The sequence below is a fragment of the Centruroides sculpturatus genome, unplaced genomic scaffold (genome assembly GCF_000671375.1).
Source record: "Centruroides sculpturatus isolate CEXI.00-Female unplaced genomic scaffold, Cexi_2.0 scaffold33, whole genome shotgun sequence".
NCBI classification, from domain to species: domain Eukaryota; kingdom Metazoa; phylum Arthropoda; class Arachnida; order Scorpiones; family Buthidae; genus Centruroides; species Centruroides sculpturatus.
The window spans coordinates 1,089,755-1,209,545 of record NW_019384325.1 but is presented as its reverse complement, the minus strand read 5'-3'; the positions used below and the strand labels follow the sequence as shown (position 1 = coordinate 1,209,545).

Here is a 119,791-nt window from a genome sequence, read left to right as displayed (position 1 = left end):
ATTAAAAATTAATTTTTTTAAAATTAATTAAACGTAAATTTAATATTTTATAGATAATTTTTATGTAAAATTTTCTATAATCTTGAAAGAATTGCATGAACTTGTAACATATTGCTGTGTAAATATTCTAGAATGTCTTTAAATTTTCCAGATATTTCGAAAAATCTGGAGGTTTCTAGAGAATTATACGATGCTAGAATCCTCCAGAAACCTCCAAATATTTCAGAAATATTCTAGGATAAAGAATTATTTGAGTAAAACTCTTAGAAATTAGTTAGAAAAAATCATTCTGTCAAATTTTAACACTATAAATTCCTCCAAAAATTCTCAAATATTCTAAAAAATGAGCAAAATTTTCTACTAAAATAACTCAAAAATTTTCAAAAAAAAAGTGTGTAAAAATTCGAAAATATCGTGCAAAATTGGTACTTATGAAACCCTCAAAAAACACCCAAAATTTCCAAAAAATTGCAGTTTTTTTGGAAATTTTGGTGTATTTTGAAGGGGGGATCTGTGTTGAGTGCATATTCTGACAATTAAATCCCGTGAAATGCAAAAAAAAGCTCTAAAAATGCCTGAAAATTGGTCGGAAATTTTGGGTCATTTTTGGAATTGTTTACTACAAAATTCCTTCCAAAAAATGGGGGTATGAAATTAGATTTACGATTTGTTCCTGGGTGGAAATCCTGTTAAATGATCCATTGTTTCTTTCATTAAACGCCCATAAACATAGACAAAGGAAAAACGGGGGTGAACAAGTGTATCACGTGTCTTATGTAAACAGTGAGGAGGGACAATGCACTGTAGAAATTGTTATTGAATGAATCGAGTCGGGACGAAGAAGTCGAGCATTATCAATTTACCTGATATTATTATATGGGCTAATAATGCCTATGGGCCGAAATGCCTGAAAGAACGTTGACTTCTATGCTACAAGAACAACAAAATCTTTCTATTTAGGTAAGAAAACAATGCCCCCCTTTCACACAGAGGTATTTTTAAAATAATTAACTGTTAGTTACAGCTTCGACCACTTTATTTGCAGTTTCATAACACACTTAATTATAATTATAATTAATTAATTTGTTATTCTCGAGGGGAAGTTACCCTTTGACCCCGAAATTTGGAAGCAGTGTAAGAGCTTACTAGGATTAATCAGTGTTAAATGAAGCCTCATATTTTCTAGTTAAAGCATGAATATACTAATTGAAACTTATATTCTAGGAGTATATTGAAGCTTACACTTCCTTCTTTAAGCTTACTAAAGCTTTCTTGCACTAGTTGGAAGTTGCACTTACTACTTGAAGCTTACATCAACTGTTTAGTAACAGAGTAGTGGCTATTAATGGAAGGCTGATATGAGGTTAGATAAAAAGCCAAATAAGTAGATTGGAGAAGAGAAGATCGGATGAGAAATTCGATTGAAATGTATTGTAGGGGAGTTCAATTACCATACAAACAAGTTTCAAAATGGAGGGTTGGAAAGAGTGGCTCTTGTCCTTCTTAACACAATACAGTAATTATCCTGTGTACTCTTCTCATTACAGAACTTGCAGCGATTAGCATTGAGTTAAAAGAGAAGAGACAATCTGACAGACCCTACCACTTTCTTTTCATCAAACGAAATTAGTGATACTCGCTAAGAACACACACATTTACTTGTTTCTTTCTTGTAAATGATAACATTAATCGACTTTACCATTTATCTCGTATTTAAAAAGCTACTGGCGGAGGAACCTCCCACTTTCTTTCTACGCTTTCTTCTATGGGCTTCTATGAGGAGTCGAACGTTGAGAGTGGGGGTCTAGTATAGAATTCTTCACACTTAAGCCGTTAATGCTTGCTTTGTGTTCCTTTTCTTCAATGGTTTTCTTTTCTAGAAGTGTTTTTAGATGCTTCTAAAAAATCCTTTCTCGCTCTGAGGTGGATAGAGGTGTATACGAGTATACAGAATGCTTTGTGTCCTGAGTGAGATTCATACCTTTGCTAGGTAATGCACGGGGTGAAGATATCGTAAGAGGGTCTACAGAATAGATTTTGGCACCTCTTTAGCCCCGTAATCCTGTTAGATACACGTAATGCTCCTGTTATATACACCTAAGGTTACCTCCGAATCGCTTCCTTATATAGTCTCGAGTGGCAAAAATAAGGCTCGAAGAGAAGGCTATCCCCGAATAGCCTTTAAATCAGATACGAGGCTCAAAAATAGGCTGTCGTGACACGATTTAACACACAAGACACAAAGGTACGACGTAGTCTTATATGTTTCCTGCACAGGAGGCCTTACAATATAGAATTTTACGCACGGTAGGGTCCTTACAGATGAAATAAATTAACACGAACACCCCCTCACGCGACAGTCTCTTCGAGTGTTTACGTTCGAAGATTCTACTACAAGAAAGGGGTTAAGAAGGGAATTATTAGAAGAGGGTAAGCAGCAGCAGCAGCAGCAGCATCGGTTAAGAAACGATAAAATAAATTTAAGCAGGGAGGGGGAAGGGAGAGAGGGAGGGAGAGAAAAAAAGACGAGAATATTAATAAACCGCATAAACAATTAAGTATCTGTTTCAATCAAGATGAAGATAGAATAATCTACTTTAGTTATAAAAAATGGCAGAACGGCGGCAGAGAAAGGGGGTGGAAGAAGCCCCGGGGCACGATTTCGTTATCGAGAATAGGGCTAGTGGGGAGTTTCATTAGCAGAGGACATTTTCTCGTCGTTAATCAAACGTGTCTGCCACACCGTGCAATGTTTTACGAGGCGACTATTAGCGGCTGCTGTTTTATACACAAAAATGAGTTAAACAAATGTTGTTAATAGAACAAACGACGTGTGAACAATTAACGTCTTCCACCTTTACTTGTCTCTAATTGATTCGCCATTAAAATAACTATCGGTGACGTATGAAAATGACGTTTTTTTTTCTTTTTTTAAATATTTAAATATTCTAATTTTACAAATTTTTATTGTCTCGTACACGTATATAAATCGATTTATGTATGTTTTTATATCCTTATCTGGCCGTATTTCTAGGCTAAGTCTTCTTATCTCCCTGTTTTTTCATAAAGTAAGTGTGGATGGTACTGTAAGGCACCGATTTTAAATTGTCAAGAAATTATCCCTAAATTCTTGTGTAATTCTATAAATTATACACTTATTTTTACCTATTTTTTGACTTATTTAACGCGTTATCTTACCTCAAAAAAGGGGGGTAGAAACCAATACTTTCACACTCCGTCGCGGAAAATTTTCTTTACGTGTGTTTATATGTAAAATTCAACCCGCTTTTTCATGCGTTAAAGTATATTTTTGCAGATAAACAATACATTCGTGTAGCCTTATATTCCTCTTTAAGGCTTATAAGCCTTTATATGTCTATCGAGTCATGTTTTATACTCGTATATACCTTTATATGTCTATCGAGTCATGTTTTATACTCGTATATATCTATATAAAAGTCTACACGCAGATATTCTATATAAACTTACATCTAAAGGCTACGTAGCAATTTAAGGCTTATAAGGTTTTAAAGCCATAAAAATATATTTTATACAGCCTTATATGTTAAAAAGTTAAATCGTTTAGAGTCCGTATGTATATGGCTATATACAAGCTGTATCGTTATTTAAGGCTTTTAAGTCGCATTAAATAAGACGTGTTCTATAGAGCCTTAAACCTGTAAGATATAAAATCATTTAGAGTATTTTTATAAGATAACATAAAAGCTTGCAAGTACGTCTTTAAGCCTTAATACGCCTTATAATTAAAGGCTGTATGGAGAGTTACATATAAGCTAATCATATTGGCATACGAAGCCTTTTTCTATATATAAAACTGTGTAGCCTTTTAAACCTTGGTATACTTTCTACGCAGTGAGAAAGATACAAAATCTATAAAGCCTTTTACTTATTACTTACCTACCTATAAAGGCTGTGTAAGCCTGTAAAGCGCGTGGGCCTTTTTTATATATAAGCTAGGCTACTCACCCTTTTCTTTTTTATGCAACTATAACCAACATTTGAAGCAATCATTGAGCCTCACCCCTGATGCAGGTATAGAAGATCGAACGGAAAAAAGGGAACATAACCATAAGGCAACAGTAAAAAAAATCCCTCTTGCATCTAAAAAAAAGCATGCAGATATATATATATATATATAATGCATCCGAAACAAAACATTACATCATATACAAGACATTAAAAAAACCCCCAAAAAACATCCCAATTTTCCTGAGCCTGCATAAGTGCAAACAATAAATCTTTTATGGAAGATATATTCGAGAATGAATGCTCGCTCAATATAAAAATCCTTTCATAAATTCCGACCCCCTTCCTCGGGTGGGGGAGATAAAAAAAGGGAAAGGCAGAGGGATAAAAATAGAAGAAGGAATATAAAAAATAGAGTTGGAAAATTTCGTAGTGTTTCTTTCCCCTCCCTATCTAAACTCCATTCCTGACAAATTGGGAAACATTCGCACAACCATATAGAGCTGTTTTCATTCAGCAGGCATTACTCTTTCTCTTTGCTAGCATTTTTTCCCTTTTCTCCCCTTTTTTCCCCTACTTTTCCCTTTACAAATCAATGGATAACGACTGGGCATGCGTTCGAGCCACCTTTTATGCAGAAAAGGGAAATAGTCCAGGCAATTAGTATTCTTCTGATGTTGCTGGTGTTTAAGTCTGTCTAGCTCCTAAAAAAATCTTTCTAAAATATATATATTAGAAATTTAAACTATTCTTCTTTTTGTATATTATTCAAAAACACCCATTTGATAAATTAATTGTATCAATTTTTAAACGTTTTTATTCTTTCTTACTAAATTTAATGCTACAGCGGAGGATGGAGATGAGGAGGATAAAGGATGAGGATGCTTTTATAATTTTCCAGATCTACATCTGCTACGTTTACACTCGGTTTGTCCCCTTTTAAAAATCAATCGAAAGACATTCTAACCTTGTCAAGAAGGAAGAATGTTGACCCTTTATAACACAACTCCCTGCTTTAGATTGGTTGAAACTGTTCAGTAGGATGCGAGGATGTTGCTCCATTTTCTTCTATATTTTTTCTTTTTTTTAAAGGGGGTAAACCGGATTAAGGGCTTAAAATCTTGTACTAGAAAAGATCTCGTACGAATTTAGATAATTTAAACTTCATCCCTGTTTGTTTTTAATTAAAATTATAAGGATTTTTTCCACTCCTTTTACTTATAGGAATTTCAAATGGTGGCTTGATGTTGATTGGATACTCTACGCTACTTTTCCGGATATGGACGAGAGATGTGGGCATAGAACACCTGTCTGTAACCATAGCAACACGGAAGGTTGTGTAGAAACTAGGTAAAATGCTGTCACAGTGTCCGCAAATAACGTCAAATTTGCTTGATAGTATGCTTGTGACGTAACGTATCGGCATCCCGGAGTTAAGCACTAAAAGTCAACTTAAAGTAGATTAAGTTGCATTAACCTTAAAGGGTGATAGCTCTTAAAGTTTATACTTTTTAGTAAGGAATCTTAAAATTCTCTCGAGAACTCTTAAGGATTTTTATAGGATTTTGTTTTTATTTAAAATACAAATGAAACTATTCAAACATTGCAATTTTGAAATTTACTTGTGCTTAAATTCTATTTAATTTCGATCCCCGTTTGATAGAATTTTATATAAATTATCCATAATAAACCCTAAAAACTCGAAATTTAAGGATTGATATGTGTTAAGAGGGTATTAAAATTACATTAAGCACAATAGAAACTCATCATAAGTGGAAGGATTTTTAGCTTCTCTCTCCGCGATGTCTGAAGATTTCTAGTGTTTTAAATAATAAATTATATATTTATATACAAGAAAATGTACTTTAAGGGTATTTTATAGTGTTTAAACAATCAAAAATTGTAGTTTTAGGCACTAAGAATCTATATAAAAAAGGAAGGAGATTCATTCTTTCTGTGAGCTTTCTGGGAGCAGAAATAAGACAAAAAGAAGAGAAAAGGGATTAAGTTAAACGATTTACTAATCTTATTTACACAAAATTTTAACATTTTTGAGGAGGGAAAACTGCTTTATAAAATTACTCGGTTTAACTTTTAAATTATGGAAAATTAATGACGTGTCTCTCTTGACATTTATAGGATTATTATGGCGCATCACTTCATTATCTTAATAACTCATTAATCCCGTCACTCTTCTATTTAAAGAGCACAAATTTCAACCAATTTAATCTTTAAAAAATATTTTAAAAAATAAAAAATGCAAATTCTTTATTGTATTTTTAAATTTTCTCCTGTTAAAAGTTTGAAAGAATCCTTCACGAGTGTCACGTTCTTAGTAGTATACAATGGGTGCCACGCTCCTCATCCTACTAAATAGTTGTGTTTTTATATGACGACAAGGCGAAGAACCCACTCAATTATACATTTACCATTAACAATAGTGGAATTTCTAGTAGGTAAGAGGTTACCCTTTGATATAAACAGTTAACCTTACTAAAAAAAAAAGCAGCGTACAACGTGAAAGGGATGAAAGATCTTTCATGTTTGCAACACGAGCTTCACGTAGAAGATTAACAGATGCAGCACTCCCCTTAATAAAAGCAAAACGAGCTGGTATATAGGGTGGGATAGGGTAGTAACAGGGGTATAGGGGCTTAAGAGGGAAGAGGAAACCTTCAAATCCAACTGGCATATTCAACCAGTTTATCATTAAGTAATCCACCGTAGAGGTGGCTGAAAAAATTCAAAATACAGAAGAAATATATATAAAAAAACTTGCTAAATTTATCAAATATATACTTAAAAGATTACATTTTCATACTTTATATATAAATTATTAATTTAATATTTAGAAAAATTCGTATTTAAGACGAAAGTTGAAGTATGGGGGCAGGGTTCATCACACGCATTGAAGGCGTTCATATATTTACCCGTGTATATATAAAAAGTCACGAACAGTTTTAAATATTAATCCTACTGCCAGACAGAAGCACATTTGTTCCTAATTGGGGAGACTGGTGGGCAAAACAAGCAACGTCCAGACGAAATGACGTCAGGAGATAAGGATTCGAGATCCACAGACATGCAGATTGCTAGCATTTTTTTTTTTTTCCTCCTCTTCCTGCTCTCCCCTTTCCCTGGGTGCGTGTAACCGGCACGGTCCGGGTCATAGAGGGGGTGACCATTATCGATCTCTCCCCTTTTTCCTATGCACGGGTATCATGAATGTTGTAGTGTCCCTTCGCTGGCAATCAATAAAGCAGGAAGCTTAGCTCCGGTCTGGTGCTGGAAGAGGTTACCATGGTAACTCTTCTTCGTTTCTCTCTCTCTCTCTCTCTCTCTATCTGGCCTAGCGACATTTACAAATCTCACTGCTTGTTTCTCCTTCCTTCCCCGTCCGCCATTTTGTACCATATCTTTTTCCGTTATTACTTTTTTTTTATTGTTTTTTTTCTATTGTTTAGACGGCATTATCCTCGAAATATTCATAGTATAACTTGGAAATTTTCGTGATTTTTTGGGGTTTAATACGTTTTAAACCTTTACAATTCCATTTCTTACCCTTTCTTTTAATGATTTACCTAGTTTTTAAGCGGCTGAAGTTGAAATTTCTCAAGAATATAAGACTGTGTGTGTTTCTCCCCCTTTACTCTTGTAATTTATTATGTAAAAAATCCCTTTTTCCTTGGCAGAAATTGTGATTTTATAACAATTTTTTGATATTTTAATCCCTCTAATCTTCGTAAGATGTGTTTATTATCTGACTAATCTTGTTCCAAGCCTTAAAAATTCGACTTGTGCAAATAACCACGCACTAAGCACCTTACTTTACGGGGTTATCTCTTAATATAATGACTCGATACGGTTTTTAGAGGTAGATTTTTAAAAATTCTAAAAAACTTTTTAATTAAGTTTATCTGTAATTTTGGGTAGTTCATCCGTACGTTCATTTATAGCTTAGAAGTATGATTATCGCTTATTTTACGGTTCTAGGGAGCAATTTTACAGTTAAAATAGCTAATTCATACAGTAAATTTACTGTTTATTAATTAAATTCTTTAATTAAAACTACAGGAAGGGATTAAATTCAAAATTAATTTAGTATCTGAGCGTTATTTACTGTAAATGAAAGTTGTATGAAGTTTATTAACGAATCGCTACGTGTAGGGATGTTTTAGGGAAATATTCATATGATAGGGAATTTTTGGTGTATTAGAATTCAAAAAGATAAAGTTGAATACATCAAAAAAGGCTACAAAAAAGATGAAATCCTTACAATCTTTAGAGAGTGAAATCCTTACGGATTTCTTAAAGTTGTAATATTAAAGGGGGGATTTTTTTAAGGGAAATTCTCACGTGATAGGGAAGTTTTGGTAAATTAGAAAGTTGAATAACTTGAAAAAGATAAAGGTGAAAGCCTTATAAACAATTTCGGAGGTTTACAACGCTTAGAAATGTTAAAAAAAAGAAGTGTTTTAGGGAAATATCCACATTGTTGGGGATTTTTGTTGTGTTACAAATTCAAGGAGCTAAAGTTGAATAAGTCAAGAAGTCTATAGAAAAGATGAAATCCTTAGAAACAATTTCGGAGCTTGCATTATTAAAGAGGGGGTATTTCGGAAGAAAAGGAGGTTAGATGGTTAGAAAAATCCCTATAGATATCACACTACAACTAAACCTCATTATTCTGTTATGCCGCATATCAATTTTCACCGATTCAGCCAATATAAAAGCAATCGTGTAAATCTGTAACTCTTTCTCATGCTGAATAAGCAAAGTGGATGTCGAGGAAAGAAGAAGAGAAGGAAGAAGAAGAATGAGGTAAACACTTATAGATTTAAGGTAGTAAGAAATCGCTTCAATAATGTTGAGTATAAAGCTTATATATCTTTTCCTTTCCCCTTAAGAGGGGGGACATAAAGTGGTAATGGACTCTACCAAAAGATATGCAAAAACTGCGCGCGCGTGTGTGCAGCACACATCTCTTTTTGGCAATCCGATGGCACGGGGTTTTTGTGAAAAGGGATCGAAAAATCCTACAGAAATCGACTCGAAATGTCTTTATGTGGCTGTCTAGCTTGGTGGGACGGGGGGAGGGAGGGCGTAGGGGGGAGAGTCACTGTCTCTGTATGCAGATCGACTGCCTGCTGCACACTACACAGACACGGCGGTCTTGAAAATCAGACATTTGTCCAAGAATCGATATGTTGGAGGGAAAGGATCACCTGGACTCAGACGGGGTGCAGCGGTGAAACGAAATTAGAATTTGACTGAAATTCGGTGAAATACCGAATTGCTCATTTATTCTCCGACTCTTCTTTTTTCCTCCTCCTCCTCCTCCTCCTCTCTGACCCCCCTTTGATGGTCTCTTTCCGGAGATATGACGTATTTATATATTCTCTTCCCCCTTTTTTCAATTATTTATACTCCGTTTACCTGTTTGGTTACTTTAACCCTTAGTCGTAGGGGTCGATTACTACCTTTGTTGACGTCCTAACTAATTACGGTAGCTCGTATTCGATGCCACCAACGTCGAACCTGGCGATTCGTTTCCTGTTTTTTACTTTTATAACGGGGATATTTGTAGGGTTTTTAGGGAAATTTTTCAGGGAAAAATTCTATTTTCTGAACTTATAAATACATGCTGAATTTTACGGAAATTTCGTACTGAATGATTTATGTATTAGGGAATTTTCAGGGAAATTTTATATCATAATAAACTTAAAGAATACTATATTTTAGGGAATTTTTTCGTCTATATATCGCTGTTGTTTTTAAATTTTATATTATAGAAATTGCAGCCATCGTAATTCTATTCAAATAATTTATCCGCAGGGAATTTAGGAAATTAGGGATTTATATATTAAAGTAATTCTTTAATGATATTCCCTAAAAAAATCTCCATTTTTTCCTCTATTTTCCCTAAAAACTCTCTATCTTTTTTACCAAAAAAATATCTCATTTAGTTCCTAAAAATTCCCCAAATTCGTTAACAATTCCTTAACAATATTCCCTAAAATTCCCCATTAATTTATCCTCTATTTTCCTTAAAACCTCTGTACTTTTTCCTACCAAAATTACCTCATCTAATGTAAAAAATTCCCCAAATTCTTACAAAAATACACCATAAATCGTCATCAAAATAAAAAGAATAATTACAAGAAGCAACAAAGACGTTCGACTTTATTACATTTTATAACATTTCCCTACAACTTTAAGGGCAAGAAAATGATCTGTAAAGACCTCAACGTCCACGTTTCGATCAAGGAAATTTAATTTCGAGTTATTGTGTTAAAAAAAAGGAAAAAAATAATAAATATAGAGAGTTAAGAGGGGGAAGCCGAGCATCAAAGCTTGCACTGTATGTATTAGAGATGTTTCACTTCACCATTTCCATCTTTATTACCCATAGACAAGATGGTGGGTTCGGAAAAGGATAAAAAAATTCAATAATATGGTTATGTCGTCCATACAGGAGCCTTATATATATATATATATATATTGAATTTTCGCAACTTTAACTTTTAAAGCACACCACACTTCCTTTCCCCTTTCATGTTTATGTCTAGTGTTATTGAGAACCACTCGGGGATATCCCCTTTGTTTTACATTGTTTTGACATATAAAGATCGTAAAATAAAGAAAAATTTCAGTTCCTCGTGTTACTCTCTTTTCCCCTTCACCCCCTTTTTTTGAATTCGAGACACGTGATTATTAAAATAAATCGAGTTTGGTAGGATTTAATTGTTTAGGGGAGGCCCCCTCCAATCTCGCGAGTTTCGATTTTTCTCTCTCTCTCTCTCTCTCTCTCTGTCTCTACCCGACGTTATTCTCGTTTTGCCCTCATAAAAGATAGGGTATAGGAGGCCTTAAAGGGGAGTGGTGATGAATCGCAACGTCTGATCAAACGGAAATTATGCTGCAGGATGTGAACGGAGTTAAATCGATGTCCCCTATAAGTTGAGGTAAATTGAAGATTTCTAACGTGTGTTAAGAGTTCGATTGAATGTCTAATTAGTCTAAATACATTGTTTGTGTTAGGGATGGTAAATAATTGAATAGAGTTTCGTGTAATCAGAAAGTCTAAGTAAGGTAGAGTTAAGTAGAGAGGTGTAAGAAGGTTGAATTTTAAATGGATTTAACTATAAAATAAAACTAAATTTTCAAGATATCAATAGAACTTGAAGGTCTAGAGGTAAATAGAAGGTCTAACAATGTACAGTTGACTAGAAAATCTAATTATGTAGGGTTGACTAGGAGGTGTGCTTAAGCAGAGTTGACTAAAAAAAAAGTTTAATTTAATTACATAGTCCTGACTCCTAAAGTTAACTAGGTCTAACTTCGTAGAGTTTATTAGAAGATCTAACTATAGTGTGGAGGACTAAGAGGCCTTTCTGAATAGAACTAAGAGTTGGTTAGAAGGCCTAACTACACAGAATCGACTAGATTTAACTAAATAAAATTGGAGATTTAAGTTTAATTAACTAAAAAAAATGGAATTAAAATGGGTTATTCCGAACATTTATCTATATAAATCTATGGGCCATTATGTTAAATAATAGATTTATAGTGTTTATAACTATCTACAATCTTGTTTTATGTTTGTATCTATTTTTTATAGGAGGAAGAGGAATTCAGACACGTACTACAGGGGGTGACAAAGCACAGAATTGTATAATTTTGTACATAAAATGTCACCATTTAACATAATTAATATTAAAATATACAAGACGAGAAAAAGTGACCGTTTTAATCTAAAAAATATCAATTTTTTTTCTTTTTTTACAGTTTAAAAAACTTAATAAATCTTCGTAGAATTCTCAACATCACGTGTCGACTCCTTATTTTGATTAGGAAGCGATGCAATGGGCTAAATTTAACATATCTGACACGAGGCAACGTCACGTTATGAGGTATAAAAGGGGCAGCATAAAATTTTAATATATTTAGATATAGAGGGGAAAAAATAGAAACATCAATTTGATACGGGGTTTAAACTCGTTAACCTTTAATCGAGCTTTATCCAGGTATGACCTACCTGGATGTCTCTCTCTCTCTACCTCTTTCTCTATCTCTCTCCCTTTTCCATTTTGCTAATAACACCTTGCCAAGACGACATCACCTGACCAACATGCATCACCATGACAACGCGTTTTACCCCCTAAAGGCTCCAACGAATCCGTTCGCTCACCCCTACCTTACGTCTCTCCCCCGTTTTTCCCCCTATGGGAGAGAAACCCGTTTTCGCTAGAATTCATGCGATGCGTGAAGATCGTACACACTTTTGATGCTTTTACATCACAGCCGATTGCACTTATACCTGGATGACCATCAGGAGTCATTACTAAAGTTAGAAGAGTCTCTAAACTCTGTCAAGGATGCCGTATTTTTAGATGGAAGAGGGGTGTTCTTAGCTCGTGCAACCACAACCCTCTGACGCTGAAGAATTTATGAGAATGAAGGATTTATAGGTTATAATATCGATGATGGCATGGGGAGATTTCAATTTTTTTTTTGCTTGTTAAAGTATAGGTTTTTGTTTAAAAAAAAAGGATTACAGGCCTCATTACGGTAGAGATGCCCGCTCGGGAGAGATGTCACAGTACGAGTTAACGGTATTTTCACCTAAAATTAAATAAAAATGGAGCATCTCTCCATCACTTTATTCATAAACGTGAAGTCCTGATGCAAAATTATAAGGATTTTCTATTAATAACCCCTAAATTTTAGCGAAAAATACAGAATTAAAACTTTTTAGGGGAAGAAAATAAGGATTGTTATAGAAGATACATTTTAATTTGGAGGAAACTCAAAATTTTTTCTAGATTTGCATATAATCTTAATAAAAAAATAATTTTCTACTAAACATCCCACCAAAAACCATAAAATTGTATATTTACCTCCAAATATATATGTACTATAAAGTACAGTAGGCCTACATACACGAAAAATATATACTATAATTTATAGAAAAATTACGATACAATTTAACGATTTTTTTTACAGATTTTAGTAGTATTAAGACATATTTCAGTACAATTAAGGTGAATTTTCTCATAAATTTTAGTGATAGAAGTGTATATTTCTGGGGCACGGTAAACATGTAGCGCAGAATAAAAGGTAATACACCTTTCCTTTTTATATTGGGGGAAGAAGTGCTCCTGGGGATGTCAAGAAAGATGCGTTGACGTACAGTACATCCGCAGAAAGGAGGGATTCTAACACCCCTTTTCTTTTTTGGGGGAGAAGTACACCTTTATTGACACCCTCCGAAACAAAGGAATATTTCTATGTCCCATTTGAGTCTTAATGACTCAGGTTACGTGGAGCCAATGGACCTTACCATGCTCTAATAAATTTAGAAAATTTTTTTGACTTTTTACCTCAGTTTCTAAAAATTCATATATTTTAGAAGTTTGAAGGGCATTCATGCAGATCGTTAAACAAAATTTCTGGTAATGGGCACACGAACCTGTCGTTCCTCTTAAGCAAAAAGAATACTCCTTGATGATCTTGCTCTTGATCCATAAATTAAACTTTCATAAACAGGAGTCATTCATTTATACTTACATTCTCATAATTTATGACCATTCATACGAGCTACGAAAGTTATGGTAGGAGAATTCTTCAAACGTAGGACTTAATTTTATGGTTTCTTGCACGATTTCTTACGAACTACCCATTATTATGGCTTTAAAGACCAATTTAAACCCATTGGTCCATAAATTCTTGGTTCCACTAGTTAAACTACAGGACCTTTTTTGGGAGAATTTATACATTAATGGGCTCAATATAAATAATATTAGACCCATTCGTGGAATATATAACTAGATTAATGTGCCCAATATATGTATATACCTTCAATTTTAGGTACATTTCAGGGTCATAAGTGAAGAATTTTACGATCGAACGGGCGCTTAATTTGTTTATATAGGCCTATATATAAACAATGGCCCTATTTAGGTTTAGTTAACCCATTTACACATGCCAATAGAGTTGCAAGTTGGGGTAGGACATATCTAAACTCGTTAGTCATGGGCGTTCTGCGTATCTTGTCTATGATTTGCTCCTTAATGCTTTTGATCCCAAATTCTCCCCCCCATTAATAGCAAGATACATATCTAAATTATTTATCCTCCTTGTGTACTTCAGTCACGGGTAGGTAGATGTGGCACAACGAACGAACCACTTTGCTCGGTTGACAAGGAATTATGAATTGCACTTTATCATTGCTTTCCTGTCACTGTTTATCTTTCTAAGGCACTGAAATATGAAGTCACACTTCATTTCCTCAAAACACAAGTGGGAAAGGTGACAGAAAATCGTGCTCCAGGCTACTAAATAGTGGGGCATCCTACAGAAAACTTCTTTTTTTTAATAACTCTTCCGTGTGATAACTTCGCTTATTATAGTAGCAGGAGGCATACATAAGGCCTTAGCGCGTGAGGAAGTTTCGTAAACATCCCTCGTATGTTGTTTGATTGATCTATAACGGAGGCCTCCTATCTGCAAGCGTAATTTGTTAATTGGGGTTGAATACGTGGTTAAATGCTTCCTAAGTACGGTGTTATTAGGGATTGAAGATATGATGGAGGAGGTTAAAGGCCTTCTATTTACACATGCTTTGTTAATACCAGATTTAAAATATGTTTAAAAATACTACAGGGCCTCTATTTAAAGACGTTAATAGAGGGTTAAAAAGTTAATTAGATAGCACCCATTATTATTAGAGGGTTAAAATTAAGGTTAATGATCTGGAAGCCTCCTATCTACAGGCATATATTCTAAATAAAAGGTTATAAATGCGATTAAATATACAAAAGGCCTTTTATATTGTTAATGGGAGGCTTCAAATACGATAATGGATAATAGAAGCATTCTATCTACTGCTAATAAAAGGCTATAAAAATGGGGCTATTATAAATTTTTTATGACCCTTTTGAAGGTATTAAATGTTGATTAAAATCAAATTTTGTAACCAAAATTACGATAATTATAATTAATTAATTAGTTAATTTAACAATTACACTCATTTTAATTTAATAAATAAATAAAAATAAAATTCATAAACCTATGCTACTACAGTAACAAAAGAGGATTTAAGAGTAGGCTATTAGCTTTATAATGGAGCAAACACCGCAATTACTGTAATAAACAACAATTTTCTACTTAATTCTGTTGTTTATTGTTGAAACAATACGACAATTATCGATTAAATAGGGGCTAAAAAAATAAATAAATAATTTTCTAAGCAGTACTTTTACATAAACAAAAATGGAAGGAGTTAAAGTGAAGCCAACACTATAGTATTAATAAATAATAATTTTTTTACCCCTTTTTGTGTTCATTTTATTACACCAAAATATACAAGTTTAATTAATTAACTAACTTTAAACAATGAAATTTCTACCTAATTGTGACGTAAACAAATAAAATCCCTAAATCTCGCGTGCTACTAGAGTAACAAGTGGGAAGGAGTTAAAGACAAGCGGTGTTTTTTTTTAAAAGGGTGAAAATATCGGGAGTCAATCACGACGATAATAATAAAGAACAATTTTCTACTCCATTTTGTTGTTTTTTTTTTTCTGTGTTACTGTAGTAGTACATTACATCAATCAGCAAGCGATGGTTGCTTCTAGAAATAAGTTTTGACGCAACATTTACCACTGTTTTGCTGTGATTTACCCAAAAGCTGTCATCTCTAACTATATATAATTAAGTACGCCAGTCAAATCCCACATATCTGTATCCTGAGGGATAGAAGGGCCGTGATTCGCTCCAAGCTGCAGACGTAGGATGCACGGGCCAAGCACACTACTGGAAAAGCACAGCCTGCTGCAGTCCGATTGGTCAACCTCTCATCCAATAGTGCAACGCACTGGACATTGGGGGTGGAGTGAAGCGTAGACGCCCACAACGACACGGAGTCAGGCGTACTCTACATTAAAAAAAAATATCCGTTTATCTAACCTACCTTATTACCGTAAACAATTAAAAGAACACGAGACGTAGGGGTGGGTATTATTATTATTATTATTAATTATTACTTAATTAATACGCCATATTACTTTAGTAACGAATAGGTAGGTAAGTGGTGTATTGTGCACGCGCACGGGGCTTAGGAAATTAGTTGGCGACGAATTAGAAAGGTGGCGATTTTTTTATTTGGAGGGGGAATTTTTCGAACGGGTTTGAGAGTTTTTTTAGTGTTGCCACACTCGCAACACCTTCGCGAATTGACCGGGAGTAAAGAGAAAAGAGGGAGTTGGGTGTTTTTCCCATAATGCACGCGAAGCAAGGTAATGATCGTTAAGGATAATAACGTAGACGGAGTGAAACAGCCAAGGAGGACCCGCGCCTCCTAATCGTGCCATTAATACTGCGAGCGTAGAAGGAAATGGCGGCAGATGCCCGGTGTGAGCTCAACGACTACTTCGCCCCGCTAGTGTCAATCACGTGCCAGTGGGCTGACCCACGATGGACCCGCACCATCCGGCCACTCCTCTGCGGCCTTGGTGTAGAGCGCGGACTCGCCAAGCGCCGTCACACGTCGAAGCTGCTGTCCCGACTCTCAGACACGCGCACAGTCAAGAGTGGGCGACCGACCAAAGCCAGACAGGAGTGTTGTGTGTTGCCGGTCGCAGTTCATACCCGTCCGTGTTTCGGTGTGTTGCAAGTTTTGTGTGTGTGTTTTTTTATGTGTGTGGACCGGGGATTAAATAAATAATAATAATAAAAAATATATATATATACATACATGTATAAACATAAATAACATCAAAGGCGTAATAACGTTACGTGTATATGACACACCAGGAATGAGGACCTACTCCAAGTTCGAAGACAGTTTACCTGTCGTTGTGTGGTGATGGAGCGGTTGTAAACCCCGGACGGATCCTTCGACTTCGTTTGCACCTTTCGACTGGACTGTGGATATTTTTTGACTGTTTCGGTGGGTGGTGTGTGTGCGTGCCAGTGTCCCCTAACACGTTGGTGTCGGCCGCGCGCTGACAGGGGGACCCACGTCGAAGCTCGGGTTTTTAGCACCCCTTTTTTCCCCGATATCCGCGGCGCCTCTCGTGGCTCGACGTGCGAAGAGGCTACGAACTGACTCCGATGTGACATTGTCCAACGCAGGTGCTCACCCATTCTGAATACCCAGCATGCATTAGCGGTCGCCATCTTTGTTGGTCTTTGTGTCCACGCAGACGTGTGTGAGGACGGTGTCCCACAGTCGATGAGATGTCACGGCGAAAACAGGAGAAACCGCTGCCCAGGAAGAGAGTTTTGGCAGGTAAGTGCCGCTGGGCCTTCGGACACCCGGCGAGAGGGGGTAGCGCGCCCGGCGCCGCGCCGGACAGCGTCCTTCCTTCTCGCACCGCCGCTGGTCAGGGGGGTTATCCCGCGTAATGGCGGCCCTCGTGCGATTTTTCCAGCCCGACACCCGAACGGACAGTGACGCTCGGTGTCGCCTCTACTCCCGTCGGCCGGTGAACAACCTCCCTTAAGGTCCGTCGGCTGGAAAGGGCTATTTTTTGGACGGGCGCGCGGGACGTTCCGCCGGCCCTCTCTGCCTCTCCTCTACGGCAGAGTTAGCACGTGACGAGACGGACGCACTTCCTAAAACCCGTCACCTCCCTCTACGGGCCCTGCAGGGCTCTTCTTGGCTCTCCTTCTTCTTCCACTACCCACCGGGCGGTTGTTCGTACCGATGTCCCGCTTCCATGCTCGACGGCGCTCCGTCGCCGCTCTCACGTCGCCGTCGGCACACCGGCTTCCGTCTTAACCAATCCCTTCGCCTCCCTCCCAACCGCAATTAAGGGTCCTAATTAAGTGACGTCACCGGACACATCCCGAATTTTCACCTAAAACGCGAATAAAAACCCAAAATCGCCATTAGACACCTCTCTACGCTTACACTCTAATGGGTACGAGTGCCGTTGGGATGTCTGCATCCAAAACTCGTCTCCGTTCGTAAATTTTGGCCAATTACGGCTCCTTTCCTACCTCATACCGGCGTAAACAATCTCTTATACTTGTTTATAAACCTTAAGTCTCGCCATATTGTGTAATATATGAGTTATTTGTTTATGTCAACATGCAAAAATGATGTTTCCAGTCGGCAGTCTTTCAACCTAACTAAAGCATCGTTCGAACAGGAAATAAAACGTTTAAAGTTATAAATAAAAAGGGACAAAGCTCAATTATCCTTTAGAAAATGTAACAGATTTTTACAATGATTCTAAAAAGAAAAAAAATATATGAGTCAAGTTCAGTTGAGCTTCAAAAAAAATCAACCAAATCACAAATAATCTTACTTAATAAAGTATTTGTAACTATAAACAGCTTCTATTTATCATATAAACCGGTTTTTCTTATTCATAATTTTTTAATTTTATAAATTAAAACATTTTTTCTCTAAATTTTATGTTACTTAATTCATGTAAATTAGAAATAAAAACAAAAAAAAAAGTCAATGCTTATGTTTCTTTAATGTTTTAATTGTGTCTTGTTATTTAATTATAATTATCTTAACCTTTTTTTTTTCCTTAAATATTTAATTTTATATCATAATTAAGTTTAATATATATTTTAAACTTTCAGACAAAGTTTATAAGAGTTTGTTCTGGGTTATTTATAAAGTTTACTATTTATAGCAGTTCTGTAACTTGAACCAGGCTATACAGTAAAAACTCACCTGATAGACCTAATCTTTTAAATTTTTCTTACATTTTATACATTAAAATAGCTTCAAATTATGCTTAATTTTAAAGCATTTTTTATTATTTAATATATATATAATTTTCTATAAATTTAAATTCATTTTATAAGGTGTGTTTAATTGTAAATTTTATATGAATTTTCTAACATTCAGGCTCATGTATTTCAATGCATATTGTGAAAGACTCAACAGGCTACTTGATTTTTCATAAATTAATTATTAAAATTATTAATCTAAGCTTATTTCTATGCTGTTTTTTTGCTATAGGAAGTCAGGATTTAAAATTATAAATTAAGGCTGAAGGTTTGTTATAGATTTATTTCATTAAAAATTAAGGCTCGGCTTCTTTTTATCTTCTTATTTAATTAGAAATTAAGGATTAAGAATTTTTTTTTAATTTAGTTTTGAGACTTTTTTTGTATGTTTCTTTAGCAGAAATCAAGGCTCAAAGATTTTATTTGTCTTTTTAATTAGAAATTAAGGCTGTGGCTTTGTTTGTTTATTTTTTTTTTAAATTAAAAACTAAGGTTGAAGGTTCTTCATAAAATTTTATAAATCTAAAAATTAATATTGAGATAAATTTTCCTATGTTATAAAGTCAAAATAAAGGCTTAAAACTCGGAAAAAATTATTAAAATTAGAGATAATTTTTTGATATTTTATAATAATTTTTAAGGCTCAAAATTCTTTAAATTCTGTACATTAAATTATTAAGCTTCAAAGTATTAAAATTCAGTTTTTAAATTTAGAAATTTGTAAAAATTCAGGCTCAATTTATTTTTATATATGAAAAATAAAGGCTTAATCTAGTTTTATAAGCAAAAATATGTAAGGTTTTATTTATTTTTTAAAGTCTTTACAGCTAAATTTAATATAAAAAGATTGAAAAAAATAAATTAAGGCTCAAGTTTTTTTTAATATTAAGTCTTGAGGCTATTTATCCATTTATTTTTTAATATTTTTAAGATTTAATCTCATTTTTTAAGTCTAGAAAGTAATAAAAATCATTAATCTTTGTTATTATTGTTTCTAATCAAAGATTTTATAATTTTAAAATCAATTTATGATTAAAGATCTTAGATAATAATTTTTTTAGATATAAACTAGATTAATAAATGCTTTTTTTTAAGATTGAAAGTCTTGATTATCATCAATTAAAAATAAAAAAAGAATAATAATAATAAATAAAAGGGGGAAGAACAGAATATTTATGGCAGATCTTCCTGAATAGATAAGATCAAGTTTTCTTGATTTTACCCATAAATTTCTAGGTTTTATGACTGAAAATTCAGGTTAAAAGGCACAAAAAAGTATTCTAGCCTGAATTTTCAGCCAGAAAAATCAAGAATGTAACCTGAATTTTAGTTATGAAAAGAAAAGTCGAGGTAGAAGGCTAAAATTTAGCCTAAAAGTTTATAATATGCCTTTGAGCCTTAATTTTCTATGATAAAAAGCAAGAATTGTGACTTTAAGCTTGAATTTAAATTTAAAAATTGGCTAAAAAGGCGCTTAAAACGACTATTAAATAATTATCAGGCTAAAAAGAAAGAAAGGTTTGAAAGGCTATTACGTGTTTCAAAGATATACAAAATTATTACCAAATATTTTTTTGGCTCAAAGGCTAAAATATGATCTAAAGGCATAGTTTATGCTTCCTTAGCCTGATTATTCGTTAATATAATTTGTAATAAAGTAGAAAATGATAAACGAAACTTTTATCGAAGACTACATAGCCTTATCACAGGCTCATTTCTACGAAAATTAATTCAATTCCTCGAACCCAGTTAAATTAATAAAGTTTAAATTATGCTAATTTTAATTTATTTTACAAATAAGTATTTTGTAAAAAGGGAATTTTCTTTATTCTAAAATAAGATGGCCCCATTATGGATCCAGTTAACCCTTGTAAAAAAAATGTTATATTCCAGTTTTTAAGGTTAAAGGTTATTTATTGAGTGGATTTCTTTGAAGTTTGTCAATCGTAAAAAATTGTACAGGCTTTAAGGAATGAGAAATGGCCGTTTTTCGTGTGTCCCTAATGACCTTTGACCCCGTCCAAGTGTAGGATATTTGAATCTTATGTTCAATGGACGGGAACATTATAGAAGAATTGAACTAATAAATTGGATGATGTTTTTAGAATTTGATAACAGTTGTTCTGTAGATAAATATAGATAATGGTAAGAGGACAAGTTCAGTGTTTTTTATGTTTTTAGATGGGTTAAGCATGTGTGGATTTAACTGTCAATTAGTGAGTTTTTTGCCTTTTTTTCTTAAAAAAATAAAGATTTTAATCCTTTAATTTAATTTCGAATTAATTGCCGATTATCTCGTGTCCCCCCAATAAACAAATAAATAAATCTGACCCTTTATTGACCAGGTATAGGGATTTATAAGGGTACTAAAGTATGAATCAAAGGTCAGGGACTTATGTAAATCCATTGTTAAATTTAGAATCGATGTGTATGTGTTTAAAGGCCTTTAAAAAATTTTGATTTTAAGAGATTGCCGCTAGTTGATAATGAGGCGCGCGCGCGTGTGTGTTTGTGTATGTAGTCGCTTAATTTAAAATTCGATTTCCTCCGTAAGAGTCCCACATACGTGAGGTTAATCGGAAGATTGCCTCACTACCGACAAGTAATAAAAATTAAGGCCACACGACGACGTTGCTGGTAATCCCCGAACAATCACCAGCATTAATGACAGCTTCTTCCTGTTCAGTAATTCAGGCATTTGTCAACACATGTTCGATCCGCAATCATCTTCTCCAACCCTCCTTACGCACTACAATCTTCTCTCTCGTCTCTTAAGGCTTTCGAGCCTTATTTTAAGGTCGTTACAGCCTTAAACAACCCTTAAAGGCTATTAATATCTCATTGTTTGTTCTTTTAGAATCACTTCCTTTTTTGATAATTTGAAAGTGTTTTTTTTATCCCTGTAATTTAAACGTAAGCGAGCCTTAATGTAAGCCTTATTTTAAATTTTTAATATACATTAAAGGCTAAGCTGAGTGCTCGTAGTGTCATTGTTTACATTTTTTTTCAATCGCTTATTGTCGTTAATGTATTGATTTTTTTACTGGGGTGAGTAAATTGTTTTGATTCCTTGATCTAATAATTTATTTTTAGATAAAATTACTTACGTTTTCATTTCTTAACATCGTATCACTTTAAAAAAAAAATCTACCTCTTAAACTATCGTAGTTCTTGAGCCTTAATTTAAGCCTGAAAGTTTGAACCTTAACGCGTGTCACTGTGGATAAGGACCTTAATGTAAATTAGTGCGGTTAGAGCCTTAAAAAATCAAACTCAGATTTAAGCCTTAATATAAGCCTGATGAAATCTCAGCCTTATTATAATGTAGCATGATTAGAGCCTTAATATAAGAGTGTAGATGGCATTTAAGAATCTCACTGTTTGATTACTTTGTTGACCTTTTCGGTAGGGGTTAGACCATTCGATTCCCTAAATTTAACACTGTAAATGTTTAGGAACCAAGCGTAATTATTAAGGATGCTTACGAGTTGGCAGTTTTTAAAATTCGTTGTTAAATTCTACACATAAAATGAGTAACGCGCAGTGTTTAAAGGAAATCGACCCCCCACCTTAACTGTATCATTGATGCTAGACAAGATCGTTCACCTAATTTTCTGCACATAGTTAATTAGGTAGTTAAACTGTAACAGTGAGTGGAGTATTGTCGAAAGGTGGCAAGACCCAACGACCACCAATTCGTTTTGTGAACTATCAGGACATCACTGCATTTACTGACAGGCAAGAGGACCTGGCGAATCCCTCAGGAGGTAGTAAATGACACGTGGACCAATTTACGGGCACATTTAGTCAACTATGTAGCCTTCCCCTATACCTAAACTTTATAGTAGGATGTGCAAGTGGCGAATATTCTGTTTTCCTCTACCTTCTACAGCCTTACTCAATCAGTTAAGAGCCTGGACGATACAACTTTTTACCTCTAAAGGTTACGCTGATTGGTTTATATTGTTTATTTTTTGGATGGTCCCCTTCTCGTTTCGGTTCCCGAGCCCGTATATTGTAAAAAAAACTACGTGATCCGATCCGGTTTTAGAGCAGTTGTAGGAGCAATGCCCCTCCCTTTCTTTGTACTAAAACGTGGAAGACGACTCCTTAAATCTTTTCTTTTTTTTTTAACATTTTCGTTGAGTGTCACCTATAGTATAATATATATATATATATACTGTATATATTCCCTGTTTCCTAAAGTGTATCCGGCCCAAAATTCCCGTTCTGTATCCTGAGAGGAGAACCCCCTCCCCGTCTCGACGACCCAAAAACCTATTTGGGCACTCACATAATTATCACCGGATCTTACACCCCCCCGCTAACTCTAATCCAGGTTTATCGTAATCCGTACAAACTAGGGTGGGTCATAACAGTGGAAAGAAACTTAAAAATATCCCCAAATTTTAGTGGTGAGCGACTTTCATAAGGGTGTATTTTATATATTGCTTTGGGGTGAGCGGCGATATCCACCCCGTCTACATTGATTATGACGTAATCTCTTCTAGAAATTCCACCGGATGGGAACAGCTGTCCTTACTCTCTGTTGTCCAACTCACCATGTGCCAAAAATTATAGACCCCCTCGGGCAGTAGAAAGAAGAATGTTCTGCTGTGTGATGTCTCGGATGAGCTCAACCTCCTGTAGTTCCCCTTATACCTTCCTTTATACATATATATATGTATATATATATATAACTTTGTGCTTACGGACCTACACTGTATATTGTATGCATATAAGGCTTTAGATAGATGCTATCTTTATTCACTAGGTGCCGAACACACAAAATTCCCGTGGACCTCACCCTACACATATTACAGATATTCATCTTTATAAACTGACAGGTTTATTATAAAGATCGTTGTGTATATGTTAAATTACTTGGAAGCATTTAACTTTTATAACTCGTAACACGGTGTTAGCATTCATTTTTGGGCGGAGTCACGTGTTTTTCGCTTGATATTTTATTATTATTCCTCCGTACACTTTACGAATTTAACGCTCACTTTGTGGGGGGGGTGACGTTATAGGGAAAAGGAGAGTTTTAACTATTAATTTGTCAGGAAGTCAAACTGTTAATTTTATTATCTATAGTTAAACTATTATTAGATTTTTTTTAGGAAATTTCTTTGGATTAATCAGTTGAGGGATGGCTCATTGTAATCTACGTATATATATATTACTTACCTGTCATTAAAATTGGATTTTAGACAGCGAAAATTTCTTTATTATTTCTAATTTGTTGTGTTTCTTTTATTCTTGGGTTCGAAAAAATATTTGGCAGCAACAGGAATTTTTGGACAGTTTCGCATCATTGTTTTCTACATCCGCATCACTTTCTTATCTCAAATAGTGAATTTTTCCATGGTTTAACTGCATTTTACCCCCTCCCAAAATGACATTTTTGATAATTTAGAGTCGGAAGAACACTTCCGAGAGCCAAAAACTTGGCCCTCTTTTAAATTTCAACCATTTCGAATCGTTTAAAATAGCGAATTTTTGGATAGTTTTAAATCATTGTTCACTATCTTTTCGTCACTTTCTAACGGAGTTTCTACCCCGTTAAGACGTCATTTTTTCACTGTTTACACACGAATGAACACGTTCGAGACTCAAATTATTACACGTCATCAGTTTGGAGCTCCGAAAAGTGTTTAAACGAACGTAAAAATTAAACAATTTTAAATCATTATAGTAATTTTATGGACAAATTTATCTGATCAAATTGTTATGTTATATGTAGATAATATTTAGTTAAAATCTGATGTAAAACTGCGAGGAAGGAAAGAAGGAACTGACGCTTTTCCCGGAAGCAGGTGTAGTTTAACATCCGCTCAAACTTATACTTCAATTTTCTCTCCTTTCCTTTCCAGGATCTTGGAAAAAGGAAATTTCTAATCTATCTTTATATCTGTAGACGGTCAAAGGAAAGCGATAAGCCGTGTTAAAAATGTAAAAGTAGAACATCCATGATCTCATCTCCTCCCAATTTTTATGATAATTGCTCCACATTTAACAATTATAGGCTATACAAGGGTCACACTTAGATTCGAACCTGATAAGAGTTTGGAGGAAGGTGAGGAAGTTTTAACTTAGAACAATAATTTTGTAGTTTATCACTGACTTTTTTTTGAAAATTTGATACGTAATCTCATCATTTATTGAAGAAGATAGTCTATTTGATAGCCTGTTTTAATACTATTACAGTAACAATTTGGCTTCATCTTATCACATTTATTGTATAGAATAATGTATATCAGACAGTGAACTCAACACGTGTATAGTTTAACAATTGTGTCATCATGTTATTGGAGACAATATTTTTTTTTTCTAATTTAAATTCTTAGCAAATTTCTTCTAAGAGGAGGAGGAGGAGCAGGAGGAAGAGGAGGAGGAGGAGGAGCAGGAGGAGAGGGATAGAAAATGTATAAACAATTATAAATGCAATGTATAAATGTTAATACNAATTTCCTGCTTTAAATTGAAAAAAAAGAAGAAGAGGAAGAGGGAGGGAAAGAGAGGAGGGAAAAGAGAGAGAGAACATTTTGATATAAGCAAAGCTATTTTCTATCCGCAAATCACATCGTTAAGGTAGTAAACTCAATCCTCAATTACTTTACATATCTGTCATCATGTTATTGGAGACAATATTTTTTTTTTCTAATTTAAATTCTAAAAATTTTTTTATATTTTAATTAAATTGCATGACATTTTATATACAAGTTGAACAGGATTTATATTATTTTACTTTCTTGTTAGATTTTGTATTATTGTTTTCTTTTCTGTGAGATTCCGTTTTGTAGTGTTTAAACAGGTGATTCGTTGATTCAGGAGCTTATCTAAATACATAAAGTTTCTTAAAAAATTACATTTCTTTTATCCCAAAGAGCTGTTTCGAATGAAATTTCTTTAATTTTGACCTCAGAAAGTTTGTTAACGTTACCATTTTGTGTATTTTTTTGGAGAAATTAAAGCGCAATTATGGAAGAATTTTTAGAAAAATCTTTAAATAAACATCCAAAAAATCTTAATTTTTGCTAAATATTTTACAAAATTTGATTTAGAACTCTAAAATCTGCAATAATTTCATAAAGAAATCCTCATTAATACCTTCTTTAGAGGTGTTAATGAAGTGTTTTTAGTAAAATTCCTCAATTAAATTCTCAAAAAAAAAGTAAAACGTTGATAAAATAAATAATTTATGGCTTAAATTTATGTTTTTGATCTAAAAAAACTGCACTAATTTCATTAATTCCCATAAAGAATCTCTCAGCAACACTCAACGAAGAGGCTTCTTTAGGTGTTAGCCAGGTAATTTATATGAAAAGTTGTAAAAAAAAAGAAATGTCGTTTTATTAAAAATATCAATTGTATGAGAGGATAAAGAAGCGCATTGGTGCTTTTTTAAAGTCAAAAATCGGCACAGTTTTGTTAGAAAATACTCCATGCACTAACATTACACCTATGTAGCTCTGTACTTCATTTCTTCTTACAACTGTATCTGATTACAGAACCATCTTTATATATACAGTAAGGAGAAGAAAAGCATCGAATGTTACATCTTACTTCTTTTTTTTTTTATTATTGGTAATTTAAGCAGCGAAATTGAGACAGATCCGTTGGGGCGATAAAGATTTCAAGTCTCGCATTTACAATGAACAAGGAGGAAGAAGTAGAATCAAAGCTTCCAAAAAAAACTATATATATATATATATATATATTAAAAAAACCGGTGGACAAACAAACGGATGGAATTTCAAAAGAAAAATATTGATTAGAAAATGGGGATGTTACAATAAACGTTAGATAAGGTAAAACAATAGGTACGAGGTCACTAATTTAAACTGTGTAGCCCTTTGTTACGTCATAAAAGGGGGACCTTGAACTGTTAAGGAGTGAAAAGTACGTCAGGAACCTTGAACTTTTTTCGGGTGAGTGAAGTAACGACTTTGCTTGACCACGCTGTTTTCGTTTCTATGACAACCACTGTATTTTTTTTTCACGGTTGTACGGGGGGCGAAACTAGCTTACACCTACGATAGAACTGTGTTGAAAAGTTATCTAACAGGTTAAATATCCGAAAAAAAATCACCGAAAAATTTAATTTCTAAAAAAAAGTCTACGCTTAAAAAACACAGAACAATTATGCAAATTAAGCACGTTCCCGTTGTGTTCTAATTGTTCTATATTTCTAAACGATCAATTAGTGCGAATATTTGGATTTTTTGGACGTATTAAACGTCTTTTAAATGAATTTTTTTTGTTTTTTTTTGGAAATTTTTCTAAAAAGTCGGAAATTCGTGTATTATTAATTCACGGATTTAGCTCAATACCCAACTTCTAACAGAAATTCTCTTCTTTGGTGAGGTGATGGTGCCAACGTTAAATAAAGCACTTCACTCTAACAATGGGACTTATTTTAGATCTCCCCCGTAACAACAGATTAGAGGGCCTTTAAAACACATTTTCCTTTCCAAAAAAAGGCCTCTTAACTGAGGGGGAAGTGCTCGAAGGCCTTAAAGATCTACTGAAAGAATTATTATTCTCGTGTTAAAGAGGACAACGATGAAGTGGGAAAAATGATATTTTTTGGAAAATTTCATTTGTATTTTTTTCGATTTAAGTTAAAGTAAATCGATAAAAAAATTCAAAAAATTTAGTAAAAAATTAAAAAAACAATTCATTAATTGCTAGAAAATGCTTTATAAACTGGAAAAAATTCAATAAAGAGATAGAAAACGTTACAGAAACGTTAGAAAATTGTAGTAAAAGCCAGAAAAGAATTCGATAAATCCCGAAAAATTTCGTTAAAGTTACGAAACGTTTTATAAATCCTAAAAATAAAATAAACAAAATAAAGAAAGAAAAAAAAAAAAGAGAGAAGAAACTTTATTAAAGGGGTTAGAAAAATGTTTAAGTGAGTCGAAAGTAAAATCAATAAGAAGTTTTATAAGAAAATTTGTTACTTGGCTCGAAAACAATTTCGCACTCAAATTTGAAGGTCGACGATGCAAAATTTCCTGCTTTAAATTGAAAAAAAAGAAGAAGAGGAAGAGGGAGGGAAAGAGAGGAGGGAAAAGAGAGAGAGAACATTTTGATATAAGCAAAGCTATTTTCTATCCGCAAATCACATCGTTAAGGTAGTAAACTCAATCCTCAATTACTTTACATATCAAGAAGGGGGGGGTAGAGTAAAGCTGTGCTTTTTCAACAAGCGAGATTTTGTTAATAGCTAGGGTCGTATTCTCCTTCTTGAAGTTTATTATTCGTTGGGTAAAAGTAAAACCGAGAGAAGAAGAAGGAGGAGGAGGAAGGACGCGTGTTGTCGGCTTGTTGGAGGAGAGTTTGTTGCGATATGATTAATGGTTGGTGAGCAGTTAGTTGAACAAACTCCATGTTCGGTGGCAGAAGGGGGATTTATTAAAAAAAAAGGCGAGTAGAAAAAGGAAAAAAAAGAAAAAAAAAAAAAGGTACACATTCATCGTTCTCTTTAATAAATTGACCCTGAATGGATTCTTAATCGGCTATTTGGTATTATTATTAAGGTTAAACAGTGTTCCTCCTGTTTGACAAGTCGAGTAAATGGTACAGAAAAATTAGTCATTTGCATATTTTTGAGTAACTCTTCCTTTATTGGCTTGCATTAATTGTGGATATGATTCTATTTTTTTTTTTCTCTCTCTCTCTCTCTCTTCGTTCTCGTCTTGTGGGATGAGAATCGCTTCATCTATCAAGAGGAGACGACCTAATTTTTCTATTTTTTTAAATGTTTCTTATTGTGACAGGCGTGTAATTTGAGAAAATAACGCTTTAGTTTTGTTATATCCGATAGATTATCCTGACTATTTTGTTAAGAAGCGTTAAATTGGTTAATAAATTTTACAATTTAGCTTATTTACTTAATGGGTTTGTTCAGGTTTGACTGATTTTTTTCAGTAGTTTTGCTGGATTTATTCAGTTTTTGTTTTTTAAACAATTAATTGAACGTTTAGAGTTTCTTTTTGTAATATTTCAACTGGATTTTACTACGTATAGCTTTAATATATTTACTATTATTTATCGTCTCTACAGTAGAGGATTTAACGTATGTTTTCAAACACAGAGATTTTGATAAATCACCATTTTCATTGAGTTAACACCAACCGTTTGGAACCGTCTCAGTTACAAAATTTCGTTTTCCCCGACTGTCTCGACGAGCCTTTATAAGCTGCTGACCTCTGACCCGAGTGGAGTTCACACCGGGCCGCATTGCAGACCGTTAGGGGTACCCCGCAACCCGTCTGGCGATTTTTGTCTCCCTCCCCCTTAAAAAGGCCTCCCCTCTGCTCCAAAGTCCTCCAGTTCTGGACGGCGAAGTGACCTTTGATCTTTATCAACCCCTCCCTTAGTTACCCCACATGACTGGGCCTCCACGTTGGGTTTCGTGCGACGGATGGACTTACTGTCCCCACTGCCCGATTTTTTCGCTCTCACCTCCTTCCCCAAAAATCTACTTTTTTAGGGTTTTTTTAAACGAAGTTTCCTGATTTATCCCCCTGATCCAGTTCTAAATCTTACGCTTCAGTAACGTCGTAACTGTAGGTGATGAAGGGTAGAAGGCAGCCCGTTTATGAGATTAAGGACGTTTAATGGTAAATTTTAGTATTAAAAATCATAAAAATGACCTTAATCGATTTATCTGTAATGTCAGAATCTTTATTATAAGAGTCTCAAATAAATTTCTTGCTGATAAAAACATTTAAAAAAAGGAGAAAGTGTGATTGAAAACGTAACATAATAGATCCTATATCGTAAATCACAGGTTATGACTCTTCTATTGATTAACTCCTTAACGTTCCTTTTATGAAAGGAGAAGGTAGATAATTCGATTTTTTTCCCTCCATTTTTTCTCGACCTATTTTACAGTCTTTCTACAATTTAAACAATTATAAAAATGGGAAAATTTACGTAGCCGTAACGGTAAATCTCGTTACTTCACTTCCTTTATCCAAACAATTACAGGCAGACAAGCTAAGCTAAGCTAGACGTATACCCTGCAGGGAATCCCTTCCTTTTATCTCCTTTCCCACCCGAATTACGCTTTGAGTGAAGGGAAAGCTGAATGACGTCATCAGGAAAGTCACAAGCGAAGATATTTCAAGAAGGTTGGCTAGACGGAGGCCTTCTATGAGAAACAACCCAGCAACAGGACTGACTACAGGAAGTGTTTGGGTACATTCGTCCAAGGTCACCACCTGGACGCATGCCCTCCTCTTCGTTGTGGATGCGGGACCACGTACTACACACTTTAAGGGGGGAACCACTGGATCTACCGGTTCTGATTTCTTTAGTACGTTAAAGAAGTTCCTCTTGTCATCTTTCTATTGGGGTTGACAGCAGGAACCTCCGAAAGATACTCTTTATCAACTGCAACTGGAAATAGTAAAGAGATGTACGGCTCTTCTTAGTAACACTGTGACTTTTTAAACGATGTATACGTGCTCCTCCTTTATGCATCATTCTACTCACTACTTTATTATATCTATATATAAACTCCTAACGTTATTCAATTGTTTAGCACATTATCTTAACCTAATATTTTGGATCCATACTTGGATCCATTTAGTTTCCATAGTAAGCATCCCAGTTTCAGGTCATTCATTAAATCTGCTCCAGTGATTTCTCCCTACGACAAAGGTTAATAACCTTAATAAAATAAAATAACTTATACAAATTATGGATTTTTAAAGGTCCCCCCTGCGTAATTTACAAGTTGGAAATAGAATTTAATGAGGAAATTTACATTTTTCAAACCTTATTTTCGATTAGGGTGAAAGGTTATTCACCCTATTTTGCAAACTTTGAGACGGCGAATAAAATATAAATTCTACTGCCCAGTTTTCGGTTATTACGTAATAGTAAATGTGTAGAGGGGCCCCATGATTGACCTCTGAATATGCATACCCTGGAAGCGAAAAGATTAAACTGGTTGGTTTGAAAGTGCAGATATACGAGGTCAGAGTTCAATCCTTTAGCAAAATATTAATGATTTTTTAAAAAATGTATGAGGTCAAAGGGGGTGATATTGTGACATTGATTTTTGATTTATTACCTTTAAATTATAATGAAAAAAAGTAAAAAAAATCTTGCTAAACTTAGTAGAAAGGGGAGAAAGACCCTTATAAAAATCATTTATGGTTGATTCTCCTCTAACGTTCAATCAATTCATTAATGGCCAGAATAGGGACTAATCAATAATTAATTTCATTATTAAAATAGATAGAATTTATTAATTATTTAATTAATTAAATAGATTATTAAACCAGAAATAAATTAGACCTTCTTGCGTGTGAACCTAAATTGATTTTAACACCTTTTGCTAATATTACTATTTGATAAGTCTAATTTCTTAACATATCATTATGAAAATCATCAAATTACCTTCTAAAAATATTATTTTTATAGATTTTTTTTCCTTTCATCTCGTGTACACCCTTCTACCAATCTTCGTACATTTTGTTTTTTTTCAGTAATTTTTTAAATATAAATTAATTCAAAAACGTTAAAATTTAATTTTTTAAAAATTTATTACGTATAAAATTCTCAAATAAACCCGAAATTATTGCAGAATATTAAGCGAAAACCCTCATTATAAAAATAATAGTGGTATATCCCCTACGAGTCGGCTGCCCCGCATGATGCGTGTCCAAAAAAAAATTATTAATAAACATATCTTGTTGCCGAATTTATAATGTAAGTAAAATTTGTATCATAAAGTATAATTTAAACGTATAAATAAATATAAAACTAGAAGGAAGGGGGTAGAAATTGAGGAAGTTAAAGTTGGAGTGTGTTCAATCCATCTGGACAAAGTCCACCCCCTCATAAAAATAACAAGAAGAGGAAGAAAACAAACGTTCATCCCAATAATCCTACCAATGAAACCTCTGATAGCGACTTACTTTTATCTTTTCTCCTTTTCACCTATGGGCCTCCTGCTATCTACTGATAAAAAATAGGAACAACTTCAAAAAAAATTCCTTCTATTGATTTTAATACTAAGGTAGTGGCAGCATTGTTCATTAAAATATTCACTTTCCTTCTTCTTATTCAATATAATTGTTTAATAAATTATTTTCTGGATAGATAAATGCAATTTTTAAATTAGAATTTTGTTTTAATTTGCACAGAAATGTTGCATATTTTTTTTTCTACCCCTGTTACAATAGTAGCAACATCTGATAAACAGAACTGTTTACGAATGAAGTAAAAAAAACCCCTTCGGAGGATAACATTTTTATAGAATAATTTATGAGTGTAAATATGATAGAGCAACAATTTTTAGAAGTGATGCAGTTCTTCCAAAAAATTCTTTTTTATAGAACAAACACTGAAGTGGAATTGTTTGCTAGTGTTATATTATTTCTACAAGAGATTGCTATTTGAAAAAATTGTTTTTTTTTTTCTTTAGATTTATCTTAAGAGCTAATTCTACTTGATTTTTTGAGATAGTTGACAATACTAAAATTGAACGGTGTCGAGATAAATTCTTGTGGTTCCTGAATTTTCTGAGGTTCTAAAATTCTTCAACAACTATCCAAAAAATTTATGTTATTCCAAAAATTCTGTATCCTACTCTACGTGGTTTTGTTGAAGTTTCCATTCTCAAACAATTCTGGTTTCTTGATAAATTATTGTGTTCTGATATAGAAAATTTCTTCCACAGAATTGAGGGTTTCCCTCCTGTACATAGAGAATTAACCTTCACACACAGAATAAACAGATAAAGTAATTCTTAGTAAGATTGCTAAACCCCCGCTTAAGGGGAGTTTGAAAGTGTTCGTAAAGGTTTTTTTTTTATTCTATTACTCTACGTGTGAATGGGAACAGATAGAGAAATTCTTAGTAAGGCTATAAAACTTTAATTAAAAAAGGGTAGACTTAGTAGGGGTTTGTGTGTCTACTTATCTCATATACAAAGTTAACTTACGGTGAGCAGATGGAGAAACTTCTGTTCAGATATGATGAAACCTATCATAAGGGAGAGTTTAATACTTTTAGCAGGGGTTATCTGTTTACTTTGTATATGAAGGTTAACTCTGTAAGCAGATATCCAATTTCTCATAAGGGAGGAAGAGTTTAGTAGCATTAGTAAGGTTATATAAGGTTACATGGTTGGCAGAGAAATCCCTAAGATAACATATCGTATATTACAATAGAAGTTTTGGTAATTTTATTGGAGGGATTCTATATCTGGTTACCTCCGTATACGAAGGTTAACTGTGACAACAAACCCTACTCTTGGACGAAGTGATAAGGATAACGAGTGTATAATTATTTCAGCTATAACAAGATGTCGTATAGGATCTGCGCCACCCTCCAGGAACGGATGTAGCCTTCTACTTGTCTCCTTTATAATAAGGAGTCGAGTTCTGTCAGGCGTGCAACTCTGTAATCTTGAGTCGATGTGGTGCAGAAAAACGATTTTCCTCGCCCCTTTGTCAATTGTTTGGAACGAGAAATTAGGTAGGATTCAATTTTGAAAGAAGTGATAATAAGAGGTGTAAACAGAATTTTATATATTTAACTATCGAGGGTGTTGATTAAAGTCAGAACTGAGTAATTATAGATCGAGCCTCTGATTAAGATATGATCTGGGTAATTATAAAATAGGAGGTAAAGTAAGTTATTAATCGCGATAAGGTCTTATCTTTAACCTCAAAATGTAAAAAAATTTAATTAATAGTTTGAAAAGTGTTTATATATACGGTATATTTGAAAAAGTATATTATTAGAATAAATTTTTGAGGAGAAAATAAGTATTTGGTAAAACATATGGAGTTTCCCTAAAAATAGGAATTTTTCCCTACATTGTAAAAATTTTCCCTGGCTTTTAGGGAATTTCCCTGAAATGTATGCATTTCCCTAAACATTTAGGGAAATTTCTTGAAATTTATTCATTATTTTACAGATGTACATGAACACAGTTTAACACAATATATACGAATTTTCCCTATAAAAATATAATTTCCCTATCTGGAATACACGAATTTCCCGTGCAGATGTAGATTTTCCTCTCAATTTCACGCACTTCTTTTTAAAATATACTTATCATTCGTCAACTACGGGAGCTTTCAATGAAATTTTTCTTTGAGAGGGAGAAATTTTTCCCCATCCCCCAAAAAATATGAAATGTTCAGGAATTCGTATTTATTTTATATTTTAAATAAATATGCATTTTTAAAAAATAATATTTTAGAAAAAGTAGGAAGCGGAAAATATTCTAAAAATGGAAAAGTATGCATTTTTGAAAAATTTTATTTTCTAAAAAGAAAAAAAGAAGAAAGAAATCCAACTCATTATTTGAAGAGTGCTTGAAATACGCTTAAATTTTTGTATTTTTGGAATGTTTTATTGGATTTTTTAAATCTAATTTTTGGAAAAAAAAGCAAATTTGATATCCTTGAAAAGATTCAAAATTATTTTTAGAATTTTTTTCTGAAATTTTAGACGAACGGGACACGATATTTTGGTCAAAAATCTTGTTAATTAATTAAAGATTTCAGGAAAAATTATGAGTTTTTTTAAAAAATCACTGAAACATAAATAATTTCTCACATTTATTAAATTAAATTATATACAGGTATTTTTTTAAATGTAAAATTCACGCCTCTTGTATAAATTTTAGAACCTAAGTGAAAGAATGAAATTCAAAAAAATCACAGGTGAAGTGTCAAGATTGCATGGGCCAATGAACATCTTTAAAACATAATTAGGAGCGATTTAAGATTCCAGTTTTGCTATTTTATCATCCATTCCCATCTAAAAATACTTATTACAAACTGACCAGAAGTTAGTTTTAACACCAGCTACACTTGTGTAAGAGGGGGTCATTCATGGAAATGAATGCGTGGGAGGGTTTAGCCCTCGGTTCCAACCTTATTTACACAGTACACAATAAATACGTGTCCATCCCTTCCTCCCACACTCCAAACACACCCCGGGGGTGGACTTTATCCACTGTGTCATTACTATTTAGAAAGAAACGCTAACGTGTAGACACACCTGTACATACACCTGTCACCTCCAGCTGGAAACGTTCTGTTTTACCTGCCTCTTTTATAACATTTTCCCATACTATGCCTCGTGTTTGATCATATTTGCATATTCGTGTCCTTGGTTTCTGGAATCGAATGACGTATTAAACACTTAATAAACTCTTAAATTTCTTTTAATTTTTTTGCGCAATATTATAATCCATGTTAAACCTGTTAGAAATTTAAATATTATTAAGTGTGGGGAGAAATTGGTATTATTTTAGGCTTGTTCGAAGTAGGAGATGTAATATTGATAATTTTTTTTTTCTTTGAATTTTGTAGTAATAAATTGACATATTTTGACAATTTTTTGGAATTACGGAGCGCAAAATTGTGATTTTTTTGATGATTTTTTAGAGTTATGGATTGATAAATTGGTCTTTTTTCATGATCGAACTAAACAATTGAATAACCTTAAAGGTAACAAACCCTACCTTCGTTACTTCGTAAAAAATCCCCAAATTTCACGAATTTTTTGAATCTCAGAATATTTAGATCCTTTATTTTCAGCAGATTTTCTTTTAAAAAAAAACAATTACAAATTTTTAGGATAAAAACAAAGCCAGTTACGACCAACAGAATAACTAATGTATAAACACACAAAGGTATTATTGCACAAATGACGCATCTTTTTGAAAAAAAAAATTCTTGAAAAATAACCTTCAGGAAACGAAATTAGGGAAACGATAAAGAAGGAACACGTGACTAATGGGTTGGTGTACTCTTTAAAAACATTGAAAAAGAAGAAGAGAAATGGGGGATGAAAACATAAAACAGTTATGACACAATCCGGTTTTGCTTCTCTCTCCTCCTTTCTTTTCTCTCCCCCCCCACGTTTAAAGATCGTAGACGTAACAATTCTTAATCGTTTTGCCAATAAGTTGGATAGCATCTTCACAACCAATAACCATCTGCTGCACAAGAACACACAAACTGCACGAATAATCTACTCTCAATGTATTGAAAATTGAATTAGGAGTAGTGTGTGTCCGTGTGTAGTTTCTATATAAAGTGGAGAATGCAATATTTTTTAGATGTCGGTTTTATTAACTTCTCAACAAAATCTTTATTTGGTTTTTTTTTATTTTTTATTTTTTTTCCTTTGAAACTCCTCGTCTTTCCTCCTTTTAATTTCTCTATCTTCAATACGACCGTTTATTGCGTCGTAATAGATTCGTTATTTTTTGTTTTAAATTTTTAAATTCCGTGACGTAGTCAGTTTCGTTTGTTGCGTCACACAATTTGAATTACTGTTTCATATTTTGCTGTGTCATTTGTGATTTTAGTAAAAGTCACGGGGTTAATGAGCTGTTATTTTGTCTCGATGGGGGTTTGAATTGTGACGTGTTTATACAGTTATCGACACTCGAGATTAGTCAATTTTTGTGTATTAGTGTAGATCTTAAGCGGCTTTTTTGTAATTTTAATTGTATTTAAGACGTCGAAATTGAGGTTTGCTCCTTAGTACGTTATTCTAAGGAATTTGTAAATAATAGTTCAATTACAAATAATTGGTATGTTATGACGTATTTATTGTACTTGACTCTGTTTTTTTTTATTCTGTGATCCTGAAAGTGAATTAATTATTTAGTTCATATTCTTCACGTTATTAAAGTTTTAGCCTAGCTTTGATAGTCCTTTGTTTTTAATCCATTTTCATAGTCCTTATTCATTATTTCCGCTATCATAAATCCTTAATTCTTAGTCCTATTTTTTAGTTCTGTAGGCTATACTTAGTCTCACTTTAGTAATTCTTATTCCTTATTTTCACTTTCGTATGCCTTAGTTCTTGTTCCAGTTTGATGGCTCTTAACTTTCAGCTCTGTTTTGATCCTTAGTTTCCTTTCTTAGCCCATTGTGTAGTTCTTTATACTTAGTCCCTCAGTTCTTAGTTTTACTTTAATAGTACTCTTACAAAACCTCAATTATTAGTCGCATCTTATTACTAGTCGCATAATTTTAGATTTATAACTCCATTTTGTCAATCCTTTGTAATCCTGAGACTGATATATCTTCTTTAATCCTTAACTCTTAGTCATCTCACCATATTGATAATTCCCAGATGATCGAGTAGCATTTTTTACTTCCGTTTAAGTGACTAAACGAACGTTGTCATAATTTCTTCATACTCGATTCCAAACAGAAAACGGGTGACGTCATTTTACTAGTCCCTATTCTAAACAAATATAAGAGTGGTGACGTCATATTTCTTAGTCTTCGGTTCTAAACAAGGGACTAATGATGTCATGTCAGTGCTGACTTTGCGAATTATTTGATTTTTTTTTAGTTTTACAGAAGTGTAGTAGTCACGTTACGTGAATCATAAAGAATTTCTGTAGTTACTATTACACAATTAAAGATATTATTATTGTGATAAAACATTTCGTCAAAAATAATGTTTGAAATACACGATATTTTATTTAAAAAATAATAATTTAATAGAAAAATACATTCAATCAGTCGCAGATGGGAAAACTGTTTAGTAAGTTGTTCTATCAGCACCACATGTACTGCTGTGGTAACAATACTAACATTGAGATCACGTGGTTTCCGTGACATGTGCAGCTGCGTGTATGGACAGTAATAAGGACATCCAGCCGGTTACATTACAACTGGACAGTTTTAATACCGACTGTTTGGTTACTACTGTTAGGGTACTGAATACTGTTAGGGTAATAAGAGCTTATAATATTACTATATTGTTAATATAGAAGTTCGTAACTAGTCTCTGCTGATTACTTATGGGGTGCGGTCCTATAGGACGTCGGGGTCACGCTGTGTCGACAGACTGACGTGATGAACTGTCGATGGCACGTTTCCAAACCTTGGTAGCACACAGGTGTGATAACGCACATGGCAACTGTCCAGCGTACTACCTTTACCTTTTTTTTTATATTTTTTTTCTTTGTTTTTTGATACGGTACAGTTTATTTTGTTTGAAAATTTACAAATTATTAATTAGAAACGTCGAATGGAATGTTTATTAACAAGTAGCATTGTTACTGTAGTAGTATTTAGCACGCTTGTTTGGATATTATCGGTTTTACGAGCATTTGATTAGGGAGAGGTGTAGCATAAAAAGTGTGTTGTTCGATTACAGAAGTACAGTATTGTTTGTGGTGTCGCCTACTTCCCCTAGGCTATGGAGTGGACTGGACCAGAAAACTGTGTCACATCCTGTTGTCTGCATCTTCATACGGTGTTAGACTCGACTAGATTATCTTCTTTGAAGTAAGGACTGCTGAATTTGTAGTTACTTTTATCTTTAACCGAATGCTAATTTTATCAGAGGGGTGACTTATATTTCGTTCCAATCGCACACTAACGCATTGTAAAAAGCAAACTACCCCTCCGCAGTATACTATAGCAGCATCACCTTATTTCAGTACCGTAATAAGGTGCTTATAACGGTGACGTGAAGCTAATAAACTTTAATCCTATAGCAGCATTATCAAATAATATATATATATAATGATTATAGTACTATAATAGCATTTAAATAGGGTTTTGAAAGGCTATTAATTGATGTTATGTATCATAATTAGCAGTAGGAAAAGCGGTTGGATATTTATGACAACGTTTTGTAAGAAGTGTTTGTGCTACTTTAGGATCAATTTTTATTACTTTTGATTAATGGCAGATGAATTACAACGTTTTTAAATAGTTAGTAGTATGCCAATTGAGAAATTTGTTGCGTAGGTAAAACACACAACACACATGCGAAAATACTTGGCAACTGTTCGAAGGGGGATGTGGAATATTTCTAAAACGGTAATTGTTTTAGATTTAAAGTAATAATCTTAATATAAGGAATTTTTCAATGATTAACCAGTAGAAAAGTGAAGTTTTTAGATGTGTTTTTGTACAAGTGATTAACGAGCAGACGATTTAATTATAGAGACGATTCACATAGGCAAAAGTTGGTACAGTCTTTACATTTAGAACTGGAAATAGCCTGCGAACCGCATGACCAACAGACAGACAGACATCAGCCATTTATCTAACGTTAACAGAAAGAAAAAAAGTCACTTAGTTTTGAATTACTGTATCTTTTTCTTCAGTTTTTTTTTTTTTTTTTGACTTAGCAACTCATGAGTTTCCATTCTTAGATAGAGAGCTACCGGAAATTCTGTTTTGGACTCTTACATTCGATGAATGAACATCTGTTTTATATATATAATTGCATCGGTGAGATTTTTTTCCTGATTATTTGTCAGAATAATTTGTTATTTTATGTGTTCCGCTACTTCTCTGCAATTGTCTTTTTCCCTCTGTCTCGAATATTACGCCAAAATCTACACTTAAAACATAACTTTTATTTAAAAATTCTAGAAAAATATATTATTTCCTGGAAATTCTTATATTTTCTACAATTTTTTTGGAATTTTTCTAGTGTTTTTTTTTCGAGAAATTTTTTGAGTTTTCGCGTAATTTTCTGGTGCTTTTTAGAATTTCTAGAGCTTTGATATTATCTGGAATTTTTGGAATTTTTTTAGTAAGTTTTAAAAATAAATTTCTTCAACTTTTTAATCCTTTTTAGATCTTTTTCGAATTTCTAGAGTTTTCGTTTTTTTCTAGAATTATCGGATTTTTAAAAATTCTAGAGTTGACATTCTTTCTAGAATTTTTAATAAATCTGTTGAATTCGTATTATTCTAAGAATTTTTTTAAATGTTTTTCTATAAACTTCGTGACTTTTTATTATAATTCTTTAGGTTTTTTAAGAAGTTTTTTCATTTAAAAATTTTCTAGAGAATTTTTCGAAGTTTTCCATTAATGTAATGATGTTTTCGGATGTTTTTCAAAACTATTCTAGAATTTTAAAAAATTTTAGAATATTTTATTAATAATTTGAGGAACAATTTCTATTTGTTTTTAATGTAAAGCTTTTTAAAGTCTTTTTTTTGGAAATAATCAAACAATTGTAGAAAAATTCTCTATATTTTCTAGGAAATTTGTGAAAGTTTTTCAACGTATCTTAGAATTGAAACAAGTTGAGGTAGCCTATGGGGGCTTAAGTTTGGAGGGAAAAAATTAGACAAATTTAATGCAAATAAAACGGCCCATCCTTTAATAAAAGAAGTGCCATTCGGTACTCTGTTAATTTAATGGGTGAGATTTTTTTGGTAGCTTGAAAAAACCATGTAAAAAAACGGAAAACCTTTGGCATGTTTCCTTTTTTTCATATTTCCATCACTAAAATGAGAATAATTTAATTGAAAAATAATATAATCAATGCTTCGATTAGAAAACTGTAAGAAATCAGTTAGAAAATTCTAAATAACGTTAATTAGAGGGTTGTAAAAATAAATAAAGTGTAAAGCAAATAATTAGAAAGCTTTAAAAAGCAGTTAATAGCTGTGAAAAAACTTAAAGTGTTTTAAAAATTTTCTAAGAAATTAGTTTAGATGATGTAAAAATCAGTAGAGAGCTTCAAGAAATCAACCAGAAAGATCTAAATAGTTAAGAAGTAAACAGAAAAATCTAACAATTTTCTAAAAAATTAATTAAAAAGCTGGAAAAATGTATGAAATCTTAAGCAGAAGCTGTGAATTATAAGGATTAGGAATGTGTTCCATTGCATTTGAAGCATGCATAAAAGCACATATCGATAAGAGGGCGATTGCAATGGGTCATTGTATTTCATAAAGTCCAAAAAATTCCATGTAAGGACCGATAGAAGTATGCGGAAAGCCCAAGGCCTAATCAAAAAGTTGTGTGTTTCAGAAACGAGTCCAAAGGAATGCACTTGTCTCATTAGTGCATCACTACCAATTAACCAAGCGTAAAAAATTGTAGATGTTAACTAACTACTGTTTCGTTAGAAATAAATAAATAAATAAATAAAATAGCCTGTTTCGTTTATATATAAACTGTTCTTTTTTTGGAATTTTTCTCATTCAAAAAATTCTTCTTCTCTTAACTAATTCAGGTCGTCTTTCTCCCTTTCTTTCTCTTACTTTTCTACATACTTTTACATAGAATCTACAGCGAAAATAATTATTTTATGCTGTCTCTAATGCGAGAAAATACGTAAAAATAATTTTTTAGAACGTCTTTAACCCTTTGGACCCATTTTTTGGCGTCATATTTAAGTTTTCTCCACTGCTACTTGAACAGATTTTTTTAAATATATACTTTTAATAATGCAATTTTTGTTAATATTTTATTTTAACATAATCATTTTAATTTATTTGTTCCAAAATCTGTCTAAAAAAATCTTTGTATCTACATAAATTCATGTAAAACCGTTCGGAAAAGGGGGCAAGATGACATTTGGAGCGTTTTTAATTCTTACGCATTTTTTAAAAATAAAAAATTACATCCGATCAACTGTATTAATTATGCCTATAGGCATATACTACGTAATTTTTAGATGACCCATTTAAAAAAATAACGCTAAAAATCTAAAAAACTAGACTTAAAATGTATCGTTTTATAGATACGTGCGAGGACTTCTGACCATTCGAGACTGTTTTTTTGGATGAAATTTTACATATTTGTTATTAAAACATGTAAAAAAATCATCAAAATATTATTATTATTACTATTCTAATTAATTTTAACATAAATTAGGAGATAGAAGAAGGTGATAGATATCCTGTGACTACCCAGCCATCGAAATATGTTAATTTTATATAATTTTAAATTAAATCATTAACAAATTTATTTATTTTAAGATTAGAATTTTGTCAAAATTCCAAGACATGATTAGCTTTTGCTTTATTTTTATTTTTTCTCTTTATAAATTCAATAGGGTTCATACGTATGAATGAAATCACGCTGTGTCTGTTTATGTAGGTCCTGCAGATCCAATCAGCAGTTGTCTCGCATACTTCAACCCGTTGGATAAGGAACTGATATGAACCAGTTCTCTGCATTATTTATTTTATGTAAAGGCCCTGTTGGGTCTATGTTCGATATCTCCACCTGTTCTGTCTTTCAACTGTTCTCTCGACTATAAATTTTAAGACCCCTTTCAACATGGCATAACCAGAAAAAAAATGAGGTACAATTTGATGAAGCTATAATTTATCTAACACAGAAAAGGTGTGAGATGTTTCTTGCATGTTCAGCCTTCCTATTGTAAATAGTCGAGCACGTTTTATGTTTGGCTACTCATACAATGCGTGTCGAGGTCTTCAACCTGTTCCTATGGGTTTCGGGTTAGAAACTGATCTTCTGGACTTTCCTCGCATGAAAATACACAAATGTACTGTACTTTATATATATATTCTAAAGGTCCTTGCCAGAAATTATAATTTTTTAAATCAATTTTTCAATCTGGAACATTCATAAATAACTCTCGATGAACCGCTTGTAGGAGGTTCTGTCACAGAAACACACTTTTTATAAGTTGAAAATTTGCTTCTAAAACCCTTCTACACTTACCAAATATAGGCCTATATATGAGGATCCATTTCTAAGGGAGGACCTTTAAAACTCTGAGGAACTTTTAAATGCTTACTCCAATCTGAACGCCAAGAAATTTAATGAACTGTACCTCTCTGAACCATTTTATTAAAAAAAATTTTGAGATTGTTTTATAAAAATTTTCAGGCACCAAAACTCTTAAATGATCCACAATTGAACAGTTTTGAAGTAAACCCAAACAGAACCACAAAGATTTTAGTTTTAATGTTTAAGGGGGGGTGTGATGTAAGAGTTTTTAAAACGTTTTAAAATTGTGCTACACTCCCATAGCATGAAGCAAGTTATCTATAACTTATCGAGTATTAATCGCTTTAAAAAAGTTTCGATCGAGTAAAGTAAAGGAAGTCCATCTCTTTTATCTTCGCTAGATAAGTCGAGTCCCCGATTAGAAACAAATTTTCTTTTGATGTACACGCTCTAAACGGGGGGAAAGGAAGGGAAAGATTTCTAAATTTGAAGCACGAGACCGTGACATTAAGGTCCTATATAGACCCCTACTACTTTTCGGATTAAAACTTTACCAAAAGATTGTTTTGTTTGCCGAACTCGAAATTTGCATATTCGTACGTCTCTGGAGTATCCTACAGTAAACTTTACTACGCTCGACCGATTCCATGCAAGATTACTTTACAGTTTCCACCCACTCGAACCGATTGATTGTCTTAAAAGTTTTAAAAATTCTTTTAAAATTAACATTTACTATGATTTAGTATACGAAACTCGACACGTGATTCCACGAGTGGGCTTAGTAAAATCGCTTGTTAACATTATTAGTGAGGGAGTTTAAGCGAGATGAAGTGTGGAAAGGACGTGGAAGGTGTGTTGCAACGCGTTGCACAACAATGCAGATTGCTCGATTGTGTACGGCAGGTAACAAGCAATGTTTTAAGTAATATCACCTATACTGAAGGTTGCGCAAAAGTACTTCACGGGAGTTCGCACAACTGGGATCCATTTTGTATGATACTTTATATATAGAGATTGTTATCATTTTTTGATGATTATCTTTGAAAAAATAGTCGTGTTAGGATTATAATTTATTACATTTCGATATATATTTGTCTCTGCTTCCTTCTTCATTTGCTATCTACGACGTTGGGGTTATTAATGATGACGTCTTTCCGTTCGCATTAACTGGTCATTCAATCAACTTTACCGAATCTAAAGGTGATGGGGGGTTAGCCTACTTAATTATAGATTAATCGAGAATTTGAAGTATTCTCTATGAGTTAGATACAATTATAATGAGTTGGATTTTAGAAATGTTTAAGTACATCGTATTGGTTTCTGTTGAATTTCGAAATTTGTAGCAGTTGCAAATTCTAGAATTCTTTAATTGTATTGAAATAAATCAGAATTTAATTGGGAAATTTTTATAAAATTAATATTAAATTTTTTTTGTATTTTTAAAAATAATCTAAAATTCTTTCTGATTTTAAGTTTTTGGTGTGATTTATTTTAGATTTTAAATACAAATAAATTTTGTTTATTTACAAGTTTCTTTACTTATTGCAAAATGAAATAAAAATTACTTTTAGAGAAATCAGAACGAGTTGTACTTGAACCTTCTGGTTTCTTTTTAAGAAAACCATTCGCAGGTATATTTTTAATAGTCGCATAAACAAGAAAAACCTCTATAATTTACAAAAACATCAAAAGACATAATACACAATCTAAAATTTTGTAAATATCAAGAATTAAATAGCATCACTTCTTGTTAGAATCAGAAGGAAGACTTATTTTACTTTGCAAACCATGAGCAATTTTGCAATAAAATTCTTAAGAAAATGCACACTTATAATTCTAGAATGGTTAATATTTCATTGTAGAATCTTTCAAATTTTTATAAAATTCTAGCATTTGTAAAAATTTGGATGGTACTTACAAGAAGCGCGTGAGTTCATAAACCATTGTTGATATATATACACCTTCATCGCAATAAAAATGTATGTTAGAAGCGAATTAAATTAATTTTTTTCCTAAAATTTTTTTTATTTTGTTATAAAATATTTCTTTTAACACACGAAGAATCGCGTGATGTGATATATCGCGTGATATATCTTTAACAAAACTTAACATAGTTTATGCTATCGTGACATAACAATTCCTAATTTTTCCCCCTTCTCTTACCATTATTATCGATAATGGTTACCATTATTTTATTGTATCAGTACTAAACTAATCTTTCTACTTATATAATAAATGTTACATCTTCCAATTGCTTATTTATTTATTTATTTTGTGGTAAAAGTCTATTGATTATACGACCCCAACACGTTGTCAACTAGTGATTTTTTTTCTTCAATTTGGTGCCATGCCAAGGGTACCATTTCAGCTATTCTGACGTAAAAATTACTTGATAAATGTAAATTTTAACACTATAAAGGCCATAAATTCATCATTATAATAGTACTTTCAGCATTATCTAGTTGATAAACAAGTTTTTTTTATTGGTAGGAGGGCTTGTACGAGAAGAACTAATTTGCACATGAAAGTCATTTCTAGTTCATTATAGTCTTGTTTGATCTTATGCTGTATGTAAAGTATATGATTACAAATTGAAGAAGTTCAAAAAAATTGGGCTAAAAAGTATAATTTGGTGCTTAGAAGAGGAGATAGAATCTTAAAAGATATCATTTATTGCTTAATTATAATAAATTCTTTACAATACGTGCCTTGTTTTGTATCACTTCTACTAAAACTCGATCATCAGTTTTGGTTCTTTTTTTTGATGATTTTGCTGGATTTTTTAAAGAAATCTTATTTAAAATTTTGTATAATCTGATGTTAATTAAGATTAAGAACGGTTTTTAATAGGTAAATCTGCCAAACTTAGTTTAAAATTTGCAGTGTTCCATTAGTGATGTTTACATTTTGATTCTAATTATTACGAGAATAACAGCAAATTTGCTCTGCTTTTGATGATTCTGTTGAATTCTTTTAGAAATTAGAGTCAAATTTTTGTAGAAGTTGGCATTAATTGACATTAAAATTCTCATTAATTTTAATAAGTTAAAGACAGATAAATAAACGTGTTTAATAGTCAAGCTTTATAACTTTCCATTAATAATACCTTCACTTTTATGCTGATGGCTACAAGATTTCCAGCAATATATGCTAATTTTAAATTAGTTTCATTACCCGAAAGCCGTTACATACACATTTTCTTAATTCTATATAGATGCATATGGTCTAATGTACTGTACACATAGTACAGTACCTGCTTGCCTACGTTGTAGGGAATTTATTTACTTGTACCTTCTAAGAAATCTAATTTAATAGAAATATATATATATATATATTTACGTCTGTTTCCGCTGAAGAAGCGAATATAAATTTTATTTATAAAAGAAAACTGTAACATTATGCTTTTTTAGAAAGTGTAAATTATGATAAAATGTGGCGTATAAAGTAATGAAAGTAATGTGTTTATATATATATATATATATAAAGTTACAAAATGAAATTGGAAAAATACATATCCTTTCTAGATATATTTTTAAGCTAAGGAAGTGGATAGATATCTATCCACTTCCTCAAGCCGGATCTAAGAGATCAATCCCCATTAGTAGAACCAACTCGAATTTGGCATTTAATCCCCCCTTCTAAATATAGCTACTCTTAACTGACCATAGTGAAAATTAATACTCATTACTCTTCAGTACCAATAAAAATAAAGGTAGAAACCCCCTGTTTGGACACCTGCTCCCTTTTTTTTTAGTAGTAGGAAGGGAAATGGAGACCTAATCTCACTCGGACTAGAACCAGATATGTCAATATTGTCTCCAAGTCCAAGGACGTGGTACATCCCTCTCCCCATCTTCAAACTACACTTAAAGAACTGGCAGAAGAGAGAGAAGGAGAGATTCCTGAGGGTCACTCGCTCCTATTATGTGAAGCATTACGTCATCTTGCCTCACCTGGCGCATTTGTCTTCCCTTCAAGTAAGGAGGAAGAAAAAAAAATCATTAAAATTTTTCAAAATAGAAATAAAAAAGAAGCAACTAAACTTCATTCCTTTAAACATTATTTACTTTCCACCCCTTTAGAGTTAAGAGTAAAACAATAAACGATACACATCCACAGTAGAATAAAGCTTTAGTCTTGCTGATTTCCTGTTTGATGCTAAGGTAAAGGAGGATAAGGAAACTAAATCACGTATATCCGGCCAGGAATGTATATATATATTTCTTACTTTCATCTACGTTTTTTGTAATTTAAATGTAAAAATCGAAACGCTTTTCTGCTTACGACACAATCTAACAATGTATTAATTGATCTCTAACTCCATAAATGACGTTTTTATACGAGGGCGAATACAAAAAAAGAGAGGGATTTCTCTTGTAACAAATTGCTCGAGAAGGTCCTACATAATATGAAAAATTGTTAAAATTTTCTGTTAAATAATAGAATGGGGGAAGTCGTACAAGGGCTTTATAGGGCTTTAAGGGTCCATAATGTAAGGAAAAAAATCCAGGTGAAAAAAGGAGCATTATGTAACCATCACACTAGTAGTAGACGGTCAACTACCTTGTGCTGCTTGGTTTTTTTTTATATTCCTAACCTTCCGTCCTGTCTCCCTAAGGTGGCCCCTAGGGCCTTCCCTCTCACCTGCCTCTCAGGGAGGGGGGTCAGAGTCCACCAGTTGTCCTTTGCTAGGTTTTTTAACCTCGCATTGTCCAGCTCCGTGAGAAAGCTTCATTTCTTGTCCGGTCTAGGATTACTTAGCTTCACCCAGAGGCAACTTTCACACAGTGGCCGTCATCTGTTCTAAAAAACGATCGGAAATTAGGTTTTTTTTTCTTTTTTGTATGTTTAAAAAACTGCATTGTGCAATATTATTACTTTTCTTTGAAAAAAAAGAATTTAAAAATTCATTTAGTGGATGATGCAAGCTAAATTCTTTAATCTGTATGAAGATCATGCGTTATTTTACGGAATTTTAGGGAGTTTTTACCGATTTTTTTAGTACTCTTACCTCATTTTTCTTCCTTCAGACGAAGCACACTTGGATTTTCTAAAAAATCACACTACCATCCCAAAATTAACCTTTTTTCTCCTTCTAAACACTAGCACTTAATGAAGTATTCTTTATAAATTGGCAGTGAACAAACTAACGTGATCTAACTGCAAATTCTTTTTATTTTTTTTAAAAGTATTATTTAACACCTCTTTTTCTGTTTTTTGAAGTGTTTTTTTTATTTGCTGGGCTATTTATTGTGTTACAATCTTTTCCTTTAAGTACTTTCACGCTTGATATCCTGCTTGATCTAATCGTTCATTCCAATTAGAACGTGCATTTTTTGGGCCAAAAACTGGAAGAGAAAAATCTTGATGCACATCGAAAAAAAATTGGGTGCCAGGAGTTGGGATTTTATTTTTTTGGGATATTTTTTAAGCCATTAATTGCGATAAACAACACCCATCGTTACAAGTCATTCAACCGTTGACGTCAGAGGTTGCGACACGTGTTTTTTTCTTTATTGAATCGTTGGTCAGACCAGGGTGCTATTTTTGTATACACACGCAGAAGGAATTTTTTGGATAATCCAGCTCATTCGATCAGGAAGTAGAACAACGTTTAGATTAGTTAGAAATTTTTTTTTTCTTTCTTTCTTTTATATTAATCCGTCCTGTTAGCCAAGTTAACAGCGTGAGGTCCTTCTTAGGTACGACAGATAGGACATACGAACCGGTCCAGGGTCTTAGTGAGGAAGGGGTAGATCGCCTACCTTCGGGCCTTACAGGGGGGCCTGCATTGGGTAGTCGGTGGCTATCCTCTTCAGTCGCTGACGAGGTCACGTCCGCCGGGCATCACGTGGGATGACCAGAGGGGTCGATACCCTCCTGAGGTCAACAGCACGATACGACCCTGTTGGCCCAGCTGTGAACTGGCTGCTGAGGTGACCAAAGAAACGGGTATGTCCCGAGGACATGACCATATAATTGTCTATTGGGGTATGTGAATTAATGAGTTCGCCTAATTTTTTATTTACTTTTTATTATTTTCTCACCCAAAACTCAACTTTTCTTCTGTAACCGCTATCCCCCGTTTCCTACATGTTTTAGCACCTAACTTTATATACAAATCCCGGTTACGCAACGTAACACCGTAATTCGATACTTGATTACTATTATTGTCATTCACTTTTTGTTATTATAGTAGCATACTTCAAACAGGATTTTTCGACAGATATTAAATTAACTTATCTACTAAAAGTAGCTACTAATTTGAATAACTTTCAACCTGTTTCAGTTCAGTTACTGTAGTAGCACGAGCGTGAAACTATTTACTACACGGTGTTTTGATTGAATACAATATTGACATAACGTTGAATATCAAGTAATTAATCATTATTATTATTATTTTTTTTTTACTCGCTTTTAATTTTATACCCCAAGAAATCTAAGGATTAAGTACATGAAATTACGTTAATTCATAAACTCGTTTAAACGCCTGTTAATATAACAATAAAATTCCATTTTCTAGGGGATAATCCCCTAGAAAATGGGTGTTTTTTTTAGATTTCTCTCTTCTCCAATCCAAATTTGACTTCTAAAAATGCCAACATAATTCAGAAGAGCAGGTGCTTATGCAGTTTTTTTAGAAGTCCTAGCTGATATTTGATACTAGAAGCCCTCCTTTTTACATGGGGTAGTACCTCTATTGCATTTTCTATTTTCAGTTTTGTACTCATCTTCCACCAAATTCGCTCAAAGCTATAAATTTCTAACTTAACCCTCCATCTACCAATCCCGGAGAAGGTCTGACAAGGGTAGAAGAAAGACAAAAACGTAAAGGAAGTGCAGTTTTCTGCCATTTATCGATTTTGCGACAGGTAAATCGATGATGATGCTACTCGCTAGTTAAAGGTAGATGTATGTAAATTGTCCATTCTTCTATCTTATCGTGTGTGTACGAGGGGGGAAGTTGTATAGCTCTTGACCCGTAAAAATTCCCAATTAGGAATTAGAAGTGTCTCTAACGTGACGCGATACTCATTCACGCGTGATAGACAATAAAAGATGAGTGTCTGTCGAAGATGGGGTGGAGTCTCATTCACGCTACGTCGTGATTGAAGTTGTAACGTGACGCAGGAGTGCACCCGTTAAGATTTCAAAAATTCTCCCCCCCCTTCTTGAAGGTGGACCCGGAACTTTTAGCAGTTTATCCTTCGCTAAACCTGTGCAGAACAGTAATTTTGCATCAAACACTAGTTTTCTCTTCTGTCACAGAATGGGGTGGTGTGAAATTTTGTACGTCTCGTATTGTTATGTTTATTTTTTAAGTAAAAAGTGTTGATTTTCGCATCTATTGGGGATGAATTAGCATACAAACCATAGTTACCTTAACACTACACGTGAGTATAAATGTATACAAAATAATGAAAACTTTTGACACAATTAGTTATAGAAAAGTGGAAGAAAATTCTATAACAATCACAGGCGCTTATAAGACGGTAAAATAAGCAATTACACTGGAAATGTTGGCCATTTTAACATTTAAAAACTAATCACAATCCATAATTCTTAATGCGTTACACAAATTTCGTCATCACAAATTAAAAATGGAGGGGATCGACAGAAACACAGTCACTCCCTATCGAAACAGATTGCAGTATGTCATCATTATCCATTCTCCTCCACGAAACGAATTAATAATCATGACTTGGGAGATATTTTTATTAATTATTTCTTAAGAGAAGTTAAATTGAACGCTTTACTACCCCATCTTATTTTCCAGATAGCGTATCAAGCAGAAAGACAAACAAAACTTTGCTATGCTAATTAGCGAATCAACCAAGCTTTTACTCACTCTAATTTGATTTACCCAACGTCTCTTTAAAAAAATAAAAGGGGTGGAAGTAAGAGAATATATATAAAAATTTATACGTGAATCAAACAGTAATTTTACTTTACAATTTAACCCAATTAAAGGTACAAATGTAATTTTCCAAGTTGGCAACGACCAGAAGAACTTCCCCCCGTAACAGAAGGAAAAAAAAAAAAAAAATTCCATTGCAGATGGGGTGGAATGGGTACATTTTCTTAAGAAGTTATGCCCTTCTGTTTGCTTGTAGAATATCTACTTTAATGATCTCTTGCTTGGATCAGTGCACAGATTGTGTTTGGGATGTTTTCTTTAGGGAAAAGGAACAAGAGGTGTCCGATAGGAACGTATAAACTAAGCTAAGGAAAACAGACCCCAAGTGTCTAATTGCAACTGGGTCCATTTAAGAAATGAGTCCGTGTCGTCAGCAGAAAACACGGTCCATTCGGCAAATGAGTCTCGTTAAAGAAAACTGCACTTATTTTCTAGTCGATCTGCTTAAAACAACTTTACAACTAAACTAGAGGTGGAAGTTTGTTCAATTATGGGCTACCAGTTGGGGAGGAAACCTATAAACAGTGTAATAATTAATCCCTGCACTTTTTTTCTTCTGTCTTTGTTTCCTCTTTCGCTTCTATTTTTAGCCACAGTCTCCGCAGTCTTTCGTCTGCATTTTAATTTTAAGTCGGTGTTGCGCTGCACCCCTGCGCTTCCAACTTCACCTCATCTTCTTCCCACCATCTTAGACATTCCGTCTACATTTCTTCGAAATTAATGCTATATATCTTGAAAGAAATGCCTTTTATATACAATATACAAACTGTAATTCCCTTTAGAAGAGGTAGAAACACTTAAACGTGTATAAAAAGTTTTTGTTTCTTAATCAAAAGCATTAACCTTGAGGCTGATCTTTGTGTAGAAATCCTTCAACCTTTCTACATACGTTTCGTCTTTCCTTTTCTTTATTTTGTCGTGGAAAAATTAACGTTATACACGGAAATTTTTGACAGGGAAATAAGAATATTTACGTCTGTGTAGAAGGAAAACAAAAATAAAGAACACGAGAGAAATATAAGTACGGAATAATGATAGAAATAAGTCGAGTTTAGAGGGGCGTATTTATGAATAATTGTAGTATAAGTAAAGTGTAACAATAGCAGATAATGCATTCTTATCCTTTATTTTTTGCATTGCATAGAATCTCTAAGGATTGGGGGATATAAAAGAATTCTTTCTGGAGGTCACGTCCTAACATCGTATGCAGGAAGCGAATGCAAGAACTGTGCAAACTTCAACCAAACAAAATTAAGGAAGGAGTAGAAAAACATCCATCGTTCGTATGGAGTATGTGTTAGAAGGGAAAGAAGGGGGAAGAGCTGCCTTCCTCACGCACCCTCCGAAGAAGGGTTGTGTGAAGAGGGGAACTATGCAGGACGAATGCATAAGGAAAATAGAAAAAAAAGAGAAAGGAACAGAAAGATAAAAAAAAAACTTGCAAATCCCTTCTCCCTCAGTGGATGTTCACGCACGTCCCTCCCCTTACTTCCATCTCGATTTCTTTCCCAAAAGTCACAAGTGCGCGCTTTGCGTAATGGACTCGCGTACAGGGAGGAGGATGTAGAGAACTCGGATGGAGTAGTAGGCGCGCGCGTGCGCCTGGAGCAAAACCGACGCCAGCTGACGACTGTAAATCAAGTCAGGCTGATGCCAACCTTAAAAGAAACGACTCGAGTCCGTTAGCTTCGTTATTACGCACATCCCTCCCCCCGATGTGTTTGCCAGCTGAATTAAGATGGTTAACCTCACCGTTGGCTCCATTTTGTAGACAAAAATGCTCGACACCTCACTTACAAAATTACTAAATTCTACCTTTAGAACGGTATAAAAAAAAAAGTAAACAATTGCTGTGTGTGTGTGTGTAACAAAGTGCCGTATTGTGACGTGTTGCTGATATCGGGCTCATCTCCTTAACTTAACTCGACTATCATCCTCTTCTTAATCTGTTCGTATCGTTATTCGAAGACAGGTTCTGCTCGCTACTCCCAAATCCATCAGAACAAGCTACTTACTGTATCAGATTGTAATCAGAAACTTGAAATTACCGTGACGACCATATTATAGAAGAAGATTGCACTTTATACAAACTGGTTCTTCTAGCTTCTTATATATATATTTAATTATTTCTTTACACCGTGTTGTATCTTGTCTATCGCACTTTTCTTTTGTCTGGTCATGACCGTCATTTTCCCACCAATTAAAGGATTTAAGACGTTTATAAAGATATCCCCTTTTAAAAAAACACCATCCCTTCGATAGGTTTTGTTTACATTTCTCTTTCGTCCTCGCATAATTTTGCTTTTATTTAATTAATTCCTGCACGTTTTCTCTCCTAAATATCTCTCATTTACCTTAACTAATCCAAATTTTATCCATATTTAACTCGCTCGTAATTTTACGAACTTACTAAAAAAAATAATTTTTTAATAGTAATTTTTTAGATATTTATGTTTTTCTCAGAAATTCAATGGTATACAGTCTGCTGCGTATATTGCATTGTTTAAAATTTGTACACGAACTACGACGTACAAAATAACCAGCCAAACTAACCGCATCTCATTGCCACCACGCTTCTGTCTGGCTCTGCTTGACTGCTCTCACGAATTGACAATATGAGGTATTATTAACAGGCAGTAACTCTTCATTGTAACGTACAGGACTGCCATGTTTTAATTGTACAGCCACAGAAAGATACAGGGTTCCACATACAGACTACTATACCTATAGATGAGAAAGGAGTGCGAGGCGTGTGGTTGTCTGTCCTCTCGATCATAAACACTATCCTGATATGGAAAATAGTTCTTACTCACTACACCCCTGCAAGAGTGGCTTTATACGCAATGTATATCACACGTAACATTCCAAAAGAAACCGGTTAAGTCGGCAACCCCTTTGTAATAAATTCCACATCCGATGCACCTACTGCGGGTTGCAATGTATTTTTATCACGATTCCTTGTATAGTCGGATGGCATAAGGGGAATTGTCTAATCAAAAAACTGTGTAGAGAAACAATAAACTAAATGATGTTTCGTCCCCGTATATATTTATCATCTGATAAATAGTGGAGCCAACTCCCCCCCTTTGCAAACGTGTGCCACGCATACAAAGTTCGAAACTCTTTGCTTCTGACGGGGTTCATGGACCACACATTCACACTCGATTATGTTTACGAAGTGACAACTGGTTGTTAGTTAGCCGGTTGTCCACCTCTACCATCTGTTTGCTGCGTCGTGTTTTTGTACGCCTTGTTAAATGCCATTGTGTCCACTTGTACAATCGCGTCTGGGGTGTCCGCTTACAGTTTCTACCTTTTGTTCAATTCCGGAAACTCTGGCAGGTGGCTTTCTCACACCTAGAGCTACTGTACACGTAGCGGTATCTTTCCCGACTTATTGCCTCTGTATTTGTACTGTTCTAACCTTATATCCCTATTATAGGGGATTTAGGGTGTCAGGGTAACACCTCTCTACTTTTTACTAGTTCTCAAATCCCTCCTCTACTATATTATAAGCATTTTCGTACAACGTATATCTGACCCTCTTCATTGTTTTATATTGATTTAACCGTAAGGGGGTTGGATTGTGTTTAAGTTTTCTATCTCAATACTGCCTAATTTGCCTTGTTTGATAACAATTTTCGGTGTTATTGGAAACAGATGAAGTTGTTGGAACCGAGAAGAGTCATTTTCTAAAAATTGATGGGTCGATTGAAGTAAAAAATAAAAAAAAAGCAACCCAAGGCGATACGGTAGTTGAACGGAACACAAGAGAAAATGTGGTCAGAGATGCATTACTCGGTTTTCCTTCTTCTCCCTTCTATCTTTCCTCGTTTTTTTTATGTGGAACTGGACTTAAGTAACATGTGGCCAAGTTACTTAGGTCTGCTCCGTTCCACATCGATATTTTTCGGGTTTTTTTCTTTTTACAAGGAAAAAATGACCCTTCTCTACAACACTACAAATTAAGGATCTTTATGCAAATTTATCAAAAAAGTCTTCAATTTTTAACGTGTTGTTTTGCTAATAGAGACCCGTTTTTTAAGTGTTATCTCCCCAAAATTGGATTCGTTTTAGGGGGTTTATCTTCAAAAATGCATTATTTTGGATCCTGTACTTTAGAGGGTAGAGCCCAGTTTTTTTGATAAGGTAAGAGGGAGAGCCAGAATATGACCTTAATTACTGTAGCGTGGATGGATGGGAGTGAGTGACCACCGCCCAGTGACCTCGGTTAGAAGGACAATAGTGACCGGGATGGTGTGACCTGCCACGCAGGATAGGTTTTTCCGGCTGACATCCCATCACTGCACGTGGGTGGACCTCACAAGGTCATACTGTCCTCTTCATCCCCGCTGTCACCTAACTCTAAGCATAGAGGTACTATTAGGGGGACGATACAATTTAAGTTATTGTTAATTTACAAAAGCAATTTTTTTTTGTATTTTATTTTATATTTTTTTTATACGAATTTTTTTGGGAAAAACTTCCTATCGTTCCATCTTTTCTTCCTTGACTAATACCGGAAAGGGAGCGCAGTCTGTGAAGTGTGGCCACCCATCGTTTTGAGATATTCTAGTGTCACAGACCGTTGCTGGTGCTATAGCGAGTCACACGTCATCTGTCAGGATGACTCTTTAACCAAAAATATTTACTTGCATAATGTATTTTCTATAAAGAAAATTCGATTCTACTCAATCTTACACTTTCAGCTTGAACTTTGCCCTCATATTTCTTAATTTCAACTTCAAAAAATAAAATAGTATTTTATAAAGGTTCCTTACAGAACAAGGTTTAAAAGGCTCCTGATGATTCTGGAAGATTACTTGAACCTTCTAGGATCATTAGCATCTTCGGGAACTCTCTATAACATCTCCAGCACCCATTGTAGGTACCTTCTACAGATATCTATTGTATGCACCTTTAGAGCCTATTCTAGTTACCTTCTATTGATATCTTTAGAAGATTTATATGAGGATCTTCGGGCACCTTCATTTTCTTGAAGACACCTGTGGATTGTAAGAACCATTAACACCCTTAATTACAGACTTTAAGGTTTGCAAATATTTTTTATACCCCTTTCTATGGAAAGGATAGATTTTTTTAAAATTTTTTTTTCGAATGTTCCACTTCAATCCCACTAAATCGCCATTTAAAATAAACACTTATTAAGTTTGTCTTCTACCATAACGAGAGTAAAATTACCTTGAAAGTAAGACAAAATTACCTTAGCGATGACAAACTTTGGAAAGTGACCTATGGCTGTTTTGATAAGGTGCAGCGATACACTCGATAGCAATTGTCCAACCCTACGGACTGTGAACTCTATCCAGTTCAAAGTGTCTTAGCAATAATCATGCAAAAGGCTTTATCAGCCACGTGTTTGTTGAAGGTGAACAACGTAAAAATTCATCAGAAATCGTAAACAAATTAACCTTTTGTAGTTTATTAAACACTGGAATAAGAAAAAAAAACGCCGTACGTAACACAATAAAGGGGGAAGAAAAATGGAGAGAGGAAATCCAATCTTAAATATTCACCCCCTAACAGGTAAGGGCTCATCTGGTAGGGAAAAAACCTTGAGGGTTATTCAATACTCTGTCCCGGAAATGACGTCAGAGCTTTCCTTAATCACTCTATCCTATTATTTTTTTATACCCGTGACTTTTATCATCTGGGTTTTCAAGGATAAATTTTGTGTTGTAGAGAGCATTTCTATATAGGGTTGTATGTGTTAAACAATAGTTTTTTTTAGGAAAAAAGTGAAAGCTAATTAATCATGCGGTTTAAGGATCAAGCAGGCAAGCAAATTTTTCTATTTTTACAAGATTTAGATCTCGTGTTTAATTGTTTAAGTATTGGTAGGTATCATTCGTATGAAGGATAGTCGCGAAAGGTGAGTTGTCGTATGAAGACAACTCACGAAAGAGCCGTGTGAAGTGTAGGATTACCGTGAAAGAAGGATGATGATATAGGATCCTTTTGAAGTCTATCACGTGAAGGAAGATGGTGTGGTATAAGGTTACCGTTAAAGAGGCCCATCACGAAAGATAGTCGTGAGGAGGTAAATGATATAGAATTACTTTAAAAGAAGTCTGTCACGAAAATCTATCACGAAGGAAGCCAGAGGTTTTAAGGATTAAGACCAGAAAAATAAACTAGTGAAGGACTAATGTGAAAGGACCGTCACGAAGAGAACTTCCCTGTGTTCTGCCATTTTTAAACTCGAATTTAGGACCCATAATGCAACACATCACGTCCCGTTGAGTAAGTTAATAACTGAAGATAGTTGTGACACAAATGGAGGACATTTCATCAGTAACATTATTTCAAAACTCGGATTTACTTCCTGCTGTTTCGTGTGGCTGGATGGTCATCGGTGACGTCACGGGGTTTTTTTGCGCAATGTTTTTGCAAAATGTGTTAGGAAATTTGTCACCGGATCAATATTGTAATGTGCCTAGATGATAAAAAATGATAAGCATTCCTTCGTTGGTTGGTAGCCTTTGTAGCCAGAGAGCGAGAGAGAGAGAGAGAGGAAGGGCGAGAGAATTTGGAATTCGTTATTGATTCGGTCTGCCACTCTACCCTCCTGCCATCAACATAGACACTTTTTATATATATATATATATAGTGGGTCGGCGATTGATGTCCCTTCTATCGAACATTGAGGGGAAATTTCTAAGCATTTCCCCCTCCTCTACGTTTGGATTGTCGAGAATCAAAGTTAAATTTGCATCTTTTTCTTACTCTTCCTTTTTGGGGGGTTGAAGATAAGATGATTGATAAAAGAAGCCATAACTTTCAGATTGCTTTAGAAATTAAATCCTTTTTCAATCATATTATCTGCAGTTTTGTTGCTGTTCGATAGAAAATTCTGTGGCTTTTTTCTCCCTTTTTTGATATTTATAAAACAAAAATCTAAGTAACCTTCCTGATTTCAGACCTTTCTTTCCCTCCTTGAAGAATCATAAGTGAAGGGATGGCATTTAGACGCATTTCCACTCGTTTAATTCCACATTGACACTTTCATGAGGATTTGTAAGGCTTATATAAGGCTATAATGAGAGTCTCAGAAGAGTATCAGGCTCCAGAAGAGTTCTGCAGTTTACATTCTATTAAATTCACATAAAAAATAATCAAAACTAATTTATTTTAGCTTTTCCAGCTCTTGTTCTTTAATCACACAAAAACCTTAACGAGAACAAAGGGAAGAATTGGATGTTACAATATATAGTATCACGACTACCCTCTATAGCGTTGGAGCTCCCCGTCATCATCTGCCCATCCGCAATCACCGAAAACAATCACAAAATACACAAGAACCACAACAAATCCTCAAATTCAAATTTACAAAGTGGTAGCTTATAAAAATCTTGACTTTTCTCTCATCCCTACACCCTTTTGTATAATGACTTAAATAGCTTAAATATCTATTTAAGGTCAGTAATTATCTTAGAATAAATCGCCAGTTCGATTTTTCTCACACCGTATCCCCCCTTTACTTGTGTGTTTGTGTGTGTGTGTGTGTATGCGCGCGCGCGCCAATGCAACCAGACATTATAGGAAGCCATTAATTAAAGGAGCGATGACGTTAGGGAATGGATGTGTACATCCCATTAATACCAACGAAGGTTTCCATGTAGTTCTTTACTCTAATGCCGACAATTCATTTCACTAATTTTTCACTCACGTGGTAGAAGGGGCGAAAGCAGATTTGTGTAATGGCGGAAACTCTGTAGCAAGAAGAAGAAGAGAAGAGAGAGGAGGAGGAGGAGGAGAAGAGGAGAGAACGAAGTGGTGCTGGTGGATTACCTAATGACGTCCTTAATTGCCGCCCCTGAAATCTTTTCGTCGTTTGAAGGAACTTTTAATTGAGCCACGTGCACACACAAGAAGCAAATCTTGAAAGAAATCACTTTTGAGTTTTGAATGTTTGGAATCTTTTCATTAAAATCGACGAACAAACGTTTGCATTCAGAAGGGTACACAAGCTCATCTTTTACTCTTCTTCTACTCCCCATTTTTTTTCTACATAAAGCGGCTCCTTTACTATTTTTTAAAACTTAACCTATGTCTACAAATCCCCCTTTCGATTTTTTTAATATAAATATCTGTTACGTGGGGGTGAATTATCACAATAGTAACAATTCTCGCCTTCTTTCTCGAAGAATTTTAAAAATGAACAGTTGCAAAGATTGCGGAGTGAAGCGATATCTTCTCTTTTACTGCATCCCTTCTGGTGTTAAGCTATTTAGGAAACCCTATGTTACAAAATATGCCCCTTTTTCGTTTTTTTTTTGGACAGTTTCCAACTCCTAGCAAACCGCATCTAACTTTAGACAGGGGGTGGCCAGTTCGAAATCTCCATTTTTAAATGAATGAAATGATGCGATCTGCCACGATTCCTTGCCTAAATTTCTTCACAGAACTCGCCTATTCGTGGTGGGAACGGATTTAAAGATACATTGAAGATCCCTAAATTTGGTGTACCTTGAGAGAATAGGGAGTTTCAACCGTTAAGGGATCAATATAAGGTTTCTTGGTCCACCTAGTCAAAGGACCGTTAGTGACATTCTTATAATCCGTAAATCTTGTTTTTCTTTATCTAGAAATCGTACAGTTGTCTTCAATTGAAGAAAGAGAAAGATTGAAAACTTTTTGTCTGCTTGCCAACACAAAAAAACCCCTAGTTGTACCCCATGCGGCCACAGGACCTTTTCTGAATTACGCCACTACTTTTTTTTTTTACTCTTGAGGCAGCTTTTCTCGAAAAACCCTCTTCTATTATTTATTTATTTCTTTTTTTTTGTCCGTGTCCCTCCTCCGAGGGGTGAAAGTGGACCAATCCGGACCTCTTGGCGGAGGAGAGGGCTTTTTCCAATCGTCCTCCCATGGAGGTCAGAGGTCAACCGGAAGTCGAGCTTGGGAAACTGCGGCCGTGCCCGGTCACGTGGGGAGTGAGGACCCCTGGTCTCCTTGGTAACAATCTGTCCGGTGTGACGTGACTTCGAACGGCAGATGGGCCTGCGGGTCACATGATACCCCCTCCGTCCGATCGCATAAAAAACGTCCCTCGGATGTCCAGGCATTTGTCTCGCATGTCAAGCAAAGTTCGCCTCTTCTACGCGACCTTTGACACGAATGCCAAAGCTTAGAGGGGGGATGTCTTTTAAGAAGAAGAAACCAGATCGTATAGAGGCAAAAATCCTAAGTTACGTATCGAAAGACGTCATAATTAAAGCGTTGTATAAAGAATTTAAGCACCGTTCCTCGTACTCCAACTGTGCCAAAAATTCTCACGAGATTTGTGCGACGAAAGTTGTCATGAATAACTTAAATTAAAACTATGTTAAAACTTTAATTCTGTCCACTTTGAAAATTCATACGTCCCACCGAGTTACAAGGGCGTGTGTTTATGTATGTATATATTTATACACTAGCCAGCGAGTATAATGATAACATTCAACACTTCATAAATATGAAAGGGAGTTTGTCTCGATCATAAACAATAAGAAAGCACTCCCCCTTATACAAAGCAAACAAGTTATGACAGAAATTATAATTCGCAAAATGAAAATTTAATATTCAGAAACAAACATTAACTTGTGTTAGACATTCATATCTTAGATCTGTACTTTTGTCTGGTTCGTTGTAAAGGGGGTGAGCGCGTGTATGTATGTGTCTGTGTATACGAGAAGAGAGAGAGGGATTCGGAAATTAAAATTTCAAAAGCACGAATTGAATCGTTTTGTAATTTTGTAGTCGATCCTTTTGTGTAGCCGGGTTAACGCGCATTATAATGTACGTCAATATTGACATTGGATAATTACACTGCCATCGTTGGATTGTAGGAAACAAGGAGAAGTCCCCCAGGGCATACAACCCAATACTGTGTGTAAATGGTCTGACTGGGTACATTAACTCGGCTATGATGTTGCAGCACTTGACAACTTTCGCTCTTCCATAACTTCGATCGCTATTTTTTTCTTCTCCTGTTTTCCTCCCTCACTGGCGGTAGGGACGTCTATCAATTCCTTCCCCTTTTTTGAATAATGTCTGACCTTTAATCGGTTATAATTTACGAATAGTTATGTGTTTTCTATACTTAAAACGTAACACAATCGTTGTGAAAGTTGAGCTTTATGTAGTTTAATAGGGAGCGAAGTCTTTATGATATAGATCCCCCTTGTATGGTTTGAACTTTGTTTAACTGTGACACACTTTAGTTTTAATCGTTTCGCTGGCTCTTAAAATGAATTCTGGCATCTCTCGTTTTCGTTACAGCTCCATTTTTGCTTCTGGTGGGCAATTTATAAATTATCTTCAGACGGCCGTGATTGCCTCTTACTACCCATTTGGTGTGTAGAATCTACCGAAAATTCATTCCATATATTTCTACAAACTTACACTAGTCGCCTGTCGTTACGAAAGGCATTACGACCCCGTTGTAGCGACTGCATGTGAAAAGAATTCTGACATCACAGCCACAAAGAAAGATAGTGTTGAGGGACTCGTCGCGAGCCTCCTTTGTCCGGGGTGAGAGATAGAAAAGGGCACAGTTATGGTAGAAATGACCAAATTCCAAGCAAACGACGCTCTTAGTTACGAAACAACACCCGGTATACAAAAGTCATAACGTGGGCGTTGAGGTTAGGAAGTGTCGCCCGGATCTTTGGAGGGGATAGATTAGGGGTCACAGTTTAAAGCGACACCCAGAGTCCCACATACAGGACATATTTACACAGGTGTAGAGAGTAACAAACGTTGACCCTTCTGGACGCGTGCCCAGACTTTGTTTCGCCATACTAAATTGCCTTCTCTCTGATGGTATTTTCTGATTTCATTTCTGGATAGGAATCCTGATTTTCGTGCTACACCCAGCAGGATGTCGCTCCCGATACTTAGTCTCTGCCACCAGGTATTTAAATCTCAGGATTAATGCAGTACTTCAACGTGTCCTTAACACCTTCGACTCTACTTCCAACCATATTTAGATACGAAGCATCCCATAGAAATATCTTAAATTTGCTCATCTTCATCCTTGATCCTTAAATCCTCCCTGCAATTTAAGGATCCGTTAAAGGCGTAGGAAGACATTATAAAGGTTAAAGATCGAGATATATAAGTTTATAACTCTCCTAATTTAAGAGAAAAGGGGAGAAGTGGAAGTTGAAAATTCTGTATTCTTCTATCAAAAAGATAATTTCCAATTAAACGATAATTAAATTTAAAATTGGATTATGCAAATTAGTCGCGCCGAGAGACTTTCGAATTTTATTTTCCTAAAGTATATATATATATATATGTGTGTGTTTGTGTTTATAAACTAAAACAATAAAATAATTTGCAGTCATTTCTAAAGTTCACCCCTTTCTGCATATCTCTTGTATAGTCAAACTTATAGAGAGAGAAGAGGTTAAACAAGATTACTGTCATTAACTGTTTAATTAGCAGTGTTTTCCTGGTGGACTGTTTCCATGACAACTGATAGGGAGAAGCAAAAGTGTTTGATGCGCGTGTGTGTGTGTGTGTGCTGTATTTCTCAGCAGCGAAACTCTTCTGAATTATGGAAGGTTCGTCCATGCATAATTCAGTCTATCGCCAAGGACACGGGTTCCTTTTGTCGACACGTGATTAGAAGGACGTCTCTGTCAAGTGTCATTGGGGAGGATTTTTCGAGCGGTACAGATGCTACCTAAATTGAAAATGGACCTTTTTCTCTCTTCTATCTTTGATTTGATAAGGAAGAATGTCAAATTTACAACTTGCTTTTCATTTTCCCTACAAATGACATGTCATTTTAAGTGATGTGCATCCCCCCTCTTGGATGCATACTCAATTTTTCCTATCTACATATTTAAATTTTGTAATGTTTCCAGTGGAGATGCTACCAGATACAGGTTTCTGCCTCTAAGCAATTATGTGGTAGATGGGTGCAATTTATGGGAAGGTGTATGCATCTATGAGAAGCAACTGGTGAGATTATGAGCACTTTAATGGAAACGAAGCTAAAGGGTATTTGGATCAAAAATTTTCACGATGTTGTGCCTCTTCTATCACATCCACAGATTTTAACATAGTCATTACATATGAATCTATGAACAAATGGGTGTAAAATATTAGTGTTAATAGGCTCTATGCTTATTTTAAAAATTTTAAATGATATTTTAAGTGAATATTTGTATAAATTTCATGAAATTTTTAGATGAATATCTATGAGAAGAAACAGAGGGAAAGTAAGAAAGACGAAAAACATATTAGTGAAAGGTAAACACCATTACATAATAAAAGGGATGAAATGTTAAAGTCGATTTAGAAATTTAAAAAAAATCTGCATCCGGGATGTAAAACGAACAGTAGGAGCTACTATTTTTATTGTTTTTTTTGGAAGAAAATCCAAAAAAAACCGCATATAACTCCAGGCTAAAGTCATTGGACTTAAGTAAGATAGGTCAAGGTCTCTATAGAAGAAGAAAAAAAAAGGTATAGAGGCGAATGCGGAATTCAATACGGAAGAAGTTTCTTAGCTTGGAGTAGATTGCCTAAAGCAATTGGACCCAAAAATCCCTCTATTCATTCAAAGAAGTCAAAAAAAGGAGATTTTTTGAATCAATTCATTCCTGTGACATAATAACAAATGATTGAATTGTAACACTTTTAATAATAATCAATAGAAAAAAAAAACGAAAACACTTCTGCAAGGTGCTACACACTCGATACGTTAATGATATACGAGTATAGAGAGAGAGGGGATGGTTCTTTTGTGGCGTGTTTTATTGCGGGGGTGGTAAACACTTCTCTTTTAACACGAGGAATCGATGTTCGAGTACCGATAGTATAATTGTTTCTATTGTCGAACGTTAAGTAGGCATATTGTTGTTCCCCGGAGTCAACTTACACACGTACAAACTACCCTCCCAAACAAGAGGTTGAACAGGTAGCCAGCGATAAATCAGCTGGTCAGGCAAGACCTCCCCCGCATTCTAAATCTGGGGTGGTCTTTATACTTGTTAACGTCTCTATAATAGGTTGAATAATTGTCTTTCTCCTGTTTGTTTATGTGCTTTTTTTCATATATATGTGTAGTGTTTCGGTTTGGAGAATTATATGTTATTGCTCGAGAAGTCATTTAGTTTCTTTTATGTGCTTTAAAGTAGATTCTCAACTGGTGGATCGCGATCTACGGCGAGGTTAATAAAATTTAAAAGTCTTTCTATTATTTGCTCTCATTTATATAATTTAGGTGGTGGATTTAAGACAGATACACGAAATGATTTTGTGTGATGTCACAGTTTTGTTATAACATAATAGGAGATTGTTGTTAGTGAAGGTCCAAAAAAGGTTGAGGAGTTCTCGTTAAGTCACGTAAATTCTGTCGTTTTATATTAATTTTAGTGGTTTTTATTAAGGAGAACGATCTAAAAATGAATTATAATTTCTAAATTAATTATTTTACTAGAAATTTCTTCAACTTTTCCGAGTTTTCGCCACTTTTCGAGGTGCAAACAACATACAAAATAACTAAACTCGTAAGAGATTTGAGTGATGCCTCGTATAAAAAGTATAAAATTTGAGACAGGAAAAATGTCTTTCACTAGCAATTTTCCTTCGGAATTTATAAGTTTCGAAAGAATTCAAAGAAGAAAATAAAGAGTGCACCCAACAGTTATATACATAGCAAGTGTGTTGGGTAGAATGGAGATGCGATGACAGCTTCGTCCCGAGGCACCTCACTGGATTAACTGAGTTGTCACGTGTGTTGGCGGGAAGCCCGATTAAACCGACATCGGCACAGGATAGGGTCAACTAAGCACTGTCACATACATATGTAACAGTAATATGTTATCTCCAAAACGATGTATAGCTTACTGTAGTTCTTTAATAGATAACTTTATCATCCACTCGAGTTGTGGCATGGCACTCGACATCCCAAGCCATTTTTAACAGATTTTTGTTGATTTATTATAAGTTTGTCCACTCGAAAAGTCGAAGAGAGGGGGGACGAGACGTCCTCGTGTTAGAGTTAACTCGTACTGTTCCTTATGGGGGATGTTTAGAAACGGTCGAAAGGCGAGACGAATAAATATTTTGGGGCCTTCTTCCTTACCATTTTCAGTAAGAAAAGACATTCGAGGAACTAATTTTTTGTTTTATTCTTTTGGCTATTTCGGACAGGAGGTTCCTCATCGCACCGCTGCTCAACGAGAACGGTTAAAAATAACACGTTCCTTCCCTCGTCTCGTAGCTGAGAACGTGTACAAGAAACTCCAACTTAGACGCGGGTGGGGGGTGTTCTTCTTCTAAACATCACGTCACACCTATCGTCACGAGCCAACGAACCGGTCTCCGGCGTGTGACGTCACAGCCGGCATCACTTTCAATACCTTCGCGTGTACGCGAAGGGAAAAATTTTACTGATACACCGCATCATCCGGATTGTCAACGTTGAAGAATGTCCAACTTCCTGCTGAATAAGCGCGATTTTCTTGACAAATGGTACAAAGTGATCCCCATCTTCATAGTCTGGGGGTTTATTCTACATCACTAACATTTTTTTATACACGAAACTTTGCAAAAAATACGATTTTGAAAGGTCCAAAAAACGTCACACATAAGTTACTTTTTTTATGCCCCTCGGGGTGGTTTCATTCTGTTAGTGTTATTAAAGATTTGGAGAGGGGTGGAAGTCGAAACACGAGCGCGCGCACACACACATACGGATAATTAGAGCTAATGGAAATTAAGACCATTGTCTGCAATTACGGAGTGTCACGAGTTAAAAGAAGCGCATTAGGAAAATGAAAAGCTCAAGTTGTAAATCGTCTCTTTGCTGCAGCATCCTCGGTGACAGCAGCATTCTTTACCTAGTTGACAACTAACAACGGGGTAGAGCAGACAAAAGACTTTTACTATTGTTCACCCCCCACTTTATAACTCTTTCCTAAATAAACGTCCGATTATTTAAAGTAAACAAATCTTAATTTATTGGTGCTGAATTAATAAATCAATCTAGAAAACAGGGAAGGGGGTGGAATGAATTTTTAGTCTTTTATCTGCTTCTAGTTAGGCGCCCCGATGTCCGATTCTCCGTTTTCAATCTTGTTACGGAAGTATAAGCAATCAAAAAGGAGTCGAAAATAAGAGAAATTAAATAAAGACATCATGTGGATAGACGTGCATCATTTGTTACGAGTTGAAAGCACTTCTGCAAAATTAAAGATCTGAAAATTTATAATTTATGACTCGAGTGGATATATTTTGTCAGATTTTTCTTCAGATTTTCTTTCTTTTTTTTTTAATTTCTTTTCTTTAATTCTTACGAAATTTCTCCTAACAAATAATCCGTATCGTCTCTTGCTTACAGTTTTGCTTTCATTATTTTTATTGTTTTATAATTACAAAGAGTATAGATTTATGTTTAACATTCTCTTGAGGCTGTAAATTATATCTTGAGCTTGCAGCATCAATTGTATGTTCTAGAATGTCTTATTTTTCATGAAAACATCATCGTCATTACGCTTGCAAATGATGTTTTCCTTGCTTAAAGTCCTCGTGAGATTCTAAACACCCTTTTGCTTTTAAGATCTTCGTGTTTGCAAACAGCTTCTTCTAGCTCCTGAAACCGTCACGTGATGGCAAACTTCATTCTCTTGCTCTTAAAGTCTTTACATGATTACCATCTTCATCCTGTTGCTCTTGAAGATCTGCAAACTGCACCCCTTTGCTTTTAAACTATTCGCATAATCTTAGTCTTCAGAAGTTTTCAAACGTCATCTCCTCACTGTTTACGTGCTTCCGGACACCATTATCCTGTTGTTAAAATATTTACATGCTTGCAAACTGCATGCTCTATCTCTTAAAATCTTCACGTGCTCGCGACTAGTATCCTTTTGATCTTAAGCTCTTCTTCACGTGTTCCTAAACAGCATCCTCTCGCTCTTAAAATCTTCATATAGTACAGGGCATCACCCTCGTCTTTAAAGTCTTCCTATTCTTGTAGACATTATTTCTAACGTATAATGTAACTAATTATTCTTATTATGTGGTCAAGCCATTCGTTCTCTCCTTTCTCCACCTCTTAAAAATAATTAAGACCCAGGTTCTGCTCTGGGGTGTAATCACTACCTCGACTAATTTGACTAATTAATGCACTCTAGACATATTATCAGGTAACAAACTAACTTTATTATATACAAATTTAGCCCTTTTGGTTCGTTTCATTAATATACATTTACAAATTTTCGAGTAGTAAATTAAGTGGAGGAGGGGGGAATGTTTAATTTTCAGTAAAAGTGGAGAGATTTTTGAGATAGGAAAATAAACCATTTTAGAATTTATTAAGGAGGGGGATCGATAGAAAGGAAAAACTTTAATTTAGGAGAATAGGAAGAGTGTGTAGGAGGTCGGGGTAGTTTCTAGTGGGGGTCGACATCTTCCTTGTTGTGTTTGTATGTGACCAGTGGTGGTCTATAGCCCAGGTTGGTCAGTTGAATCACGTTTAAAGCTGATTTAGTGGTGTGCCAGGTCGCTCGAGAAGTTTGGAAATCTGTAATTTAGAATGCAATAAATCTTTCTTTGAATTGATAAAAGGTTTCAACAAAGGGAGACTTATTCGCTGTAATTCATAGTTGTGCTCTTACTGTATGGGTGCTGGACTATCAATAAAAATTGTGAAGCCACTATAATTTAATATACTACCTCTTAAAGTGGAAAAGGATCTTCAGGATGGTTTAAAAAAAAAGAAAATTCCTGAAGAAAAGATAGTAAAGTATCAAAAATTTTGGTGTTCAAACTATTAAAATAATTGGTTCAGACCCTTATAATTCTATACGCAGAAAAGATGAAAAGTAGCGATTGAAGAGGGTGATAAACACATGATTTAGTAAGTTAAAGACTAGAAACATTAGTAAACAGCTAAAAATAAAGCGAGGGATTTAGAAAATTTGCGCATGGGTTGCTTATTGAATGATGCAAACACAAGTAACCGTTGATACGATTAAATCCTTAAAGAGTCCTTAAGGACTTAATCCGATTACTATAAACTAGAGAAAATCACGTCCTTATTGATGAACGACCAAGAAAACCCAAACAACAAAGTTACAATCGGGTGTTTCCAGAGTAATGACGTTGAATGTAAGAAGAGAATATAGCTCCTTTCTCGTGGACCGATCATCTGGAACCGTTTTGATGACTGATCAATTTTATTGGGGAGGAGTTGTAAAAACTCTGCCACGAGACAGACGTAGATAGACACACCGATTGCACAATACACAGCCCTAGACTCTCCCCCTTTACATAAATTCCCCGCGCTCCCTCCCCTCTTATCGCCACCACTTGATGGCCGCCCGGTCACGTGGTTCCATCATCGTCCTTTATCGGAGCCTTCCTCGTTGCCGGACACCTCACTTACTGCAATGGGGTGTCGTTTTTGAGGTCTCTGTGTTCTCGTTTTTCTCTACCTCCCTCGAATGTGGCATCCCCCTTCCCTAATCTTCCGTGTGTTAATGGATAGGAGTTCGATGCATCACCTAGCAACGATGTAATGGATATCCAGAAAGAGATAGGAGCCACTGCTTTCCTGTTTTTGTCTACGTTTATCGTGTCCTTCTCCCACCCCCTCGATAATTGAATCGTAGCAAAACGCAAGGAATTATTATTAAAACTCGATAATTCTATCCCCACGGCCGTGGGGGGTCAAGAAATTTGTTAGCTTAATACCCCCCTGAAAAATACACAATCGGGAGTGGAAAACAGAGCGAGTCTACGACCGAACAGTAGGAGAATGGCATATAATTCTTTAGCAATCCCCACAAACAGATTGCCTCTTATAACATTAACGATAATGGCCAAGTCTTTTGACAGACGGTTCATTTCCTGACGTCATAGCAACCATCCAATGGTTTCTTGTGTAGCGAGATTCATAAACCCATCCTTTGCTGACCCTGGTCATTAATATCTTCCCCCGTAATCCCGAATGCAAACATCATCAATGAAGTTCTTTGCCTTCTCCTCCTATTGCTATCGTCTTTCATTTTGCTCGAATCTCTTCTCGATTTATTGTAATTTAACATACTTAAACACAGGAAAATGCTATCGTATTTCGTACAGTTTTGATAGGAGAAATTTTCCTTTAAATTCCTTTATATATCTTCTACAATTCCTGTAATTTATTATGCTTTCATTTTGTTTGATTAAATTCTTAATCTCACTACGCTATTTACGTCTTTACCTTATCCCTAATTTTACCTTTAACCCCTGTTTTATATATGTTTCTAGTATTCTAGATAGCCCATTCCTCCATTTTCCTACACTTTTACATATCCAGCTCTTCGTACTAAAATTACTATAGCTAGAGGTGTTTAAGTCAGAATCCTACACTTACAGACCTCATATCGTTCTAGACTACTTATATTTTTATACAATCCTAAGTCCTAAGCATCCTTAGATATTCTAAATCCTATATATTCCTAGATAACTTATATAGATCACATATATTTTTAGATATTTCGAGTCCTATACTATTCTTAGATGCGAATCCTTACGACTAGACACAGTTTAGATACAGTTCTGAGTTCTCCCCTATGAATTTAATGAATTATTTTCCTTAAAACCCTATTTCTATTATCATAAATTATATTTAAGTATCTGACGTCTATTTTTTCATATTTTGTGGCAGAGTGCGAGGCTGGTGCCAAACCAGGGATTGTATTTAACAATAGAAATGCTTAACAAACACCTTCTTAAACTTTGAAAAAGTTGCTACTATATAACTGCAGTTGTATTTTTCCAATGTAAAATCCTGCCAAATTTCAGGCTTAAAAAGTTGACTTATTTGCCAGCATATATGTCAATGAAATATTAAAATATATAAAACATAGTGATCTTTTAAAATTATAATTTTCTGAATTTATACTTGCTAAGTTCACAAAACAGATTACTTTATATAATGGAATTTGATTATTTTTTAAAAAATTGTATGTTATAACTAATTTTTATATTTTATTGGTGTATAGTTAGTCACCATTCCAAGTATCTTCCCCATTATTACGGATACTCCTTAATTTGCGTAACGTTCTAAGAACTGTTAAACCTCTTACTTATGTTTAAACCATTGTTCTAAGTATACCTTATCGTTGCATCATTCACCGTATTTAATTTTATAAGGGGGGTGTATTTAATTATCATCTAACACCCCCTATCTGTATACGAAGTTCAAGCCTAATATAGGCATTCGAAAGGTGTTAAGTTGGCAAATAACTAAGAAGGGCACGAGGAAAAAAAAGACACACGAAAGTCGAATCTATCTGTTGCCTAGACCACAAGCTAGTCGGACCCAGGCTGTCCGAAAATATCCCCAAGAAAAATCTGTACTCTTGGACTGCGTCCAGGATGTCTCAGTTACGTTCGTCTTTCCCAGTAGCTAGAAGGACCACTCGATTTGTCACTCGCTTCCCTCCCCTCCCCTACCAAATATATGACTGTTGAAGATTCCAGAGACATGGACTCGTCTGTCTTTGGTAAGAATAAGTTTCGTATGAAAGAATGCTGTTGCAAGTCTGGCTTTTGAGCGCAGGTGAAGTGTGCCATGTCTGTCACAGCTGCTCCTTCCAAACAAAGTCACTTTTACACTTTATGACGTAATCCTACCAGAAAATAAAATGAATTTTCTTAAAATTCAGATAGTATTACGTCAATAAAATAAATTCGTAACCGTCTAAAAGAGTTAATTAAAGCGTAACTTAATTGCGAATTAACTAAAATATCTCTGGTTACGTAAGAGTTACTCGTAACTCTACGGGAAATCCGTAAAATATATATTTATATATTAAAAATAAAGAGGTAAAATTATGGTTTAATAAGTGAATTTTTAAAGATTTAACATTATATAAATGAGAGGAAAAGTATTGGGCGATGCGTCATCTCGCTAGTTATGTCCCTTCAGGTCAGGTAACCTTAGACACGTTGGTGTTAAAAATAAACGGATCTGGCTATCCCTTCCTGCCCTGGCTACTTGCCTCTTAAGGTCATGCTTGTTGGACGCCAGAATCCGACTATAATTAGCCAAGCGGGGAAGGAACCAAACTAGACGTTGCGTTGTGTGGGCAAACTCTGTCTCCTATGCTAAATGCGTCTTAAAGATGAGGTTCTCTTCCACTTTTTTTACGTCTTAACTCACTTAAGACGGTATATATATATAATTTAGGGCATCTTCTTATCTTCTACTTCTTTAAAATAATCGTTGTTACAGTAGTAGTAGTAGTAGAACGTGTCGATTAACTTCCGCAAGCTGTTACTAGTCGAGAGGGAGGGAAAAAAACAGGCATTCTTTCTACTCTATCGAAAGACCTTGGCCATGACGTAATATGCCTTGCAGACGGCGCGGTGCCGAGTTTCGTGACGTCACTGATGCGGTAGCACAGACTGTCGACGGAATTGCTACTTTGGAGGAAGCGATGTCAACTAATTGCAGTTCTATAGGAGTGCGTTGCGAAGAGTTGCTCCTTTCTAAATATATCTTCTTATATAAATATTGGTGAGAAGTTACTCGTGAGCTGTCTCTTAATATCTTTTTAACACGAGTTGTTGACGTATTTAAAGAAGGGATGATGTCGATTCTGGCTACTTTTATCTGTTAAAGGAGACCATCAGCACTTTTTCCAACAACTTGTCATGTGTTTACGTTTTAGAATCTAGGTCGATAATATTCTATGTCATTTACGAAAGGATTACAATAAAGGAGTTGGTTATTAACGAATATTTTTGTATTGTTTACATAGGACTCTTTCTCATAAAGCAGAGAGAGACGAATTTATTTTTAGCTGTTTACATCAAAAACATGCACATTTCTTCGTCGTTGCTCCTCAAATTACCATATCCATACTTTTTTTGGCACATGGAACTTCTTGGGGGACCAAAATAGAGATTCTGTATGGAGGACACTGTAGAATTAACGAGTGCAAAGTCGAGCCTAACCCATTTATGGGATTTTATATACTCCTTTATATAATTTTTAGTAATTATTTTTTGGGCACACGAAACTTTATGTGGGGACCAACTTCTTGATGAAGGATCTTGTATGTAGGACATCACAATAATTAATTCATCCCTTTTATTATTATTTTCTTTATATCCGTTTACATCTTTCTTAATGCTAGTAATTACTGCTTTTGGCACATGGGGACCAAAGCACAAAGCTTGTATGGAGGACACGCCGAATTCTCGAATGAATAGATGGGCACAACCCTTGCATACACCCGAGAATTATATACCTCTTATAATATTCTTAAGGAGGTCCTCTTGCTTGGCAAACTTTGCAACTCATTAAAAGTAAGTACCATTTTGTGAAAATGATGAGGTACAGACGATTAGGGAGGATTTCTTTCTTTCTAAACCGTGTTTAATAAAGCGAATCGGCACACGAACGGATTAAATTATTTTATATTTTAAAGGGAGTAATTTATATTTATAAACTGGAACCATTAATATCTTAAAAGTTGCAGCGTGTGCCCATCATCTCACTCCAACAACTCTTCTGGGGATCGTTCATTAATGGTGATAAACTTAAAAGGTTTGAATACCGTCGAAGGGCTTTCAGAATCATGAAAAAAATCAGTTTTGTGCCCTTTGCAATGGGCACAAGAAATAAAATAGAATTCGATTTAATATCGAAAGTAGAGAGGAGGTGATACTGATTTTTGTATAGGTACTCGGAGAAAGGTTTGACTCCTGACATGTAGTATGACAATACTCCGTGGCCATTCACTAATTCGTGCAGGGAAAAGGGAGAGGTAGATAAAACCAAACTTTGAACCCCCTGTGGCCCCCCTTGAGGAGATTGTGGCTGGTCCACAGATGATGGATGTCCGGTAAGCACGCTTCGTCGGTTCCTACCATGGAGAACTACGTCGCATGAAAAATGACGATTCCCTTTCATCGTTCGGGAATTTATACACGCAGTTCTTTCCTTCTTCGTTCCCCCCTTTGCAGACCCCCTTGGACCACGATCCGGCTTACTCCGTTAATGAAGAAAGATAACGCAATGCTCTTACAAAGTGTATCAGGAGTAGGAGCTTCTAACGAGAATTGTTAAGGTGGGGGGTGAAGTAAATTGAAAGGTATGCTTTTCAAATTAATCGAAAGTAAATTCGTCTTTTCGCGGGTACATATATATCTTTTTTATTATTATTATTTTCTTTTTTTCTTTAATTTTTCAATTTAAGAATAACTTTCCTAACTTGGCTCATATCTTAATTTACCATGTCAATTAGAATGATCTTACATGTTCGAGTCTTCACCCGTTCTTTCCCCCCTTTCTCTAAGTTACATACTTAACTGAGGATCTCGTAAATCTTACTTAATCACAAACATTAGAGCTCGTGAACACAACTAATTTTATTACAGCCAAGTGAATAATGTACCCTTAAAGGAAGGGGGTGGGAAACGTTCGATTTGTGTTTAGAGATTTAAAAATCGCTTCTATTTTTGTTACCTTCGTTCAAACAATGGTAACAACAATATATACCAGCAATTATATTAAAAATAAGCATTGTTTTCTACCTCTTCCATATTTAGATACTCCCTTATGGTGTGGGGATTATTGTGTCGTCTGGAATTAATCTAACCCGAACCAAATTTTTTAGAGGTTTCTAAAATCCTCTCTTCTTTAAAAAAAAATCTATCGATCTGTACATTAAATAAGAGAGCTAAAGGAAAGAGATCAGCATATTTACCTGATTAGGTGACAGCACGATGTCACGAAGATAACAGGCTCCTACTTAATTGCTTTGATTGATCACGTCTATGTATAATAAACCATAGATAAGTAGTTGCCCTTTTTTGTTTTACTACTCTACCATTTAATTATTTTTGAGAACGAATGTGAATTTTCTAAGAAATCAAACTTGTAAAGAATTTTAACTCTGCCACTCGTATGTTTTTTTAGAATCTTTCTATTCGCAAACACGATTAAGAAACGTATGGGTTAAGACGTTACATTATTAAATTTTCTTATATTCGGGTTACTCTTACACGCGTATCTTGAAATAAATATGTTTTTTTTTTAAGAATTATATGCAAAGAGTAAGGCGAAAATCAATAGTTTAGTCACTTAAAATCCAACGTGATCCGCATCTTCTCTGCGCTGATAAATGAAGATGCTTCGGTCGTAATTTTATAGAGACAAACCAAATAAGAGAAAATTATGATTTTCGAGAAGAGAATTTAATTCCCCCAAGAGCAAATTTCCATCTTCTCATTGTGTCCCTTCCATAACTGAATTTATTTAATCCACTTGTGTAGAAAGCGATGGCTTTCAAGAATCACTCATCACCGAACTTGTCATTCTTAATAAGGAAACGTTATTCACCGGACCATTTGTTTAGCTTTATAAACAATCTAATTACTTGTCATTTTGTATTGGTTTATTATAATCCAAAGGAAAATCTAAACATCCAACTTAATTGGGGGAAATCATTCTAATTATCTTGTTTACTTTATGTATTACTGATCACACGCAGCATCTGTAATTTGATATCAGCATTTTAAATTTGCATTGATGATTTTCTTTTGTATTTTTACGCTTTATAAATTTCCTATTGAATGAGATTAACGTGTATCTTCTTAGGAGTGATTGACAGCTATTATCTTCTATGTAAATCGCCTGCATTTAGGTCCTTTCCATCTACTTATATCTAAACATATCGAGTTGTAACTATATAAAAATTGATTACAGCTCGAGGTCTTAAAGTACGAATTAACCTTACGTAAATTTCAATTGTGTAAACCGTTCCAAGCTTATATACGTCAGAATATATCACCCTGGTAAAATGACATACACGAAAATATAATGTACAAGTGAAGATTTATAAAGCGAATTTAAGAAAGTGTTAGGCACCTGTCTTAACTCCATAGGTTGTATATAAGTACAGCAATCTCTTAGTTGTAGAATTCTTCCATACCTTATTTTATCTACATTAATCAGATCTACAGCATCAGTGAAACTATAAAGACAATGAGCGAACAACTAAGGATGAGTTAGAGACATATGTAAAGACTACATAATTCTAGAGTGCATAAACACCACTAAATTTCGTAGAGGAAGAACTTATACATCACCTTCACGACACTACATTGATGAGAACCGTAGCAACAGTATGGATTAAGTACACACGTTACAGATCTTATAAATAGTAGACAAGGAAGAATAAACCCTATGGGCTCTTTGTATAATCTCGTAGTTGTAAAATTCGTAAAGACGAGAAATTTGTATAAAGAAAAACGTGTTAAAACGGTAGAAGTAAGGAGTATTTATCAGGAAAAGAATAGATTTATTGCTAAACTTCCGCTATTGCATAATATAGTTGAATTAATGACACTTCGCACTTAAAAGCAAAGCAGAAAAAAAGGGAGGAAAACTATTTTGCAAACATCTCCATTAAGAAAAGGATAATTTGTTCTCCTTTGTTTCTTGCAAAGAATAAAAATAATGAAGTGCTTTCTTAAGGAGCGATGCTGTAGGAGCATCCAATCAATCAAAGAATCTCAGAAAACAATCGATACTAAAGCAATTAGTCGTTAATAAGGATGTGTGTCAAAAACTTCACTTTTATTAAATCGAATAGTTGTTTAATATAATTAAATCCATTATTTTTAATGCAAAGAAATTTCAAAACCAATCTCGACATAATGAATCATAATTTTCGAAGGGGACTGTTGTTAATTGTCTCATTTACTGAAGTATATAACTGTTTGAATATGAATTAATGAGTGGAAAGCAATGTTTCAGTCGTCGTTTAGCAAGAAAACTACTCCGTGAATACAACTGCATCTAGCAATTGTTTAAAGCAGTAAATCTGACTTTATGATTATTTCGCGTACTACAATTGTACTTTTACTCTTTTCTAGTTTTATTTAATGGAATTTCTTGAAAATTTCAACTTTTCGAACAATTTTATTCCAATTATCTTAACTTTGGTAATGCAGGAAAGACTAACTTCGTCTACAGGAAGTGAAGGCTTTACAAATCTTCAAATCTTACAATGATTATTTTCTTGTTGACTTTCATTTTATGCAGGCATTTGTATACATACGCTTTAAATGTTACGTATAGAAAAATAGTATATATTCTTATCAATTTTTGCTTTTTAATTAATTCTTTAATAATATTCTTTGTTGTTTTCCTTATTTTTTTTATTTTTACAGATTTTTCCTTGTTTCTCTATTAATTTTACCGTACAAACTTGCATAATAATAGCATAAAAACAACTTATTCTCTCTTAATTGCTCAATTATGACTTTCCCTATGCAGATTTTACTGTAAATTATATACAAAATGGCATCATAGATTATCAAAGACTTTATCTTCTTATTCATTTTACATCCCTAATTACTCCTTAAGAGTTAAACTATATAAATCACTGTATTATAAATGATAAAAATTGTGAAAAAATCGATACAAATTAATAAAAAATCCAATTGAATATTCTGTACTAATTAATCATTATTTTAAAAATAAAAGTGGTTGAATTTGTATCAAAACTTTATCCAAATGATAATTTATTCATTAAAAGTCCTACACCGTCCTCCACTTATAGAATAATCTACGTTATGGGGCCCTGTGTGATATCAGGATACAAATGAGATTCTGTTGCTTCAAGGTCTCAAGAGATCATTAAAAAACCCTGTAGAGACTTTAAAAAGTACCGAACAGTTAATTAATTTTGGTGTATTTTTTTAGTGTGTAACAATGAATTTCCTCAGGATTGATAAATTGCAAATCCTGAGGAATTGAGATTTTCAAGAATTAATGCTCTATTTTCGATTTGTATAAGATTATGACGTAGTAAAGAGTCGAGTGTTTTTCTGAGTTGTATGGTACCCTTTGGTCCCGTTGGTGAAACGACTCCAGTTAAGTTGTCTTCTCTACTTTTCTGAATGTAACCCTTGAGGAACATAGCAAGGAGTCACTCCAATTTAAAATGTCCATTGTTTATGCATGATTCCTGACAGAAAATACTTTGCCAATCTTAGTTTCCTTAACTTCCGTCACTGTCTATTACAGAATCCTGTGAGCACTTCTAAAGGACAATTTACTCTTCTTACTCTTATACACAAAGATATAGAGAGAGCAACGTTCAAACCAAAATAAAATTGCTTCCAACGTACTAAATTTACTTTATTTTTCTACAAATAGAAGAAGGTAGAAGAGCTATAAATTTATTTAAACGTCATACACTCAATCGCTACCATTTTCCGAGCTTTTAACGTATATTATACGATTTTAATGAATATTATAGGATTTTATAATGAAATTAATTAAATTTAATGAAGTTTTTAAGTAAATCGTTGGTAAACGTGTTGATCTTTATTCCCGAATTTAAATTTAATTCGATTTTTTTAAAGTTAGCTCGTATTATGTACCTTTTACAAATCGGCACGCGATCGTTAAATTTTGAGATTCTCCTGGCATTTACATAAAATCGATTTTTTCCCCTCTACTTCTTCTACCTCCTCCTCCTCTTCTCTTCCTTTCTCTTATTAAGCCATTCCTATTTTGTTATGTTTGTTTTTCGTAAATAGAAAAATCAATTTTATAGATATATAGCCTATATATACACGCGTTGGAAAATTCAAATTTCAAAAATTGATATTTTGGAAAATTATTGGTTTTTAGAAGGGTTTAAGTAACCAATGAGGTAGAATGGGCGTTTCCTATGTAGTGACCAATGGGGTCCGGTGTTGTTCGGGTTATTGAACGATAGTTGCGCATGACTCCACTACTTTTGCTGTGTCTATCCCCCGCTTCTTTTACCCCTCCAGTCAGGAAATTAATAATGTGTCGCGAAATAAATTGGATTTTCACGCGTAGTTGGACTTTCGATTCCGGATCCGTGGACCTTTCCGTATCTCTCTTGGAAAAGTAAAAAAAGAAGAAGAGAAAAAAAATTGTAGAAATGAAAAGAAACCAAAAGAAAAGAAGCAAAAAATACCGAATCTAAGGGTTAAATTAAGCTTTTCTTTGTCAACTTGAAGCTGGATTGCAATGCATTGTTCTCTGCCACGTTTCGTGATAGACAGGTAGAAAGAGTACCTAAACCTTTTTTTCTCCCTCTTCCTCTTTTTTTTAAAGCAAAAATAAGGTTTTTCTCTATTCAAATTTACATTTTTACAATTCTGCTAATAACTTTTGTAACAGGAGCTTTGCTTTCTTCCATTGGGATTACTGGATTTCCGCATATTTTAATGGTCAAGTTAAAGAGGTAGAAGGTTTCAGACACAGAAATAAAGTATAATATTTCGGATTTAATTTTATTTATACAAGTTTACCTGTTTAATCATTGAATATTCCATTCTTCCAGTGGATACGACCCGATAATAACATCTTAAAGCTTAATTTATTTAAGTTGGACCGATCACAAAGGAATCTTTTTCTTGTAATTAATAGGGCCGTGCCACTTTAAAACCTGAATTGAAGACATTTTTTTTCTCTCTATCGAAGCAATTATACAATCCACCATCTGTCTTGGGGGTAGAGCGTCATCAGTGACCACTCCAAGGTGGAGTGATGGCTAGACATCAGTATAGAGGACAGCAATCACGTGATAGGACTCTCCCCAGGTCTCGTAATTACGAAAGGTTATATTCGCATGCCTCTACCTCCCCTCCCATGCGTGAAGCGGTCCTCCAAGTGCCACACCTCACTGAGGCCGACCTGGCTATCAGGGGTAATGATTCCCTATAGGCACTGTCTTCCTTTCTCCGAAGAGTGCACCAATTTTTTATTTTTTTTTCTCGTTTCTTTACCCTGTGCAGAATTTTAATCTCTTAATTTGCGTGTCTTGCAGTACGTGCGCGTAACGCGGGTTAAATAGACTGTACTATAGATATGATTGAATGCAGGATATGCCAAGTAACAACTGTTCGTCATACTTCGTCACAGTCTGCCAATTCTGACTCGAGGCATTCACCGCGTCCTCAATAAACACCCAACGGGTGATGAAGTACAGGTGGCAAGAGGTCAGTTCAGATCATCTCCACCCAATGTTTACTTCACCCCCAAAAAATCTACAACGTGGCCTTAACAAATTCGAATAATACACAGCAACTTTAGCTTATCACCTCGACTCGTCATTGTTTTACATCCTTTTAATTCTACTATGCAGGTTCTTCCTATCATATAGAAAGTACAATAGGTTATTGTCTTTTTTTTCTCTTCATCCTGAAGCAACCCGGACACTAAAGAAAACACAAGGTGATCGCGTGCTGCACGTTGCGTGTCTTCAACTCTCGTTGGACTTGACTGTAATTAGGGTGTACGACTTGTACCAGCCGTCTACAAGAGACATCACTTCTTCTATCTAGTGTATAGTAATCGCGGAAATCCTCTCACTTTACTTCTTCGTGTCGAAATTTTTACATTGCGTAACGTTCGACCTACCTCGAAGAACCTCTAAACTAAACCATGTTCTTAATGTATACGCATACACAGAAAAGAATTCCTATTTTTGTAAGTGTAAAAATAAAGCAACAAACCGTGAATGTAGGCCTTTATTCTTATCCTGTAAGAGGGCTTTCTTGCTAATCTCATGGTTATGAACAACAGCAATGATTCGCTCCAACAGCAACGTCCCGGCCGATCCTGGATCTATGGTCAATTTGACACACACACTTGATTGCATTGAGAAATCGGACAAAATTCTACACAGGAAAATATATATATATTTCCATCCAAGAATTTTCCTTATATTTCTTTATTTTAAAATCTCTTTTCTTTTCTATTATTTTAGCTTCCTGTTTTACCTTATATGTCGATAAATGTCTTCATCCATGTTCCACTCCCTAATATCATTTCTTTCCTCTTCTTCCTGGATTTTTTTCTCTATCTTTCGGGCACCAATTCAAGCTTAATTTCTATAAATTGTCAGCAAATTTAATAATGAAATTTACGCCCTTCTTCGTCTTCGTCGAATTAAAGTAATTTCTTATCGATCATCTTTTTTAAAACAGGGAAGAACATTGATGGATTTTTAAGTGACGAATCCTTTGCCAAAGATGTCAAAACATTGAATCGAAACACACAAAAAATATTGTTAAAATTAGCAAGTGATGAAGCCGAACCTTTTAGAAATGCGCTATTGTTGTCCTTTAAACACTACAATAGCCGCATAAAACAGATTAAGCACACTTCTCACAGATATAATCGTCTCCATTGTCTATCATGGGACTCGAGATCAATGTCCTTGTGTGTGGACATACACCAACTGTTGTATGTACACCTGCGTATGGGGGGTGGTGCAGTAATAAACGGAAGAGCTGTTAGGAACGAAAACTACTGCCACGCTCCAACACTTGGGCGTACTCGTGCCAAGTCCGTTGTACGCCCATAAAAAATAGGCGAAGGAGCACTTAAAATGGTTATTTATCCCTAATAGTCGATACCCTACCCGGAGTGCAAATTGTTGTTTCGTAACGTCTGCAAGAATTTTGACAATGGCCAAATCCCCATTCGACTTTTGTGTTAAATTTTTTCAAAAGGAGGCACACGAAACTCTTCGTGTCTGTCGGATATTGAAGAAATGAACCACTTCTTAATCAAATTTGGTCCTACTTCCATTGATTTACGAAAATTCTTTTTAAAATACATGCTTCTATGTCAACGTGTTTGAAAAATTTGCCACCAAATCCCCCGAAATTCAGTAGGATCATGCTAATTTAGTATTTCTTTCTATCTCTCTTACTTAAAAGATGCGGAGATCCTTGTTGGAAGGCTGCTTTAAATCGATAAAGAGGAAGAGAAAAAAAATAGGTTAGAAGAATTTAGGTTAAACGAAGAAAAATTTCGATCAAATCAATTTGCATAATTCCCTAAAAATAAGGGGTCATAATTCTTAATTAACATTAATAGCGGCAATATCGCAATTAGAAGGCGGAATTCGATTTCCTGCTAAAGCATTCTAGACTTCCGTGATCAAAACGTGAGCTTCTTCGTCACGCCCACAGCCTGGGGTGGATTTAAGACTTCGTCATGACGTCACTACCGTATAGTAGCCCACTAAAGAAGAAGGGAAGTTGTAAATCTAGAGTTTGCGTGTCGTATACGTTAAGGTGTTGTTGGGTAGTTAATTTGAAATATTGACAAACTAACACACTATAAAAATAAGAGATCTTCACGTACGTAACTAGGTTGTCGACAATTGTAAAAATAACCCCCCTTTATCATTTTTTTCTATAGATTCATTTATTCGGGGGGTGCGGAGGGAGTAAATTGTATAGGAATGGTCATGTGACTCCGCCTACCGGATGGGCGTTTTGAGAAACTCCGAAACGACACACGGACACTTCTGGTCCTCTTTGGTCACATGGGTGTCGTTAGCAAGGTTGTTAGCAGATTGGAAACCAACTTTTGTCTCCCGAAAGAACAGTCTGAAAACTATCAATGACCAAAAGGGAATTGGTTCACTGATTGAAGACTACAATTCCAATACGTTGCTCAAGTTAATTAAAAACGATTTTCACCTCCTCCTAACTGCTTCAAACTTTATTTTTTGATTTCAAAAGTACACTTAACTTCTCCAAAGAGCGAATTGTGTAAGATAAAATGTTTCTTGTCGTTTCCACTCAACCGTCACGTCTTTATTTGTGGCCGTTCCGTTTTACCCCGGATATGACGTTGTCCACCTTTTATATATACATTATTTATATATTTTTCACATCAGAAAATCTTATATAGCCAGAATATTGTAAATATTTGTGTCATTGGGTCGACGTCCTTATGTGAAATGAGGAATTCTCCACCTTTTGAACAGATTATCGTCGATAAGTATAGTTGCACACCTCTATTATTTCGCTATTTTGTCGGGTAAACTAGCAAAAAACAAAAAAAAAAACAAAAAAATACATTAAGTTTATCTAATTTTAGAAAAACAAGGCGAATATTTCAAAGAAAACAATTATTGTTATTATCTTTTGACGCTCCATAACTTGTTGCAAACGTCTTGCTTCATTTTCCCCCATTTCTTAGTATCTAAAATGTGTTGAGTATTAGTGTTTTCTGTTCATTTTGCTAATGTTTTCCCTCTTTCTGACCGTTACATTTTGTTCTCTGGCGTATCATAACAAGTAAAAAAGGTCGCAAACAGCCTACATAACAAACCCAAACCTACACAGATGTTACCTAAAAACGTTGGTACACAGCTGTCCCCACCCAAAATGATGATTGTAGTGTATTTTGTGTTTGTTGCTTCTCCCCCTCTATAGAATCATTGCTGGTCACTCTGGCGATCAAAGTGACCCCGGGCAGTCTTTGACTTGCCAGACGTTACCCTCTGCACGGCGCCGACAAACAGACCAGTCATTGAAGGGCCCACAACCTGCCCTTGGTGTGAAAGAACTCTCTGATCGTTAGTTATAACCGTGCGAAACACTTAAAAGATGTCCTCTTGTTGCTATATCTTTGACCTTATTAATAAGGTAATTAAAATATAACTCTTAAATTCTCAGTTGCAAGGACGTGGATCGAAGTGGAATGCATTGTCAGTTCCCCTGTTAAGAGGTTTTAACGTGTGTGTTAGTTGAAAATCCACATTTTTTTCACTTACCTCTGTTTTATTATTGTATATAATGAGAAATTTTTGATCCTGAACGGTTGCAAACATCAAAATTTCGAAAAATAATTAATAAAATTTATTAAAAATAAAATTTAACATCTAAAAGACAAATAAAATATAAAAATTTTATATATACATTTTTTTTTTAAAAGATGGACGAACTAAAATAAAAGATAAGAAAGCGAAAAATTCATTTTACATATTCACTTTGTTTCCGAAAAGTCATAGAAGAAAGAAAAGAATTTCATTTTCTTTACAGTATATCCACTATCTTTTATGTTTTCTTAGAAGTATAGAAGAAAGCCGAAGTAAAATTGTTCCCTTTTCTAGCCTAAGGTTAAAGATTGAAACAATGAAACAATTTAGGACACAAAACCAAGAGTTTGAAGTATACAAAGGGTAGAACTGTAAACATTTACGTGCCTATACATAAGAAAGTAACAATAGCGATTGTTACACTTTTCTACTGTTTAGTAGTAATAACAAGCCACAAACAGCTCCCTTAAGATTGGTAATAAGAATCCACAAACAACCCCTTAAAATATTGGTAGTAAAATTCACCAACCCTTAAAATTTTAACTTCACAATATTGGTAGTACGAATTTGTCAACCTCACAATATTGGTAGTATGAGTCTGTAAACCTCACAATATTGATAGTACGAATTCATGAACACCACTATGTCGTAGTAAGATCCACGAACCTCACAATATTGGTAACAAGAATCCATGAACAACTCCCACAATATTGGTAGTCGTTGAGAATTTATTGCTGCTGACTTGCACTAATAGGAACTAAAGTACCATTAAGAACACCTGCTCGTGTCTTTAAAGAAAAATTCCAAAAAAACAAATTTAATTGTTAAATTTTCTAAAAATATCTTTTATACATTTATATATTGTTTTAGTAGTTGAATTTTTCAAAAATAAAATAAAGTATATTAAAACTTTCAACTCACTTTACTTGATCTTTAATAAGTAGATTAAGTTTTGGGATTTTTTTTGTTTTTTAGAATAGTTTTGCTTTCTTTTCAAAGTTATTTTATGGCATTTTAAACCTTTACTTTTCATTAAATTTCGTAGGAACAAAACTGAAAACAAATGGCTCCTCTTCTTTCTTTCTAAAAAAATTCCTCTTTAAAAGTATGTCGGGTGTTTTTAGAAGTGTTTTTTTAGATGCTGCTTAGCATTAATTAATTGGAAAAATTGTTTTTACAGTCGTTAAAACGTAATAAATGTAAGGACGAGGGGTGTAAAGTGTTAAACGAAACTTCAAAGACAATCTAAAAAAAATACTTAAAATATTCTAAAAAATTACGTTTAAATTTCATTTTAAAAACTAAGAACTCATTTAAAAATTTGAAAATTGATAAAAAAGTAAGTGTAAAGAATGAAATTTTTGGAGTTTTAAAGCATTAAAAAAAAAAATTAATTTAAGAAAATTTAAAATAAATCCATAAAATAAAATAAAAAATCTTGAAGGAAAAATAAATTCGATTTTCGTACAAAATTGTATTTTTTTTGTAAAAGTTTAGAGGAAAATTATAAAAATTAAAAAATAAAATAAAATAAACAAAACATTTTTATGTTTAAATTAAAATTTTTAAAGAGAAAGTTATAAAAAAATAATTAAAATTTTTAAATTTTATCTACGTTGCGCTCTATCTTATATACTCCATTATACATTATGTAAGCGTAAGGTGCAACAAAACCTCAAATATTCGGGGATGTGGCACACGTACGAAGCACGTTTTTGAAAATTAAACACGTGCAAAATGTAAATAAACATTCCACAAGTGTTAATTTAGAAATAATTATAAAATTAGTGATAAATTTCCTTAAAAATCTTCGTCCTTCGCGTATTCATTCGTGCCCTGTTTACGATGACTCCTCGCGACTACTATCTTTCTCTCCCCCCCTTTTTTTTTGCTTCTCCCTCATTCCGTCTGCGATCATCCAGTGGCGAAACAGTGAATGGCATGGAGAAGGCGTGGACTAGTCCGGCTAGTCCCAGCTAAACTGGTTTTCTTGGGCCCAGACCTGCTACAACTAATTGTGTGTATATGGTGTGTGCATGTGTCTTGGTTCTGCGCTGTCAGTCGGAGCTCTACAGCAGGCGCCTTGGGCTAGGCGAGAATGACCCGGGAAACGAGAGGTCATCCTACCAGAATATCCTGGATATTGTGGATAAGAGGTTAAAGTTCGAGTGTGGTCACTTTGCTGGATACTGCAGTTGCTTACAGTCGTGTTTTTTGTTAACTGGGTGCACTCGTGTGGACTTTCTACTACTACCACCTTTCGGCTGTCCGCTATGACAGGTATCACTAGACTTTTTTTTTTTTGATGTTTTGAATCTGCTTCGAGATGCTTTTCATTTTTTTCTTAAATTTCTGTTGTGTTTTTGGATCCGTAAAGAGGGATGACAAGCGAATCTTTTGTATTTGTACGTTAAAAATTCGCGTGCTGCACTTAGTTTTAATTGCTTTGGCCCCTTCCATATGTTCAAAATAATCTTTCTATGCAACTTGGATGCATTTTCTAAGCAAATATTTTGCTAAAAATTAATTTTTCTAATATTTAATACCGTGTTTTACTTATTTAATTTGAAATTTTTTTATTATATTACTTCGTTACACTAAGAACTTATCGGAATGAGGGGGTACTTAAAAAATGTCATAAATGAAATTACGAACCGCTAGATGGAGTCACTTGCAGAAAACGTATAGTTGTAAAAAATGATATTTTTCTTAATATGGTCAGCATGGAGAGAGATGTTTGTGAGTAAATCTGTAGCAGAGTGCGACATCTTTTATAGAAATTGTTTAAATTAATGATTATAGAAAATGTATTAAAGATAAAAGGAGATCAAATGGAGGAGGTCCGGTCGTTCTTCCTCTCTTGGACCTATCATAACTGAGAGAGTCTGTGTTAACGTTACCTTTATGTCCCGATCGTCCATTACCGGAGAATCTTTCGTCCATACACTCCCTGCAAGGATCATTGCTTCCAAGTCGTTTCTGTAAATTTAATGAAAGTCGTCGCGAAACCTTTCTCCCTCGTCCCTCTCTCCTCCCTCCAGACAGTAATATTGATTACCCTCTTCTCCTCCCATCTCGAGTAATTACACCTTCCCTCCCCTCCCAGACTTATTGACTGCTCCGTTTTTTGTCTTTTTTTTCTCTTTCCTACGACACTCTTGCACCATAGCGCTCGGGGAACCACCGATTCCTGGCTGGATATTGTTCTGAGGTAACCTGATGAGCTTAACCATTACAGAACTACTCGGAAACGTAAGGGCTTTCAGAGGGATTGCACATAGCATTGGTTACATCACTTTTATCCCACGGATCATCGAAAACGTTGCTTACGCAACACGTTCAATGCATTCGGCAACTCTTAAACAGGGACAGTGGAGCCGCAGACGCGCGACAGGGTCATCGAGTTCAATTTGATGCTCCAGCGCTGCACCAATTGCTATAATTTAGCTAGCAAACCGGGTCTTCCTGTAAACAAAGAAATGGATTCCGCACATCCCTCTTAGCTTTATTTACTACATTTTAAAGTTATTCTTGGCGTAATGAGGCCAATAATAAGTTATGCATCGTAAAAGACGTGGTGCAAGAGTCGTCGACATAATTAGGAGCGCTTAACGGGTTTATACTATAGATTAACAATTATAGCTACGGAGCCGAAAAAGGTAAGATGCTATAAAAAGATGAGGCATTGTTCGATTTAGTTTCTTACACCAGAGAAACGAGGACAGTAAAATGGTTTTACGACATCCGTAAAGGTCCGAATACCTGACTGCAACATCACAAACTATGCCTCGATCTTATAGGAAAAGCTATTATACTATAAAGTCGTAACATGGCGCCGAATTGTTCGAAACACTTCTTTGTAATGGAGATCCTGTATGACGAATATTGAATACGTAATCTTCTTGCATGCACTGCTATATAACAAAGAAGGAGATAACACCGAGCTGGGAGGATTGGGATGGGGGGTCGAATGGTGTTGCACTTGTTTGGAGAATGCCAAAATGCGATTACGACACTCCGGAAGTGTAAGAGGGGAAGAGAACGTATCGGTATCTTTACCCCGAAGTCGTGTTCGCCAAATAAACCGCTGAAACCTTTAAAGAGCAGCATAAGTTGGGGTGGAAGAAAAAAAGAAATACGAAAAAATCTACACTAAACGTGAATATTTACTTTTTCGAATGAGGATGGAAAACGTCTTTGTGGTTTTAAATAGTTTTTGACAACCCGAAGCAAATTTCAAATTGAAAATTTGGATTTTAATGAGCAATTTTCACGGTTTGTTAGAGATTTTTCTTGCCCCTTTTTTTCTCCTTTCCTCCTTCGTTTCTTGTCACAAATTAATTAGATTTCTTTATAATTTTAATCACGAAATTATCGATATTTGAATTCATCATCTACAATATATATATATACATACATAACTAAATTAGTTTAATGAACTTTAAACTAATAAAGAGCTAAAGTTGACGACCTTGTTTGACGTCAGACCAATTCATAAGGATCAATGGGAGAACTGTAAATAATATGAGGAGAGAAAGAAAGGATGTTAAAAGACGAGAAGATGTTAATAGAGGAAGAGCACCTTCGATCGCTCCAACCTGAAAAACTGCCATGTACAATAGGCCATGTGGCATTATCTGTGCCTGTTTAATGTAGGAAATAAATATGTATGTAAACACACGGATATTAGCATAATGCGAAATGAATGAGGAGTCACTCTAACCCCTGATTATGCGGTTGGTGTTAGGGGGTTCCCCTCTAAGCTCGGATTGAACAGTCTCTTTATATTTATCTCCTTTTAGTAAGATCTTTATCTTTGCCAATAACTCTGCTTCTTGTTTTTTTTCCTTCCCTCCCTCCCTTCCTCCCTCCCTTTCCTTGCTATCTTAAACCACTTCATGAACTGAATTGTTAACACATTTATTTTTTCTTAACACCGCGCGCCTGTTTTAAAATTTTAATTTTTCTTACTTACTAAAGCTTGTGTTTTGCATACGATACCTCCCTTTAAAAAATGACTAATTATTTGCTGTGTTTTTTAAGCGTGTATATGTATAATATATATAGAACCCTTGGGCATTTTATAATCTTTTATATTAATTGTATCCGTGTTTATATCCCCGAAAGTTGGTCCATTCTTAAGATACATTCTCGTTTAAAAAGGGGCTGCGATAGATGATTATCGTTATATCGAAGCTCGTTTTAAAAAGGGGTGGAAGTTAAGAAATTAATTACGGGAGGCTAGTTTAAAGTGTAGAATTATTTTTGAAAAATCGAGTGGGGTTGTTAAGGCAACGATACTGATCTGTGTGCCTCCCTCTGTCTCTTTCAGCCGACACGGACCTGGTCCAAGACACCCTAATATGCGGAGTGTGTCAGAAAGATTTCCCTTTATCGGACATCGTCCGCTTTATCCAGCACAAAGTGCAAACGTGTAACAAAGAGAACTACCTTCTGTACGATGACTCCGATTACGAGAACGACAACGAAGGCTCAGGTGTCCAAGAAGTGGTCAGGAGTCGAAGGCCAAGTATATCGGCACCGATATCAAAGAAGGATAAGAATATGCCTAGGCCATCTTCGGCCGCTGCAAGGGATGGTGAAGAAGATGGGGCCAGGTCGCCCGCATCGGCTAGTTTACGCGAAAATGGTGGAGGTAAAGAGGACACGTCACCAAAGTCGTCGGTGTCGAAAGATGGGGTGGAATCGGCGACACCACCCGCCACCATGACGAATTCAGGTGAGCAAAATATCTTCATTGTCCTCCTTTTTCACACCAAAAAAATCATCACGCAATCTTTCATATTTTTTGATATTTCTTTATAAATTTTTGGAAATGCCTGAAGCTCCGCTGAACTTTTGAGCAGCAAGACTTCCCCCCACAAAACTTACTATCTTCTAGTTAGAGCCAAACCCGTACTTTACATACTTTCAACCCTCAGAAAGGACATGGTCTTTAAGGGTGTTCTTTATGTAACTAAAAATTATTCTGCAAGGGTCATAATATATTCATTTCTATCTCTTACATCAAAATCCTTGTTACAGTTTTAACCTAGAAGGGCGAGGACGCAAGACGATTTCTATCCCCTTTGCAAGACGCGATTCGTGCCCCAAATTTCTCAGAAGAGCCCTTAACTAACTATCAAAACGTCACTTTTCGGTCCCAATGTCCATCATGGGGGCAATTTTTATTCACCTTTAGCTCGTCGCCGCGTAACTAATGGGCCTTGCAGTCTAACATTTGGGTCATCTTTACACGCTTGCTTTACCTCTATAAATCGCCAAGTGTTATATAGTTATACACACCAAGAAAGTTGTTCAGAAAAAAAAATACAGGAGGATCTCTCCATTGGTACTCTTGAAAGATTAAGACTATTTCGTGTTGGGTCCATTAGAGAAAAAGTTACATCCCTCAGGGAACATTCCCTTCACAAGTTGCCCCTCGGGACTTCCTTAATGACGTAATTTTGGAGCGGACAACTTTGTAGTGATTTTTCATCAATGTTTTCAAATACTATACTCCACGCTTTGCTTCTTTATGCTGCTATGGCACTAATTCTAACTAATGCTTAGAGATTTGCTTTGATTAAATTTAGAAGAACTTGCTCTCTTTACTAGAAATCAATACTTAGAGTACCCTAAACTTAATAACATTCTAACGACAATTTATTTATGTATGGTATGCTTCTATGGAAATTCCAGATTTGCATAACGATATATAGGCCTATATATATAAGGAGACACTAGAGTGCTTCAAGAAGAATGCTCTTGAAGATAATTAAATGAATTTCTTTCGTTTAAGGAACATTAAACCTCTTAGTTCCAAATTCTGAACCTGGAACCAAGAAGGGTGATCACCTTTAGAACGATTGATGATCCGATCGGTTCAAACTTAAAGCTGGCAATCAAAGAGTTGATTTTGGTCAAAGTTTAACAATAGCAGACGTCATACGGGTGAAGAAGAAAAAAAAAAATACCTTCGTCTGGTTCTCTGCAAGAGGTCACTGACTTCTTTCGTAGTGTCAAAGTGTAAAGTATTTTACGTCATTAGACTGTGTCGAAGGTGTCGTGACCTCCCTCTCTCCTTTGGGTTCAACAAAGGCGAGATGGAGACCGAAATCCCCAAATCGAATTTAATTTAGTTGTCTGGTGGACATTGCGATAAAGCAAAATGGAGGAGGGAAAGAGTGCATTCATCTTGCGAAATTCGTTACAGTTGATGATAGTTTTCGATCTACTTAATGACGTAAGATGATTTTACCTTTACAATTTTAATGCATTAGTTGTTTTTTCTCTCCTCCTCCTCCTCCTCTTTTGCCTCTTCATTCCAGGTTAAATTACACGCTTAATAGAGTTATAAAGAGCATCGCTAAATGCCTTGCTTCATCATTTTTGGGGTTTCTGGCGATGCGATTTTATCGATTTTACAACTAATAAGTACGCTTCATTCGAAAATTACACCCGCCATTTTTCGCATTTTTCGTATTTTTATCTTGCATTTACGCTAAATTTATGCACAAGTAGGCTCTTATTTATCAAATAAACGATTTATGCACCTGTTAACGTTGGCGGTAGGCACATACGAAAGCACGACTCGCGTATGTGGCCTTGTTTAATTACTGAGAAAAAGGCCAGGAAAGGGACGATTGAAACCTAATTTGTTCGGCATTTTTCCAATTTTTACGAAACTTTAAATTTGTAGAAAAGAAGGATTTTATCGTGTAAACGATCTATGCACCTGTTATCATTCGTAGAAGACACATACGAAACACCGAAACGTTTGTCTGTGTTTGTGAGTGTGTGCGTGTGTATGGTTTTGCCTAATTACTTAATGTTAACTAAGAAAGGGGTCCTGAAAGGGGTGATTGTTAGAATTTTTCAAATCTGTACGCTAAATTTAAGCAGAAGAAGGTTCTTATATATCAGGTAAATCGTTTATGCACCTGTTGTAATTTATAGAATGCACACACGAAAAACTGAATCGTGTGTGGCCTCGTTTAATTACTCACCGTAGACTAAGAAAAGGGTTGTAAGTGGGGTTGGTTGTTAGGAAATTTTATCATTTTTACGCTAAATTTATGCATATAAAGGCTCTTGTTTATCAAACAAACCGTGTATACACCGTACGAAGATACACTTGTATGTGTGGCCTTGTATAGTTACTGTTAACTAAGAGAAGGATCCAGAATGGAGAGGTGGGAATTTTTCGCATCTTTGCTCTAAATTTACGTAAAAGAAGGTTCTTATTTATCAAATAAACCACTCACTCACCTTTAACCTTTATATAAAACACATAGGAAACACCGAATCGCACGTGGCCTTGTGTAATTACGATAAACTAAGTCAAGTAGTGATCGAAACAGAAAAGAATCGTTAATTCGATTACAATAAAGGATCAAAATCATGTAATAGCATGAGAAATTAATTAGAATTAAGTACTTTATCGTTAATTATATTTACCTTAATAGCCTTAATGATTCGAATTGCGTAAGGTGACGTGAGTTGAGGGTTAAAAAGTAAACATAAGCGAATATTTGAGAAGCGAAACCAGACAGAAAGAGAGAAAAAAAAGAGGGGGGAAGGAGACGTTTGTAGACGAAGGATCTAACCTTAAACATATTTACAGCAAGGGCGGAAGAGGGTATAGAAAGTAAAGGGTTAAATGGGAGGCGTAATCCACGTATCACGTTTCTGGTTTCCATTACGGTCACGTATCTTCAATTATCTGGCCAAACTTGCCGGGGAGGAAGGGCAGAAAGACGAATTAATCTCAACCAGCTTTCTCTTGTCCCTTTTTTTTATATATATATCCTCCTTCTTCTCCAACTAAGATCGTGTATTTAATCCGTGTGAAGTGATAAAGTTTCTTTTATTAAGTGATTTATGCCGTGTTGTTGTAATTGCTTTACTTCATACGTCTCTCTACTCGCAGTGTGGATCGTTCTCCAAACTGATTTTTGTCTCTAAAAAATGATAAAATAAATCTTTGAGGAATTAATCTTAATTTAGTCTAGTTAATTCACTAATTGGGTTTAGAAAATAAACTACGAAAGGGGGTTAATGAGAAGTAAGGGTAATGTTTTAAGTATTTGAATTCGTTTGTGTGATTTTATAGTTGAAAAGCGGGTCGTACTTTGATACGGAATTGGACAGACAAACAGACAGTTCAAAAGTTCTAATTACGATGCGTGAAATAAAGAAAGGCAATTCATTATTGTGTTCGTATTTTTGACGGTATTTTTATTATTTTAACACACCAAACCCTACACCTTTTGATTTAAAATTGAATCAGAGGATTAATTGACTCTGATTCAACTCTGTCAGAGGTTTATTTGACTGTGATTTAATACCGAATAGGAGGACTAATTGATTCTGATTTAACCGTGTTCAAAGGAATAGTTAAATATAAATTAATCTAATTTTGGAGGATGTTTTGACTCTAATTTAACTCCTAGTTAACTGCGAATTAAAGGGTTAGTTAGTAGTGATTTAACTCTAAAGCAGAGAGCGATTGATGAATTGGTTGTGTTTGAATTACCTCTTAAATTTCTTTCAAAGATTGAAGATATAGGGGTAAAGATGCACTTACTTTTTGCACTCCAAACAAAATTAATGGTGCATATACAGTAGTGTTATGACTTTTGTGCATTTAAAAACATTCAAATGACTTCGGGACACTTTGACTCTACAAGAAAGAATTCGATTTAAGTTGTACAAAAGAAAAGGTGCAGCCTTTCTAGGAGGGGAGTTTATAAGAATATCTTAAGCATACCGAACCCACTTTACTGGAATTCTATAGTATTTTATTGAATTTTACTGCAAATATGCAAATCTCTTTAGGTACCATTTTTCGTTTTGCCTCTTACTTAAAGAATTAAGGGTGTCGTACAATTTGCAAACTTTAAACCCTTTCTGATTTTCCTCATCCATCATAAGAAGTGGTTCACGAATTGAAAAAAAAAACATGCTACTGTAGTAATATCTAGGATTTAAGGAATGTCAGAAGTCAGGAAACTCTACGTTGCAGAAAGCATTAAACATTTGCATGATAAAAACACATGGGTGGAGGTAGGTGTAACTTGCATAACTGCAGAAGGTTAGTGACACATGGCGGGTCCTCTTCAACTCTTTGACCTTCGGGTCGCCAGCCTAAAACGAAGGTTACGCCGTCCTATGAACGTCCACCCTACAGATTTCACCTGTATTTGGGTGGTTACGAGTTGCACACGTCCATAATATCGTAACGAAGAAACACCTAGTGTTACGTCTCTTCTACTGCCACGTGCGCTCTGTTAGACGATGTCTGACCTTTGTTAGAATCCCCTTTCGGTGACATTAATTAATTTTTAATGATTTTAGCACACTGTAGTCCCCCCTGAAAGGTACACTTAATACACTACTCGGCATTCCTTGAGACGTAGAGATTTTCTATTCAGACTTCTTTTTTAAAAAGTACATTATTTAAAAAATTAAATATTGAATTTTAAAATAACTTAATATAAAAGTAACATTATATTATTATTTATTTTATTGATTTTTATGGGGTAAATTACTCGTGCTTACAAGACTCATCATTCTTCTCTCTACTTACGGAGACGAAAAGTGCATCTGCTGATAACATTAGCAGATAAATATTTTTTTAAAAAAATCAATAATTTAATGTACTTTTTATAAAAAAACACAGTGTTTTTATACATAAAACTTGTTGATATCTACGCAGCTGACATCAACCCATTAGCCTCTTATTTAGGATCGTATCAGACAATTTATGGAAAATTGAGATCTTATCATCAATTAATCGTGCTGGTGTCAAAAATCTGGAGATGCTGAAGAACAATGTCGGTATTTTTTTTCTTTAGAGTTTTATATATATTTTTTAGAAGAATCCAATCAGTGCTGTGTAAACTGATCTCCCTCCAAAACACATTATTCAATCCCGGTGCTACCGTGTAAAATATTAAAGAATACTTTAACAATAATTCATACTCAGCTTGGGTAGATGTGTAGCAATATAGTATTTATTTAGAGAACAAGATTACTATTTGGCTCGGATGTGCATTAATGATTCATTTTGTGGGGTCGTCGACTTAATCATTTTGCTTTGCTCCTCTCCTTTTTTTCTTTTAAAAAAATACTAGCAATATTATGAGTGATGATGGAATCCACGCGACTTGTTTTTTCCCCTTGATTTTTTTGCCGTTTGTGACTTAAATCTGCTGTTTTTTCTGTTTCTTTACAGCGGAACCGAGCAGCTATACGTGCTGTACGTGCAGACACACGTTCGGTACAGCGTGGAACCTCATCCAACACGTCCAGAATCTACACGGCCTCAAAATCTACGTGGATACGTCATCGGGGGCCAGAAGCCAAGAAACTTCGCCAGTGACTTCTGCGCTAACGCAGCAGCTCGGGCTGGACACCACACCTCACAATGCACTGCAGTTCCTCCGATCGCCTCTTAGTGAGAGGCAGTTCGGAACCCCGCTCAATACTACAACAAACTTCCTAAGCCGTTCCTCTAGTCATGATTTCAGACCAGATTTATTGGGTGACCAGTTCCATAGGTTGAACCATCAAACGCCTCTCGGCATCACACCCTTCGAAGCTCACCGTTCAACTTTCGATAGGACACGTGGTGGCTCTCTCAGTCTCGGTTTTGAACCTCAGATGGACTTCTATTCCCAAAGACTTAGACAGTTGGCAGGTGCGACCAGTCCGAATTCCCTCGCTTCTCCCAGGAAGTTGACGTCACCGTTTCCAACACCACCCCAACCTCTTTCTACAAGACCTTCTTCTCTACCATCGACGCCGTCGTCTACACCGCAACCGTCGTCTCACCCACCTCAGTCACACCCTCAACCCCCACAGTCGTCGTGTTCTTCTACTAGTAGCAAGTCGAGTGAACAACCATCCTCACCTAAGATGAAGTCCTGCGAATTTTGCGGCAAGTCCTTCCGGTTTCAGAGCAATCTAACTGTTCACAGGAGGTCTCACACGGGTGAGAAACCGTTTAAGTGTCACATCTGCAATCACGCCTGCACGCAGGCCAGCAAGCTCAAGAGGCACATGAAGACCCACAGGGAAAAGTCGCAAATGTCCGAAAATGCGAGTATAGACTCGGGGCGCTCCACCCCCGATTCCAGTGCCGGAAAGGACGGGGGACACAGCAACTGTGATGAAGACCTATCCGACGGACAGGGTGCCGACAACGAGGAGGAGGAGGAAGAAGAACTAGACGAAGACGAGGAGGACCTGGAGGAAGAGGACCCCGAAAATTCCATGTGCGAAGCGGTGGCCGAAGACCTTTCTACAAAAAACCACGAGAATAACGAGATCAAATCGGAGAATTCGAACGACGGTCAAGCGGCGAGAAGGTCACTGTTAGGTGAAGTGATGGAGAAGATCGGGCTCAACAACATCCAACAATACAGCGAAGCGTACAAGCAAGCATTGGTAGAAAGCACAGTGAAGCGCGAGAAGCCATCCCCGGGTCGAGATGGCTCCATCATGGTAAGCAGCGGGACGGACGATGGCGATCATCACACGCATCCTCATCACCATCATCACGGGTCGAGAAGGGATGGAGGAAACAAGATCTTGGGCCCTTCCAGTTTGGATTTCGGCGCTCCCACCCTCCTAGGTGCTTTCGACGAGCACTTCAACGCTGGCAAAAGGTTAAAGTTGGACGTCGGGAGCGAAAACAGTCGCGAGAGCCTATATGCCGGAGTTTGGCTCCCGTCCGTCCCCCCTACATATCGTGATCTGTACTTAGGGATGCCACCCGTATCATCCACGGCGTCGGGTACAGATACTGATCGCAGGAAATCATCTTCATCCACAGAAAGTGCCTTGAAGTCGTCGACTGCCAATTTGGTCGGTCCACCAGCCTCCACCAGTCCTCGCCCCGGCACCAGTGGCGTCGGTGTACCAATTAAGCCAAAGGAGAGACGTAACGACACGTGCGAGTATTGTGGAAAGGTGTTCAAAAACTGTAGCAACCTCACCGTACACAGACGTTCTCACACGGGGGAGAAGCCATACAAGTGTGAACTTTGCAGCTACGCTTGCGCCCAGAGCTCAAAGCTCACGCGACACATGAAGACACACGGCAGACTCGGCAAAGACGTTTACAAATGTAGGTTCTGCGACATGCCGTTCTCTGTGCCTAGCACGTTAGAGAAACACATGAGGAAGTGTGTGGTCAACCAGAACATCAACCTAGCATTGGTCGATAGGGACTCGGACTCCAAGGAGATCACGTGATGACGGCAGACACCTCAACTTTTTTGTTAATCAGTCTTCGAGATACGACCCATCCGGGGGTAAATCACCAAAAAATGAACCATCACAGATCCCCGGAAAGGGTATGCACTATTATTAAAAACAAAAAACACTAAATGCTGGGGGTTTGTTTCGAGGTCCGTTGTTTGTTTCTATCTATTTCTCTGTGTGTAATTTTTGCGTGTTGGTGTACGAAGGGGGTGGGTAATAGGCGCGTGCACAGCCTATTACTAGGACGCTAGTCCCTTGACATTTTTTGCTCTTCCAAAGGGTCGGATTGAATGAAGCTCAGTTGATGTTTTTTAATGAATAATGAAGTGCCCATCACTGCGTTAGATATGCATCTCGTTGTCTTTATCTGACCTGATATAAAAAATGTGAACTAACTACACATAGAAAGAAGAAAGAAGCACTTAATATTGGTGGTATATTCAAAATAAATAAGAAAATATGCGGTTTTTAAAGCTGTTTATCGTGTTTCACACGATGTAAAATAACGTCTATGGTATAACCATTTCTCCCGAAATCCATGGTTGTGTTGACATAAAATGAAAATTACTAAAGAAGCTGTCTATTTTAGGCTTATCAGATGCATGCTAAAGCATGAAAAATCATCTTAAAAATACCTATCAACCCCCCGAGCGAATTATAAAAATAAATAAACATTATCTTCACTGTTAATGGGAAATTCAAGGAGAGGAAGCTAAGAGCAAAGTCCTGCTTACAGAAAACACGCAACAAAATAATAATAACTCCTAAAAATTATACATTCTGTTGCCTTTCTGTGCATAGTTTAAAAGTATACTAAATGCTGATTAGATCACACGTGTAGTAATTAGAAATGAATTTTTTTCAATCGTCTGTGCTGTAAACACTGGCCAAGCCAGCTTTTCTTTAAAGGATTTTTTTAAAATTTCCACCTAAAATTTCTTTGTTTCCTATATACCATTTTGCATCCTTCTCCTCCTCGTTAAACACTTCCGACAATCATCGAGTGCAACCCCTTCTTTACTTTATCTTAAAGAGAAAACAACACACACACACATACACATACACACATGCATACACACACCTTAAAGCTCCCTCGTGTTTCTTTAGAAGGAAACGGTGGTCGTTTATATACTTAAGTGTCATTTGTGTGAATGGGTAAGCTTAGAATATCTTAAATTCCGTTTGTTTAAGACGAAGAATAAGATTTTAAAAAAATTATACAAAAAACCTGCCTTTGTCATCATTCAAGTGCCTGTGGTTAGTTCCGCAACATGAGACAACCTGCACGAAAGAGATACGAACACGTAGTGTGTGTATGTGAGAATGAGAAAATGTTAAGATTTTTTTAACATTTCTTCATAAAAAAATAAATTAAAAAAAAATACAGTTTTTTGTTATGTAAGGACCCGGGAAGAGTTGAATTGTTTACGTTTTTGCTTTTGAATCTTCCCCCCCTCACTTTTAGTCAGGTGTTTATTCCTGTTACGTAACATTCAGGTGTTATAATTTCCCCCACCTTCAGTCATATTAAAGGAATTACACCTCACTTCTAGTAAGGTTTTTGGAAGTTATTGTTGAATTGCTTCTGTTGAACGCGAGGAATCTTTTTTTGAATATTAAACACGGGGCTTCTAACTTCCCCCTTTTTGCACACTATTTAAAAAAATCACGTGTGCTTTTTTTAAACTAACAAGTACAAATTTGCCCCTATATAATAATTAATAATAATGATAATGATGATGATAATAATAATAATAATATATTTACGTCATGTGCTGTTGTGCCATCATCCNATGGACGTGTGTGCACTATTGTTGCAATAATTGAATCCTAAACTTTCATCTCAGGCCAAAGGTGCTGCCATGTTTTGGTGCAAATCCGAATTTCTCTTGATGAAGATCCTCACTTGAACGAATTGAGGAAGACCCTTTATTATTTTACTGTGTTTTCTTTCGATTATTTATTTTACAGAAAGTGATTCTCCTCCATAGAGCAATAGGAATTACATATATATATATATATATAAATACAGTAAATAAATGTTTCTGAATGGTATAAAGTGCTTGAAGAACCAGAACTTTACCCCTTCTAGAGGTATATTTAACTTGTTATTTCTTTAGCAATGTTATATATTAGTGATGATCCCATTTTTTGGGTTATGTACGTTAAATACGTAACAAAAGATAAACTTTTTGACCGTTTTTAAATGCGGGGTATCCTTTGTAGACCACACAAACTCTTTAAACAGAGGGACTCTTCTTCCCCCACCTACCTCTATCACTTCTTCAACGTCACACAACAGATTTCGTGTGAAATGAATACAAATTCTCACCCACCCCATTTAAATTTTTTTTTTAAATTTCTTATAACCCACCCGCGATTGTATATAAATATATATATATTGAAAGAAAGTTATGTTTTCTCCCTTAAAAATTTACTAATTCCTTAACCGGGTAAGGTAACAAAACACAAAATAAATAAAGTCATTTTTTTAGAAGGAATGGAGTTTTTAGAACCTGTTTAATCAGTAATCGGATGCAGGTATATGTGATGTTCGTTTAACTTCCCGATTTAAAGAAAACCAACAGTACAATGACGGCAGTGGTGTGACCACACTCCACCTCCAAGTAACCTCTAGTGAAATCCCCCTTTTTATAATTTGTCCACCACTTTAACACACAAAATCTAGCCTGCGTGTATAGAAAAATGAACTAATTTGCTCACCATACCTCAACACTTAGGAAACAACTCGAAGTGATTGTTTCCTATAAACATAATGGTGTTAATCGTGCATTAGTTAGGACCGTTTAACTATATGTGTGTATGAACCCCCAAAAAATGATCTTATTTTCCCCACACCCCCAAGTCTTAGACTCGTGAAGGGGAATTTATAAGGATAAGGCTCCCTGTGCTTTAGATTTAAAAAAAAATTATATATATATATATTATTATTATTCATTCTGCTTTTGAAAAGTAAGAAGTTGTATTAAATAAATAAATAAATAAGGAGGAGAACAACAACAACAACAACAAGACTGTGGTAAATAAAAAAAAAATATTAAAAACTACACGTTGCCTTACAAGTGTGCACACGTCGGCATCCTTGCTCCATCTGGATGACACACTGTTTTCCACTGCCTCTCTTCCTGGTAGCCATGGCAACTGTTCGTTCGAGTTCTCCCTTTCTGTATCCTTGCCCCCCTCCTTCTATAGCCCGCATGCACCATGCAATAATGTCATCTGCTACTATAATAACAGTTGCTCACTTTAAACATTGTGCATTTGTTTGCTTATGATATCGAATTGTATCGTCTTTTTCTACCCCTTTTTTTCTCCTATTCTTCCTTCCAAAATATTCAAGAAATTGTCTAGGAACAATGGGAATTCCTTACTGATGTTAACGAGTAGAAAATAGACAGTGTTATTGCTTTCAAAATTGTTAGAAATGTCCCCAAAAGTCTTGGTTTATCGTGACGAATGTGTTGAGTTTTAGTAGATTTATCTTAAAAATCTATTGTTTTTTTGGGGGGAAAATAATAAATTTACACATTAACTAATTGTAGAAAATATAATTGAGTTCTTCCTTGCAGAATTTTTGATAAGAAATTGTAAATTTTGTACATAAAACGTTTATTTGCATGGTTGAAACAAGCTCAAATGTGATTTTCGAAGGCTCAAAATTCAATAATTTACAAAGGAGAAAAAAAATCTTTTCAATATTAATTTTTGTACATAATTTTAAGAGCCTTCCTTTCTCAGTTTATAACCTTTATCTATGGGAGGATAGTGTACATAATAGTTAAAAAATTAAGGCTATATAAGTCATAAGAAACTCTCGAAAGTATAAAGAAAGGCTAACTCTTACGAACGAAGCCATGGCATCCACAAGAAAAAAATAAATAAATAATAATAATAAAATAAATAAATAAAAAATTTTTGTATAGAGAGATAAAGTTAAAGTAGTCGCGTCTGGTGTGTATTTTGTCGTGGTGTTCGTTATACACGCACTGGGGGGATGATAATACGGTACATACACCAGGGCTTAGGGCATCACAGTTATATACTACGGGTGGTGTGTCTTGTTTAAATTTTTTTTTAACTATCTTCCTTACTTTACGCCCCTTCTCACGCTTATTCCTACACGTTTTTGAAGCAGGAAAATGCCCTCTTTTATTCGTATACAACCTCATCTTCCTCCTCCTCTTTGTACAAAACAGTAAACCCCCCCACAATTTTCGAGTGACGACTGTGCAATAATTGGCTCCAAGGATCTTTGTGGAGCTACTGTCGTCTGATCAGTACTTTGGTTGCTGTTTTCTGTTTTATTTGTGAACGTATGGTTGTACAACATTCACTTCTACGGGGGTCTACCTGAATCCTTTCTATGAGGATCTTCTTATATATCTTTGAATATGCACCAAAACTATACTGTAACCTTTTAGCTCAACCTCGCATATTTCTGTACCTCTCACGAGACAATCCCTTCATTTAAAGTGTTAAAATTTCAAAAAATAACACCAACTTTTAACGAATTAAACTCGTGTATATGCAAACTTTTTAACTGTTTCAATCTTTCAAACCTCATAACTCAGGTATGGATCAACAGGTAGATTATATATCTTTAAAAAAAAAATTCCGTCTCTTAAATCGATCTTTATGGACGTGTGTGCACTATTGTTGCAATAATTGAATCCTAAACTTTCATCTCAGGCCAAAGGTGCTGCCATGTTTTGGTGCAAATCCGAATTTCTCTTGATGAAGATCCTCACTTGAACGAATTGAGGAAGACCCTTTATTATTTTACTGTGTTTTCTTTCGATTATTTATTTTACAGAAAGTGATTCTCCTCCATAGAGCAATAGGAATTACATATATATATATATATATAAATAGAAAAAAATATGTTAATTTGAGGGGGGAGTGACGTGTAAAGGGAGTTTTTTGAAACCTTTCCATAAAGTCCCACGTGGTTTTTTTGAGGAGATACACTTTTTTGAAAGAGAAATAAATAAAAATAAAAGAAAATTAACTACACTAGTTGTCTTTTTGAGGAGTGTTCTTTTTGTAATATTTTTTTAACTGTAGCAAATGGAAAGAATTTAAAAAAAAAAATAAGAAAAAAACAAAACTACTTTGCTTGTACCAGTATTAGGTTGTCTGTTCCCTTCTTGTAACATGTCTGCATGTCCATGTATATTGATATGTTGTGAAGACAAATTTTATTTATGGATTGAGATTTATAAATTAAAACCTACTGCAATGGAATTTTATGTCTTGAGAGTTTTTTTTACTATTTTTAAAGAAAATACACCTTACATTTATCAGAAATCCTCGCTCGGGTGTACACGAACAGCAGGAACTTACGCCTATATTTGGAAGAGTTGCGTGTTCTTACGTCGTTTATAAATTTAATTCAGCACAGATATGTTTTATGTACAAAAAAATGTGTACAAATGATGTAGGTAAGTGTACAGTACACCTATACATTTATATTTTAAACGTGTTAACAGGTCAACTTATGTGCTGTTTTTTGTATATTATATACATATACATGCTCATTATTCATTCATATCTACTGTACGTGTGTATAGATATATATACCATTGTGTGATGTTAAAACCTATACATTTATACCCTTCATACGAAGCTACTTACCTGTATATATAGTATTTTAAAGGACATATCGACTGTGTACACCATTATTTACTTTCATTACTGCGTTAAAAAAAAACATCAAAGTATATATAATGAATAAAACTTAACCATTTATTTACCTTACATTTCTCGTATATACTCGTAAATAATAAAATTTTAAAATTTAAAGAACAAATAAAACATAGTTTTCTAGAAATAAAGTAAACAATAAACACAATTTAAAGTTATTTAAATATTTAATGTATTAATTCCGTTCGAAAGTAATTTTCTTTTTAAATGAAAATCAAGAAAGAAATACATTTAACCCCTTGAAAATCGTGTAAAATATACTTTAAAAAAAGGTTTTTTAACACGAACTACAAGGACTAGGTGTTCATACAACTGATAAAAAACAGGAAAAAATGAATTTTTTTCCGGCATCCTCCGGAAGATTTATCCAAAATTTCACACTCGGATGAGTCGAGTCAATTATTTTCCTTTCTTCTAATTGTATAAATACTGAATAGTATAAGGTGAAAAAATATATATGAAAAGCATCAGCCTCCGGGTTTTCTATGATGCAGATGAAAGAAAAGAGTATCTGTGAGAAGCTGAAAGAGAAGAGGACATAGCAAACATGACCGTCCAAGATTACATCCTTTTGTTGACGATACATTTACAACTCCCGCAGTATGTTTGCACAACTCCTGTGCTCTATATGTTCGTTGCCAGAAGCAAATAACATAGCGAAGCTCCAGTTTGAAATTCATGGTCCAAGACGCAAGCCGTAAATTGCCTCACGCATCACGAAGATCGCGTGCACCGATTCGTCACCTATACAAAACGAAGATTGGTTCAGATCAGCTTGTTTGTTCAAGTATATACTGTAAAAGAAAGAACATGTTAAGATGGTGAAGATGATGCCATACTACTCCTTCAGTAGCCATGCAAAGTGAGCATTTTCTGTACAATTTAGCTTGTATTTTTTTCAAATAAATGCGCCTGCAATACACGGGTGTTTCAGGAGGGACTTACAATTTGATGGTCTCCATCGGTGGCGCATAGTACCCTTTATAAAGGGTGAATTTAGAACAACTTTGGGTGCCTTTGTGTGTACTTTCGAAGGGGTTTTTTCGGTGTTTACGTGTTTTACGTCTCTCCAGCGCTTGGGTTTGAACGGGTTTCAACACGCAATTGGGGTTGAGTATGTAATCTGTTTGTAGCTGTAGAATTTACAAAAAAAAGGAGAGTAAACAAAATTTTATAATCTATTAAATCAAAACACTATAAATTCTCATGCTTTTGATTACAATTTAATCTAAAAAGCAATTAACAATTGCAAATATTCAAAAATAAATTCCACGAAGTTATCACACAAAAAAACACCCAATTTTACTATATTTTTGATAATTTTAAAGTGTCAAAACATTATAAAATTATCAAAAATTTTATATAAATAATTATCAGATTTTTAATTAAAAAATTCTCCTTAAATGATTTCAAATAAATTTGTAAAAATTCTCTAGTAAATCGTGCTATTATAGCAACAAAAGAAAGGGGAGAAAAATCACTTTTAAAAGCTTAATAATTATGATAATAAATCCGTCAAAAAATTTAATGGGCTATTTAGAATCGGACAGACAAACGAACGAATTATCTTTCCATATTTAAGAGGAGCCAAGTGGACCGAATTGATCTCTAGTAACAATAATGAGGTTTGACAGTCGATTCACTCCATTTTGCACAGAAAAATGATTGAAGGAGCTTGAGTAACAGCTGACAAATAATGCCAAGAAGGGGGAGGTATGTAAAAAATTAAGTAATCTTACGGCATGTAAGATTACAGGCAGCGTCAAATTGACATGCTAATCGTGGGGAGGTGTATTACTTTGCTTGCTATTTCCATAACGCTTCATGTCTTCTACTCAATGTAACTGCAGACAGCTGCTGCTACTGCTGTGTGCTGCTGCTGCTGCTGCATGACGAGAAATGCCATATCTTATCGGGATTCGATGTTTAACCTTGAGGATGAAAGCGTGTTGAAGACGACTGAGGTTTTTGATAGGGCTTGAATTTGCTTATATCTGTTATCTAATTGTTAAATTCGACACAATTTTTTTTATTTTGTGTGTATTTATAATTGTATCACGTCTTTCTATTCCTCTTCCTCTTTATCAAATGTCATCATCATCGTCGTCTCTTGTTTATAATTAACAATTATCTGACGTAAGTTACTTGTTAAGCTCATTATTATTAAATGTTTTTCTCGTAATCAAATCTTCTTTATCCTCAAATATCGTTGTCAACCTCATTTCTTATCATTAAACATCCCCATTAACTTCACTTATCATCATCGAACATCTTCATCAATCTCACTCTTCATCATCAAGTAACTTCATCAAATTCCCTCCTTATAACCAAATATTTTTATAAATTTTATTCCTCATTATAGATATTTTTATCGATCTCAGTCCACGTTATCTTCTGAATTTTCTTTATCATCTTTAACTTCTCATTACCTTCGTCAATTTTTCTCCTCTGTATCTTCATCTACCCCGATGTTCACCACTTCTAAGAACTTCATTTTTCACTAACTATATTAAACTCTCTTCTCAATACCTTCGTCAACTTCTCTCCTCTTCATCACTGGATAGTCTTTTCAATCATCGACATCCTCACTACTTTTATAAAGTAGTGAGGATTATCCTTATCCTTATCCTTAGTGAGGAGTAGTTAAGTAGTGAGGAGATCCTTATCACCTTCGTCAACTCACTCCTCATCATCTTTGTGAACTTTATGCTCCTCATCACGCAGATACAGTATATTTACCAATTCATTTCTCATTTTCATTACATCTATTCCTCATCATCTTCATTATCAGATAGCTTCATCAATCTTCCTCCGTATCATCAAGCATTCGCATTTTCATCTAATTTTGGGTGAATGCAAGATACGTGTCCATTCTTTAAATAAAAATTTGGCAATCTTTATAAAAGTCGTCGAGCATCTTTAAACATTTTGTAGCTTGTATGAATATAAATTTGTGATGTCAAAGACCTTCTTATCTTCTTCTTTGCATTGTGCAGCATCGAGATGAAGTCGTTTTATTCTTTTTTTAGCATTTTAAGAAGTGCAAAAAAGGAGTGTCAAAAATGCGAATAGTGTAGAATAAACTTGAAAAGTAAGCTGAAATGTGTTATAAAAGGGAAGAAAGTGGCCATCACCATGTTGAAAAGCACTTTTTGAACTTAAAAATAAGCCAGAAATACTTATTAAGATATAAGAAATCAAATTAAGGATGATAAAATAGTAATTAAGATGTAGGAAAAGACACGAATACATCAATTGCTTATAAAATATTTTTTTAAAATTTAAATATAGAAAGTATAGAATAAAATTAAAAATGTAGAGTGAATGATCGCTAGAATAATAAAAAAAAAATAAATAAAATGTTTATCATCTTTCTTCCGTATCATCTGTTTCCACAATATTATAGCTCCTTGTTTAATACCTTCATCACGCTCAGTCACGTTATTAAGTGTCCTCATCTTTAGTCATAATATTAAATATTCTTGACAACACTCGTCTACGTTGTTAAATACCTTTATCATCCTTATTCGTACTATGAATTATCCATATTATTATTCTATGCACTCGAATATCCTCATTATCTTCATCATTTACTGTCAAATATCCTCATTCACATTGTAAAATGTCTTCATCATCCTCATCCATACATCATTTAGTATTGCCAAATAACTTTATTATCCTCATCCACATGAAAACTTTTATCATCATCATCTATAATACCTTCATCATCATTATTACTTACCGTCATTATCCTCATCTAAATTAGTAAATATATTTAACCAAATCAGACATCTTCATCATCCTCATTACGCTCAAGCACAAGACGAGGAACCACAACGTTAAAAATCTCCACCCCCACTCGAATAAAGCTCACTTTTACATCCAAACCCTGTAAACGGATATATTTTTAATATTTGATTCTCATCAAGCCTTAAAATAATTAACGAAAAGAAGGAGAAGATGATAATAAAAATGTAGAAAGACGTGCCTAAAGCATGCCTATAGGCATTGACATTTATTATTGTATCTGTAGGAGATTAGTTACAGCCGATTGGAAAGGTCAAAATTGAGTTAAGAAGATTTACTTTACGAACAATAATTCATTAGTCAGTAGAGACGTGAGAAATGTTTAATTAATTTGTAATAATTGAATTGTAAATTTTCTTGTAAAAATTCAAAAATTCTCCCCTCTTTACTTTTCAAAAATTTACAAAATTCTCCCTACAATTTGCTTACTGTAAAGTAATTAATGTATAGAACTTTCGAAAGTTACTTTTAGACGAATTCTTCCATCATAAAATTGTATTTTTAATATTATTATTGTGAATTTTTATTAAGAAACATCTGTGTTTTCTTAAAAATGTGCTTTTAGAATTGTTACTTACTGTATTTTTTAAAGAAAATAAATGAATATAAACAATTAAAGTTAGGTGTTGTGTTACTAGTTACTGTTCGAGGGACTGAAGGATTTATGAAAGGATCCACAAAAATAACGGGAAGAAAGTACAAAGATTATGAAAAAATCGAGAAAGGAGCCGAAAAATTTGGAGGAGGGCTGCAAAAATTAAGAGGGGAGCTACAAAAACATTACAAAAATAGCGCAAGGAGAAGGAAAATTTGTGTACAGTTATCAAAAAAACTTACGCAAGGAGCTACAAAATTATGCAAAGAATTGGGAAAAAAATATGAAATAAATTAGAAAACTTCAAGAAATTGCGAAAAAAAAAGATAATTTTTGAATTATTATAGCTCCTTGTTTAATAAGGAGCTACAAAGAAAGAAAAAATAAAACTAAGAAGTTGCAAAAATATACAAAAAGCTAGAAAAATTCTAGAAGAAATTGTAAAAAAGTTGGGACTTCAAAGGGTGAAAAACAGGAAAAAAGAAGGAAAAGAAACAACGGGGGTGAGCACAATTACAAACAATGAAAAAATGTAAAAAAATATGGAAAGTAGATTAATTAAAAATAATAAAAGTCAACATCAATTATAAATATTAATGAATACAACAAATTGAAAATTCTGAAAGGTTACAACAATTTTTAGATTTTTTTTTTTATTGTAAAGAACAGGAAATTTTTTAGAAAAGTAAGGAGAAGAGCGACCAAGAAGGATACAAATGAGCAAAAACTTAAAGCCGTATAACGAATGTATCTTTAAAAAAAACAATAAAAAAACACGTAGAAGAGAGCAACAAATTGTTAAAAATTGAAAAGGTGCAAGAGGTTCTAAAAAATTGAAAAGAATAGAAAAATGCAAAAACCGGAAGGGTGAGAAGTTGACGATAAATTGTACATTTTTTAGATTAATTTTTTAAAAATAAATATATGTGTATATAAACCACGTGTTTAACCCTGTCAGAAATTCAACAGATCGAATTACAAAAGAGTGGTGTTAGAATTAGGTAAAAAAGTGGTATGACAATTTACCAATTGGTATTAATTAGCCGGAGCAAATTAGCACACACACGTCATAGTTGTTGGAAGGGGGATGTTGCGCATTGTTTGTCGTAGTGTTTAGAAGATTCCCCATACCGACACCACCACAATTCATCCACACATTTATGAAGAGGAGCACTTGTTTGGCGTGCGGGCTTTAAAAGAATCTTGTGCACCGACGCTCGGAAACACACATACATGAAGGAATTCCTGCATCCCCCCGGTCCTCCCTAGTCTGCCTTTTCCTCATCTCACTGTTCCAACGTTGCATGCAGAGGGAGAGAGAGAGTGAAACCTGCTTCATCGATTTTTCTGAGCGGAGCAACTAATGCATGCAAGAGCGGATCCAGACGTATCGAACCAGGCAAAAGGGGGGGAAGCAGACATTTCCGCAGCCTTCCCCCCAACTGCCTCCGCTCAAGTCATTAGGGAGATTTTTCTCGTCTTTCTCCTCTCGGGTTGGGCATCATGTCTGTCCTCCTTTCTGTCTCCTGTTGTATGTACCCCTATCGCATTTTTGCACTGCAAATCTGTTTTACTCTTTACATTTCACCAATAAGAATTTGTTTGATACAAAAAAAAACTCGTGCTACGTTTTCAATTTTGTGCTTTTTTAGAAGAATATACTCGCTGTTAAATCCTCCTCCTGTACTAGTTTAGCAGCTTCCAGCACACACAGAGATGTGGGCGTATGCAAATTGGATAGAATATTTTGATTTTTTAGACGTTTCTAAATGAAAGAATGGGTTTTTTGGAGAAAATAATAACATTTTCACCTTTATGTAACGCATTTTTATCTAAAAATAAAAAAAAAATAAACTCAGACACTCCGAAGGATGAGGGGATGTTAAATTGGTGAAGAGAGGGAGGGAATTTTCCCTTTCTAAAAATAATTTATTCTTCCAAAAAAAAAGGAAAAAAATACAAATTTTCGTGTAGTTTTTTTAGAAAAATACTTTGTCATTTTTATTATTTGTTGCATTTTTAAGATTCATTTTTAGAAATGAAAGAATTTGTTTCAATTGTTCAAATTNTACATCAAACTTTAAACTGATCTGTTTACATAATTAAACATTTAAAACATCGAACGTTCGTCTGTATATCCGATAATTATATAGCAACGAGGAAACTTGTTACGCGACTTATTCTAACTTCAAAAAAAATTATTTATTCGATATTTATTATGAAAATTTATTAAAAATATATAAAAGGTTATAAAAAAAAAGAAAAAAATTCAATTTTTTGAAAAAAGAAAATAATTTTTATAAAATATTTCGAATGTTAAAAATTAATTTGATTATTTTGTACAATTTGAGAAGTAATTTCGTCATTTTTCTGCGTGTTTTTTAAAGGAAACAGTGACGTTTCGGTGTCTAAATTAATGGTGTTTGTATCGAAAAATTCATAAAAAATTAGGAATTTTTATACAAAAAATTCAATTAATTTTATCTTGTTTTGTATGAAACATTCTAAATTTCAATTTAAACCATTTTTTTTTTTACAAAATAAGACGTTTGTTGATACAAATATTCCGCAAAAATCTCATATAAAGTCATATGTCAACTTTAAGACGTCTGATAAAAAATTAAGGCATTCTGTACTGAAAAAGGCTTAAAATTAGGTACTTTACACGGAAAAAAATCTAAAAAATGCCAGTTTTTATAAGATTAAATCGAAAAAAATACGTTAAAATACGCACATTTTTGAGTAGAGATTTAAAAAAAAATCACGTGTGAAATGTATTATTATTTTTTTTTTGCTAATGATTCGAGTCACGTGGAGTGTATTTTTAGATCCTCGCGCATCAAAAAAAATTTCTCACGTGACCTACGCCATTATCCCCCCCAAAAAACCCTATTTATTATTATTAAATGGGGATTTAAGCGCAATACACTTACGAACTATTAAATTATCAATTTAATTGAGGTAAACAGAGTGGGATTATAATTAATCTTTTTAATTAAAAAAAATCACTCTTCTTCATCTAAAAATACCGTTTTATACACGTTAAAAGGATAAAAATATCAAAAATAAAAAATTAAAAAAATGGCGACTTAATCCGTGTTTATTTTAACCAAATTGATAAACAGGATTAGCTTCATCATTGTTTACGTATTTATCAGCTTGTTTTAATATTTTTTAAAATTATTTTATTGTTTAATCTTCTAAAAATCTTTATTAAAACCTGAAAAAAATCTATAAAAAATATTTTGAATTTTTTCTATAATTTTAACTTAAGTATAGCAACAAGGATGATAATGATGATGATGATGATGATACGTCGTTTATCGTCACGTTTCTTAATTAAATGTTAGATTATTTAAGCGATAAACTCTGCCAAAGTGGAGTGTTGACAATGTTAAACGGGTCAAAGGTCAGATTGATCAATTAAAAGAATTAAAATCAAATAAAAAAAATTGATGAATGATTGTTTTGATATCTGTTACTCTCTTATAAATAATTTATATATTAATGATTATTATAATTAATAAGATTATTTTATTTTAATTTGTACCCTCTTCAATTGCTTGTTTGTCTGTCTGACTGTGTTTTGCACGATATTTAGTGAATTAAAGTGCTTGAAATTGCGCTTACTTTATGCTTAGAAATTGCGATTTTGTGGCAAAGTAGTGCTTAGAAATTGCGATTTTGTAGAAAAGTAGTGCTTAGAAATTGCGATTTTGAAGAAAAGTAGTGCTTAGAAATTGCGATTTTGAAGAAAAGTAGTGCTTAGAAATTGCGATTTTGTAGAAAAGTAGTGCTTAGAAATTGCGATTTTGTAGAAAAATAGTGCTTAGAAATTGCAATTTTGTAGAAAAGTAATGCTTAGAAATTGCGATTTTGTGGCAAAGTAGTGCTTAGAAATTGCAATTTTTCCAACAACAACAACAACAAACATTCTAAAAATTAATAATTTAATTCTAACTTTTTTAAAAAATCAATCCTTTCCAATACATCAAACTTTAAACTGATCTGTTTACATAATTAAACATTTAAAACATCGAACGTTCGTCTGTATATCCGATAATTATATAGCAACGAGGAAACTTGTTACGCGACTTATTCTAACTTCAAAAAAAATTATTTATTCGATATTTATTATGAAAATTTATTAAAAATATATAAAAGGTTATCTGATAACTACCTTTAAAGGGGAGGGAAAAAAAGTATCTACTGGCAGTTTTCCAAGTGATGTTTTTAAAAGGTAGGAGTGATATAGGCTATCTGGCAGGTGTTACGATATTCATGGAGCATTACACTCCTTTTTTTTCTTAAATACATCTTTGTAAATCGATTTAGAAGTAAGGTGTATATATATATATATATATATAGAGAGAGAGAGAGTAAGAACCACGATCATTTTGCTAACGTCTACAAAAATTCCCCCCCTCCAAAATGTCTACAAAATACTGATTTTTATATACTTTTCGCTACTCTATTATTAAGTTGTTGTCTTTTTCCAACTAAAAAATTCCATTTTCTGCTTTTCCAATGCGAAAACGTGTATAGTTTACTGTTGGGATGCTGTTCTTTAATGAGTTTTCTAGTGTACAAACGTGTGTTTGGTTCACACTTCTCGTATTTTTTAAAGTGAATTTATTGTTCGAAATTATAGTAGAAGTGTTCGGGGTGTGTTTTAATAATGTTTCTAAGCTTTATTTATAAAATAGAGTAGTGTAAAGGGATGTAGAATTACCAGTTATACCCCTTAAATGACGTTCAACGTGATAAATACGTCGTGTTTATATGGTTGAATTTATCTTATTCACGGGTTCTACGTGCTAGTTTTAGTAGAAGGGTGTAGCATTTAGTTTTACACTTTTAAACTGGAAATTCTACACCCTTGAACGTGATAAATACTTAACGTGTATGAAAGGTTAGACTGATCAGTTTTTAAGTGCTGTTACACGTTATTTAAGCCTCAAAAACGTCTTCTTAACAGTGTTGAATCTGAAATTAAAGTCCTACACAGGATCTAAATAATGTTATAAAGGAGTTAGTCTGCTACATATTTATTACGTTCGAGTGCACGAGATAGTTTTATGTACGCTTAAATTCTAAAAATTCGAAGGGTTAATTAAGAGTTTATACCTTAATAGTGAGGTGTTGTAAGTCTCAAAACGATCGTATAGAAAAAAAATATATAGTTAAGAGGGGTGTGATTTATAAAAATGGAGGCTAAACGAGAATAATTTTAGTATACAAAACACTTAACCCATCACGTGAGCTTAATTAGCGACGTTTAACACTTAATCACTATCACGTCGTTACATCCAACTAAAGGGGAGTACCATTTATGGGAGTGGTCAGTCGGCAAACTGACCAATAGCCATTTGAGGGGTGACCATCAGTAACTAGTTTACTCAGTTCTCGAGCTACAAGAATGAATTTTCGAGCGATCTAAACACCCTAAAAATTGGAAAATAAGACATTTAAACACGACGAAGTATTGTAAAGGATGGAAACGAAGAAAGATGTGTATTATTGGCGATACAAAACGTGGTCTCTTTTTCTATCTATTATCAGTTATTAAGTAAGTCACACCCGCTGTTCCAATCAACTTTCCCTCAGTATGGTGAAGGGACTTTTATATGACATTGGAAGAGTAATAAACTAGAATCAGCAGGAGGTGAACATTGGTGTGATGGTGGCTTAGCTAAGGGATATTCATGCACCATACTAGTGACTATATTCCTTACCTTTTAACGCATCAGATTGAATTTAAATGAAATCATTATTTTTTCCACACGGGGGTCTTCATTTTAACGTATATGTCAACTTCAAATTAAAATTAGTGAAGAGGGGGAAACGAGTGATGTTTAAAGTTAGATCTTTGGCTTATCATCTTCAATTTAGCAACAGAATTATCCGCATGAGATGAATCATCACATCACGAAATTGTACGTGACACCGTCCACATTGACGAATTTTTAAGTTTTTTTTTTCTTTGTAAGAAAATACTAAAAACTCGTCTCCAAATATAATTTTCTCTATATATTTCTTGACACGAGACGACAAAATCGTGTCAGAAGAAGTTCACTAACGCTGGAAATTTAGATTAAATAAATCTTTCGGTCTCTGGTTTCTTATCTTTAAGCATAAATTATCATCTTAAATCAATTGAGAAACGTCTTGTTTCCAAGAAACATCCGTAAACAAAGTGGTAAATATAATTTTCTTACAAGAGAAAAGAACTTTCCAAGTGCTTAAATGCGGAGGGTGTCCATCACAGATACACGAATGATAAGAAGCTCTTCTTGTGCTGTGCTATATAGCAACTCTAGATAAAGACAGATAAAGGATGAATGATCTCTCACCCATCATTTTCAAGCAAAAGGGAATGTCAGAAACAATAATAAGAGAAGAAACGAGCGGAGTTCTGGATAGGATGAGTAGATCCTCCGACGTTTCAAGTGCAGTAGTTAGAAATGACAGCAGACAGTCCAAAGATTCAAAGAATGATCGTTAAAAAAACAACGCTACGGACTTTGTCATGAAGCATCAATTTGATAAATTTTCTAGGCGCCACACACATTTCTACTACTTTATTCCCTCCCCTCTTCCTCTTCTTCTTCTTCTCCAATTTTTTTCCTTTATATACTGTTTAGATAGGCAAAGATTCAGTTGGCACTTCTACAAAGTATCGTTTTACTATCCTCCTGTCGATGAACAGGTGTCGAAATACTAATACTAAACCTCACAGTTCCTCTCCAATGCTACCGAGTGTGTAAATATTGCTATAATGGTTCTTAAGTTGGAATCTTTGATGAGGATTTTCTATAATTTCTTACGTAAATAGCTTAGAATTGATGTTCTCGTGTTAATTTATACTGTTTACTTTATTTTAAGTTCATTCTTAATTGCGTTTAAAGGCAGGAAGGCCTTTAAACATAGTTAGAAACAGGCGCAAGTGATGCTCTTATAGTGTTCCAGTTATAATTAAGGATTAATTTTCGGAGACGGAAATCTTCAAAGTGAAATATAATTGAAACGTCAAAATTAAACATAATTTTCTAGATTTTAATCGTAATCTTAATTGCAATTAACCCAGAAACGCCCTTAATCACAATTAAGATAAGGTTCATCAGGATTCAGGCCAAAGCGCTCATCATCAGCAACGAAAGTTAAGAATTTCAGGAAATAATTACAGAAAAATCATCATTCAATATTCAAATTAGCTACTAATTTGATTATTTATTAACCCAATTAAATATTCTTGATTTATTTTATTTTAATTACATATTTTAAATATATTTATCAGAGATTCCAACTTTGCTGTTGAATTAATTGAAAATTCAAGAAGATAAGAAGGAACAAAGAAAGAAAAGGAAGATAGAGTAACAAAGTTGAAGAAGTATTGCTTAATTTGTATAGGGTTGACACGTGAAATTTATTCAGTATATAGCAAATTAACATAATTACTTCCTAATGAAGGTCAATTAAGGAATCTACTTTGAACCATTACTTGATCATATACAAGGAGAATGTTCAAAACATCTGCTATCTAAGACGATAAATACGATCGATTTTTATTTTTCCTCGTCTTACAAACACTAAGAACACTTTACAAACTTCACCCCCTTTAAATTCACTTATTAAAAAATTAAATTAATAATATATACACACACCCCAAGACTCGATTTTCTTAGAAATATTGCACTTAACATCACAATATTACTAACGTAAACACGCAATAATTTAGTTTTAAATTAGCGATTAATTGTGATCTAGAGCCTTAACGATGCCTTAAATTGTTTTCCTTTTTCTAATTCGTAAATTCAGGCTCATAAAATTCTCTTCTAATGACTTTTACAGGTGATAATAACTGTCGATAATTGTACCTTTTCGTGTTGTTTAAAAACAATTATCCTTCTTCGACTTTCATAAATTTGCATTCGTGTAACTCCTGCCTTTCAATAAATTTAAATATAATTAGGTATTATTTTAGTTACGTTACATAAAAGCCCATGCTTAGATTATGTAGTATTTTTAATTCTTTAATAACCCGGATATTGCGATCAGTTCGTGTGTCTGCACGTACAGGTCTGATATAAACAGATTTTCCCTAATTCCAAGTGTCAAATTTATTCCAAGGAAGCGAGTTGTTTTCATTGAATCCAAATCACAAATAATTAATATCCATTTGATAAATTTGCATTGCGATAGCTTAAACGTATCAATAAATTTAAACATAATTACTCTCCATTTAGATACATTATGTAATATCCTACATGCGGATAATCAGGTTTTACTTCTATAAATTTTTTTTTCCTAATCATCCCGGATATTACGATAAACATTTGCCTTCGACACATTAAAATTACTCCGTTTTTACTGGATTTTAAACTAGTTTTAACACGAAAAATTCCTTTAAAATCAACTAAAAAGTTGCAGGAGCCACCCTGGAGTGACATATAAAAAAAAAACCACCCCGCAACTTCGCAGGATAACTACGAATTGACCCCAAGTAAATTTCGAATTATTTAATGTTAGGGGGAACCATTTGGATTAATTTAACAAGAAGGGTGCCGCCTGGATGACGTCGACATTAACACATTGTGATTCAATTAACGAGACGTTGACGCTGTGCAACTTCATCACTTAGACAGTTGACAGTCAGAGATCAGTGACCCTGACTGTCCTGGGTCACATTCCACCGGCCACTCACCCTGACCGGAGTTACCGCCTGTCTGGGTGCAAGCTGTAAATTTTTGGCCCGGTCAAACTTCCTACAAGAACTGTCTCCCACTTGTTAGCGTGTAGTTCTAATTAGTTAGGGAAGTGGTGCAGTCCGAAAGGCACTAACACACGAGTTTCCTGGTGTGCTATTAAAATGTGCTTCCTCCCATGTTACTAGCATTTATTAGCCACCTCCCTTTGAATGTTTCTAGGAAATCGCAGGTGTAACGCAACACAAGAAGGAGGTTTTTTTTTGGAAGGAGGACATTAAATAAATTGTTAATTAATTTTTTTTTAAAGTCATACGAAAGTACTTTTATTACTAAATTATTCTCCTCTTAAAGTTTTGAAAGTTCTGCACATAGTTAGTGCATACCTCGAGTTACCTTTTTTTTTTAAAGGACAATTTGATGAAACGTCTTAGTATTTTGAGGTTGTAAGGGATTAAAACGTCAAAATCTATTAATTTCTGATGTTTATACTCCTTCAAAGCTCCTTACGATTTATTTTTTAATGTTAATTTTCTATACATTATCTATACCAAGCTATGTAAAGCACATAGCTTGAAAGATTATTAAACAGTAGTAATTATGCTAAAGTTATCTACGTTAATTGTAACCCCTTCTATAACTAATTTAGCAAAAAATTTCGTATATTAAAAACATAATTTATGCTCATAGCTTAAGAAAAAACAAAAAAGCCTCACGCACATACTTAAAAGCTGTTTTTCATCTATAAACCTCAACAAGACTATTCCCAACTCAAAAAAATCGAGGAGATGTAAATTTAAAAGAAAAATCACATAAAAATCTAATTTTTACACGCACTTTTGTTATGGTAAAAGTCAGCGAGCCATCATTCTTTACCATAAAAATGACCAAAAATACTTTTACTTACACTCGAAATCGATATGAACTTGTTAAAAATCAATCAACCTTATCAGAAAAAACAAAAAGGTGAAGTAGCAGTCACATACACACACACAAACACACACACACACCTCTCGTTAAACTCGTCAATTGTCGTTCGCAATGCTAACCACTCGGAAAATGCTACCAGGCAGATTTCTACCTTTAATTAAAAGGAAATAATCTAAAGACGAGCATAAACTAATTGTCATACACATAGAACATGTTGTCGTCTTTTGGAAAAGATACAACTACTGCCAGAGGAACTGCAGTAATCCTAGGAAGCGGGTCCCCCCTATGCCGCAGGCTCCACATCATTAGTTGAAGTCATTAATCTCCTCTTCCTTTCAATCCCAACTCTTTTTTTTCATCCCCTTCTGCCCACCTCCCCCTAAAATTTCCCTTTTTCCGGGAGGGGTGAACGAGGAGAGAGAGAGAGAGCTCGCAGGTTTTAATGTTTCGATAACGGATGACTAATACGTCGCTCAGACAACTGACCGTCGCAGTCCGAGTGCTGCAAACACACCACACAGTACAGCAGCATCATCCTCTAGACTAAACAAAGAATGTGTTTGTCCATACCCTTCATCTAATGGAAAATTTTTCGAGTGTCAATAAAACTTTGTTGTTCAACAAAGAATATTCGAGTAAACATTGACAGCTGCTAAATCTGAATATATATTTCTATTCTATATTATTTCCGCAGCTGTAAATTCATTAATGATAAAATTAGTAAAAAATAAATCCACATTTTTCTAACTGTTTGACTCTTTCTTTTCAGTGTTCCAACACAAACCGTTGCAGGGTCGTTCAGAAAATTGTGACTTAGCTCGAGGCTGTGAAGGTAAAAAAGAGTTAAAACGTTTATAAATAGCCGAGCAATTCTAAAAATAAGCTAATTATTGGATTAAATACCCAATTTACGTCAGCATCCATTGATCTATTGCCATACCTTCTTAATACCTGTTCCTGTATTTTAACCTTGAGGGACATCAGAGAAATGTTAATGTTTTCGATTTTTATGGATATTTTTTGATAAAAAATAGCTAGAAATTTTAATTAATAAATATTATAACAATTATAAATATATAAAAAAGCACGCTTAAGTCAAGTTTACATATTTTTTTTTCCTCTTGTAGCAAAGTTTAGGTAGTGAAGAAATCGGATGAATCTTTAAAAGTGGATTCTTTCACGAATCATTTCCTTTACAAGAAAGAAGCTGAAGAGAATCGAAAGAAGAAGATTTTTCTGTTGGAATAACAATTTTGAAATGTTCGAGTAGGCAAAATCAGTTGAAGTGTATCCATGTTTCAAAGGGTCACGAACGGATGGCGTATAATATATTAAGCAATACAAGTGGAGTGATTGGCGATTATCTTTATAGTTATAGACTTAAAATGTGAAGTATCTCGTTTAACAATTAGTATATTACGTAAACTGTTAAGTATTTTTCTAAAAAAAAAACATTTATCTTCTTTAAAAATTGAATTGTTGAAGAGGAAATTGTTCAGAGAAGTTCAACTAATAAACCGGAACTGAAGGAATTTTGACAAGTTTGGCCCTATAAGACTGTCTAAAATAGAAAAAGAATAGGTTAAAAATTGAGGAATTTGTTATATTTTCATAAACTTTTTAAAAGATTTTACGTTTACTTTATGTTATGTAAATGTTTTTGTATTTACTATGCGGAGAGTGAGCGCATTGTTTTCTTTTAAAATACAGAAAACAAATAAACAATTGTTTCCGAAAATTAAATTATGTGTAAATATTAAATAAAAAATAATTTTGTTTTAATATTTTAAAAACAGCATTATTTTTAACTGTGTTAATGTTATCATTTATAACTATCAGTTCACTGAATTTACACTCAATAAACATTAAAATAACCCCAAAAAAATTAAATTAAAAGCCCATAAAATATACCGAAAAATACCTTAAAAATTCCCCCTAATTTAAAATTTACAAGAGTGGTCCTAAATACACACATCAATTTCAAAATGCTTAACAATTGTGACGTAAGCAAAACAAAATAAAACCTCACCCAAAAATAAAGTCTGGTTTGGTTTACTAGAATAGTGCGCATATTTAACGTCAGTTTGACGTCATTTTTATAAATTTCTTGTAATAGAAAAACGTAAATGACGTCAAATTGACGTAATATTTGTGTACTATTCTAACAGAAAAATAAACAAGTTTAATTATTGCACCCTTCAAAAATTCTTTTATAAATTATTTTTTTACAATCTTCTAATAAATTTACGTGATTTTCTTTACTTAAAAATGAAGTGGAACGTAAGAAAATGGATAAAAAAATCTAAAAAAAAATGATTGTTCCTCTTTATATAGCCTCATATACGTCTGGAGACTTCTATATTTTAGAAGATCTATAACTGTTATTCAAGGAGAAGAACTAAAAAATATGGAATGTATCCATCTAAAAAATCTGTTTTAAATCTTTTCTAAAGATTTTTTGGATTTTTAAAGATTTGTTATCCATAGCAACAATTCAAAGATTACACGAAAAGTCGATTTTATGTCTTTAAATATAATTCATTTCTTGTTTTTATGGATAGGAATTACTTCCAGAAAAAAAGAAAAAAAAAAAAATCGAAATAGGCTTGTTTAAAAATTTATTAATTGTGATAATAAACGAGGGAATTTTTAGATAAATTTTAAACTCGATTTTTAATCATTTAAAGGTTAACATCTGGAATTAATGTATAGAAGAAAGTAGGTAAGGTGTTCGTGTTGATGAATTAAGGTTAATGAGCGCTTTATGAATATTTATGCTGTATAACACTCTGATTTTATGGTGTTGTAGAGACTTTAATCACATTTTTAATGATTTTTCTTTTTTTTTTTTGCATTTTGTTTAGTGTTTTATGTGTATAATATGCAGGAACACTAAAAATTTGTTTTGTTCACGTGCCTTGTGTTACGTTCCTTGAGGTGCTATTGTTTATATGTCTTATGATACGCTCGTATTTACGCACCTCATGACTTTCATGTATACACTACTCTTATTTATAATGCTTCATCATATAAGCATTACATGTACTATACATGATGAAATGCTTCTGAAATGCTCCTGCCTTTATCTATATTCCTCATGGTGTTTATGAATCTTATTTATGTGCTTTATTTACACCATAAGCACATAAAAATACTTAACATATAGTAGCTCTTACTAAGCACTAAAGATAAAAAAATCAGTGGAATATACTAGTTTTTGTGTTATGTACAATTGCAGATTCCATTTATGTGCCTTATAATGCCTATAAACGATGTTAGATTTTGTTATATTTATTAAACTAGAACTGAATATTCTAAACATAAAGATGCTATTAAAGATCGTTTATGTGCTTTATCAGCTACTACTTATTAATTTACTTTATATTCTCCATAACGAAAGCTTATACATAATTAAGAACTGTAAGAATGTGTTGATGCTCTATAAGAATGTTGTTGAACGTTTATAATGCGCTTCCCAACCTTTATAAGAATATTCATTACAACATTAACATTCGAGGAGTTCGCGCTCTACCATTTAGGAAGTGTATTTTTGGGTTGTCTGTTCTATCTGTTCTCTGTTGCATGGTGTTTTTAGTGTTATTTTCGAAAAAAAATCATCCTGCAGAGTTTGTTTAGATGCCATGTAATAAATTACATAAAAAGTGGATAGGTTGAACAAAATATAGCCCGAGAGGGTCGGGTGTGTTTGCTAGTGATATAGGGGGTAGGCCCTATAGTGGTGAAAGCTATCAAACCAGAGGACACAATCGGCACTGCAAAGAGGCCACACCTGTCTCGTTGGCTCCGGGCTTACAGCTATACGTGTCCGGTTTAGAAATGCTTTCTTAAAGATGACCTTTGACCTCGTCCGGGGTAAAACAATTCCCTACAGGTGACATATTCGTGTTTAATATACACACTTTACTAACAGACAAAGCATTTTGGATGGTAATCACCGTGTTAAAGATCGATCAAAATATCACACTAACAGCTAATGATCGGTTAATTAAGGATGATAAGTTTGTTACGCGTTACTCTGGAACTTAATTCTAGATTTTTGACGATAATTAAAATTTGTAGATTTTCTGTTAATCTAACTTTATAAATATAGACGTTGAAACGGGTTAATGACACGTTTACCCCGTTTTAACGCCCATATTTATAAATCTCGGTGATTAAAGTGGTGGCTTGTCTCCTTAACTAATGAATTTTAATAGTAAAAATTACCAGCTCCTAGGAGATCCTAAAACTGTATTAGACAATAATTATTAACTACTATAATAACTACTAACGAATATCCTATTTTCAACAGTATAAAACTGGCCAGCTCCTAGGAGATCACGATTCAACATAGCACCAGATAATACAGAGCTCGTTACTGATTGATCCCTCTGCTTATGGTTCCTAGGGGCCTCTGGGAGAGACGATGACGTAACGAACCCCTACAGTAATAAAAGGCGTAGAAGAGGGGGAAAATTTTTACAGAAGAAAATCCTATAAAAAAAGGAGAGAAAAATGGATTTGGAACGAAAAAAGAATCGTACAATTTTAATCTTTTAATCCCTTCCATGCTACTACTATCGTAACAAGCACGAATGCACATTTAAAATCCATATTTAGTAGTAAAAAAGAAACTACTTTAGTAGTAAAGTCATTCTTAAAGTCACAATCAACTGAAGCATAGGAAACTACTGACTGGACCACGGCTGTAATTTTTATTACTCTAGTAGCAGCGATAGTCTTGTTGGTATCTATGCCTAAGGCAATTCGGTAAGTCAAAGGTAGATGCGATAGGATAAAAATTATCATAACGGGTAAAAGTAGACAATGTTTCTGCTGTTTTACTTGTTATGCTATTACAGGAACAAAATTAAAAAACAAAAAAAACACCAAGATAATATTACTGATTAATTTTTATGAAGCGGTAAAATAAAATGCTCTTCATTCTTCCCCCTCCCTTTTATTTTAATTACGTG

The 119,791-nt window shown here is 34.4% G+C and overlaps 1 protein-coding gene across 3 annotated transcripts; it reads left to right on the top strand.

Annotated features, from left to right (window-relative positions):
* The first annotated feature begins 16,201 nt into the window (after positions 1–16,201).
* Positions 16,202–96,840, top strand: LOC111627285 (B-cell lymphoma/leukemia 11A-like). Of its 3 annotated transcripts, none has more exons than XM_023370859.1 (3): positions 16,202–17,281; positions 87,115–87,522; positions 93,022–96,840. In XM_023370859.1, the coding sequence occupies exons 1-3, from the start codon at positions 17,230–17,232 to the stop codon at positions 95,043–95,045; spliced, it is 2,484 nt and encodes an 827-aa protein (XP_023226627.1). In that variant the 5' UTR covers positions 16,202–17,229; the 3' UTR covers positions 95,046–96,840. The 3 variants fall into 3 exon arrangements, with proteins under 3 accessions (XP_023226627.1, XP_023226637.1, XP_023226633.1); XM_023370865.1 differs by lacking the exon at positions 16,202–17,281 and adding an exon at positions 83,335–84,062; XM_023370869.1 differs by lacking the exon at positions 87,115–87,522.
* The last annotated feature ends 22,951 nt before the right edge of the window (positions 96,841–119,791 follow it).

Excerpts from the sequence above, each read along its gene's own strand:
- LOC111627285 (XM_023370859.1), top strand. The coding sequence starts at position 17,230 with ATGTCACGGCGAAAACAGGAGAAACCGCTGCCCAGGAAGAGAGTTTTG. Across the intron at positions 17,282-87,114 it reads CAGGAAGAGAGTTTTGGCAG|CCGACACGGACCTGGTCCAA; the intron begins GTAAGTGCCGCT and ends TGTCTCTTTCAG. Across the intron at positions 87,523-93,021 it reads CGCCACCATGACGAATTCAG|CGGAACCGAGCAGCTATACG; the intron begins GTGAGCAAAATA and ends GTTTCTTTACAG.